Raw genomic sequence first — 143244 nt, 5'->3', positions numbered from 1 at the left:
TCACACCTTGTGTGGACTGGCGGACCTTCCTGGGTGGCCTCTCCGCCTGCCTCACCCCTGCCGCTGTGTGCTTTCACTCTGCAAACAGTGTAGCCCTGCCAATGAACTCTTGTGGAACAGCCCTACCCTGCTGAGCTTCTTGCCAGTGACTCACTGTTTTGGGGATGCAGTCACAAGTGGCTGCCAGCCTGACTTTCAGGTTTTTATTTTTGCTTATTTTGGTTTTTGTAGTACTAGAAATTGAGTCCAGAGCTAACTCCCCAGCTTTTCTTATTTTGTTTTGTTTTGTTTTGTTGAGTCAGAGTTTCCTTATGCAGTTCAGTCTGCCTTGAACTCACTATATAGCTCAGGTGGGTCTTGAATTCACTAAAAATCTTCCTGCTTCAGCCTCTTGAATGCTGGGATCACAGGCATGTGCCGCCATGCCTAGCACTTTTCTTTTGAGAAAGGGTCTCCCTAAAATCACTAAACTGCCCAGGCTGGACTCAAACTCTAGAACTTCCTGTTTCAGCCTCTCAGACTGCTGGCATTACAAGAGTACACCCCGATATCCGGCTCCATTGTGTACCATTCCAGCTTCCTGTTGGGCTCCCACAAATTGCACCATACAAGCTGGTGATGTCATGCAGCTGGGGGACCCTGTCCCTGACTCTGGATCATAGAGCCTCTGTCTCTTGAGAGCAAGGCATTCTCCAAGAGGTCTGCTCCCTGTAGTCGCTGGTAGGCTTCCAGCCTCGTCATTGTCATAAGCATCACCATTACCATCCACAGTGGACGACGCTGCTCAGTGCTGCCCTAGGACTGCAGGACCTCCCCAGGATGCTCTGAGCCTCTGCATTGCCTCCTTGGCTGAATCAGGTCCTGTAGGAACCAGGAAGGTCTTGAGATCCCAGAGACCGCATCTCTACCCACTCCTTCCTTTCTTTTCCCCTTGCAAGAGGCTCTCCTGACCTCCTTCTACATACCAACAGAGTCCTTGGAGACTCAGGCTCTTGGCTAGGGCCACAGACTGGCTGGGAAGCACTGAGCAAAAACCTCCAAGAAGGGAGAGAAGTAGAACAAAGCCAGAACTCTCCCTTCCTAAGCAGGAAGTTGGACCCGTTGGCACTTTGCACAGTCTCCATGTCTGTTTGTGGAACACAAAGACTTCAAGCCCTGAAGGGGCCTTAAACTTTGTTTTCAAAGAGCTATGATTAGGGCAGGGGGTATATAGTTCAGTGATGAAGTATTTGTGTAGCATGTGCAAGTCCCTGGGTTTGGTACTGCAAAAAGAAAAAGAGAGAATAAGGCTATGGTTAGATGTTCAACTCCATTAGTCATAAGAGGAATGCAGGTCAAAACCACAGTGATGGGGCTGGGAATTTAGCTCAGCGGCGTAAGCACCTGCCTTGTAAGCAGGCGGTCGTGAGTTCGATCCCTGGTACCAGTAAAAATGAAAAAGACAAAAAAAGTAAAAATTAAAATTAAAAAAAACCACAGTGAGGTACTACTTCATGCCCACTAGGGTGTCTATAATATTTTAAAATAGACAATAAATAGCCAAGGGTGGTGGAGCATGTTTGTAATCCCAGCACCCTGGGAGACTGAAGTACGAGGACTGTGAATTTTAGCCCAGCCTAGGAAACTTAGCATGACCTTGTAACAAAGTTTTTTAAAAAAAATTCTTAAAGGCTTGGAGATGTAGCTCAGAGTAAAGATTCTGGGTTCAATCCCAAGTACTCTGCAGAAAGGAAGAAAGAGAGAGACTGAGAAGAAGAAAGAATGAAAGAAAGAAAGACAGACAGACAGACAGACAGACAGAAAGAAAGAAAGTGCCAAGAAAGTGGAAAAGTTGGTGCCCAGTGTTTCACTGGTGGGCAGGTACAGTGCAACAGCTATGGAGGCCCAGCGTGATGACTCCTGTAGAGGGCACACATAGTGACCACAGGATCCTGCACTTACCCTCCTAGATGTGTGTTCAGAACCTTTGCAAACTGCTGCTGAGATAAACCTTGTACATGAACATTCAGAGCATCCCTATTCACAATGGCCAAAAGGTAGAAGCAATCTAAATGTGTACCAAGGAGTAACTAGATTCACAGGGAGTGGGGCACAGGGACAAGGGGTCCTAGTTAACCACAGGTGTGGCCATGCTAGATAGGGTGAACCTTCAAGACGTTGTGTCGAGTAAAAGAAGCCAGATGTGAAAGGTCACATATATTTGACTCCATATATGAGATATTCAAAATAGTTAAATATCAATCATTGGTTACCAAAGGTTGGTGTACACAGGCAAGGGCAGGAGGAGATGGAGAAGCAATAGAGATGTCTTAGTTACTTTTCCTCACTGCTGAGACAAAATACCCAGCACCCAAAACTAAAGGAGGAAAGGTTTGTTTAGCTCAGTTTGTTGAGATTTTCCAAGGTTGGCTCCAAGGCAGGGTGACGTGACAGAGGGAGCCTGCAGAGGAGAAAGAGTCCATGGTGGGTAGAAATCAGGAACGCAGCAAAGTAATAAGTACCAAGCAGCAGTGACAAGTGAAGACCCTCTTCCTGCCCTTAAATCCTACCCAGGTGTCCCTTAGGGTGGGTAGCACTCGCGCCCAGGGTGGGGCAGCCTTAATCCTGGCACTGCATCATGAATCAATCCCAATATCCATCCCCAGTCCCAGTATCACACACCCTAGATCCTGCCCCCTGTGAAAAGCCCCACTGATGACCCTATCAGGATGTAGAGGGACACCTAGACACAAGTCATAACAAGAGAGCTCCTATACATGCTCCCCTCGTGGCAGCTTCCTCCCCCTCCTCCTCCTTGTCCTCCTCTTTTGTCCACACCTTCTTCATCTTCTCGTTCTCCTGCTTCTCCTCCTCCTTCTTGGTACTAGAAACTGAACCTGGGCCTTCACAATGAGCTACATCCGTAGCCTTTTTCTTAATTCGTTAGTTTGAGACAAGGTCTCCCTAATTCATTAAGTGACCCAGGCTGGGCTCCAATTTACAATCCTCCTGCCTCAGACTCCCAAACTGCTAGGATCAGAAGCGTGTACCATCATGCCTGGTTCTACCTGGCTTCTTCCAAGGAAAACATCTTACACAATAAATACAATCTCCTATCAAAACCAGGAAATTAGCCATAGCACCATGAAACTAACTAAACCACAAATCTCATTCACTTTTGCCAGATTTTTCCCTGCAAGCTGCGCCCGATCTGTGTAGACCTGCAGGAGCATACCACAATCAGAATGCAAATCCGTCAGCACAGCCAAGTGTTCTTGCTTTTAACAAACGTGTACTTTATGGATCGAAAAGTAATTGTAGATTGTCTGAGAGGCTATAAATATGATTGAAACTGTGTGCTGGCACTTGGGGTCTGGCTCAGTTTTTTGAGCATATGGTAAGCATACACTAAGAGGCTTGGGTTCCATCTTGAGCATCCAAAATAAATAACTTTTAAAAATTACTCACTCTGGATCACTGTGTAGATTACTCAAAGCATAATTGAAATATATGGTGAATATTTAAATAAATTTGTTACAGTAAAACATGTTGCCAGGAATTCACCCTCAAAATAATCTCCCTTGCTCCAAACACTCTTAGTCCATTGTTCTGGCCACTTTCTGAAGCAGCTCTGGAAGTCCTCTTCCGTGAGTGTCCTTGGAGGCACTGTTGTTGGTGCCTCCGTGTTCTGACTTGATTCAAAATGTTGCCCTTTCATGGTCACTTTGACTTTGGGGAAGAGCCAGAAGTCACATGGTGCCAGATCCGGTAATGAAGAACATGAGGACACGCTTATGTTTCTACTAGCCTGTCTCTCCAGTGGATGGCGATTGTCAGCACCTGCGCTGTGTTTTTATCACACCGCAGTCTCCCAGATGCTGAGATTACAGGTGTGCGCTACCACACCACCTTTTGTTTCCTCTTGACCACCGAGTTGGTCAGGTGCACTGTGTAAAGGGTTGAGAGTACTTCCTCGGAGGTGAGGTAGGTAACTGCACATTGTACCACCTTTCCTCTGGCAACCAACAGCTGAAAGTCAGCAGCATTTGTCCTTTAAGAAAGGGTGTCAACCGGGAGTGGGAGGATACCGCTGTAATCCTAACATCCCAGAGGACGAGGCAGGAGGATCCATGCAAACTGGAAGCCAGCCTGGGCTACATAATTCAAGGCTAGCCTGAGCCACGTAGTGAGACCCTTTCTCAATAAATAAATAAATAGATAGAAAGAATGAAAAAAGGGTGGGGGACTCTAGTTTGCCACAGTCCCTGCCCTTTCGTTTTGCTCACCCTGCAAAGAACTGAGGCTGAATTTGGGACGAGGTAGTTTTTTGGAGACAAGTTCTCACTGTATCGTTAAGGCTGGGCTTGAACTCACTACGTCAGCCAGGCTGGTCTGGAGCTTGCAGCAATCCTCCTGCCACAGCCTCCTGAGAGTACCAGCATGAGAGGAATGTGCACTACCATATCTGGCCTGAGGCTGAAATTGGAACATGCCAGGGCACTAGAGCTACTGGGTTTTACTGTTTTCAGCAAGGCAGTATTTCTCAGTACCCACTTCTATATCAAAAATGAGAAAGTGAGATGGAAAGGCTTTTTGGCATGTGAAATATAACTCTGAGTACTACATTATGCAAAGAATGATTGCTCAAACCTCCCTGGCATTGAGTTTCACGAACTTAACTTTTTGAACTTTAGATGCCTGATGAAACCCAGCAGCAGCTGACAGGAGGAAGGGAGGGGCTGGCTGTGGCAGGAGATGGTGGAGAGAAGGAGTCTTTAGAATCCTGGCAAAGGCTGAGCCTTCGCTACAGTGCCAGTGATCAGGGAATTGAGCATTCATGAGGCTCTGGGTTATGGGAGATGGATACCCTGCTGCTTTCTTTGAATTCCCAAAGGCTAATAAAAGACAAGCGAAGGATTTCTCAGAAGTGTGGGTTAAAATGTAACTACATCTGTTGGTCTGTTTCTGACTGCAATAAAAGATAATCTCAGCTTTCAGGAGGCTGAGGCAGGAGGATCACAGCAAGTTCCAGACCAGACTGGGCTACGAAGTGAGCTCAAGGCCAGCCTGAACTGCATAGTAAGTATTTTGTCTCAAAAAGACAAAATAAAATAAAATTTAAAAAAAATATAAAAGATCAATTATGATCTGGCTGGGAGTGTAACTCAGTCGCACTGAAAAGGAAAGGAAAAAAATAGTTTGTGATTGAGTATTTTTGTGGCACTCAATCTAAGCAGCATAGGAGAGATAAGACAGAGGGAGGAAAAGTAGGAAGAGGCCTTTAATGAGGGCCGGGGAGAGCTTTATAGGGTTCAGCAGCTCAACAAGAACAGAGAAGGGACTTTTATCAGTTTTGGCTGGAGGAGGAGTTTGGGAGGTTGACAACATGACATATCAACTGCTGATTTGAAAGAGCGTTTGCCTGTATAAAACAGGAGACAGAAAGATTTACTGGGGGCTGGGGGTGGCAGCTTGGGCAGTTGTGGAGTCTTGGGATTGGAGAGGGCTCAGTGCATGCAAAAAGGGAGCTGGAGGTTTATCTCTGGAATGAGAACACAGACGTTACTCTCGGAGAGGTAAGTTGTTTCTCAGGATCCAGGACCAAGCTGAGCTGACGTCATGTTACAGATAGCTAAGCCTCAGGCTAGCAGAACCTATCAATTTATTTGTTTCTTGGTTTGCTTATTTAGCTTTTCTGAGCATTTGTCACAAGACCCCAACAGTGCTTCAGCTTTAAATCTCACCGTCCTGCTCTGCAGCTTCCCGGGCTCTGTTTGTGAGGATGCTGATGAGCCAGGTGTTGGCATGGGCCATGCACAGACTGGCGAGCACCTGGAAGGTCTTTCCTCCTCTGTGATGACCCTGGCCTTCTCATTCTTGTAGATGTTCCTGATAGGCATCGCAGGTCCTGACAGCTGGGTGGCCAATTTGAGTTCTTCAGCAGAGCTGTCTCCCCTCTTGGGGACCAATGGCTTCCTGAGGAAGAAGGTGAGTTTGGAGCAGTACTCTTTCCTCCACTGAACATAGGCCTACAGCAACTAGGTGGATTTGTTCTGCCTCCTTGGGTCCACTGAGATGTCAGTGGTCCAGGCCACCTTCTTGTGAATACGTCACCTTCTGCTCCTCCAGACTCAAGTCCCAGCCAGTTTGGACTTTAGTGTGGTATGGAACCGTGGGGAGGGTGCAATATGGGCCAAATAGGTCAGGATTCAGGGCGATGCTGCGTGCTTTTGCCTGCTGGGTCTTGTTCCTGTGGACCTTCCAAGTTTCCTGACGGAACTACGTGGAGCCACGATCCACCACCAGGCCTTGTAGAAGTGGGACTTCAGAATGATGCCATTCCAGTTGGGTGCTATGGTTGCCTCTTAGGCCATGGATCGGCTGAATGGAAAGGGACAGCCTGTTTTTTCACTTGTTCATTTGTTTGTTTTTGTTTTTTTGTTTTGAGGCAGGGTCTGGCTATGTAGCTCAGACTGACCTTGAACTTGCAGTGCTCCTCCTGCCTCAGCCTCCTGAGTGCTGCACCACCATGCTGGGCTTCAAAAATTGTTGGTAGTAGTAACACAATTACTTTTGCCAGGTGCAGTGGTGTGTGCCTGTAATCCCAGCACTCAGTGGGGTAGGGGAGCCGAAGCAGGAGGATTACCATGAGTTCAAGACCAGCCTCAACTACATAGGGAGACTCTGTCTCAAAAAAAAAAATGTATTTTAAACTGACCATGGTGATGCCTGCCTGTAATCCCCAACACTCAGGATTCTGAGGCAGAAGGATCATAAATTCAAAGCCAGCCTGGATTACACAGCAAGTTCAAAGCCAGCCTAGACTATATAGAGATTCTATCTCAAAAAACAAATACAGAAGGCTGGGGATTTAGCTCAATGGCATAGCACCCGCCTGGCAAGTGCGAGATCATGAGTTCAATCCCAACCACCACCAACAACAAAATAAATGCAAAAAGCATATACATATATATAAAGTAATAAAACAAAATTTAAACCAGATGTGGCAGCATACATGTGTAATCCCAGTACTCTGGAGGCTGAGATAGGATCACAAGTTCAAGGCCATCTGGGCAACACAGTGACTTCAAGGTCAGCCTGAACTAAACAGTGAGACCCTTCTCAACAATTAAAAAAAGGAGAGGAATAATTAAAAAGTTATTTTATAAAGTAGATTTGGAAAAAATAAGACAAAAATAAATAAGAACAAAAAGATCATTTTAGCTGATTGATATGGGGTCTTGCTGCATTGTCTAGGCTGGTTTCCAACTCACAGCAATCTGTGCTCAAGCAACTCTTCAGTTTCAGCCTCCAAGCACTAGGCCTACAGGTGCAGGCTACCATAGCTGGTTAGCAAGTTGTTGTTGTTTTTCCTAAAAATTGAGGAAAGCAAAAATATGAGAGCTGGATTATGACTTATCCATCCCTTAGCTGACGTGCTATCTTGTTTTTACATTTACTGAGAATCTTCCCTGTAATTCTCTCACCTTCTCCGCACTACGGAGTCACATAGTGCTCGTTGCCTCACTGAAGGAATGAGGAATGAAAGAGAGAACGAAGTAGAAATCATCTGTGGGCTTTGCTTTCGTTTCTTTCTTCTTCTTCTTCTTCTTCTTCTTCTTCTTCTTCTTCTTCTTCTTCTTCTCCTTCTTTTTTTTTTTTTTTCTTTTTGAGACAGGGTTTCAGTAGCAGTTAAGACGAGCCTTGAACTCACCACGTACCCAGGCTGGTCTCAAACTTGCAATGACCTTTCTACCTCAACCTCCTGAGTGCTGGGATTACAGGTGTGCACCACCAAACTCATCTGGGTTTTACTTTTTTTTTTTTTTTTGCGTGGTACTGAAATCAAACTCAGGACCTCACACTTGCCAGGCAGGCACTTATGCCGCTGAGCTAAATCTCTGGCCCCCTGGGTTTTGCTTCTTATGGTCCAAAATGCATTGTATGGAATGGCATTTAAGATATGAATTTACAGGAAGAAACATTCACCATGCCCTGTTCAGTTTGCCAAAGCTTATGAGATGGATAAAAAGAAGGCGTATTGCCCTGATACCCAGGAAGTCCTCAGAGAAATAGTTAATTTGAGATTGAGCAAGGGAAGGAAGAGGAAGGGCCAGGTTCCCATAATCCCCTTGGAGAGCACAATGACCTAAAGATCTCCTAGAAGGCCCTGCCTCTTAAAGGTTTTACTACCACCTCCCAATAGCACCAAGTTGTAGGCCAAGCTTTTAATACACAGACCTTTGGGAGACATTCAAGAGCCAAACTATACTAATATAGACAATACTGCTGGAGCTCAGGGACCAGGAAAATGCCCCCAGATCAACCTCTGACTTCTGCCCTAAGGTCCACTATCTGGAGGCAGAGATAAGAATAACAAAGACCCCTGGAAATTCCAAAATGCCAAACCAGGATCTGTGCATAGGAGATCAGCCAGTGTGACCTACCATGACCTTTCTTCACTTGGAGTTTATTAAAAGTTCATACATGTGGACTGTTTCTCATATAGCCAATTATAAGGCAGCACATGCCTGTAATCCAGCACTCTGGGAGACTGAAGCAGGAGAATTTCAAGTTCAAGTCCAGCATCCGCTACTTATAACATGGTAGTATCTTGTCTTAAAACAAAAAAAGTAATAAAGGCTGGGGAAGTAACTCAATGTGAAGGCCCTAAGTTCAATCTCCAATATTACAAAAAAATAAACAAATAGAAGACTACTAGAACCTTGGAGGGATGACCTCCCCATGAGAACATGCCTCTCTCAAAAAGTCTCTTCTTGCTTTTGTTTTTTGTTTTTGTTTTTGTTTTGAGGCAGAAGTTTACTATGTAATCGTGCGTGGTCTTGAACTCACCGTGTACCCCCAAGCTGGCTTCAAACTTGCAGTCATCCTGCTTCAGCCTCTTGAGAGCTGGGGTTACAGGTATGTGCCACGAGCCCAGCTATAATGGTTCACCTTTCTTCCCCAAAAGAAGAGAAGAAACACAAGAAGGGGTCCCAGGTACAGAGTCAAATTCCTGCTTCATTGAATAGTAGTGTTTAACATGCTAGAAAATCTCCAGGCCTCAGCCACATGTGCACACAGTAGTTGTGAGTGTTGGGAACTAGCTCCATGTCCTCTGCTGGCCCACAGGAGGGCAAGCCAGGTGCTGTGATTTACATCTGGATGTCCTTGCACCCAAAGGCTTGTGGAAGGTGAGGGTAGGATGGGGATTATGTAATAGACTTGCTGTTAGTGGATGGGGTTTGGTGGGAAGAGGCGGGTCACTGGGGGCTGAGCTGAAAGGGTGCATCTCCCTGTCCCACTCCCTGCACTCTGTGCTTTCCTGAAGTGAGCCTCTTTCCTCCACCAGACCCTCCCACTAGTCTCCCAGCGCTGCAGCCAACCAACTGAGGACTGAAATATGAGCCAAAATAAACCTCCGCTCCTTTAAATTGCAGGTGTCTGGTATTTTGTTCCAGTGACTGGGAAATGACCTCAGACACCAGGCTTCCAGAAGAATGCTCCTGCAGGAGGGGGTAGCACCAGTGCACTTGAATCAATGTGCATGGGAAACATCCCCATAGGTACATTTTGGATTAAAAAAAAAAAAAAAGACTACTAGGATCTTATCTAATAAACTGGGTTCCAGTGTGAAGAGGCACCCACTGGCCAAAGGGCTTAATTTGAGTATCTAATAAAGATAATAGCTGCAGTAGGTTGAAACATATATAAATCTCTGAACTCATAAATATGTTTAAAAAGTTTTGTCATCAAAAAAGAAAAATCTCATCAGTTACCTTAAAGAATGCCAGAGAACCAATTTTGCAATCCAGTCCCTCAAGAGAAAGCAGCAAGGATTTGTATGCTGTCTTTCTTCTCCGCTCTGTGCCTCAGGACCCCAGAGAGTTGATTAAGGCAAGTTTCTCTTTGTAGGATGATCCCACCTAACACACACAGGAAGAGGTTAAATTAGAACATCATTGCAGTGCAGTTTATAACGGATTAATTGAATGAAGTAATGAGCACCAACAAGCGAGGAGTGATGGTTTTGTCTATAATCCCAGCATCCTGGAAGGCTGAGACAGGAGGACTGCAAATTTGAGCCCAGCCTGGGCAAGTTAGAAACTATTTTATTTTATTTTTGGTCTTTTAGAGACAGGGTCTCACTGTGCAGTTCAAGCTGGTCTTCAACTTACTTTGTAGCCGAAGTTGGCCTTGAACTCACAAAAATCCTCTTGCCTCAGTTTCTTGCGTACCGAGATTACAAGTGTGCACCACCATGCCTGGCCATTTAGCAATTTAGTAAGAGCTGTTTTAGAATTTAAAATGAAGACAAAGGATTGGGGTTATTGCCCAGTGTGAAGGACCTAGATTGTAATTCCCAGTACCACAAAAAAGGAGGTAGGGCAGCTTACATTACAATCCAAGATTGTGTTCTTGTGATACAAATCCATGCCATGCCCAGATGATGTTATCTAACCCAAACAGTGGAATATGGTTCTGCTCTGGCAGTGGGGCTATACATTTCTAGAGCCCAGGACGGATTACAGTACTAGGAACCTCATCACACAGGTTTGCTAAGTGCCAATGCTGCAGGAACACAGAAGACAGAAGAACATATGAAATGACATTATCAAGAATCTGAGAAAAAAAGAATTTGATCAAGGAAATTGTACAGGGTAAGAGATGGAAGGAACCAATTTTTTTTTTTCTTGGTACTAGGGATTAGACTCACGACCTTGCATTTGCCAGGCAGGCGCTTATGCCACTGAGCTAAATCCCAGCTCCTAAGGAACCAATATTTAAAAGATTTGGCAACATCAGTTGTAACACACAGTCCTATTTGGAATTTTCTTTTTGGCAGGATCTTACTATGTAGTTCATGGTGGCCTTGTACCCTGTCTATAGCCCAGGCTGCCCTCAAACTCTCAAAAAAGTCTCCTGCCTCAGCTTCCCAAATACTGAGATTACAAGTATGTGCCCCCACACTTGGTTTTTTGCTTTGTTTTGTTTTTTGGTGCTGGGGATCAAACTCACGACCTTGTGCTTGCCAGGCAGGTGCTTACACCACTGAGCTAAATGCCTGGCTCTACATTCAATTCTTATTTGGACTTGACAGTAAAATACCTTGAGAGAGTTGAGCCCAGATTGGATATTTCATTATGTCAATGAATTGCTGTGTGTTACGGCTTATATATAGATATACCCCCCCAAAGTCTCCTGTGCTCTTCTTAGGTGGGGCTTTTCAGAATAACTGGATCTTTCCTGTGTGATACTAGATTAGCCCACAATGGGTTTAGCATAGTTTTGGGTGGGGATGATGGATTTACAGAAGTGGGAAGACCCACTTTTGATGTGGGTGGCACCAACTGACACACTTATAGCCTGGATGGAATAAAAGGGGAAAGAAGGAAGGCTTGCTGCTTCCTGCCTGCCACACCACGGACTGTTTCTCCTCTCTCATGCCCCTCTGCCACGCTGCCCTGCCTTGGAGCCAGTTGACTATGAACAAAACCTCTATAAACTGTGAGCTACAATACACTTTTCCAGCTTTAATGAGTGAGTGTTGGGTATTTTGTCCCAGCAACAAGAAAACAACTAATATCCTGGGCTATGGTTCCAATGTGTCCCTTCCAAAATTCATGTGGAAACTAAATCCCAATGGTAGTTCCCCTTCTTGTATGATTTGAGGCCTCATTTTATCTTCTTTTTAATGTATTTTTTGCTTTTGGTTTGTAGAGTGTGGGGGGGGTGTGTGGGAGTGATTTATGGTTGGGGACTGAAAACAGGCTTTTTGATGAGCTACATTCTTTAACTAGCCCTTTTTATTTTAAGACAAGTTCTCGCTAGCAGGCAGGCAGGAAGGAAGTAGCTAAATTGATCTAGATGGCCTCAAACTTGTAATTCCCTGCCTGAGCCCCACAGAATTCTAGAGTTACAGATGTGTGGCATCATGCTTGGTCCCCTTTCTGACCTATCATTCCTTCCTTCAAGTGAAGAAACCTAGGTGGTGCCTTTATGAGGAACAGACCAAAATCAGATACCAAAACCTCTGCTGCCCTGTTCTTAACTTCACAGCTTCCAGAACTGGGAGGAAATAAATCTCTATTGTTTATTGATCATCCCATCTGTGGTGTTTTGTTATAACGACGCAAACTGACTAAGACGGACTGCTAAAATTGCTGCAAAAGATGATGATAGTGTGACCACGCTTTCTAACCAACTCTTCTATGTTCTACGTACATCTTGAAATATTTATGCTTGAAATAATACAACTGTGTGGGATTTGTTTCGAATTAACCTAGCGGGAGTGGGAAGAGGGTAGGATGGAGTCGAAGCAGGAGGAATCATGAGTCCACAGGCGTGGAAGCCGGATGGTGCTGCACGGGCGGAGCCATCATGCTGTGCTCCCTACCCTGCCATATGTTTGGAATTTTCTTAAGAAAATTAAAAAGCAGTGTCTATGTGGGAAGGGGGAGAATATATAGAACTCGTTGCTAGGATATGCATAAACACTCCCCGGAAGGACAAAAGGACCAGTAACCAGGTTGGCATCCGGAGGGAGGCACTGAGGGAGAGATAGGCAAAAAAGAGAAACTTTGCTGTTCATTATGTGATATCCTTCAGGCCAATGAATGTCTTTCCTTCTTTTTAGATGAAAGGAGGACCAGTGTGTGGCTCAGTAGAGGAGGGCTTGCTTAGTGTGCGTGAGGTCCTGTGTTCAAATGGCAGCATAAAAAAAAACAATAAAAAGGGCGACATGTACTAGTGAAGTCAGACTGCCATAAGCAGAAGCAGGCGGAGGGGTTTCCTTGCATAGAGAGTCCCTTTTGCTGAGATTGGAGAAGAGCAACAGCGAGGCAGAGATGTCTGTAACCTGGAGCAAGGCTGGGCCTTCAGTAGCATCCTGGCAGGCAGCAAGATGCCAGAAGGGCCGAGCTAGAAGGTGCATCCAAGTAAAAGCACTCAGCATCCCCACCCCAACTTCTCAGGTCAGGAGATATGAAGGGGCTGGCAAAAGGCAGAGCTAAGGTAGAACCCAGGTTTCTGCAGTTCTGAGCAGGATAGAGAAGCAGCAGAGAATTCTAGAACTTGAGGCCACATATGCCAAGATGGGAGGTTCCCATGGCAGCTGCTATGGTCCAGTAACAAAGAGATACATTAGCACTGGGCAAAACTCCAGGAGCACAGCACAATTGTGGAGGGGGTAGGAGTCCCAGGAAGCAATGGGGTGTAGGTTTGGGGCCAAATGGTGACAGCTTAGGTAGAAAAAATCTGACTTGTAGATAGCTAAGAAAGTCTATGTGTGCACACCTGAGTCTGTGGCCTATATATTGCAGCAAAGGGCCCAGGAATTAGACTTCTCAGGTCAACACTACTAACCTAGGAGTCCATCTATCTGTACCTTCACTTTCTCTTCTCTAAGTGGGGTCAATAAGCAATATTTCTAAGATGATTGAGAAAATTCAGAGATACAGTATGTATGGAAGGCCTAGCCCACTAAACAGATAGGGTAGGATGTAATAAATACTAACGTCAGTAAATGCTAATTCTGTGAGGTCAGTATTATAGTAATGGAAGAAGGAGTTCAAAGAATAAAGTGAATTTTTCATTGCCATCCTACAAACAAGTTCAAGATGATGATTTTATCTCAGAGACCATTAGCCTTCAAAGGCCACATTGCCTACAGTGTGCTGGAGGGTATGTACCATCCGCCTTCCACAGAGTTCAGGCAAAGCCAGCTGATATTGACATTTGTATTAATAAGCAAGATGAGAGGGAGACAGTGAAGATGTATATTGGGACAAATGAGGGAGCTCATTTGTCTACACACTCAACTTCTTTGCTGAACTGGGAGACAGGTTTGGAATTTTGCAAAACTGCCTCAAATTCTTGCACTATTCACAATGCAATGTTTGCAGAGATGACACACATTTTAACCTTAATCTAGATGCATTTCCTCTACAAGTTGCTTAAATCTAGACAATCAACATAGCAAGAAATAAAGATGGACCTGCGGCATCTCCTTTTTTGTTTTTTTTTTGTTTGTTTGTTTGTTTGTTTTGTACCAGGGATTCCAACTCACAATCTCGCACTTGCCAGGCAGGCACTTATGCCATTGAGCAAAATCCCCAGCCCTGGCATTGGCTTTTTACTCTTGCATGAATACTCCTAGCTCTTGAGAGCTGAGGATTGCATCTTTAGGGCCTCATGAACAAAGCCCCAAAATGTGAATGGGTGACAAGAGAAGGATTTGCAAAGGCATTCACTAAAAAACACAGAAGGAAAATCTATACCAGTCTGTTTACTGTTACTATAACAAAATACCTAGTGCAGGGTACTTTATAAATAAAAGAGGTTTAAGGGGCTGGGGATTTAGCTCAGCGGCATAAGCGCCTGCCTTGCAAGCAGCCAGTCGTGAGTTCGATCCCTGGTACCGATAAAAACGTAAAAGACAAAAAATAAATAAATAAATAAATAAATAAATAAATAAAAGAGGTTTATTTAGCCCACAGTTTTGTAGGTTGAAAGTCCAAGATCAGACTGTATCCGCTGTTGGTTTCTGGTGAGAGCCTTATGACAGAGATCATATGGGGAGTTAGGAAGACATAGAAGCTCAAGGACCAGACTTGCTTCATAAGAACCCAAGTCACTTGAAAGCATTATTAATCTCTTCCAATAGCACACCTCCATGACCCAATCACCTTTGAATACTGTACCTTTTGCTGGGTGTGGTGGCTCATGCCTGTAATCCCAGCACTTGGGAGGCTGAGGCAGGAGGATCATTGTGAGACGACCAGCCTAGGCTATAAAATGAGCTCAAGGTTAGCCTGAACTGCACAGTGAGACCCTGTTTCAAAAAGACAAAAAAAAAAAAATACTGTACCTCTTTTTTTTTTGTACTATTAAACCCAGGAACTCATATTGAACTATACCCCCTAGCACTTTTTATTTTGAGATAGGGTCTTGCTAAATTGCCCAGGCTCTCTTTAAACTTGCAGTCCTGCTTCAGACTCCCGAGTAGCTGGGATTACTGGCATGTGCCACCATTCTCAGATTCTCAGCCTCTCTCTCTCTCTCTCTCTCTCTCTCTCTCTCTCTGTCTCCCTCTGTCTCCCTTTCTCTCTCTCTCTCTCTCTCTCTCTCTCTCTCTCTCTCTCTCTGTCTCCCTTTCTCTCTCTCTCTCTCTCTCTCTCTCTGTCTCCCTTTCTCTCTCTCTCTCTCTCTCTCTCTGTCTCCCTTTCTCTCTCTCTCTCTCTCTCTCTCTCTCTCTCTGTCTCCCTTTCTCTCTCTCTCTCTCTCTCTCTGTCTCCCTTTCTCTCTCTCTCTCTCTCTCTCTCTCTCTCTCTCTCTCTCTCTCTCTCAATTGGAGGTTGACCTTAGAGCCTTTGCATTGAGCTACATTTCCAGCCCTTTTTCATTTTTTATTTTGAGGCAGGTTTTCACTAAGTTACCCAGGCTGGGCTTGAACTTCAATCCTTCTGACTCAGCCTACCAGAATACTGAGATTGCCAGGGTGTACCACCATACCCAGTTTAAAGTTCATCTTTTACAGGTTCTGCTACCTCTCGACATTGCCATACTGGCGCCCAAGCCTCACTTTGACTTTTGGGGAACACACTCAATCCATACCCAAACCATGGTGGCATGTATCAGGGTGAGCACTGACCAGGAAGTACACTTTCTAGCTGTGTGACTAAGAGCAAGTCTCTACCTTCCTGAGCCTCCATTCTCTCCCCTCTAAAACAAGTGCAGTAGGGGCTGGGGATTTAGCTCAGCAGCATAAGCGCCTGTATGGCAAGCAGGCAGTCGTGAGTTTGATCCCCGGTACCGATAAAAAGGAAAAAGACAAAAAAAAAAAAAAAAACAAGGGCAGTAGGAAGATGAGGGTAGGTCAGGAAGAACATGGCAGATAGATAGCAGCAGCCTCGGAGGCTCTCTGAGAAACCGCACTTGAAATCCAGGAATGGTGCCAGGCAGGAAGTCCTAGGCAAGGGGGGATATTCTTTGCCAACCCAGGAACAAACTAAATTAAGAGAAACCAACTGGAAACGCAATCCTGGTGATACAGCAGGAACAGATAAGGCCTCAGCACAGAAGCTGGACCCCATGCCACTGGAAACTGCGATTTGAATTTCCTGCCGCTGCTGTTGTGTCCTGGTAGGCACAGTAGGGAGACAGGCGCAAAAGCTCTGAGAGTGGGAAGCATTGAATGGATTTGGGAGCAGGACTGGCCGGGTGCCCTGCATCGACCTGCAGTGAGTGAGTGAATCGGGACCCTTCAATAGAGGAGGAGGCTTCAGCGGAGGACATACTGGGACCGGGCAGACTTCCCGGAACGAGATGCTGCAGTGACTTCAGTCACATACCTCCCTCTTAAGCAGGATTGGTGGAGAGTGCCTGGCGTGTGAGACACCGCTGGCTGAGACCCAGTAGGCTAGCCCAACCCAAGTCCCAGCGCCTGGAGGTGCACCCTAGCGGTGAAGCCTTCAGTAGGTTGACCTGGAGGGGCGGCCCCGCATAGACTGCCCAGGTCTGTGTCTCCCTGGTGTGCTGTGGTGGGCAGGAACACCTAGCCAGCGCAATTCAAACAGACTGTGGCCGACAGGTGAAAGGTTTTGGCCCAGACAGGACACTGTAGCCAGAAAAGCCACAACCGGAAGCAGGAAGCCCCATCTTGCCCTGCCCCTAGGAAGTTACCTGTGACGCCATCTTCCCGCCCCTGGGAATTTACATATGGCGCCAAACCTAGGACCAATGGGCTACCTGTGTATCCCTAATGCCCGCTTTAGGTTCCACCCCAAACCGAGGCTATTTACAGGCCCCCATGCCACGTGTCCGCCGGAGAGATGGCCGGACGCCAGCGGTGGGGGTGCTGGTCATCTCTCTCCGTGTTCTCAGAATAAAGGCCGCTTTTTATTTTATATTTCTCATCTTTTGTTAATATTTTTCATCTTTTGGAAATAACTCTATCAACAGGGAAGGAAGCTGGGCCTCCTATATACACTTGCATATATAAGGAACAAAGAATATGGGAAGAGGGAGCAACAAGAAAGGGTCCTCGGCCCCCAATCCTGAGAAACAGGTAATAGCAGACACAGCACCAATAGACATAAAGCGGTATCTCCAGAGCCTCATAGACGTGTTCAGGAATGAAGTTATTAATGACCTGAAGCAAGACATAAGCAGAATAGTTAGAGAAATGCTAAGCACTGCCCTAGAAAAAACAGATGGTGGAATGGAAGAACAGAAAAAAAGGGGAGAATTGTTTGATGGAGAAGATAGAGAAAACATAGAATACGTGAAGCAGGTTCAAAGAGATTACCAGGAAACTAAAAACTCTTATCGAAAACTGGCATAACAGCTTGAAAGAAACTAAGGATAGATTATCTGAACTGGAGGCCAGATTTGTAATATGGGAGCATGAAATGAAAAACTTCTTTTTTTTTTTTTTAAATTTTATTTAAGGAGAAAAGAAAAAAAAAGCAGGGAAAGGGTACAAGTTATACAGATTTACAGAAAAAAAATGAACAGTAGGAAATCACTAGTTAATGGATTACATATTGTCATCTTAGAAATAATTGTTCAAGTCACAAAATTAAAGCTTGTAAAGTGGACATTCCATCAATGATACTGCAAACAGTTCTGTTCATTGATCCAATAAAACTCTGTGATATCATTTTCTATCTTATACACTTAAATATACATGCAGTTATATAGTTTAGAGCACTTTCTTTTCCTCTCTTTTGTACCATGACTATTACACATTTTGGGTTTCATTGCTCCCACGGTTCTTATTACTTTTTTGGAAGAGAGTAAAACCAAATGTGACATAACAGAACAGAATCGGTCAAGTCAAAAGGGTGGACATAATAGATAATGTAAAAACATAATACAGGTGATCAACAATGGTTACCATAATGTCTCCCGCTATCTCTAATAGAATTGCCTATATCATTAGTTATAATACAATTGAACAAAACAGTAAAGAATAAAACCGACAAAACCAAAACATTGGAGACATTGTAGGTCTTCAAAAGTAGCTAAAAGTCAACAAGAATGGGCGTCATAATGAATCTCATTATCTTCACAGCTGATGCCTAAACTTTCGAACCTGATGCTATCCAGCAAAACAGAATAGGGGAACATCAGTTAAAAACCAGATGGTGAGAGTAATACAGGGCTTTAAATCAAGGTAATGAAAAGTCAAAATGGGTTACTATAATATATCCTGCTATTTTTTTCCTTTAATTAAAAGGATAAAGATAAAAAAGTAAATAATGGAGTGGAGATTGAGATAAAAGAGGGCATAACAACGAAACAGCGAAGATCAAAACATAACCATTTAAGCAGAATAGTGTTTCACCACCAGATATTCCTAACCTAAAAGTAGTTACCATATTGTTTCTTTCTTTGAAATCCTTGAGTACAACTTCGTATACTGTAGCATTAAGTATATCAAAACAATGTAAAACCATTCAAGAGAATGACAGCATTACAGAGTATTTAGAATCGACTAACAGAAAATGAACAATGGTTTCTGTATAATCTCCTTGTCTTTAAAAGGTTTTTGCTTATACTATCGTACATAATAAAATCCAATAAGATACAGCCTATTTAGACCATTGGAGACAGAAGGACAAAAGCTAGATGAGACTTCAAAACAAGATGATACTAAATCAGTATTACCTATTAACATGTCATTTTCTCCAAAATAGCTGTTCCTATCATCCAATCTTCTCTGCCTCATTTCTGTTAAGCTCTTTTTCTGTCAGTAGCTGTCAGTTTGTCTTCTTCATTTTGTTCTCTGCTCCATTTGTTGTGGCCTCCCCGCCACTATTTCTGGGTTCTTTGTATTTTTCTTTTTTTAGAATATCCTGCAATACTTTCTCTAGAGTTGAATTGGTGGTTGCAAATTCCCCCAGTTCCTCTTTATCCTGGGAAGCACCTTGTTTTTCCATCAATTTCCAGGGACAGTTGTGCAGGATATCTCAATCTTGGCTGGAGATTATTATCTTTCAATGCTTGAATTATTTCCCCCCATGCTCTTCGTGATTTGATGGTTTGTGCAGAGAAATCTGCTGTAATTCTGATGGGTGTTCCCTTGTAAGTGGTCTGTTTCTTGTCTCTTACAGCTTTTAATATTCTGTTCTTGTATTGAATTTCTGGAATTTTTATTATTATATGCCTGGGTGTTGCTCTGTTTGGGTTGTAGGTAGCTGGGGTCCTGTATGCCTCATACATCTGAGTATCTTTACCTTTTGCTAAATTAGGAAAATTCTCCTGGATTATTTCTGTGAGTAGCTTTTGTAGTTCACTTGTTTGCATCCCTACTTCTTCTTTTATGTTCTTAATCCTTAAGTTATGGATCCTCTTATCATCTTCTTGTCTTTGTATTATTGCTGTTTGTTTCTTTGTTATTTTTAAGAAGTTTTTCATTTCATTCTCCCATATTACAATTCTGCCCTCCAGTTCAGATAGTCTGTCCTTAGTTTCTTTCAAGCTGTTATGCCAGTCTTCGATAGACTTCTTAGTATCTTGGTAGTCCCTTTGAACCTGCTTCACGTATTCTATGCTTTCTCTGTTTTCTCCATCAAACAATTCTCCCCTCTTTTTCTGTTCTTCCATTCCACCGCCTGTTTTTTCTTGGGTGGTACTTAGCATTTCTCTAACTATTCTGCATACTTCTAGCTTCAGGTCGTTGATAACTTCATTCCTGAATTGGTCTATGAGGCTCTCTATATGGTGCCTTATGTGTATTGGTGCGGTGTCTGCTATTGCCTGTTTCTCAGAATTGGGGGCCGAGGGGCCTTTCTTGTTGCTGCCTCTTCCCATGCTGCCTCTTCTTCTCTGTTCCTTATATATGCAAGCTTATATAAGAGGCCCAGCTTCTCTCCCAGTCAGCCACAGCCTGATCGAATTGCGCCAGTTAGGTGTTCCCGCTCACCGCTGCGCACCAGGGAGTTACGGACCAGGCAGCCTACGTGTCTCCCCTCCCGGCCACCGTCAGGCTCTGGGATCTGGGTTGGGACAGTCTACCAGGTCTGCCGGCAGCGTCACGCAGGCCAGGCACTTTTCACCAATCCCGCCCGAGAGGGGGATGTGTGGCTGGAGTCGCCACTGCGCCCTGCTCCCGCAGGACTGCTCGGGCCCAGAAAGTCCTCTGCTGGAGTCAAACTGTGGTAGAGTGTCAGTTTCTCTCACTCACCTCACCACAAGTCAGTGCACGCCTCCCTGCCGTTCGCAGACTCCCATTCCCAGAGCTTCTGCGCGTCTCTCTCCTTGCCGAGCCACTGTAGAGGCAGCCAGCCGCTGCGCGGCGGGAAACCCAAATCGCGGCTTACAATGGCGCGGTTCCAGCCTCCACACCGAGTCTTTTCTGTTCCTGTTTTAGCACCAGGACTGCATTCCAAGTTGGCTTCTCTCAGCCCAGTTCGTTCCTGAGTCAGCAGAGCATATCTCCACCTGCTTATGTCTCCTTAGTCCGCACCATTCCTGGCTTCTGAGCCGAGTCTTTCAGAGAGCCGCCGGTAGTTGCTGTTATCTGTCCGCCATGTTCTCTGAAAAACTTCTTAAAAATAACAAGAAAACAAACAGCAACAATACAAAAGCTAGAAGATGATAAGATGATCTATAACTTAAGAATAAGAACATAAGAGAAGAAGTGGGGACACAAACAAATGGACTATAAAAGCTATTCACAGAAATAATCCAAGAGAATTTCCCTAATTTAGCAAAAGGTAAAGATACTCAGATATATGAGGCATTCAGGACTCCAGCCACCTACAACCCAAACAGAGCTACACCCAAGAATATAATAATCAAAATTCCAGAAATCCAATATGATAACAGAATATTAAAAGCAGTCAGAGACAAGAAACAGATCACTTACAAGGGAACACCCATCAGAATTACAGCAGACTTCTTGGCACAAACCATCAAATCACGAAGAGCGTGGGGGGAAATAATTCAAGCTTTGAAAGATAATAACCTCCAGTCAAGATTAATATATCCTGCACAACTGTCCCTAGAAATTGATGGAAAAACAAGATGGTTTCAGGATAAAGAAGAACTAGGGGAATTTGCAACCACCAATTCAACTCTACAGAGAATACTGCAGGATAGTCTAAAAAAGGAAAATACCAAGATTCCAGAAATAGTGGCAGAGAGGCCACAATGAATGGAGCAGAAAACAAAATGAAGAAGACAATCTGACAACGAACGACAGAAAAAGAGCTCAACAGAAATGAGGCAGAGAAGATCGGAAGGTAAGAACAGCTATTTTGGAGAAAACAAGACATCATACTAGCTAGTGCTGATTTAGTATCATCCTGTTTTGAAGTCCCATCAAACTTGTATTCTTCTGTCTCCATTGGTCTTAAAAGGTTGTATCTTACTGGATTTTATTATATAGGATAATATAAGCAAAAACTTTTATAGACAAGGAGTTTATATAGAAACCATTGTTCATTTTCTGTTAATTGGTTCTAAATTCCCTGTAATAATGTCATTCTCTTGAATGGTTTTATAGTGTCTTGATATGTTTGGTGCTACAGTATACAAAGTTATACTCAAAGATTTCAAGGAAAGAAACACTATGGTAACTATTTTTATGTCAGGATATCTTGTGGTGAAACACTATTTTGCTTAAATGGTTACGATTTGACCTGCGCTGTTCTGTTGTTATGCCCTCTTTTATCTCAATCCCCTTTTTTTTAAAATTATTTACTTTTTTCTTTTTATTTTTTTAATTAAGGGAAAAATAAATAAAAAATAGCAGGATACATTATAGTAACCTACTTTGATTTCCTATTAACTTGATTTGAAATCCTGTATTGTCCTCACCATCTTGTTTTGACTGATTTTCCTCTATTCTGCTTTGCTTGATAGTACCAAGTTCGAAAGTATAGGCAACAACTGTGAAGACAATAAGAACTGGTATGACGCCCATTCCGGTTGACTATTATTTTCTTTTAAAATCCTGTAATGTCTCCAATGCTTTGGTTTTATTCTTTACTGTTTAGTTCAATTTTATTATAACTGCCAATTCTTCTTAAAATAGCAAGAGGCAATATGGTAACCATTGTTGATCTTATATTTTGTTTTTACATGATCTATTATGTCCATCCTTTTGATTTGACTGACTCTGTTCTGATATGTTGCATTTGGTTTTACTCTCTTCAAAAAAAGTAATAAGAACTGTGGGAGTAATAAAACCCAAAATGTGTAATTGTCATTGTACAAAAGAAAAGAAAAGAAAGTGCTCTAAAGGTTATAACTGCATATATGTTTAAGTGTATAAGATTGATAACCATATTACTGAGTGTTTTTTGGATCACTGAACAAAACGGTTTGCACTCTCACTGTTTGAAAGTCCACTTTATATGATTCAATTTTGTAACTTGAACAACTATTTCTAAGATGAGAATATGTAATCTATTAACCAGTGATTTCTTACTGTTTATTTTTTAAATTTTGTATTACTTGTACCCTCTTTCTGTTTTTTTTTTCCTTTTTCTCCTTAAATCAAAAAAAAAAAAAAAAAAAAAAACAAGGCCAATAAAGGCAGCTGCTCTGGAGGGTTACATGAGATGATCCACAGAAAGTGCTTGGTGTGATGTCTGAATTACAGGAGATACTTGATAAGCACTACTTAGATGTCCTGCTCTGCCCCCCCACTGGTCAGGACACACAGTGGGGAATATCCCACCATTCCTCTTACAAGTCCTGTCCTGTGTCATGCTGTGTTCTGGTGCCATTTGGGGTCCCCAAGCTGTGGCCAAAATCGGGCACCAAGGCTCCAGTGCTGGTTGTCTTCCCACTGCAGTCTCCTGTCCAGGACACCTCCAGGCTTGAAGGTGGGGCAGAAACGTGCAGGCACTGCAGGATAGTAGCTCATCCATTCCACAGACCTGCTGGTCCCGTGGACACACGTGGTTGAAAGAAAGAGCTGGCTCCAATTGCTATTTGAAGCATCCTGAGCAGGAAGAGCAGATTTGAAGGTTGCTGGGCAGAGCCCCAGATTTGCAGCCAAGATCATCACCTCAGTCCCAGTGGACAAAGCCTCACTAATTCTCAATAATTCCTACCATGGGCCAAGGATATAGCTCAGTGGCACAGTGCCTGCGTAGCAAGTGTGAGGTCATGCGTTCCATTCCCAGTACAAAAAAAAAAGTCCTATCAGGTGGTCTCATTCTATCTAATACAGAAAGAGCAAACCAGAGTGTGGACAGAACTTGAGATATGCTTCTAGCCAAGAGAAATGATATTACTAACCCAGTTAAATCAGAAATTAGTTTATTTGGAGTTCATCAAAGGTACATAATCCCAGAGGGCCTGAATTAATCAGGTGAAAGGAGCTTCTCTACTGGCCTTCAGGAATCAAGCACCATGGAACCAGTGGCAAGTAATTGAATTCTGCCAACAACCTGAGCACAGCTAGAAATGGACTTTTCCTCAGTTAAGAATTTGGATAAACCAGTGCAGTGATGCATCCCTGAAATCCCATCACTTTAAAGCTTGAGGTGAGAGGATGGCGGCAAGTTGCAAGATCAGCCTGGGCTACCTAGTGAGAATGTGTCTTAAAATAAATAAATAAGATTAATAATCAGGGTTTGGATAAGAATGCAGCCTGTCTCACCTGGCCTTAGCCTCAGAGAACCCCGAGCAGAAGCCCCAGCTAGCCAGTCTGACCATTCTGACCACTGCCTTGGACTTGATGGCTTCCAGCCACTCTCTCTGGAATGCAACCTGGCATTCTGGGACCGCTTCCATGAGGGGCTTCTCTTCACCCCCCAGTTCAGTAGACCTGGTCTGGGTACCCAGCACGGGGAGGGAGTGCCAGGAGCCAGCATTCCACAAGGAGTCTGTGCGAGTGTCTACCTCCACTGTTTTCCCTTTTCTCCCTTCTATTCTCTTTTCTTTTTTCTTACTAGGACTCCCACTCACCGGATGTGAAACAGGAATCAGGAGTCCTGCCTAGAGAAGCCACCCAGCCCCCACCCACTACTGCCACACCGCAGCGGCCACGCAGGCAGGTGGATGGAGTTCTCCTTCCTCCCCTGTGCCGTACTCCTCACTACAGCAGGCACGTGCCCTGGAGGGGGAGGACAGGCCAGGTGCCAGGATTAACCCCCACCCCTGGAACTCGTGCGGCTCCAGGAGCTCTAGTCCCACCTTTCCGCTTACTGCCCAGGAGGGCCCCCAGGCCCTCCCCAGCCCCCGCGGGCCTCTCGCCCCGGTGTCACCGCGTGTGGGGCTCTCATCTACCCCAGGGGACCAGAGATGTGGAAGGAAGGCAGTGGTGAGGGGAGGCCTGGCAGGTCAGCGCAGGCAACTTCGCGCTCAATTTTAAGGGCCCCATAAATCCTCAGCGGCTCTTCCTTATTCTTCTAGGGGTCTTCTGAGGACCCTGAGCGAAACCCATCCGAAAAGGGCCTGAACATTCCTATATTGGATAACCCCACCCCTTGTGTGCTCGGTGCCTTTCCTCCTGTCTCTGGTCTCCGGCCTCAGCCTCACCGTCCGTCTCCTGCCGCCCACCTCCATCCTCCTCTTTCCCTCTCTTCAGTCTCCTGTGCGCTCGTGTTACTCTCAAACAGCCCTCTTCCACCCGGTCCTGGTGCTGCAGGCTTGTAATCACAGCAGTCTGGCAGGCTGAGGCAGGGAGATCGCAAATTCTAACCCGGTCTGGGCAATTCAGCAGTTTAGCGAGTTCTTGTCGCAAAATAAAATATAAAAAAAAGGGCTGGGGATGTAGTTCAGTGCGAAGGCCCTGGGTTCAACTTTCAGTACCGAAGTGCTTATGTGATGGGGGTGGGGGTGTAGAACCCTTTCCTTGGCTGGGAAAGCCACACTCCAGCCTCAGAGTTGTCCGATGGAAGTTGGCCTTCTCCCCTACTGGCGCTGGAAGAAAAGTGCATCTTGACCAATCGGAGTTCTGATTGGTCGGCGACAGATAGGGGCGGAGCTAACTGATTGACAGACAGGTCGGAGAGCTGAGGACCCCGAGGTTGCTGTGTTTCACTGAAGGCCACGAATCGCCGTGAACGGACGTTCTGAGTTCTTTAATTCCTAACAGCTGACCTTGCCCAGAGTGTCCCCTGCCAACGGCGGGCCCTCCTCGATTTAGCATTCCCCACCCTACCCCAACCCCCTGCCCCCTCAAGGAGCTCGGGTTTGCGAAGTAGCGTAGCGGCCGCCCTGTCCCATCCAGGCTGTGTCCCGGGCAGATCACCTTCCACACTGCAAAAACCCGAGCGAGTGGGTTGCTCACGTCCGCCTAGGAGAAGCCTATGATCTGTGTCCTCTGATCCCTACTCAGGCCAGCCCCAAGATGACTGGGATTTGTACCCAGGACTACTGGTGTGACTACAACAGGGCTGGCCACAGTTGCCACCTGGTCCTGATCGTTCATGGAGCGTCCTGGTCTCCGCCAAACAGTACCGGGGACCCCTCTCTCCTTCCCCACTGTGACGGCCAAAGATGTCCTTGCCAGGGTCAGGAGGAGGAGGATCAGCCCTCCTTTCTTCCCATCCCCACCGGCCAGAAGGAAGAGATTTGTGCTGAGAGGTAAAGTTAGAGGCTAGGCGAATGAGACCTGAGAATTATAAAATTGTATCTGTCCCTGAAACTTTGGAGATTTCTTCGTTGCTGTTTATATTTTAGTGAATAAAGATGTTTATGTGAGAATTTTAAGTGCACAAAAACGGGCTGCAGTATAGCTCAGCAATAGATGCTTGTCAAAGCACTGCCAAGGTCCTGGGGTTGACCCTCAGCACCGAAAGGAAGTCTAATATAAAAATGACAAGTATTGTTGGGTATGGTAGTACACGTCTGTGATCCCAGAACCCCAGGAGGCTGAGACAAGAGGATCTAAAGTTCGAGCCCAGTCTGTGGCAACTTAACAATTTAGTGAGACTTTGTCTCAAAAGTTTAAAATAGGAGTGGGGAGGCTGAGAAAGCCTTGATTCCTGGTAGCGCTACCACTACCAAAAAAAGAATGAAAGAAAAAGAGCAGGAGTGAGAGAAGAAGGAAGGAAGGAAGAGAAAGGGCATATCTTTAAGAAGTTCTAGGTAAGCTTCTGGGCTGTGGGTTGAGGTGGGTTCATGCACAACAATATAGGAATCCAAGCAGCCAAACTGATAAATTTGAAATGTAGTTAACTGAGCTCAGGACCACTCATATGCAGGACACCCTCCATCCCCCCCACACACACACACCCGTGTCAGAGTCCAAACAAGTGGCACAGAACTGGAAAGTTACAGAGATTTTAAAAGACAGAATCACAAAAAGACATCCTGTTGGAAACAATTTAGCTAGAATCTTACATTAATTTTTGGTTGACACCTGCATCTTGTTTCTTTTGTTGAGCAGGTTAATTTTTCTCCTGTGGATACAGCTCATTCTGCTTTTCTCATGGGATTTATACCCTGAGTAATTTTCCATTTTCCTGGGTCAAATACAGGGCACTAGTTAAATGCAGGACTCAAGATGGCATCTGTAATGCCAAGCTACAACATGGATCACATTCTGGAAACACCACCACAAACATGAATCTATTTCTAGTATTTTTCCAATCCCATTTTACAGATGGGAACACTAAGAATCAAGCAGAACAGTTCATCATTGAAGAAAGCAGGAACAGCCACTGGGAGCTGATGGCCTTGCCCTGTGGCTTTTTTTTAGATTTGAAAAGCTAAGAGAATGTCATGTGTGGGTCCTCAGAGCCTACGCCCAGGCCAGAATGGCCATATCTTTCTGCCTAGCTTTATCCTGTACACACACACAAGCTGAGGTCCAGCAACACTGTCAGTCTTCAATTTCCTTTCCTAGCTGAGGGCTGTGTGTGTACCACTGCCAGAACCTACAGCCCCTGTCACCTGCCTCAGATGAGGATGACTGTGCTTCCTTGGACCTGAGACTCAGGACACAGCCTACAGACCTGGAAATTTTTTTATAATTTTCAGGATACACAGATAATGTTTGCCTCTTTTTCAGATCTCAGTTCCTTTTAGCTGACAGCAAAAAGCCTATACCCTCATGTCTTAGTTACCTTTCACATTGCCAAGACAGAATACCTGATGCTTGCCAGGTATAGTGGCACATGCCTATAGTCCCAGCACGAGGGAGGCTGAGGGAGGAGGACTGCTTTGAGTTTGAGGCCAGCCAAGCCACAGGGCAAGGCCATCAGCTCTCAGTGGCTGTTCCTGCTTTCTTCAAGTGAGTTCAAGGCCATCCTGAATTTCTTTTTTTTTTTTTTTTTTTTTTTTTTTTTTTAGTATTAAGATTTTTATATTTCCAACAATAACAATAATAATTTAAAATTCTGGTCCTCACATTTTTTCTTTTTTTATTCTTGTTCTTCTTTTTATTTTAAGCAGTACTTGGGAACTAGAAATTGAGCCCAGAGCATCTGAATTTAGCTACATCCCCAGCCATTCATTAATTTTTATTTTTAATTTTTTTTTTAAATTTTATTTAAGGAGAAAAGAAAAAAAAAAGCAGAGAAAGGGTACAAGCTATACAGATTTGCAGGAAAAAAAATGAACAGTAGGAAATTACTAGTTAATGGATTACATATTGTCATCTTAGAAATAATTGTTCAAGTCACAAAATTAAAGCTTGTAGAGTGGACATTCCATCAATGATACTGCAAACAGTTCTGTACAATGATCCAATAAAACTCTGTGATATCATATTCTATCTTATACACTTAAATATACATGCAGTTATATAGTTTAGAGCACTTTCTTTTCCTCTCTTTTGTACAATGACTATTACACATTTTGGGTTTCATTGCTCTCACGGTTCTCATTACTTTTTTGGAAGAGAGTAAAACCAAATGTGACATAACAGAACAGAATCGGTCAAGTCAAAAGGGTGGACATAATAGATAATGTGAAAACATAATACAAGGTGATCAACAATGGTTACCATAATGCCTCCTGCTATCTCTAATAGAATTGCCTATACCATTAGTTATAATACAATTGAACAAAACAGTAAAGAATAAAACCGACAAAACCAAACCATTGGAGACATTGTAGGTCTTCAAAAGTAGATAAAAGTCAACGAGAATGGGCGTTATAATGAATCTCATTATCTTCACAGCTGATGCCTAAATTTTCGAACCTGATACTATCCAGCAAAACAGAATAGGGGAACATCAGTTAAAAACCAGATGGTGAGAGTAATACAGGGCTTTAAATCGAGGTAATGGAAAGTCAAAGTGGGTTACTATAATATATCCTGTTATTTTTTTTCCTTTAATTAAAAGGATAAAAATTTTTAAAAAAGTATTAAAAAAGTAAATAATGGAGTGGAGATTGAGATAAAAGAGGGCATAACAACAAAACAGCACAGATCAAAACATAACCATTTAAGCAGAGTAGTGTTTCACCACCAGATAATCCTGACCTAAAAGTAGTTACCATATTGTCTCTTTCCTTGAAATCCTTGAGTACAACTTCGTATACTGTAGCATTAAGTATATCACAACAATGTAAAACCATTTAAGAGAATGACAGCATTACAGAGTATTTAGAATCGACTAACAGAAAATGAATAATGGTTTCTGTATAATCTCCTTGTCTTTAAAAGGTTTTTGCTTATACTATCGTACATAATAAGATCCAGTAAGATACAACCTATTTAGACCATTGGAGACAGAAGGACAAAAGCTAGATGAGACTTCAAAACACGATGATACTAAATCAGTATTACCTATTAACATGTCATTTTCTCCAAAATAGCTGTTCCTATCATCCAATCTTCTCTGCCTCATTTCTGTTGAGCTCTTATTCTGTCAGTAGCTGTCAGTTTGTCTTCTTCACTTTGTTCTCTGCTCCATTAGTTGTGGCCTCCACTATTTCTGGATTCTTTGTATTTTTCTTTTTTTAGAATATCCTGCAATACTCTCTGTAGAGTTGAGTTGGTGGTTGCAAATTCCCCCAGTTCCTCTTTATCCTGGAAGCACCTTGTTTTTCCATCAATTTCCAGGGACAGTTGTGCAGGATATCTCAATCTTGGCTGGAGATTATTATCTTTCAATGCTTGAATTATTTCCCCCCACGCTCTTCGTGATTTGATGGTTTGTGCAGAGAAATCTGCTGTAATTCTGATGGGTGCTCCCTTGTAAGTGGTCTGTTTCTTGTCTCTGACAGCTTTTAATATTCTGTTCTTGTATTGAATTTCTGGAATTTTTATTATTATATGCCTGGGTGTAGCTTTGTTTGGGTTGTAGGTAGCTGGGGTCCTGTATGCCTCATACATCTGAGTATCTTTACCTTTTGCTAAATTAGGAAAATTCTCCTGGGTTATTTCTGTGAGTAGCTTTTGTAGTTCACTTGTTTGTGTCCCTACTTCTTCTTTTATGTTCTTAATCCTTAAGTTATGGATCCTCTTATCATCTTCTTGTCTTTGTATTATTGCTGTTTGTTTCTTTGTTATTTTTAAGAAGTTTTTCATTTCATTCTCCCATATTACAATTCTGCCCTCCAGTTCAGATAGTCTGTCCTTAGTTTCTTTCAAGCTGTTATGCCAGTCTTCGATAGACTTCTTAGTTTCTTGGTAGTCCCTTTGAACCTGCTTCACGTATTCTATGCTTTCCCTGTTTTCTCCATCAAACAATTCTCCCCTCTTTTTCTGTTCTTCCATTCCACCATCTGTTTTTTCTTGGGTGGGGCTTAGCATTTCTCTAACTATTTTGCATACTTCTAGCTTCAGGTCGTTGATAACTTCATTCCTGAATTGGTCTATGAGGCTCTCTATATGGTGCTTTATGTGTATTGGTGCGGTGTCCGCTATTGCCTGTTTCTCAGAGTTGGGGGCCGAGGAGCCTTTCTTGTTGCTGCCTCTTCCCATATTCTCTGTTCCTTATATATGCAAGCTTATATGAGAGGCCCAGCTTCTCTCCCTGTCAGCCACAGCCTGATCAAATTGCGCCGGTTAGGTGTTCCCACTCACCGCTGCGCACCAGGCAGCCTACACGGGGCCCGCCCCTCCCGGCCTCCGTCAGGCTCTGGGATCTGGTTTGGGCCAGCCTACGGGGTCCGCCGGCAGCGTCACGCAGGCCAGGCACTGTTCACCAATCCCGCCCGAGAGGGGGATGTGTGGCTGGAGTCGCCACCGCGCCCTGCTCCCGCAGGACTGCTCGGGCCCAGAAAGTCCTCTGCTGGAGTCAAACTGTGGTGGAGTGTCAGTTTCTCTCACTCACCTCGCCACAAGTCAGAACATGCCTCCCTGCCCGTCCTGTTTCGACTCTGTTCGCAGACTCCCGTTCTCAGAGTTTCCGTGCGTCTCTCTCCTTGCCGAGCCGATGTAGAGGCAGCCAGCCACTGCGCGGCGGGAAACCCAAATCGCGGCTTCCAATGGTGCAGGGTCCAGCCTCAGCAGCGAGACTTTTCTGTTCCTGTTTTAGCACCAGGACTGCATTCCAAGTTGGTTTCTCTCAGCCGAGTTCGTTCCTGAGTCAGCAGAGCATAACTCCACTTGCTTATGTCTCTTTAGTCCGCACCATATCTGACTTCTGAGCCTAGTTTTTCAGAGAGCCTCCGGTAGTTGCTGTTATCTGTCCGCCATGTTCTCCCGGAAGTCCATCCTGAATTTCATAACAAAACCTTGTCTCAAAAAAAGACAAAAACAAAACCCCAACATTCAAAGTTAAAGAAGAAAAAGTTTAGCTCACAGTTTGTAGAGGTTTCAGTCCATAATCTGTTAGCTCCAAGGTAGGATGGCACATGACAGAGAGGCAAGAGTATTTGGTGACAGCAGAAGGCGGCAAAAGCAACAAACGAGAGAGAAAGACAAACATCTTTCTGTCCCTCATGTTGTACGCAGGCTACCATCCCTAGGGTGGGTTTAGCACTCACACCTTTAACTCCAACATTGGACCATGAATCAACGGCAAACTCTAGATTCAGCCGCCTCCTAAAAGCCTGATCTAAAAGCTCATGAGGAGCTGGGGAATGCAGCTCAGCGACACAGCACCCACCTGGGAAGTACAAAGCCCTCAGTTAGATTCCTGGTTCCAAAAATAGAAAGTTCAATTCCTGGTCCCACTGTGAAAGTGAATGAGGGTTTAGAGGGATGTGCACCACTGTATCCAGCCAGTTTGGCAATTTAGTGAGAAATATTAAGAAATATTTTAAGAAATAAAAGGGGCTATGGTTGGAGCTCAGTAGCAGTGCACTCACCTAGGGTACCCTGGCCCCTGTTCAATCCCCAGCACCGTCACCATCATTATCCTCGAAAGAAAAACAAAGTGGGAGGAGCATTAGTGAGACAGACTCTGCACTGAGGTGGTGGTAAAAGTGAGGGTCTGAGAAGGCTGGCAAAGGAGGTGACTCCTGAGTCAGACACAACCGGCCGCTCCCTGCACTGGCTTCTTCTTCTGCAGCAGCAGGAGGCAGCATTTCCCAGCTGCCTTGTGTGAACCCAGACAGGTTCTGGCCAGTGGACAGTGAGGGGCAGCTATTGGACCCCAGAGTCTCCAACATTTGACCCTCCGCACTCGCTCCCTGTGTGCCAGGAGGATGAAGGGACCTGCAAGAGCTGTGAGCCCAGACAGAGAACAGGGGTTCCTGAATGGTCCTGCAGAAGCTGCCCACACCCCAAAGAGCAGGAAAAAGTCAATAGTGAGAAGCCATGGAGACATAGGGGTTGATGCCACGGCAGGCATACCTCCCCCACCCCAGCTAAAACAGCAGGAAAAAGTGTGTGCCTCTTCTTGTTCCTCCAATACTGGGAATTGAGCCCAGAGCCCTAGCACAGAGCGATATCCCCAGCCCTCCACCCCCTGCTTTTTAAGATAGGATCTCATTGCGTTGCCTTAAGCTGAGTTCCAACTTGGCAGTCCTCTTGCCTCAGCCTCCCAAAGTCAGGCGTATGGTGTCACTTAGGTGGCCCAGGCCAGGTTACTTTTGGAAGGGAGCAGAAATAGTAAAGAGCTCAGCATGAGAGTGGTGGGATGGCAAGGAAACAAGACTTCCAGCAATTCTCGGCCTTTGGGTCTGGAGCCTGAGAGACTCTGGAGCTCCTGATGAGCACTATAGACCTTCGTCCTCCCAACCACACATTCGAAAGCAAGGTTAGGGAGGCTCCGGGACATCCATTCTCTGACTCTCTAAGACTTACAGAGATGCAGGTGATCAAAGAACAAAGTCTCATAAGCTGTATCTGAAGAAAGTTTTCCTAACAAGTGAATGTTATTTTATTAACTTGTGAGAATCTATTTTCAACTCTCATTTTAAGAAAAAAATGGAAAAGGATTCCTTTTATAATTAATGTGACTAGAAGACTTCTGTTTGACAAGATCCTGGAGCCCTATGTTGCTTTTTCTTGTTTTGTTTTGTTTTAGTTTGGTTTGGTTTTGAGACAGTCTTGCTGTGTTTAAGCTGGCTTCAAACTTCTGGGCTTGAGCAATCTTCCTGCCTCAGCCTCCTGAGCACTGGGACTACAGATGTGCACCTTTGCGCTCAGTTTAGATGGCGTGTTTGTTTGGCACCACTGTGTTTTTGGGGTGAGGTGTTTGAGGAAGCCTCATTCTCCTGGTGAGGACAAGGACCACACAGATGTCTAAGGAGCCAGCTGGGATCAGCTCTCCAGTGAGCTCTTTCCCCCTCCTGGCCACTAGAGGGTGCGAGGACCACGGGGAGGGGCCAGGGTCAGGGTTCTGCCAGTGACTGGTGTCAGCATCAAGATAGCTAGCTGCTCCCCTGGGGACCCAGGTCTGCAGGTTCCTGTCCACCTCAGAGCACCTCGGGGCATCTTTCTCTCTCTCTCTCTGTGCCTGCAAAGGGTGGCAGCCCCAAGAGGCCAGAGGAACAGTCTGGCGCTGTGCCTCTGGTCCTGACCCCACGGGCAGCAAGTCACCTTTCCAGTCGTCTTCAGATAGCCCAGGATCTGGGAACACAGGTATGATACAGGCTGGAGATACCTGAAGGATCTGGTAGGCCTGGCCTGGATAGGAAGATCCCATTTCAAAACAAAACAAGGATTGGGCAGTGCTTCCTGAGCAAGTTTTAATTTTCATCTTCTGTAAGTAATCCCATTCTCCAGTGAGAGAGGAGGGTACAGGGGCAGGAAGGAGCTGTGAGTCAGACTAAAGCACCTTGGCAGTGCTCAGTGGGTACCTGGAAGCTGCCTGGCAGCCTCAGCTGAGTCCTCCCCATGAAGGACATAAACAGCTGGGAGCAGACGGGGCCCAGAGGTGCAAAGACCCCAGCACCAGCTCTCCTTGGTGCCTCTTCAGGGCAGTGTGTGATTTGGCTGATGTGATGGTTCTCCAGCATCACCACAGTTGGCCCCCTGATTCGTGGTAGCTAAAATCAGACATTGCTTTGCTTAAAATGCTGCCGCACGAGTCCGCTCCTCCAGGCAGTCTTTGGAACAGCCACCCAATTATTGCTCAGGTTATGCAATGTGGGTTCCCCTGACATGTTATTTTGCTGATCTCACTAGGGTCTCTCCTGCTGCAGTCTGGTGGGCGAAATTTATCTGGGATATTTTTGTTATTTGGTTTCTTTTGTTTGTTAGAGTTTCTTGGTTTGGTTTGGTTTGGTTTGGTTTTGTAACAGGGCCTTGCTATATAGTACAGGTCAGCATTGAACTTGTATAGCACAGGCTACCCTCAAACCCTTGATCCTCCTGCCTCAGCATCCTGAGTACTGGGACATGGATGTGCACAGCACCCAGCCTCATCTGGAAGTTTCATGGGAGGGTTAGAAGCCCAGGCCTCTCTCCACCACCAGACTGCCTGTTGTAGTCAGGGGTTGTGCAGAGAACAATTAGAATCGGGACATGGAGTTTATAATATTGTTTTATGACGGTCACCGGGAGTTAACACAAGAAAATGCAGAAAATCTATCCGCAACACCAAAGACATAAAATATTTACTCAAGGGCCTAAATCCCACAGCAATGTCCCACATGAGTCAGATGAAAACTCAGAGCTCATGACAATGCCTCCCACAAGTCCAACTGGAGGTCCAGAGCCCACAAGAAGGACTCACACCAGTCTCTTTTACGGATCTATGCTGGGAAGACCCAAAAGTCAGTGGTAGAAGCCAGAAAGTCCATGCCAGTGGGGTGAAGGAGCTGTGCTGATGGGATGAGGGTTCTACTCTGGAGCTGAGCAAAGATCAGGGCTATCCTGAAAAGCACCACAGCCATGCTCAGCGACACAGAGGCCCCAAGTTCCTCCGACAACAAGCACAATCGGGTACATGCCAGGAAGCCAGCATGACAAGTTCATCCTGGAGACCAAGAGGCACACATCTTCCCCTCTGGAGCCAGGAAACAATGTTCGATGTGAGGACAGAGTTTCTCCAGGAAAACAAATGGCTGAAACAGCAACTTGTAGGAGAACCCACAATGCCTCAACGCAATAAGGCATTAATGCCTTAACACCCTCCTTCTCCTTCTCCACCTATTTATGCTGGCAACTTTCCTCAGGTGGAACATCTTTGCTCAGTGCCATGCTGATGTAATCCAGCTGGCGTTAAGTTGAGCACCAGTTCTTAATCCATAACACTGCCTGAGGGCCTCCCACTTCCCAAGGACCCTCAAACAGAATACCTGAGCTGTGTGTGAAGCAGGATGGGCCTCCCTAAAGTGCAAAGTAGATCTGCTAAGGCCTCTGAATGCTTGGTTTGGAGCTGACACTAGTGGACACTCATCCACTGGTAAATCCAGACAGCCCAAATTCAATGTGGAGGGAACTCTCTAGAGCAGATACTGAAATGAGGCTTGTAGGGACTCATTGGCAGGAACCTGACAGCCAAACTGATATATCAGTGTCTTCTGACTGCTGTGCACAAATAGCCAGGCACTGTGGTGTACACCCAAACAGTCTGGGAGGCTGAGGCAGAGAGACTGCAAAGTCCACCCAGCCTTTGAGACTTCATGCCTGACTGATGATGAGGAGGACTGCAGTGAACTGACAACTTGTAATGACCAGCTGAATAAGCATGGTCCTGGGTGGGAGAGCCCACCTGAGAATTGTTGCCACCAATATAAAAAGGAGGACTGGCGAGGAAGGAAAGTGTTGCTGTTTCTCCTGGAGGAGCTTGTTGAGCTTCTTGTGAACTTGGCTGTTCCCATGGTCAGAGCTCAGGACCTTGTTGCTGGGAATGGTTGCTCACTTTGGGGGAGCTCCAGCTCTTACTTTCAGCATCCTTTCCTGAGTCTAGAGGAGAAGATGGTGTGCTGTTCAGTCTCCGGGAGAAACTTGTCATGCTGGTTTCCTGATATGAACTCAGCTGTTCTCATTGCAGGAGCTTGGGACTTCATTGTCACTAAGGATGGCTTTGAGGCAAGGTCAGCAGCTTTTCTGCTCTCTGGGGCTCCTGAGGCTGGAGGAGCCTGCCCTGGCTGGGCACCCGCACGCTTCACTTCTGTCTTTGTCTTCTTCACTACCACCAAGCCAGAGAGCTGCAACCCGCTGCCCCTGCCCTCTCCCCTACTCTTGGCCTTTGGGGCCTCACAGAGAATGGCGATTGGCTGGGGCCACAAGGTACAGCCTTGTCCTCCAGGGGCTCTCACTTCTGAGCCTCCTCCAGAAGCGCTGCCGTCTCAGTCTCATCCTCCTCCTGCTGCTGTTGCTGTAGCTCCTTCTCTGACAGCCAGTGCTGCCGCAGCATGGACTAGAAGTCCACATGCGCTTGCACTGGCTCAGGTCCTTGAGCTCCTGCAGGTTCTCCAGCACCTCCATCTCCAAGTTCGAGTCCTTCCTGCAGTTCTCCAGCACCTTCATGGGACTGTTCAGCTCCTGGTCCTCCCGCTCCTTCTACACCCGCTTCTGCTACTCCTCCAGGAGCTTCTCAGCCTAGGAGTTCCATGTGGCATGGTGCTTCCACGTGTTCTCGGGGTCTGTCTTGAATGTGATCTCCATACCAGGCAGCTCCAGAGGTGGAAGATGGGCAGGCTCAGGTATACCTCGTCCTGCACCGTCTCCTTGTGGGCACTGAATTTCTTCCCCTTGTAGATGTATTCCCTGCATGTCTTACACCTCATATTGCAGGGAGCCATGAGTGCCACCATGTACTGCCAGTCCTTGGGGAGCTTCAGCTTGGGGATCTTCGAGGGGTCAAAGTCCCACAGATAGTATTTATTTAGGACTTTCTGTTCTAACACTTTCCCTTCCTACTGGACTCACAGCTCTGGAGAACGGATTAGGTACTTAACAAGCTTCTCTGGTAGTGCCCTGCACTTCCCTGTATGTCACTTCCTCCGGTTTCTTATTAACTGCCACATACCTAGCTCTGGCCTCTTTATCACTGAGGATGGCTGGGGTACTTTCCAGGGAAACCCTGGTCCTTATTTTGATCGTCATTTCTTGGCTCCATTACAGAACACTCAGCCTGCTGGTACAGACTTTCTAGCATCTACTGCTGACCTTCGGTCCTTCCCAGCACTGATCTGTGAAACAGACTTGCATGAGTCATTGTCATGGACTCTAGGCCTCTAGTTTGACACATGGGGGGCATTGTCATGGGTTCTGGGTCTTCAGCTGAACTCACATAAGATATTGCCATGGGATCCAGGCCCTCAGCTGGATTCTTTGGGTCTTTAGTATGTGGACAGATGTCCCGCACTCTTTTGTGGATGGAACTCACAACCGCCTGCTTGCAAGGCAGGCGCTTATGCTGCTGAGCTAAATCCCCAGCCCCTGTGTATGACTCTTTGGGTGACTTCTATAAAATAATTTTATTAATTTTGTTAATCCTGCATTAAATTTTTTCCCTTGTGAATCCTGACTACAACAATGATGATGATGATGTCTGAGGATATAGCTCAGTGAGAAGACCCTAAATTCAATCCCCAGTAACACACACACATTTACCACAAACGCAGTGGCTTAAAACAGCATGAATTTATTGTCTTATGGTTCCGGTTCTGGAGGTCAGAAATCTAAAATGGGTCTCACTAGCTGAACTTAGGATATAGCAGGGCTGCCTGCATCCCTTAGCTTGTGGGCCCTTCCAGCACATTCTGAGACTATCACTTTACCCTTGCCTCTCTCCTCCCATTCTTCCTTTGTTCCTTCTGTCTTTTCTTAGAAAGACCCTTGTGATCACATCAGGCCTACAAGGTTAACCCAGTATATTCTCCCCATGTCAGAGTAGCGGGTGAGCAGTCTTAGTTCTGCAATCTTGACTCCCCCTTGCACGTGACATAACATGTTTACAAGTTCTAGGGCTTAGGATGTGGATGCCTTTGGGAACCATTATTCTATCTATGTGTCACAGAGAGGAAGAAAGACATTTTATTGATTTTATTATATTTCTTCTCATTTTTAGAGATTAGATTTACCATGAATCATGTTGCAGGAAAATTGTTTTTAGGGAATTGAACTCAGGGTCTTCACACTGAGTTACATTTCCAGCTCGTTTTGTTGTTGTTGTTGTTGTTGTTGTTGTTGTTGTTGTTTCTGTTTTTCATTTTGAAACAGTCTCACTAAGTCACCAAATTGCCCAGGCTGGGCTCAGAATTGCCATCCTCCTGTCTCAGCCTCATAGTGTTGGGATTACAGACATGCACCACCATGCCTAGCTTTTTTTAAATCTTAAACTCTTACATAAACACTCTTTTTGGCTTTTTTTTTATTCAACAAACATTGCATGAGCTGCAAGTCATATGTGAGAGACTGTCTAAAAAGAAATGCATGATACCGAGTCCCTGGTTCAGGAAGTTTACCATCCTGCCCCTGGAAGTGTAGCTCAGTGTCAGAGCACTTTCCTAACATGTACAAGGCCCTGGGTGCAATCCCCGGTGCTAAAAAAGAATTGGCAAAACTCCACTCCATGAAGACAGCCTCACACAGAACTCGACCAGGAAGCAATCAGGGCACCTTTCCATGAATAGTTGATTCTTTTTTGCAACTGAACTGAGTGGGTGTAGAATCTGACCATCAGTCGTTCCTTAAACCATCTAGATGATTCTGTCAGCGGTCAAGGCTCAAAACCATTAGTCTAAGTCAGATGGCAGCGGCTCTGCTCCCTTCTGCAGGTTTGATTTGGAGGTGGGATGGGAATGAGAACCTGCTCAGGCAGGTGAACCACAGCGGGAGGTCCCCTGCAGGAATTCTCACCCTCACCTAGAGACCAGCAGATCGAGGAGCAGAGCTGCTGTCACATTTACTGCCTTCCCTCTGCTGCTGCTGCTACGGATGCTACACGGTAAGATTTTCATTGTTGGGACTGTGGCAGTCATCTTGTGAGCATGAGGAGATGAACTTGCGATGAAAGCCTACAGTGCTAGGTATGCTATAGTAGAAGGGTGTCAGGAGTTTGAGTCCTTGACAGGACAAGGGTCATTGAGTTGCCAAACCAACAGTGGACCACCTTCCTCTGTGTTTCTTATTAGGTACAAGTAAACATCCTTTTTTTTTTGGATCAGGAATCAGACTCAGGACCCCACACTTGCCCAGCAGGCAGTGTGCCACAAACATCCTCTCTGATTTGAGCTCATCGGTGGAGTTTTCTATAACTTGCAGCCAAACCCATTCCTAAATGACACAACATTTTAGTGGGGGAGACAGGTGAGCAACAACTACAATGGATTGGGTATAGTAAGTCAAGGATGCCCACAAAATGTGTCCATGTCCTCATCCCCAAAACCCGTGAACGTGAACTTAACTTGAAAATTAAAGATGTTCCCATGAGGACCAATTCAGGTGGATCCAATCATAGGTCTCTTGTGCTATTTCAGGGACACCAGAAACCAGAAGATGCAAAGAACAGAATCTCCCTGAGTGCACCTGGTGGGAACTCAGTGGTGCTCGCCTCTATACTTCTGGTTTCCAGAACTTTGGAAGCATAAATTATGTGTGCTATGATTATTTGATTTGGAGCCACAAAGAAGCAACACAGTAGGCAATGTTAAGAGTACAGTTACAGGGGCTGGGAATTTAGCTCAGTGGCATAAGCGCCTGCCTTAAAAGCATGTGGTCCTAAGTTCAATCCCTGGTACCAATTAAAAAAAAAAAAAAAAGTACAGTTACAAAGATGGCCATGCACAGAGCACAATTAGGGCATGTTTCCACAAATAGTTTTCTTTTTCTTTTCTTTCTTTTTTTTTTTTTTCAGACAGGATTGAACTATGTAGTTCAGGCTGGCCTTGAACTCACTTTATAGCTCAAGCTGGCCTCAAATTCATGGCAATCCTCCTGCTTCAACCTCCCTAGTGCTGGGATTATAGGTGTATACCACCACACCCCAGGCAATAGTTGATTCTTAAACTCCTCTATTTCACCAACAAATATTTAATTAGTTCATATGTTTGTTTTTGCAATATTAAGGATCAAATTTAGAGAGAGCTGAGCTATGTCCCCAAGCCCAGGTTCTTGCTCACTTGCCCAGACATCTTCATACTTGCAGTCCTCCTGCCTCAATCAACCAAGTAAAGAAATTATAGACATGCACTACTGTGCCTATCTCTCCAACAAATATTGCTTAGCAAAATATTTTAAAAATCAGTGTTTTCCATAAGACTATCCATTTCTGCTATGTCTTAAAAATTAGAGAACAAATAGGACAGACATTTAGCGAACCACTGGTCTCACCTGGCAATGCAGCTGCCTCAGAGGACATGGCATTGATCAAAAGAAAATCTGCGCATGGTGGTACATGCCTCTAATCTCAGCACTCAGGAGGCCGAGTAAAGAGGATAGCATGAGTTCAGAAAGAGACAGGGAAGACTCTGGTAGATTCTCATTCTCTTCCTTCATGCTGTCTCTAAGCCCAGCCTCTGACCTGTAGATGGTTGGAACAGGGGAAGTGGGCAGCAACCCACCCCCAGTCCTCCAAGCACTATGCAGAAGCCAGGGGTACCCAGAGTGCCCAGGACCCGGAGGAACTACCCTGGGGGACGGGACACACAGTGTATTCTCAGACCTGCCCGGTGTTGCCAGCCAGGACCCTGGGGATGTCACTTCACCTCCCTGAACCCCAGCTGCCTTTACTGATGGCTTCTGGGCATGTGTGCACAGGGCAGCTCCTGCAGGGTCTGGGGGTGACACCAGGCTGCTGGTGAAAGCTGAGGCAGAGGCCTGGTGTGGCAGGGGTGGAGCCTGGGCTGTGCTTCCAGGCAGGGATGAGGCTGGGAACTATGCATCCCGCCTGTCACCCTCGTGTCTGTTCTTCACCAAGGACACTGCCACACGGAAGGAGCGCTTAATGGATCAGTGGCCAGCAAGAGCAGCACGTTTGCTGAAGTTCCCTTGGGGACACCAGTTCTCTCTAGAACCATTCCTGCTAAGAAGCATGGTCCAAAGATACCTATTGAAAGCTTCAACTACTAGTAAGCAAACACATACACCTTAAGACCACACACTTAAGTGAAACAACTCCAACACACGTGTAAATACTGTGTGATTTCTCTGGTAGGAGAAACCAAAAGTGTAAATAAGGATAAAATGTATAATAGGTATTAGAGAATAGGAAGAAATGTTCAAATGGGAAGGGGAATTAGGGAGGAGGGGGAAAGGAAGGAAGGAAGGGATAATGAAAAAACAGTAAAAGGAAAAATTGAAAACAAAGCTTTGACACACGTTTTTTTTGTTTTTGGGGTTTTTTTTTTAGTACTGGGGATTGAACTCAGGACCTCGTGCTTGCCAGGCAAGTGCTTGTGCCGCTGAGAAACAAAGCTTTTGTACATAGGGAAAAAGAGTTAAAAGGAAGGGAGAGAAATGAGGAAAAACAAATAAAGATACATCATCTACAAAAAGCCAGGTGTGATGGCACACACCTGTAACCCCATAATTTGGGAGGCTGAGGCAAGAAGATCATTGCAAGTTCAAGACCAGCCTTGGCTATGAAGTGAGTTCAAGGCCAATTCAAACTACATAGTGAAAAAAAGAAAAAGAAAAAAAATCATGTACAGGTACAAATTCCCTATGAATAATGTGATCACTATATATACCTAAAATGTACCAATAAAAATTTATTTGAAAGATGAATAGTAGAATCTGAAAATGGTAGAGCAACTATATTAAATACCATACTACCATTTATTTATATATCTTTCTCTTTTGAGACACGGTCTTACTATGCGGTTCGGGATGGTTTGGGGTTCACTTTGTAGTCTAGGCTGGTCTCGAATTTGCAACAATCTGCCTGAGTCAGCCTCTCAGATTATGGAATTACAGGAGTATGCCACCATGCCCAGCTCCATGCTACCATTTAAAAATGGAAATTGAGATCACGGATTTAGCTCAGCAGCATAAGTGCCTACCTGGCAAGCAGTAGTTTATGAGTTTGATCCCCAGTACCAAGGTTGAGCTCAGCCTGGGTAATTTAATAACTTAGCAAGACTCTGTCTCAAAAATAAATTATGGTACTAGGAATCAAACTCAGGACCTTGTGCTTGCCAGACAACCACTGTGATGCTGAACTACATCCCTGGCCTCCTCCCCCACCAACTCAAATTTTAAGTGACTGGGATATAGCTCGGGGAGAAGCCCTGTATTCACTCCCCAGTACTATAATAAAATTAAATTTAGATAAAATAACTGACACTGGGGATCTATGCCCAGTTACAAGGAGGTCAGGAGCTCAGTAGGGGTGCAGCACCCTTTCAGGGTGTGCCAGTGCAGCCTGGGGCCAGTCCTTCCTTGTTCTAGTCCCCCATGCAAGCAATAATTCCCTATTCTACTCACTGTGTGATTTCCTTCCCAGTTGGACCCAGATAGTGTGTGTGTGTGTGTGTGTGTGTGTGTGTGTGTGTGTGTGTACCCAAAGTGGTTTAGGAAAATATTGCTTTCCACTGTAACTCAAACACTTTTATAATGGGTAAGAGTTATTTTTCTTTTCTTTTCTTGGTTTTTGTTTTTGTGGTGTTAGAGACTGAACTCAGGACCTCCACACTGGGTTACATCCCCAGCCTATTTTTATTTTTTTATTTTGAGACAGGGTCTTGCTAGGCAGCTAAATTTTTCAAGCTGGGCTTGAACTGGAGGCCTCCTGATTCAGCCTCCCAGTGTGCTGAAATTACAGGCTGACACCACTATGGCCAGCTCAATGGACCAAATATTAATGAAACTGTCCTGATGTACCTAATTTGAAGTGATTGGGAACCATGTGCACCCACCCCCTATTTTAAATGTGTTGAGATTTATACACCCGAGGTAGGGGTGTGGTTGTAGCTCAGTGGTGAGTACACACCTGGCACCGGCACACACAGGTTCTGCTTCCTTGCTCAGCACCACACACGAACAAATAATAATGGGCCTGATTTATATTTGCTTTTGTTCCAGTACAGTCATGAAATAATCTTTGTAGTCCCGTGGTGGCTCACACACTTGTTATTCCAGAGCTCTGGGAAGCTGAGGAAGGAGGATGGTAAATTGTAGCCCAGTTTGGCCAACTCAGTGACTGAGCGACACTGTTTCAACATAAAAAGATTTCTTTTAAAAGGGCTGCACAACAGAGCTCAGTCTGAAGGCCAGGGGATCAATCCTCAGGAAAAATAAAAAATGAAATGAAATATTCTTAACATGGAGGAAGGACTGACGAAAGCCATCGTGTGCCTCTGATGCGTGACGGACACACACTGGACACAGCAGCCCCAGTGACTCTCAGCTACCACGTCACCAGCATCATCGTTGCTATCACTGGTTGGGCTGGGCCACTCCAGGCCCCACCCCACCACCCCAGCCAGAGGACCAAAATTATAACAATCCGGAGAACCCAGCTCCATGCCAAAGACCAGTGGCCTCCTCAGCCTTCCAGGCCCCTACAAGGTGGCCAGTACTACACATGGAGGATCCCTTGTCTGAAATGCTTGAGACCAGTTTGGAATTTGGGACTTTTTTCAGAGTTTGGAATATTTACAATACATAATGAGATATCTTGAGGCCAGGCCCCAAGTCTAAACATGAAATTCATTTATGTTTCATACGTACATTACACACGTAACTTCCAGGTAATTTTATACATTATTTTGAGTGCACTTGATATAGGATCTCCAAATGATATAGGGAAATATAACTCCTGACCTGCTAGAAATCTGATCCACTGAGTTCATGTTCCCCGAAATTGAAGAATCAGTTCTGAGGAACAGCAGAGGTTAAGAGCCTAAAATTTTATTGAGAAAGAGACAGCTTCTTAGTGACACAGGAGGGGGCTGGAGTGGGTTGCCCGTGCCCACTTCTCAAAGGAATTTTTACAGAACACAATCATGAGGTGACAAAACTATGATCAACCAGTAAGATTACACAATTTAGGTAATGTTGATCCAGTGTGGAAGTAGGTCATTCAGCAAGTGTACATGGAAAGAACAAGGATCTTTTCTGAAAGAGATGGTCAGGAGGTCCTAGTCATCCACCTGGGTGACTGGTGTCTATTTAGACTATCAATCATTATTGTTTACCCCCACGGTGGTATGGAGGTGTAGTCATTCCATCTTTGTTTTTTTGTTTGTTTTTTTTTTTTTTTGTCTTTTTGAGATGGGGTCCCTTATTCGTTCATGTGTGTGCTTGAGGCTGGCCTTGAGCTCACTTTGTACCACAGGCTGGTCTCAAACTTGCAACGATCCTCCTGCCTCAGCATCCTGAGTGCTGGGATTACAGGCCTGCGCCACCTCGCCATCTTTGTTTTGAGGCCTGACTTTCAATGAATGTGCCTCCAGCCACAGCTGTAATGTGTTCTCATCCTCTGCACTGACTCCTTTGGGGGCCTGGTCCTGTCTGGCTTCTTATAACATTTCTAGCTACGTAGAAATACACCTAAGTTTTGTCTGTACAGAATTTTCCACTTATGGTGTGATGCTTGTGCTCAAAAAGTTGGATTTTGGAACATTCTAGATTTCAGGGTTTCAGGTTAGAGATCCTCAACTTATGTCCCCATTCTACAGACAAGGGACTAGAGGTCTGACAGTGGAGGAACTGGCCAGGGCTACATAGCAGGAGAGGGAGACAGGACTCATGTCCAGGTCTCTGGGATGCCACCCCATGTCCCCTGTGTGCCAGGACAGCTGGTGCTTGTCACGGGGCCTTTGTGACAATTGAGGGGCTTTGGATTTGGTCACACCCATGATAGCCCTGCAAGCCTTTTGGAGAGGAGCTAGGCAGTGCTTACGAAGATGAACTGGCAGCAGTACTTGGATCCTAGTGGGTTAGTAAAATTCCAGGGAACACCCCACAAGGTGTCTAAGGGTAGGAAAAGGCCCTAAAAACACAAGGTAGGATCAGTTTTCCCTGGAAACCATCCTCCACGAGCCTCTTCTGGTTCTGCATCCCCCATGCTCAAAAGTCATCTAGGAAGTGAATGCTTGGACTTTCTGGTGAGCAAATTATCCACCTCACTCATTTCCTGTAGGCTGGCTCTACTGGAAGTAATTTGCTTACAACAAATATTGACCCATTCATTCAACAAACATCTGCTAGGTGCCTCATTTGTGCCTGTGGCAGTGCAGGACAGAATGAAGCCCATCATATTCTTGCCCTCTTGAAGCTTATGTGCAAAGAAGGGAGTATGTCCCAATAAAGCAGAAGCCCATAAAACAATAGCAGATTGCAGTGGGTACTAAGAAAAGCAAAGGAGACTGCATCAGGAAGTAGAACTGAGATGATCCATTATTCTCAATCAATGGCCTTCCTCCTCCTCCTTCCCTTCTTCCTCTTTTTCTTCTACTATGGAGCCTAGGCTGGCCTTGAGCTCCTAGTAATCCTCCTGCCTCCGTTTCTTGAATGCTATAAGGTTACAGGTGTAGGCCACTACGCCTGGCTTTTGACCTCAAATGCTTGGATTTGGACACACTTGGTATTCTCCTGTAATCTCAGCACTCTGGGAGGTTGAGGCAGGAGGATCACAAGTTCCCTCCTAGCCTGGGCAATTTAGCAAGACCTTGTCTGAAAATATAAATAAATAGATAAATAGGGCTGGGATCTGGGAGGAAAAAAAATTGCTAGAAATGTAATTCTCTGCAAAGTCCCTCGGCTCAATCCCTAGTACTGCAAAAGTACAACAAAAAACCCCACCCCATCTTGCGCTCAAGGGATCTTTCTTGCCTTGGCCTCCAGAATGCTGGAATTATAGGCATGTGTAACCATACTTGCTGTTAATTTTTCTTTTCTTTTTTTTTTTTTTTTTTTTTTTTTTTTTGGTACTGGGATCAAACTCAGGACTTTCACGCTTACAAGACAGGAGCTTATGCCATAGAGGTAAATCCCCATCCCTTAATTTTGCTTTTCTTTAAATCCATATATTTTTATCTTTCTAAACTAAGCCAAGCATGGTGGAGTATGCCTTAGGAGCACTGAGTATTCAGAGCACTCTAGAGCCTGAGGCAGAAGAATCATCGCAAATTCAAGGCCAGCCTGGGCCTTGAGTGAGTGAGTTCAAGACCATCCTGAAATACATAGTGATGCTACTGCAAACAGAACCACTGAAACATCACCCAGGATTTGGAGGTGGATTTATTTGCATCAGTGGGTACTGACATCAAGAAAAAGTGTCAGGCCCTGGTCCTTGATAGTTTGAGCTTATATGGGATAAGCAAGTAGGAAGTACAGAAGCAGAGTATTTGGCAGTTATTAATTGGTTCTTGCAATATGCATCATAGTGACCCGCCATTTCTTTTCTTTCTTTCCTTTTTTTTTTTTTTTTTTTTTTGTCTTTATGAGACAAGGTCTTACTACACCATTCAGTCTGGTCTTGAGCTCACTTTGTAGCCCAGGCTGGCCTCAAATTTACAACAATCCTCCTGCCTCAGCCTCCTGAGTGCTAGGATTACAGGTCTGAGCCACCATGCCCAGTATGACCAGCCATTTCTAAGAAACAGAAGTAACAGAAACTGTTACCTGGACAACTAACAGAAACTGAAGTATATTGGCAGGTGATGGGAGAGGGGAGGATTTTCTGCTACAGTGAGATGCTGTTTCAAAAATCAAAAGCAAAAGCAAAACAAAACAAAATTTTCTAAACTGGTCATAGTGACACATGCCTATAGATCCAGTAATCTAGGAGGCTGAGGCAGAAAGAGTACAAGTTTGAGCCCAGCCTGGGAAATTTAGCAATTTAGCAAGACCCTGTCTCAAAATAAAACATAGAAAAGGCTGGAGATGTAGCTCATTGCAAAGTGCCCTGGTTTAATCCCCAATACCTCTACCCTCCCCCAATTCTAGCAGCCACATTTATAAAGCAAGAAGAAACTTGTAGAAATTATGTTGGCAGCATATTTTATTTAATTAGCTATTCTTTTCATTACTAGAGACTTGAGACCCCAGAGCTTTGTATATTCCAGGCAAGTGCTCCACCATGGACATCATGGAATTACACTTCTAGCTCCTGTAATTCTTTGAGACAGTCTTACTAAACTGTCCAACCTGGGTTTGCACTTGCAATGCTTCTGCCTCAGGCTCCCAAGTGCTAGATTACAGGTGTGCACCACCATGCCCAGCCTGTGCATTTTAATTCAGACAGGGCCCCATTTCCAGTTAGTGTGGCTGGCAGCTTCTGAGTTACACAACGCAGGCCCAGAGACAGGAAAGAACAAAGAGGAAAGGAAAGGCTGCAAACGGCATTTCAAATTCAGGAAACCAGTGAGTGCAAAATGTCAAGGCAGAAAGGCGTAGGTCTGAGCCCTCCCAGGCTTTCTCTGATAGAACCCTCTGCAAACAAAATTGATCTGCAGGGTGTTGCCTCGTTAACTCATTTTATTTGTTCCTTTGTTTGTTTGTTTTGAGACAAGTTCTCCCTGTATAGTTCCGGCTGGCCTTAAATTTGCAGTGATCCTCCTGCCTCAGCCTCCCAAGGGCTGGGTAACTTTTGTGTGTGGGGTGAGCTAATATTTTAAAAGTTGTCCGAATACCAATATAAATTATTTTATTCCCTAAGTAATTGCAAGGCTGGAGTCCACCATGTTGAACGAGGAATCAGAATGTTTAAGTTCAAATCCCTGCTCTGTTTCTTAAGCTCTGTACCCTCGGCAAATCTCTCACTGTCCCTGTGCACCCTCCGGCAAGAATAGATGGCAACAGTAAAACTCACTTCAGAGGTGGGTGCCAGGAGTAGACACCAAGCCCTTAGCACAGCCCTGGGCCTGGCCAAGCTTCCTTTCAGCATTGGCCGTAGACTTGGAATCATTTCTACCTCCCAAGCTGAGGACACACACGAGGAAGCAAGGAGATGAAACCTGTCACCAGCTGGGCTCCCTGAGCCTCAGACGGGAGAAGACGAGGCAAGTGTTCCAAGAATGTCATTCGTTTAAAGTCACGGCATAAGGAAGTGGGCGGCAGTGCAAATACAAAAGCAAACTGGAGCATGTTAGCCACTGAGGACAGCGAGCCTGGGAATAAATGGACGGGGATAAATAACGACCGCTGCTTTACTCCCTGCTACCCTCTGAGTCTGGGGTCTGCTGTGCTGATAGTACAGTGAGGGAGAAAAACGGGGTTGGGGGAAAGAGGAGAGAGGAAGGGAAGGACGGAGGAAGGGAGAGAGGAACAGTTGGTGTTGAAACGCATTTCTCCCTTTAGTATACAGGACAAGAAAGAGCATTCTAGCTGTGTGATCCAGACAGGTTGCTTCATCTTCTGGGTCTGTTTCCTCATCTGTCAGAGGGGATAACAATAATTGCTTAAAAGAGTGAATGCAGGGGGAGGGGAGAGTAAACATAACCAGGGTACAGTGGTGATCCCAGCACTCAGGGGGCTGAGGCAGGAAGATCACTGCAAGTTTGAGCCCAGCCTGGGCTACGCACGTAGTGAGTTCTAGGGCAGCCTGAACTGCATATGGAGACGTTGTTTCAAAAAAATAAAAACAAAATGTAAATGCTAGTTGGGGGTATAGTTCAGTGGCAGGCACCTGCCTAGCATAGAAGCCCAAAGTTCAATCCCTATCACTACCAAAAAAAAAGATAAAATAGTTGGACAGAGTGGTACCACCTGTAATTCCAGCACGTGGGAGGCTGAGGCAGGAGCATTGCCGAAAGTCCAAGGCCAGGCTAGGCTACATAGTGATTTCAATGCCTGACTGGAATGGCAAAACCCTGTCTCAAAAAAAAAAAAAAAGAAAAGAAAAGAAAAGAGAATTGATGTGTGTGAACCACTTATATAATGCCTGCTATGTCCTGTATAGATGAAGAAACTACTATTGCTGGTATTGTTTTCTTTGTTACCTTGCAGAAATGTAGGTACTGGAACACAGCTCTCCATACTAATCCCCATGCTGGTGTGATTAGCACATTGGTATGAAGTGAAAATACTCAGCTCTGCCACTTCCTAGCCTGCTGACTCATTTGCATTACATAACTTCTTGGACTTGGAGTTCTGTGTTTTCAAGAAGGGTAATAGCTACATGTAACAGCCAGGTATTTGGGGCTTTGGGGAACAAATTCTGACCATAGGAAAATGAAAAGCCCAACAGTAGAGTGGCCTTTTGAAATGAGTGATTTTAGCTGGGTGTGGTGGCACACACCTGCAATCCCAGCACTCAGAAGGTAGGAGTAGGAGGATTAGCAGGCATTGAAGGCCACCTGGGGTCTCTAGTGAGTTCAAAGCCAGCCTATAGTACAAAGTGAGACTCAAATAATTTAAAGAAAAGAAAAAAGAAGGAAAAGAAAAAGGGAGGAAAAGAAAAGATTTGTCCTACAGGATGCCCTGGGTTCCAACCCCAGCTCCATAAAAAAAGAAACAAAGCCACACGTGTAATCCCAGTATCTGGAAGACTGAGACAAGAGGATCCCAAATTCAAGCCAAGATTGGCCTTGAGCAATTTAGTTACGATTCTCTATTTAGTGAGACTTTATTTCAAAATAAAAAATGTTTAAAAGTCTACACATGGAGCTCAGTGTAAAGGCCCTGGGTTCAATTTCAGTCCCAAAAATGAAGGAAGGAAGGAGGGAGGAAAAAAGGAAGGAAAGAAGGAAGGAAGGAAAAAAATCCCTCTGGAGGAATTTGGACCTCTTTTGGCACCTGGTTTCATGCAGAAGTTTGTTGTCCCTTAAATGAATGAGTGAATGCTCAGCAGGTGGTCAACAAGATTAAATAAGAAAAAGTCTTTAAAGCACTTAGCACTGTGCTTCACTAAGTTTATCTATGTTGTTAGTGGGAGATGAATTGAGTGTATGAACTGCTAAATTGGTTTCCAGCAAAGGGAACAGAGAGTTCCACTGGGATTGGTGTGTGTGTGTGTGTGTGTGCAGTTGAAAGACAAAGAGTATTCAGTAACCGAAAATCTTTTAGGATGTACACAGCCCACTGAAGCAGGTATACCATGGGTTCGCCACCCCTAGATGGATGTTCATAACCCTTAATACCCTGTGGGCAGACACAGAGGCCAAAGAGCTCAGGGCACAGTGTGTGAGCTGCCATACACATTACATCCAGAAGAAGCAGGCAACGATGTTGAATGATCATTGTGTCTCTGAGGCTGCACAAGGTCCTTTGTGGGAGGAGCAAGAAGACAGGGTTTAGGATCCTCACTTGCCTCAAACCAGGGACTTAGTGATGTTTGCTTATCGTTGTTGTTGTGTAAGTTGTGTGTCCAATCTTTTTTGTTTGTTTTGTTTTGTTTTTGAGATAGGGTCTTGCTGTGTAGCTCAGGCTGGTCTTGAATTCACTATGCAGCTCAGGCAGGCCTCAAACTCATGGCAATCATCTGCCTTAGCCTCCAAGTGCTGGGATTACAAGCATGTGCCACCACACTCAGCATATGTCCATCTTTGTTGCATGAGACCAAAAATCAGCAAATTATAGTTCAGAGATTAAATCTAGCCCGCTGCTTTTCTAGCAATATTATCATTTTATTTTTTTCTCCAAAATCACATAAATTGGAGGTTATCAAAAACAGTTGACAAAAAGCCCAAATCCTAAGAGATGGGTCTGAATAACTGATTGATGAAGTCACTGAGAACTTCAAGAGTATATATAAAGGGCTGGCTGTGGTGGTACACATCTGTCATCTCAGCACTTAGAGAAGCCTGAGGCAGGAGGCTTGCTTCAGGTTCAAAGCCAGCCTGCACTACATGATGAGTTTAAGGTCAGCCTGAATGACATAGGCCCCATCTCAAAAAAAAGAGTGGCCGGGTATGGTGGCACACACCTGTCATCCCAGCACCTGGGAGGCTGGGAAGCTGAGGCAAGAGAATTGCTGTGAGTTTGAGGCCAGCCTGGGCTACATAGCAAGTCCAAGGCCAGCCTGGACTGACTGCATAGTGAGACCTTGTCTCAAAAACCAAAATAAATAAAGTGTATTTTCCTCCATCCCTCTCCTCCTCTCTCCCTCCTTCTCTCCCTCTCTCACACCATCTTTCTCTCACTTCTTCCCTCTAAGCTCGTTTTCCTGTGCACAGATGTCCTCTCCATGTAGCAGGGCTCCTGATAGCTGCAGGCTCCCAGGTCATCTGCCTCTGTGGAAAGGGAACTTTTAGGCTCTGAGCAACCTTGCATGGGTCCTACACCTTCTCATGAGCCAATCCATAGCCAAGGCCATAGACTTCTCTGGAGAGAAGGGAGGGAGGGGAGCCCAGGACCACAAGAAGTCCTCCCACGAGTGCTTGGGAGAGGGAGGTGGCAATGTGCCTTGGCAGTGTCACTGGCTCACAGAGAGAAGACTGCAAAGACTTACCCCAATTCAGTCCTGTCATCACGAAGGGTGCTGTGACCCTGAGAAAGGACATGAGGTTATGCTGAGCTTGCACAATAAATCGATCAGTCAGTATTAAGAAACCATGGCCTGATATACAACAATTCTGCCCCCACCCTCCCTGGCATGCTGTGGAGAGGAAGAACCCTCCATGTTGATCATGACACAAGGTACAGATTCACCGTTGGAGTCAAATTGTCTAGCGGGATGCTTTTTGGGCTCATCGGAGGGATTTCTTGGAGTACGCCCACAAAGCAGGCTCCTTGTGGGAGCTTCTCACTGCTGCCAGGGCTGCGTTCCTAGAATAGCTGCAGTGCTGGGAGTGGTGCTGGGTATGTTCTCATCTATCAGCTGCAGAGAACACAGACATCACTCCTCATCGCTACCTCCAGAGACACCTGGCGTCACCACCATCAGCCCGCTCTGTAAGCCGGCTATAACCTGAAGCCTCCCTCCCCAGGGTGTTTGTTTTTCCTGTTAACCCAGGACAATGACAGCTATAACTCAGTGTTGCCTGTGCTGGGCAGGAATGCAGCTCACTAAGTAAGAGAGAGGGTGGGCAGTAAGGATGCATGCTCTCAACAAAACCTAAAGCCTCAGGAGAGCCCAAAATGGGAGCCATCAGAATCACAGCCCAAATTTGCATATTGAGAGGCTCCTGCTGTTTCTCTCTACTTCTTTCTCTCCGAAACCTGACTTCTTCTTCTCCCCAAGCCCCTCTGAGGACTGTGGCAGCTGCAGTTATTAATCCTAGAGGTATAACATCTTTCTCCCAGTCTCTGTCTGTTGCTGGGTAGAGGACATAGGCTGGCTATGGATGGCTGAGCAGGTTTCACGCTGCAAGGACCTCTGAGCAGTGGGGAACCTGGGGTGAAGCCAGCGGCTTATCTGCTTGTGAAGCCGTCAGCCCAGGCTCAGAGCTGCATTCATGCTGTGTGGGGGAGAAGTGAGAAATCATACTTACTCACACTATATTGTTTCATGGGTTAGCTGTACTCATGTGACAGTAAAGCTTCATTGGGTCAACTTGCTTGACCGAGGAGCCACCAAGGGAATTGGTGGAGCAGACTTCTGGGTATGTGTGGTGGGTAGCAGAGACATGGACTTGGAGTCTATATCTGGTCCCTCAGCCCTTCTTTTCTTTTTAAAATTTTTTGGTATTTTTGAGACAGAGTTCCACTATGCAGTTTAGGCTAGCCTTGAGCTCACTTTGTAGCCAAGGCTGGCCTTGAACTCCCAAGGATCCTCCTGCCTCAGCCTCCTAAATGCTGGGATTACAGGTGTGTACCATCAAGCCTGGCTCAGCCCTTCCTTTCTGGCACTGTTAACCCACTCTCCTTCCTGGCTACCATGACCTGAGCGGATCTGCTCCACCCTGTCCTTCAACCATGGTTTTTCTGCCTTGGAGCCAGGTGCCAGCTTCAACCTGTCTTCTACTAAACCTATACTCATCCTCCCACTGCAGCCCTCAACTTTCCTTGAGAATCTACCTTGAGATTGAGGCATAGAGGTAAGCGCTTGTCTAGCACTTTGTTCTGCCCTCAGCATTGCAAAAAGGAAGCAAACACCCAGAAAACTCCGTTAGCTTCAGCTTAGAAGGAGTTGTCAATCAAGGAACCAAAGGATAAAGATATGTTGGAGCCAGACTTGCCTTGGAAACTGAATTTGTGACCTGCTTGACAGCAAAGGGGGCTGAAAAGTTTCTTAAATCCCACTTTCCAGATCTGTGTGGCTGCTTTTGTCCCTTGCTAAGGTGCAAATTTTCCAAGTTTTTCTTCCTTGATCTATCCTCTCTCCTCCCTCAAATGCCTTCGCCACTGTTGTTTTGGGGTTTTTGCTAGTTTGTTTTGTTTTTTGTTTTTCTCGGGATAGTCAAATTCAATTTTTTTTCCTGTCTTTTTGAGACAAGATCTCGCTGTGCAGTTCAGGCTGGCCTTGAATTTACTTCCTAATCTTGTCTGGTCTCAAATTTGCAGCAATCCTCCTGCCTCAGTCTCTTGAGTGCTGGGATTACAGGCAGGTGCCATCACGCCTGGCTTCAAATGTTGTTAATAACTGAGAAAAAATAATAACTGGCCAGACAGGATGGGACTTACCTGGAATCCCAGAACTTGGGAGACTGAGACAAGAGAAATACCATGGGTTTGAGACCAGCCTGGGCTACATAGCCAGACCCTATTCAAAAAACAAATGAAAAATACAAGTATGGGGATGTTTTTTGTTTTTGTTTTTGTCTTTTTTTGGTACCAGGGATTGCCAGGCAGGCGCTTATGTGACTGAGCTAAATCTCCAGCCTGGGGTTGCAGTTCTGTGGTAAAGCATTTGCTTAGCATACACAAGGCCCTAGAATTGATACCCAGCACAGAAAAGATAATTAGTTTGTGTAAATAACTGAACATCCCTAATGTTTAACAACCACAAGCATGCACTGTATGCCAGGCATCACTGATAGTACCTTATGTGTAAATTCACCTCTGCTCCTCCACCAATCCATGTGGAGGATACTGTTATAACCACTCCATTATATAGATGTGAAGACTGAGGTTCAGAGAGGTAAAATGACTTGCTCCAGGCTATCAGGTTATCAAGGAAGGAAGAGAGGATATTTTTTTCCAGTACTGGGGGATCTGGCCTAGGGCTTCACATAGGCTAGGCAAGTACCCTGCCACACTGAGACATATCCAAACTCCTGTAGGCTGGAATTTGGATTCTCCTGCTTAAGCCTCCTGAATATCTGGGACTGAAGGTGTGTGCCACAGCTCCTGTCTCTGTCTGTCTGTCTGTCTGTCTGTCTGTTTTTTTTTTTTTAAGCCAGTAAAAATTAGCAGTGGAGTAGTTGTATACCAACTTTAGTGACACTAATGTTAATAAGTTCTGATAACTCACTGCCATCGGACCAGCCTCTCTCTGGTTTTTTGAGATAAGGCTGTATAGCCCACACTAGCCTCAAACTTACAGCTACTCTCCTGCCTGAGCTTTCCAAGCGCTGGGATCACAGGCATGCGCCATCATAACTGATAGCCTCGCTGTTCTGTACCCATATTTATGACTCTTCTTTCTTTTAAGTTCTCTCTGGGCTGGGGGATTTAGCTCAGCAGCATAAGTGCCTACCTTGCAAGCACGAAGCATGCAGTGGTGAGTTTGATCCCCAGTACCAAAAGAAAAAAAAAAAAAAAGACTTCTCTAAGTTCATATTGACCTTGGCAGGTAAACCAGGGTAACAATTTTATTTTAGTTTTCGTTTTGAGATTCTTTGTAATGCAGGCCAGCCTTGAACTCTGGTGATTCCCTCGACTCAGTCTCCCAAATGCTAGGATTACAGGCATGCACCATCATACCTGACTCTTTTTTTTTTGTACCAGGAATTGAACTCTTCACCTCGGGTTTGGCAGGCAGGTGCTATGCTGCTGAGGTGTATCTCCAGTCTGATTCTTAATAGACCTTTAGTTTAAAGTCAGCATGGTGGCGCATGCCTGTAATCCCAGGCATGAGGCAGAATTGCAAATCTGAGCCTAGCCTGATTCTGCTTCCTGAGACCCTACCTCAAAATAAAAATTAAGATTAAAAAAGCAATTAAAATGCACTATGTACTTCTATTGACTCCCCACCATGCGTATAATCATGCGTACTGCAAACATGTACTAATATAATTTTTAAAATTAAAAAATAAAAAGGGCTGAGGATGTAGCTCAGTGCAAGGGCCTCGGGTTCGGTCCCCAGCATCAAAATGCTAAGCCAAGCGTGCTGGAAGAAAAGACACCAGAGAACCCACATCCAGCTCCACCCCCAGCACATGGTGCCTCCCCAGGGCACCCGGCCTCTGATCACTGAGAAGCCACCCTGGGCTTGGGCACTCCAACAGCTTTGTGCCCCAGTCCAGGCTGTGCCACTGCCTGGCTGCCCTTGACTTTGAACAGGTCATCTTGTGTCCTCCTTTGAAAAATGGAGCTCCTCGTTAGAATGCTGCCTCCCAGGAGGACTGCAAAGGCAAACGTGGGGTGTGGGTATGAATGCAAACGTCACAAGCTTCTGCCCAGCAGGTCCCACGTAAATGTTTGCTCTTGCTTTTTATTATGATTTCAATAAAAGTGATAGGAAATTAAGAGCACAGAGCTTTTCTAGACCCAGATGAGCCCACTAGATGCTACAAAGGTGAACCTAGGAGGAGAAAAACTATTCATGCTCATCTCAGTCATTTTTTTTTTTTTTTGAGACAGGTCTCACTCTGCAGTTCAGGCTGAGCTCACTGTGTAGCCCAGGTTGCCCTTGAACTCACAGCAATCTTCCTGTCTCAGCCTCCCAAGCATTGAGAATTGCAAGCATGTGCCACCATACCTGGCCCAGCTCTTTTTTTGAGACAGGTTCTTTCTATGTAGTTTGGGCTGGTTTTGAACTCACTGTGCAGTTTATGCTGCCCTCCTGAGTGCTCAGATTACAGGTAGGCACTGAGTCTGGAGGCAGAGGCAGGAAGAGCTCTGTGAGTTCAAGTCCAGCAAGAACTCAGAGTGAGACCCTGTCCCAAAAGATAAAATAAAACTTACTGGAGCTGAAGATACAGCTGAGTAGTAGGGTTCTCGCCTTGCATGTGTGAACTCTTGGGGTCTACCCCGACTACAAAGAAATAAACAAATAATTAAAATATCCTGCTGTGTTGCTGCAGCTTCTCAAAGGGTGTCCAACAATTACCTTTGTCAGTCATGTTGAGTCAGTGGAATCTGGAGAGACCCTGGACAATGACAGGAAGGTGAAAGAACCTGCCTGTTTGAAATTCCGTATAGCAGGGGCTGGGGATTTAGTTCAGAGGCATAAGCGCCTGCCTTGCAAGCAGGCAGTCGTGAGTTCAATCCCTGGTACCGATAAAAAGGAAAAAGACAAAAAAAAAAAAAAAAAAAGAAAGAAAGAAAGAAATTCCCTATAGCAGGCTGGGTGTGGTGGTGTGGAGGCTGAGGTAGGAAGACCACAAATTTGAGGCTACCCTCAGTTACCTAGTGAGTTCAAATTCATCCTACATTACAAAGTGAGATGCTGGCTGGGGATTTAGCTCAGCGACATAAGTGCCTGCCTTGCAAGTATTCGGTCGTGAGTTCGATCCCTGGTACCAATAAAAAAAAAAAAAGTGAGATGCTGTCTCCAAATAAATGAATAAAATGCCCCAGGGTTTCCAGTGCTTGCTGACGAGAAAAATTGCTCCTTTGTAGAAGCTCAGCAGAGAAAAGGAAATGAGGGGCTGGGGATTTAGCTCAGCGGCATAAGCGCCTGCCTTATAAGCAGGCAGTCGCGAGTTCGATCCCTGGTACCGAAAAAGACAAAAAAAAAAAAAAAATGAGTCCATCTCTGCAATATCCAGAGCAGCTGGGTGCAAGGCAGGGGGGGGACAAGGATGTGCCTACCCCTTCTTCCTTTGTGGGGACAGTGCTGCCTGGTTTTTGTTTGTCTTAGTTGTTCTTTGTTGATGTTTTGGTACTGGGTACCAAACCCTGGGTCCTCACACTGAGCTACCACCCAGCCCCCTTTCACTTTTTAAATTCTGCAACAAGGTCTCATGCTGTTGTTAAGTCTCTCAGGCTAGGCTCCAGCTTGCAGCCCTCCCACCTCACTCAGCCTCCCTAGTGCTGGGATTACAGGTGTGCATCACCAATCCTGGCTCCCGTTGTTCTTCCCTTGCTCTGGGAGGACTGAGAGGAAGCGGGATACTGGGTACAAATCATCAGCTCCCATTCTGCCCAAGTCAGGACTGGATGGGCACTTGAGGGCTTAGTCACAGCTGGTCATGGGCTCTTGGAAAAGGGCCACTTGGATGTTCCATGGCTTGCCACCAACCTAACAAAGCAACTGCTGGGGAGGAAGTGGGCAGGCACCAAAGAAAAAGGGGTCAGAGCAAAGCCAGCACCCCGTGCTTACTGCTTCTCTTGGCATGGTACCTTAGCACAGACACAGGACCTGGCATCTAGTAGTAGGTGCTCAATAAACGGTCTCTAGGAGGTGGAGTTGGGGGCAACACCCCGCAGATGGGAAGAGAGAGGTAGTGGCCTCAGGGTGGGGGGTGGGAAGGAAGCTTTGGACAAACTACAGGAGTTGGGGTGGGAGTGGTTGCACGGACACATGGACTGCAGAGAACAGGGAAGTTCGGATATGCTCAGGAGCAGCCCCCTTTGGCTTCTGAGGTGCTCTTGGCAGGGAAGATGCTCCCTGGGTCTTCATTAGAGGGAAGCGTGCCCAAGGGCGACCTGGGTGTTAGCACAGAGATAAGAAGTCCAAGATATTCCCTGCTGGCCTTTCAGCCTCCTGGCTTCTACTGCCTCAGAAGCAACCGCAGCTGCCTCCACTCGGGGTTTTTTCTTTTCTTTTTGTCTGTAAGGCTGGGGATGGACCCCAAGGCCTCACCCATGCTAAGCACAAGCTGCACCTCAGCCCCGCCCAGTCTCTCCAGGAGCCTCAGTGTCTCTGGTTCCTCCCACCCTCTTTGTCTAGCTTCAGTGCTCAGCTTAAAGGTCATGTCCTGAAGACGTGTGGGAGAGAGGCTGCAGGGGGAGGGAAAAGGGAGGCTGCGCCCCGGGCTGAGGAGCCGCCCAGCCGCCCTCCACTTGCAAAAGCAAAGTCCTGGTGATGGTGACCGGCAGTGCACTTGCGTTCCAGTTTCATGGCCATTGCTTCCCTAACTGGGGCCAGGAGTTTCTCCTCCTCCTGCACGGGCTCCTCGGGGCTGCTGACCTGGGCTCAAGGACAATGTGGCAGTGAACAGATGGAGATATGATGAGACCTGAGATATAGACCCATGCGGTAGGCAGGGCAGTGTGGCTCTAGTTGTTTTGAGTCTGTGTGTGTGTGTTTGTATTAAAATTATTTTGTCCCCCTCTCTTTTTTTTTTTTTTTTTTTTTGGAGTTTTTGTTCTTATTTTGGGGATTATTTCAATTTTCAGTGCTGTGTGTCTTGGAAAGCCACGGGGTTCTGGCTCCTGCTCTTTAAAGGTCTTTTGAAAACCACAGTCAGGACTTCCACATAGTGGAGGGCGAGTATCTACAGAGACCCTGGCAGACCGGGCACCACCACCCTCTCATTCATTCATGGTCTCACTCATCCACTCAGCTCTGTGTCCTGAGCTCCTGTTGTGTACCATTCACTCATTCCACACACATTTCCCGGGCTGCTCCTTGTGCTACACCTACTATGGGCAGTGGCTCCAGGTGGGGAAGTAGGGGAGGCCTGCACCTGCCCCACCCACCAGCCCCACTCCTGGCTTTGGGAGTTGGATCCCATTTTACAGGTGAAGATGAGTCAGGCATGGTAGCACATGACAGTAATTCCAGCATTTCCGAGGCTGAGGCAGACGGGTCACTGCAGAGCTCAAGAACAGTTCAGACTACATAGCAAGACCTTGCTGCTCCCCTCAAAAAAAAGAAGAAAGAGAAGTAAAAACATCCCTGAGTCCCCGCCTGCATCATAGCCTGGGCATTTGCTCACACTGTCCTGCAGACTCATTCATTAACTCCCCAGATTGTCCTTGAGCCCTGGTGTGGAGCTGCCCTGGGCACTGCTCTCACAGGATTGACAAATAAATATCTGAGCTCACTGTCACTATCATTATTTGGGACATTTTGTAGCAGGTGCAGTGGGCTACACACACTTTGGTGTGTGGCAAGTGTTAGGATCCAGGACCTGAGGCTGCCATCCTGGAATGGGGCTCCCTGTCCATAGGTGCTGCTCTGTCTTTTTTTTTTTTTTTTTTTTTTCGTCTTTTTGAGACAGGGTCTCACTGTGCAGCTCAAGCTGGCCTTTAGCTCATTTTGTAGCCCAGGCTGGTCTGGAACTTGCAAGGATCCTCCTACCTCAGCCTCCCCAGTGCTGGGATTACAGGCATGAGCCACCACGCCCAGCTAGCTGCTCTGTCTCATTTTCAGAATAACTAGTTTGGGGGAAGGGCAGTCCTGCCATGGCTTAGGATTCCTCACCTGGAGAAGCAGTGGGGCTGGTGACAGCAAAGCCCAGGCTGGTGATCGATTCCATGATAGAGGGTCTGTGCCCCTCGATCACCTCCCTCTGCCTTGCTTGTCTGCCTGTCCCCTGAAGCCATGTTCCTGTGCAGTCTTCCTCCTCTGGCAGGACTGAGGCCAAGGGGATGTCGGTGAACAAGCTGGTGGCATGGGCAGAGCCGGAAATGATTGGATTTAGAAAAAAAAAATGAAGCCAGATGTTCAGGCTAGTTTCAACAACCTCTTGAGATCCTGCCTCAAAATTAAAAACTAAATAAAGAAAAGGCTGAGGATATGGCTCAGTGGTAGAGCACTTGCCTAGCATGCAAAGATCTGGATTCAATCCCCAGTAATGAAAAGAAAAGAAAAATTAACCTCTGTTAAGTATGTAATTCACTGACTGTATTTTTTAGATATGGATTAGCTATGTGACCTAAACTGTTATGGAATGTTAGGTCCAGGAGGCTTAGCTTCTTGAGTGCTGGGATTACCAGCATGTATTATCTCACCTACTTCAATAATTTTGATTATGTTTGTACAACCATCCATATATATAATTTTCTTTTTATATTAGGAATGAACCCAGGGCCTCATGCCTGCTAAGCAAGCACTCTGCCACTGAGTGGCAAAAGTGGCACTTTTCTCACACTGAACCCAACGCCTCGGCCCCAAGCTACATTCCCTTTATTTACTTATTTTGAGACTAGGTCTGCTAAAGGGTTAAACTGCCTAGGTTAGGTCGGGTGTGGTGGTGCACGCCTTTAATCCCAGCATTGAGATCATCAATTGGAGGGCAGCCTGGGCTGCAGAGTGAGGTGAAAGCCAATTTGAATTACAGAGTGAGACCCTGTTTCAAAAAGAAAAAAAAAAAAAAAAAAAAAAAAAAAGACTGCCTTGGTTGGTCTCAAATTCTTTTTTTTTACAGCTACATTTGGGGGCCAACTTTTTTTTTTTTTTATTATGGGTACCAGGGATTGAACTCACAACTGCCTGCTGGCAAGGCAGGCACTTATGCCGCTGGGCTAAATCCCCAGCCCGGATACTCTCAAATTTGAAGTCTTCCTGCGGCAGCCTCTCAGAGTGCTGAGATTACAGGCGTGTGCCACCACACCCAATTCCCTATCACTTTTTGTTATATTATTTTTAGGCAAGATCTTGCTAAATTGCTCAAACTGGTTTGGAATTTGGGATCCTCCTGTTCCAACCTCCCAAATAGCAGGTGGGATGAGAGTTCTGTGTCACGATAGCTGGTTTATACCTACAGTCTAATTCTGTCACTCTAAAAACATCCCTTGAGACTATTTACAGTGAATCTTGTTCCCTCCACCAACCCCAGGCAAACACTAGCCTACTTTTGATGTCCATGGATTTGCATCTTCTGGATATTTTGTGGAAATGGAATCAAGCCATATAATCTGGCCATTTGCATCAGGCTTCCTTCACTAAACATAATGTTTTCATTGTGCAGCTTGCTGTAGTAGGTTAAACTTGTTCCTTTTTACAGCTGGATAATAGTCCACTGTGTGTCCTGAGTACAGTGTTACACACTTGTGATCCCACCACTCTGGAAAGCTGTGATGGGAGGATCACAAGCTCTAGCCCAGCCTGGGCAATTTAGAAAAGCCCTGTCTGAAAAACAAATAAATAAAATAAAAAATTCCATTGTATGGAGTCTGTGTTTTATGTATCCTTTCATCAGCTAGTGGACATTTCATTGCTTTCACTTTTGAATTATAGTAAACAATGCTGCTGTAAACATTACTGACTTGGTGTGGTGGCACACACCTGTGATCCCGGCACTTCTAATCCAGGCTGAGACAGGAAGATGGTCGTGAATTTAAGGCCAGCCTGGGCTACAAAGTGAATCAAAGTCCAGCCTGAACTGCATAGTGAAACCCTGTCTCAAAAAGACAAAAAGCAAATAAAGTTTGTGTACAAGTCTATAAGCCTCTATATTATTATTTTGGGGGAATAGATACTTAAGATGGAATGGCTATTTGTATTGTAACTATATGCTTAATAGGAAACTGTCTACCTTGTGCTGGCACTGTTCAGGACATGGAATGCCTGCCTGACAAGCACGTGGTCATGAGTTTGATCCCTGACAAAAAAAAAAAAAAAACAGAACATCGAATGCAGATGTCTTGTGCTCTGGCTGAGTAATTTGGGAATGACAATGTGCAATTTATGTACCATTATTGCCCCCATAGAAATTTTGGTTTTTTTTTTTTTTTTCTCTTTGAGATAAAATGGATTTTAAAAGAAAGGAAAAAAACTGTCCCTCTAGGAGCAGATTTTGTTTGTTTGTTTGTTTGTTTTTGGGGCAGGGTCTTTTTGTGCTCCCCAGAGTGGCCTTGAACTCCAGGGCTCAAGCAATCTCCTGCCTTAGCTTGGATTAGAAATGTTTTTCATGGCAGGCATAGTGATACATTGCTGTGATTCCAGCACTCTAGGAGACTGATGCAGAAGGATTACAAATTCAAACCCGGCCTGGTCAATTTACCAACTTATCTCAAAATAAAAGTAGAATTTTATTTTATTTTATTGTCTTTTTTTTTTTTTTTTTTTTGTCTTTTTCATTTTTATCGGTACCAGGGATCCAACTCACGACCGCCTGCTAGCAAGGCAGGTACTTATGCCGCTGAGCTAAATCCCCAGCCCCTTTTTATTGTCTTTTTGAGATGGGGTCTCGCCATGCAGTTCAGGCTGGCCTTGAGTTTACTTTGTAGCCGAAACTGGCCTCGAACTCACAGTGATCCTCTTGCCTCAGCCACCTCAGTGCTGGAGTGACAGGTCTATGCCACCATGCCCAGCTACAAGTAGAATTTTTAATAGGGCTAGGAATAAAGCTCCATGAGAAGGCCCTAGGTTCAAACCCTAGTCCTGGGGGAAAGGCTGTTTTCCCAAATGATGTAGATGTGTTGGGCTGGAGATATGGACTGGTGGCAGAGCATTTACCTAGGTTGTGAGAGGCCCTGAGTTTCACCCTCAGCAAAAACAGCAAGGGAGGGAAGGGAAAGGGAAAGATGTAGCCAGCTCTGTACTAGACAGTCCTAAGGCTCCAGGAAAAAGTTGCCCTGGGCAGGGCATGCAAGTGGCTCTGCTGCTGCGGCCGACTCCCAGTGGCCCTGTGTAGTAAGCAGCAGGACTTCGGTCACAGAAGCAGTGGCTGTCCAGGGCTCCCAGTTGGAACCCAAGGTGTCATCCCTAGTGCCCCCAGTGTGCACACACACACCTGCACAGGCACCAACTGCACACCCGCTCCGATTCCCAGATACTCTCTGGACATGTAGAAATCTAAAATGTGCCCTTCTGGAAATCTTTCTGGAAAATGCCCCAGCAATACCATCTTATTCCTTAAGAAAAGTCTCTCGGTGGTAACAGAATAGCCTCAGGAAATGTTGAAAGAAACAATCCCACTTGTGAAAGCCTTATTGGTAAACTGCTCTGGGACTGAAATTAAAGTTGTTTGAGTTGTGAGCAAGAACCAGCCATGGAAAAATTCTGAAAACCCCTCAATCTGCTACTTAAAGAATGTCTGGGGTCTTAGCTTAGTGGGAGAGCATCTGGTACCACAAGACAGAAGAGTTAAGTATCATGTCCAGCATGGAGTCCTGGCCATGTCAGGGGGGCCCGCTGCCTACCCCTGGCAGAACCAGTCTGGTGCCTTGGGATTCAGGAGGTGCAAGACTGGGTTATTTTTATTTATTTCTATTTTTGGTCTTTTTTTTTTTTTTTTTTGAGACAGGGTTTCTCTATGCAGGTCAGGCTGGCCTTGGGCTCACTTTGTAGCCTAGGCTGGTCTCGAATTCCCAACAATCCTCCTGCCTCAGCCTCCCGAGTGTTGGGATTGAGGTGTAAACCATCATGCCCGCCAGGGTTACTTTTATTTTCATGTCTTGTTTTTTTTTTTATCGGTGCCAGGGATCGAACTCAGGATCGCCTGCTTGCAAGGCAGGCGCTTATGCTGCTGAGCTAAATCCCCAGCCCTTGTTTTGTTTTTTAAGTCAAGGTCTCATTGTGTATTCCAGGCTGGCCTTCAATCCACTATGTAGCCCAGGCTGGCCTAGAACTCACAGGTGTATGCCACCAAGCCTGGCTCCTATTTTCTTAGAACTTTTTAAATTGGGTTATACAATGACCTCATTATTTGTGACTTCCGTTTGTGAATTTACCTACTCATTAGATGTCATATATAAACCAGTACTTGAACACTCCTGAGGCTACGTGCTGATGAACTGGGAGCAGTGAAAACTGTGTAGCACTTGATTCAAACCTGGTCCAGCCACACTGCACAGGGCCTGGATGCAGGATGATAACCAAAACTTTAGCCAGGTGTAACAGTGTACATTTGTGATCCCAGTATTCTGAGAAGCTGAGGCAGGAGAATCATAAGTTCAAGTCCAGCCTGAACAATTTAAGAAGGTCTTGCCTCAAAATGAAACATTTGAAAGAGTGCTTGGGGTATAGCTCAGTGTGAAGACCCTGGGTTCAAGACAGTACTAAAAACCAAACAAAACAAAGTATCCTTATTGCAGTTTATTTAGTGCTACAAGTTTTGATTTTTGTGCTTTTTCATTGGCAATTTCACTATTTAGAACACACACCAAGTATCATGCTTAAATACTCTCTTGTGTTACTGAGGACAAAAAGACTGCCACATGTCTAATGCAGATATAGATCAACCCCAGCACTTGGGAGGCTGAGGCAGGAGGATCACTTCAATTTTGAGGCTAGCCTAGGGTATCTAACAAATTGAAGGCCAACCTGAACTGCAGAACAAGACCTTACCTCAGACCAGGGATATAGCTCAGAGACACAGTGTCTGCCCGGCAAGCATGAAGTCTTGAGTTCAATTCCTGATGCCCCCCCGCAAAAAAAAAGAAAGAAAAGAAACAAACTTCATGCAGATATGAGCTCTAGTGCTGTCAGCTGTGCATTCAATCTTAGAGAATCAATTATATAGAATATATATATTTATATATAAAAATATATTTATATTTAAATATATTAAAAAATTTATATATAAAAAAGTGTGACCAGAGGTTTACGGGAGACTCACCTTTTGTTTTCCCTAAGAGCAGTGGTTTGGTGTTTGTTAATGCAATGTATACAATGAATTTGTAGACGCCTTATTTATAATAAATTTGAATAATGAGAGTCAGCTTACTCAAAGCGCAATAATCTGTGGTTCACTATTTGATGACCTTTCAGGTACATACAAATCCCACAGCCATCACATAGGCAACAAAGAGAACATTGTCAGCACCTAAAAGACCCTGCATGTCCACTCCACAGCACTGCCCACCCCCTCCAGAGGTTCCCATTATGCTGTATTCCTTAGCCATTCACAGTTTTGCCTCCTCTTGCTCTTTGTACAATGACAGTCATACATGTTTATAAATCATTTATGTTGCACTGGACATGGGGTGCATTCCTGTAATCCCAGTATACTTGGGAGGCTGAGGCAGGAAGATCACCATGGGTTCCAGGCTAGCCTGAGCTACATAGTTAGTCCCTGTCGAAGAATCAATCAATCACGTTATTGCGTGGCTTAATTTTTTTTTTTTTTTTGTGGGCGGAGTGGTACTGGTAATTGAACCCAGAGTGCTCTACTGCTAAACTACATTCCTAGCCCATTTCATTTTTTATTTTGAGACAGAATCTCAATAATTTACCCAGGCAGGACTCAAGTGGCGATCCTCCAGCCTTGGCCTCCAGAGTGATGGAATTATACGCATGTTCCATCATAGCTGGCTCAGATATTGAGTACCTCCGTGTCCTGGGGATAGGTGATAAACACATAGAGGCCCCACTTCTCCAAGAAATAGGGTCTTCTCCCTGCACTGCACTATATCCCAAGCTTTTTATGTTTTTGTACCAGAAAATGAACTCAGGACATTGTGCTTGCCAGGCAGGCACTTGTGCCACTGATTTATAATCCCGGCACCTGGACCCTTTTTTGAGAGCAGTTCCCACTGAATTGTTAATTTTCCCAGGTGGCTCAAATTTACAATCCTTGCAGCATTCTCATATCAGAGTGCTGGCTGGGATCACAGTCACGTGCCACCACACCCAGCTAAAAAACTCCTATGAGACCTATAGGATTCTCTAAGTGGACTTGAGAAAATTATGGGGAAAAGTCACTTTGATTTAGCACAGAAGGAAGTAATTGGAGAGAGCAGAGATTTTTTTTTTCTTTTTGTCTTTTTCCTTTTTATCAGTACCAGGGATCGAACTCACAACTGCCTGTTGCAAGGCAGGTGCTTATGCCGCTGAGCTAAATCCCCAGCCCTGAGAGCAGAGATTTTTACCTCTGTCCTCTAATCAGCCCATTTGTACTTGGAGTGAACGATAAACACTGTGTCTAAAAACAAAACCAAACAAAAAACTAGGTGTGGCAGTACACACCTGTAACCTATCTCAGCATTTGAGACGTTGAGGCAGGAGGATCCCTGTAAATTCAAGGCCTGCCTGAACTACATAGCAAGATCCTGTCTCAAAAAAAAAAAAAAAAAAAAAAAAAAAAAAGCACATTTCAGATTTATTAGAAAAAAGATAGATGCTTAGGGTGTTAGCTCATCCCTGCTTTTAGTCAAAGTGACAGGTGAGCAGCTGCTAACAGCAACTCATCCGGTGAATGAGGGGTAAATATAACATGCGGTGATGGGGCCCAGCCAGAGAGACCCTTTGCAGGAGTGTCACCTGAGCCTCAGGCTTCCAGGCAGGGGAAGACGCTCTGCGGGAAAGGCCCTGAGATTCCAGGTGGGGTAGAAAATGGCAGGAAGGGGCCAGGTCTGGCCAGGCCTGAAGGAAGGGAGTTATTTGATCTCCCTGCTCAGAGCAAGGGCAAAGCTGGCTGCGGTGCCTGGGAAAGGCTCAGATGGAGATCCTCAGGGAACATCCCATATCGCGGCTGCTTCTGCCCAGAGGGTGGAGGGGGAAGGAAGCCTAAAAAGACAGGAGGGAATGTGGGAAGGAGAGGAGGAACACCGACTCCTTACTGAGCGCCTCTGCTTGCTGGGATAGGTGATACCTAAATTTATTTATTTGGAGTTTTTGTTTTGTTGTTATTTTTAGACAGACACTGTGCAGCTCAGGCTGGCCTTGGACTTACTCCGTACCCCAGGCTGGTCCTGCCTCAGCCTCCCAAAAGCTGAGATGACAGGCCCACGTCTGGCCCACGATTTTACTGTTAATACATAGATATTCTCCACATCCTCCCTGAAAAGAATTTTTATTTTCAGGTCAATTTGTTTTATAGTTAGGCATAGTAAAGCAGTGTGGTCAATGAATTGACCACTGGTCCTTCAGTAAAAATTGTTCTCACAGCAGAGCACAGCAGCCAAGGTTACACTCTACGAAGCACAGAACAGCCCCACAGCAGAGCTACCCAGACTATGCATCAACAGGGAGGAGGCCCCCACAGCTGCCCATCCCAAGCAAGGAGCTCTGCAGAGCTGGGTGGCATGTGGTACCCCGATTTATGTGAGGGTCAGGGCCAAGTCTGAATCTCATTCCCACTACTTCCTTGCTGTGCCTGTGTTCTCTTCTGTAAAACAAGGGTCATAATGCTTTTTACCGGAACACAAGATGTGATGTAGTTGTTAACAGGAAAGGCTATGGTCGAGGGGAATATTGGCACCCTAGTTCACATCTTTACCTTGTTACTTTTTTAAGAATGAAATACACAAAACAAAAATTACCATCAGTACGGTTTTAGCCCATTCATCACCTAGTCCAGCCACCCCCGTAATTTATTTCCTGTTTCCATCAGGCCCAAAGGAGGCCCCAGGGAGCACACACATTCCCCACTTGCCTTTCACGTCTTCACAGTTTATTGTGCTGTACTGTGTGCCAGCGCTTTGCTCCTTTCCAGGGCTGAATAATGTTTCACTGAACAGATAGATCACATTTGTGCATCTCCAGCCGATGGTCATGTTTGTGCTGGGGGTGTAGCTCACTGTAGACTGCATGGCTAGCATTTGTGAGGTCCTGAGTTTCATTCCTAGTGGTACTGGGGAAGGAATTTTGATAAAAATGGACTGAGTTTTCTAACATGGATGAGAAAATAATGTAAACATAGGGTTTATTTTTTGCCAATGCTATTTGGTCCTATCTTTTTGGAGAATAACGCAGGTTTTGTGTGTGTGCGGTACTGAGGATCAAACTCAAGACTTGCACTTGCCAGGCAGGCACTCATGCCACTAAGCTAAATCCCCAGCCCAACACAGATGTTTTCATTTTTGTTTTGCAGTGCTAGGGCTTGAACTCAGGCAGCACTCTACTCTATACCCAGCCATTTAAAAAAAATTTGGAGAGTACTGTTAAGCTTCCTAGGCCGGCCTTAGTCTTGAACTGGCAATCCTCTTGGCTCACCTTCCTGAGTAGAGGGATTACAGATGTGCACCACTGTGCCTAGGTAGGTTTTCTGTTGTTGTGTTAGTGAAGCTGGGCATTGAACTCAGGCTTTCATGCAAGCTAAGCATGTGCTTTGCCAGTGAACTACACCCCTAACTTTACAAGGTTTTGTTTTTGTAAATGTTTAGAATTCTTGAGTGGAATGGCCAGATTACTCCGGTGGTAATTCTGTGTGTAACTGAGTTAGGGGAAGATTTACCATGATTCTTAACCACCTTTGAGATGTGTGAACATCAGCTGTGCCAGTGCCTTGATTTCCTAACCTACAATAAGTTTATAGCTCAGTGTGGTGGCATATACCTCTGATCCTAGCACTTTGGGAAGCTGAGGCAGGAGGATTGCAAGTTTGAATCGAGCATGGGCAACATAGAGACATTCTGCCTCAAAAGAAGTGCTGTGAATGTAGCTCAGTGTGAAGGCTTTAGGCTCTATGGTACTAGGGAAAAAATTCTGACAAAAGTGGACTGTGTTTTCTAACATGGGTGAGAAAATAGTCTAACCATAGGATTTATTTATTTTTTTCCAGTGCTAGGAATTGAATCCAGAACTTCATACATGCTAAGCACACATTCTTAACACTGAGTTACATCCCCAGACACCTGTAAACAGTTCTAAATTTTTGAGATTTCTAGCTGGGTGTTTAGTTCATGCCTACAATCCCAGCACACTGGGAAGATGAGGCAAGAGGATCACAGGATCAAGCCCATCCTGGTCAATTTAGCAACCTATCAAGGCTCTGTCTCAAAATTAATAAAAGGGGTGGGAGATATAGCTCAGTGTGAAGGTTTTAGATTCAATCCTCAGTACCACAAAAACAAACAAACAAACAAATGGAGTTTGGTGTCTCAAATCTGTAATTCCATCACTCAGGAGGCTGAGGTAGGAGGATCTCTTCAAGTTTGAGGTCAGCCTGGGCTACATAACATGACCCTGTATCAAAAAAAACCCAACTCCTCCCCCAAAAACCTCTAATCAATCAATCAATCAATCCATTCATGTATCTGATGAGGGAAGGCATTAAATGAGTCTCCAGGTTTTCCTTTGTATGTGGAGCCAGACTGCTTGTGCTTGTCCTTGGCTTTTCCTCTTTTCCTGACTAGGTGGCCTTGAGCTAGTTACTTAACTTCCTGATTGTGCCTCAGTTGCCTCACCTACAGAAAAAGGGATCATAATAGCACCTGCTTTGTAGAGTTGGGATAATCCAATTAGTAAAAAGCCTATTACGGTTCATGGTGTTGTTTAAGTGAGTGCTTATCCTGAGGTCCAAATTCACATAATGAAAATATCCCTTTGTTCTATCATTCTCTTACAGAGAGTCTGACCAGGAGTCTAGCTAACAGTTTGACTAATTTTCCTAAAATGTAAATAAAAAGAGGAAAGAGCAGCACTGAAGGTAGCCTGTGTTCTCACTGACTCTTATTCCACTCACTAGCCAGTCTGGTCATCCTATCAAATCATTTGTTTGTGCTGCTTTTGATTTTTGTATTAATTTGTTGCTGTTTTGAAACAGGGTCTCACTATACAGGTTAGGCTAATTTTGAACTCAATATGGTACCCAGGCTGGTCTTGAGCTTTCCATGATGCTCCTACTTCAGTCTCCCAAGTATTGGGATTACAGGCATGTGCCATCACATCCAGTTTAAATTTTTTTCTTGGCTAAATTTTTTTTTATTTTTTTGAGCCAGGGTTTCTCTATGCAGTTCAGGCTGGCCTTGAGCTCACTTTGTAGCCCAGGCTGGTCTCAACCTCACAAGATCCTCCTGTCTCAGTCTTCCGAGTGCTGGGATTACAGATGTGAGCCACCATGCCTGATTTAATTTTTTTTTTTTTTTTTTGGTATTGAAGATTTGGTATTCATTATTACTCAGCTACACTCCCAGCTCTGTTTTTTTTTTTTTTTTTTATCGGACCAGGGATCAAACGACTGTGCACTTGCAAGGCAGGCTCGTATGCCACTAAGCTAAATCTCCAGCCCCTGGGACAGAGTTTTACTGTGCAGTTCACCCTGGCCTTAATTAAACTCATGTAGCCCAGGCTGGCCTCAAATTTGCAGTGATCTTCCTGCCTCAGCCTTCTGAGCGCTGGCATTACAGGTGTGTGTACCCCAGTTCTTTTTATCATTTTTTTGAGATAGAGTCTCACTTTGTAGTGCAACTGACCTTGAAATCACTATGTAGCTCAGGTTGACCTCAAACTGCTAGTGATTTTCCCGCTTCAGCCTCCTGAGGTCTGCGGTTACAGATGTGCACCATCTTGCCTGGCTCTTTGTCATTTATTTTGAGGCAGGGTCTTGTTAAATTCCCCAGGCTGGGCTTGAACTTGCAATTCTTTGGCTTCAGCCTCCCAGAGTGCTGGAATTATAAGTGTGTGTCACCATACCTGATTGAGAGCCACTTTTTAAAAATAAACATGACCCCAACCTGTGCTGTTTCTTCACCTGATTTCACACATTTTCACCCCTCCCAGCACCCTGTGTTTTTACACGTGTTGCTGGGGTTTGCGGGGCTGCTGGGGACTAAACCCAGGGCCTCACACAGAGCCTGGAGAATGCTCTATCACTGAGCTACACTCCTGAACCTTTTAAAATTTTATTTTGAGACAAGCTCTAGATAAGTTTCTTGAGTTTGCCATTTTCCTCCTGCAGACTTGTATCACAATGTCTGGTGTCTGTGCCATTTTTGCTATTTATTTAGCCAGAGGCAGCACAGTCTCCAGCACATAGTAGACATTTAGCCCATAAATAGATCTGAGAGGAAGGGTGGATCATGATTCACAACCTAACCTGGGTCTTCATCTATTTGGGGGAGGGGGTGTGGGCTGAGATAGTTTCCCTGTATAGTCTCTGCTAGCTTTGAGTTCAATTATGTAGCCCAGGCTGGCCTTGAACTCATTGGGATCCTCCTGCCTCTGCCTCTCTTGTGCTGGAATTATAGGCGTGCACCATTAAGCCCTGATAAATTCTCATCTAGTTTTGCCTTTTCTATGTAGCAACCTCTGGATATTACTGTTACCGTTTCAGATATAAACCATATTCCCCATTTCCCTAAGAACCCAGAGTTCAGAGGCTGCTTGAACTTCCCATGTTGAAGTTTGCAGAAGCCTATATAGGATCTGGATCCTGTGCCTCTGAACCTGCAAGCCCCTGACCTTTTCAAACTACTTGACCTTGGTCACAGGACCTTGGCCAAGACCCTTATCTCTTCTAAACCCAAATCCTCATCACTAACCTTGTGGTGTGGAATTAGGTCATCTTTCCTGGTATGGATTATTTACAAACTTATTTATGGGAGGGAATGAAAGGCTTGTTAATCCCATTTCCCCCGTGATATATTATTATTTCAGACTAGTGGGCATGCAGAGCCCTCTTTGTTGGCACGTGGGCCAAGTTTATGAGTTGCTTTTTCTAAACTAAAACCTTAGTATTCAGGGTTAATCATAGCATTGGCGCTTTGTGATAAGTAAGTGGGTTTTGGGTGACCACTGGGGCACTCAGTCTCTAAAAGGTTCGCCATTACTGTTTCAGATCCCAGCCAGGGAGACTTCTAGATAAATATTTTGGTGTTCAAGAAGAAAAACCAACCCTCTGTTTATGCCAAGTCATGGCACAGGGCCCCTGGAGTGGCAAAATATGTTTTGCTCACAGGATAATGATAGGGTGGCCCCTCCCTGCACTTTGCTCTTTCTACCTAATGACAAGTCAGCCGCTCTGGTGCTTCCTGTCACCCTGGTTTTGTTCTCTTCCTCAGGTCCTGAGTTTCCAAAAAAAAAAAAAAAGGACAGATGTTATGTATTTTTTTAAAAATTGGCAGTGACCAGGAGTGGTGCCCTAGTCTTGCTCCCAGTGGTGCTTCGCAGTCTTCTGGAGGCACCTTGGTGTTAAACCTCCAGCGAAGCAGGCATTACTCAGCGGATTCACTTTTGCAGGGCCCCCTTCTCTCTCTCTCTCTCTCTCTCACACACACACACACACACACACTGCATGCAAAAGGGCTTACTATGTGCTGCCGGCACAATTCCACAGGGAAGAAGAAAGCAGGCTAGCAGAGCCCTCTGGAATAATTGAGTCTGGGCTTCTTTCAGAGGCCTGCAAGGGCTCTGGTGTTGCTTTTCTAGAAGCTGTGGTGGCCTGGAGATGAACTTGCATTCCGCTACCTCCCATCCGAAGGGTGTGCACAGCTGGGTGGGAGGAGACCTCCTGAACACATATGGACCCCGAGTCTCAGCCATGGTCTTCAAGCAGCCCTTGCCTCCCAGTGAGCAGTCACTAAGCATTAGCTTAGTGAAATCAGTTAGCAGCTTTCCCTGAGCATCTCCTGTGTGCCATGTCTTAAGTGTGGAGCTGTAAATAAGTCAGCTTCTCCCCTCAAAGAGCTCCTAGGAGGGAAGACATAGGTCATTTTTGTTTGTTTTCTATTGTTGCATAATAAATTAGGATTAAACGAAGCATTTTAAGACACCCATTCAACAGCATGCACAGGGGCATGGGTTCAATCTTGTCTGTGGTCTTCTGGCTCTATAGAAAAGTCCAAGTGGGCTGTCCTGAGAGGGTAGGGCTGGCAGTCACCTGGCAGCTCTGGGGAGAACAATCCTGTTTGGGTTGGCAGAATTTAGACCTGAGGTCCCTGGCTGCTGGCTGGGGGTTGGCTTTGCTCTTAGCTCACAAAGGCAACCTTCCTGTCTTCTCCGAGTGGTCTCCTCCATTGCACCAGTGCATTTCCCCTGTAGCCACACCTCTCTGTCACAAGCCAGAGAAGACAACCTGCTCTCACAGGGCCCATGTGGCTCTCTTCTCTATCTTTTTTTTTTCTTTTTGAGACAGGGTGTCACTAAGCAACTTAGGCTGGCCTTGAACTCACTATGTAGCTGAGGCTGGCTTTGAACTTGCAGTGACCCTACTGCCTCAGTTTCCAGAGCTCTCGGATTATAGGCATGTGCCACCATGTCCCATAATCTCTATTTTAAAGTCAGGTAATTAGTGACCTTAATGACAACTACAAAATCCCTTTTGCTATTCAATATAATTTAATCACAGAAGTAATAGCAAGGTTGAAGGGCAGGAGGCACAACCCAACAGATAAAGGCAGTTATTGCAAATAAGAGTAATTAGTATGAACAAGGAGTTGTGGGATGGAGGGAGAGGCCACCAAGGTGAGGGGCAGGAGAGGGCCTACTCCAGTCTCCTTAGTGTCTTAGATCTGTGTTTAAATCTGGCTCTCATCTCCCAGTGCTACCTCCCTCAGTGGCTTCTCTGCACTCACGTCATCTGTACCCGGCACTACCACATCTTCAACCCAGATCACTGATAAGTTAACTGTATGCGCTGCCACCTGGATGCCTAACAGGCATCTCACATGTAACTAACTGAGGCCCCTGTGCCAAAGAGCAAAAGGAAACTTCCCTGAAAAACGACCAGCAACGTAAAGCTGAATGTCTCTTGCAGACTTGTGCCTCCTCCCTGTTTGTGCCCTGTCAGTGAGTAACCCTATCATTTACCAGCCGCACAAGCCAGGTAGAGGTCCACTGGGGTTCCCCTGAGACTCCACTGCAGCCTCTTGGCAAGCACAGCACAGTGGACCTGTCTGTATGCACATACCTGTCCCCTTCACGCCAGTCCAGTTCATCTTTATCTCTGTCCATTGACAGATTACTTGACATGATCCTGTATCGATTTAAAAAGTAGTGCATTGAGATATAATCTGTGTACCAAACAGTTTACTCAAGTAAAGTGTACTGCTAAATGACTTCTGGTGCATTCATGGAACTGGGCAGCCATCACCAGAATTATTTATTAATTTGTTTATTGGCAGTACTGTGAATTGAACCCAGGGGATTCATTCTGAGATATAGTCTTAGCCCTTATTATTACTGTTGTTGTTATTATTTTATTTAGAGACAGAGTCCAAGAGACTGAGTTGCTAAATTTCCCAGGCTGGGATTGAACTTGCAGTCCTCCTATCTCAGCCTCCCAGAGTGCTATGATCAATCACAGGTATGTCTCACTATGCTCAGCTCAGTCAAATTTTAGAATATTTCATCACCTTCCCCCCTAAAAAGCTCTGTAATTACCAGTGAGGAACGCTTAACACTTCAAGCCCTGGTAACTGCTAATCAACTTTCTGTCTGTATGAGCTGACTTGCCTGTTTGGTACATTTCACAGAAATGAAAATCATACAATGTGTGGTCCTTTGTTTTCATTAGGTGTGACGTTTCATCTGTGTTGCAGACGGCATGCATTAGTGTCTCATTTCACCTCCCAATAGTACTTCCTTATATGAGTAGAGAGGTTTGAGTATTTCTAACGAAAAAACCATAAGTCTGAAACACTGCACAATTTATAACTTTTTAAAGCATCAACATGATGGTACACGTAGAAAATTCCACACCTGAACTAACCTTGTCAGTTGCAGTCCAGATACAGGTGTGTGCCAGGTGTGTGGCACACAGATAAGGCAGGAGGATTACAAGTTCAAGGCCAGTGCTTCTCCTGACAGTACATATATAAGTTCAAGGGCAGCCTATGCAGCCTTGACCCTCACAATTAAAAAAAAAATGTTTTTAAAGGGAACTGACACCAGGTACAGAGGTGTACATCTATACTTTAACACTCAGGAGGCTAAGGCATTAGGATTGCCACAAGTTCAAGGCCAGTTTGGACTACATAGTGAGATCCTGTCTCAAAAGAAGGGGCAGGGGCTGAGAGTATGTACTGCGGGGGTAAAATTCTTGCTTGGTATGAGTGAGGCCCTGGGTTCAATTTTCAGTACTGTAAAAACAAAGAAAAGCAAAAATCCCAAACTAAAACAGACTAGAAATAATGCAAGAGTACTTTCTGTGACCTAAGGAATGGGGCCATTTGTGGTGCACTGGATGTTGTGCTCTTCAGTTGCTTTGGTCTGGCAGGCAGCTCAAGGGTGGGAAACTGTCAAGTGTATGAAACGGTGGGTTGTAAGGAACCTAGTGAGTTCAATCAAACCAAGTCATTCAGCACTCATGTCCCAAGCAGTTGGGATAGAAAAAAGTAAACAAAACATTGTTTTGGGTGTGGGCAGATGGCCAGTTCATTAACAGGAGAGAAGTGCAGGGGAGAGGGGAAGGGAGCTGGGGAGTGGGCCAGGAATCCCAATTCCCCCACCTTTACAGGGCAAAATTATATTTTCCCTGGACACATACACACGCCCTGCATACTTTTACACCTTTGCCATACTACCTTGGCTGCTACAGAAAAGACCCTAATCACCAGTCTCAATGGGGTCAGGACAGGAAGAATGGGGGTGTTCGCTGAACAGGTCCTGCAGTGGGGAGATCTTGGATAATCCTGGTCCAGTTGGAGAGAGGGGAAGGAAACACAAGCCTGCCAAAAGAGGAGCCACTGAAATGTGGGGGCTAAACTTTGCCGGACTTGAACTGCTGGGGGAGTAAGTTCTCCCACGTTGGACAGGGGTCACTTTCTACAGATCTGCGACGGCGGCGGGGTGATTGTAAACAAGGACTGCAACTGCCGGCTCGCTGGCCCACGCCTGGGGCCTCAGTGTAAGCCGCGTCGGCGCAATCTCCCGCCGCCTGGGGAGCGCCCTCGCTGAGGTCGGCGTTCCGGGGCCCCGCCTGCGGGTCCCAGCTCTACGGGGCGCCGCAAAGTTCCGCAGCCCAAGGGCCGTGCAACCAGGCGAGCGCCTCACATGGGACCGCAGGTAGGGCTTTCAAGTCCTCGGGGCTGGTGACCGAGCGAAGCCGGGAGCCCAGGTCCTTGGGGTGCGGTGAGGTCCCACAGCCTCCAAGTGGGGTAACTGAAGGTTGGGTGGCCGAGCGCCCGAGTGGAACCCGTAGCGCCTAGGCCGGGTGGCCGAGGGCCCCGTGTGGAACCCGCAGCCCCGGGCCGGCCGAACCAGCACTCCGCATGGGACCCGGCGGATTCAACGCGCCCCAGCGCGGGAGAGCGGGAGGGCAGCGGCGGGCAGGGGGCGGGGACTCCGGGGCGGCGGGCGGGCCTCCGCCTGCTCCGCCTCCCGCGCCGCTGCGCTCCGCCCTCCGCTGGCGCCGCCCGCTCGCCGCTCTCTTCCTCGCTCTCGGCTCGCTCGCTCGCTCTCGGCCCCCCATGCGGATGTGACATTTCACGCCGCCGCCATTTTGAGAGCGAGCCGAGCCGAGCCGCCGGGCGCCGCGTCCGCAGCCGGAGTCCCGCCGCCGCCACTGCCGCCGTCGCCACTGCCGCCGAGAACGCAGAGGCCGCAGCGCCCGCAGCGCGCCCGGCCAGCCGCCCTCCCGCGCCGTCGCCTCCGCCGCCGCCGGTCCCCGGCCCCGCAGGCCCGCCTCGGCCGCCCAGGCCTCCCGCCCGCCGCGCCCGGCCCGAGGCGGGGCTGAGTCCGCGGCCCGCGCCCGGCCGCCCTCCGCCCCCGGCCGGCCCGCCGCCCCGCAGTCCCGGCCCCGGCGGCGGGAGGCGGGTCCCGCGGCGGCGGCGGCGGGGAAGGCGGCGGCGGGCACAGCGAGCGACGAGGCCGCCTAGCCCGGTCCGCCGTCCGTCCGCCCGCCTCGGCGCCGAGATTGGGCGAATCGCGAGCAAGTACGTGCGCGTCTCCCTGCCGCCGCCGCCCGCCGCGGGCCGCCCCGGGGCCGCCGCCGCCGCCGACGACGCGCGGGAGGAGGAGGAGGAGGCCGCCCCGCCGCCGCCGCCCCGGCCCCCGGCCGCAGGCGAGGCCCAGGCCGCGGCCGACATGAACCACCAGCAGCAGCCGCCGCCGAAGGCGGGTGAGCAGCAGCTGAGCGAGCCCGAGGACATGGAGATGGAAGGTGAGGCCGGCTGGCCGGCGCGCCCATTGTGGCCGCGGCCGCGGGAGCCACGCGCGGGGCTCGCCATCTTTAAGCAGGCCCGGCCCGGACCGGGAGGCTGCACAGTCACACGGCCGCGCGGGGGGCGCCCGGCGCCCCGGCCCGCGCATTGTCCAGCGCCGCGGCCTGTACGGCACAAAGCCCCGGAGCTGTAAATTAGGACGGGCTGTCTGCTCTCCCGGGCCGGGAGGCGGGCCCCAGGGACCGTCCCCTCTCCCGCGCTGGACCCTCTTGGTCGCGGCGCGCGCCCGCACCTGCTCAGTGCGCACCCCGAGAGCCCCCAGATCGCTTCCCAACTACGCTGCCTATCACCGAGCTTAATGGTAGCAACCACCTGCATGGTTGCAGATGGTTACCGTCGTAGCGGCCCCGAGTTCACATCCAGATCCTTGGTGGCTAAGTTACCCGTGTTTCTGGGAGTTTGGTTGCTTACTGTAGGTGGTGCCATGGATATCCGGCCAGGTGCCTTCTTGATAGTGCGTCTAAGCCTCGCATAGCAGCCCGCATCGGAGTCAAACCAGACTCTGAAGGTAGACTCGGTGTTCTACCCTTGTGGCAGAAATTTTCCAGGGTCTTGTATTTGGAGAGACAAGATCTTGGTTTTTAAGTTTAGTGTAAACGCGTGGTAAAGAAAAGGGTCTTTAACTTAGATAGGGTCGAGCCTACTTGCTCATTGCTTGGCACTTTTTGTCTTGACTCAAGAATACTTAAAAGGGCAAAGTCACAATAGTCTGTCTTCTTACCTGTGATAAGTGGCCAGACAGGTAAGAGTCACAGTGGGGGCCACCTAAATGGATAGGCCCTTAAAGGTTCCAGTTTATCTTTAAGCAAGAGGTGGGGGGGGGTCCCTTAAATGAAGGAAGATCCTCAGGAAGGTGGGGTAAAGCACTGTTGGTTCTTTGACGTGCTGCACACAGGTTGGTGGGAAGAATTAAACGTAGACCGTGTTCTCCTTGAGTAACTTAATGTCAGTAACTAGGAGTACACGGAAAATCTGGTTGGTTCTGTTGCAGATGACAAAGTGACTGAGATGCCACACCAAGGCACTTAGCAGGGCAATAATTCGGAGCAGGAGAGCTGAGCCCATGCCAAGCACCAGGCTGTCTGTTTCGCTCTGCCCCAGCAAGGGAGTAACTTTTAAGAGTGTCTGGCATGTATGATTAAGTAGCTGGAGGAATACATTGCTGAGAGAATTTTGTGTGTTCTTTTAATGCTATATGTGCTTTGCTACATGTCTAAAACAATAGCAAAGGGCTACTTTTCAGTTCACCTTGAGAAATGTCTGATCAGATCAATTCAGTACAATGGGCGTGTCAGTTTGACACATATCCAGTCTTAACTCCTTTCCCAGTGTTTTGGACACTGTTGAGAAACTTGGATGTTACAGGACAGCATGTATCTGATACAGAACTGAATCAAGGAAAATGTTCACAAGTTTCAAAGGTTTTGCTAAAATTTTGGAAAGTTTTGGAAAGTAGTGGAAGAATTTTCTGAGGTTTCCCCAAGTTCATGTGTTTCCAAGACTGCTTTCCTTTCTTAAGAGGTTTTTTTTTAAAGCCAGTCAAATTTAGCAGTGGGGGGGGGGTGGTATACCAACTTTAGTGACACTAATGTTAATAAGTTCTGATAACCCACTGCCATCGGACCAGCCTTCTTAAGAGGTTTTATTTTCATATTGAAGTGTACAGTGGAAAGGCAACCCCCTGCATCATTTAATCTGCACGTTTAGCAGAATCTCAAATAGGATAGATGACAAAGGCTTTAGTTGTAACTAAATACTGATTTCTTCAACTTTAGGAACTTGTTTTGCTAAGCTGGCCTCTGTCCAGATTTCATTATCCAGAAGGTCCCCTGTCTTGTATGACTGTGATCGTTGTGGTCAAGTAGTAACTTGTGAGCACCCACAGGTGTGTGGTTTAAAAAACTGTGGTTATCTTAGGTTATCTATTTCAGCCTTCCCACTTCCCAGATGGGTAGGCTTTCATACTGATCAGAAAGAGTGGAAGAGTACTCCTGTTAAAAAGGCAGAAAGGTGGAATTTAGCATTTACCAACACTAATAGGCATCAGTATGCCAGATTGTAAATAGGATCTCAATTAGAGTTGGTGGGTTGCACCTGTTTGGTGTCTTTGCCCGGATTCCGGTAGAACCAGCTGCTGGAGATTGTCAGGATTCTGACCAGCTTCTGGAAGGGAAGGCTTTGTAAATGAGGAGCATCCTGCCTGCCCCTCTGGGGCAGGGTGGTTCCGAAGGAGCCTGGGAGACTGGTTGGGTTGGTTAGTTAGTGGTTGCTTGTTTTTCCCTATCAATAGGTCAGGGTTAATTTGCTCTGCTCTCTGCTTGCCTTTCTTTGTTGGGTTTGCATTTGCTTTTGATTGAACTCTGCACAGTCCTTGCATATCCACTGGAGAGTAACAATGCTCAGGATTATTTATTTTTAAAATGTTTTATGTGCAGCTAGGAAAGTTATAAAGGGAGAAGTGCAGGGAGGGAGAAGATGAGGGGTTGTTTGGAATTTCAACTGTGTGCCACCTTTAAAACCTAAAGCAACCAGTTGCCCATTTCATCTTGGGAGGTGGTGGCAGTGTATATTGGTTGGTATAATTAGGGTTTTGTATAAGTTGTTAGAATCACATGAAATTTCTCAAGGCCTTGCTTTTGCTGTATGGACTAGAAAATAGACTTAAAAACTGTTTCCTGGTGTGGTTCTTCTGCGCAGGTGAGCCGTCTCTTTCAGAGTGTAGTCTCTGAGACATGGGTTACTTGCTTGCCTTTTGTACAGCTCAGACTACTGGCTCTCAGAAGCAAGTCAGTGGGTCACCTGCACCTTCTGAAAAGAATTGAGCATTGACTTAAGTGTGTTTAGGTGATGGTGGTCTTGGATGTTTTGAAGTGGTAGTAGATTTCTTCCACAGCTGTTCAGGCAGGTAGAGTTTCACTTTCCTGCAAGTGAGTGTTTGGGAGTGGAAAGTGAGTTATTGCATACCCTCATCCACATAAACTATGCTTGTGATATTTTATATATAAAATATAAGATTCCTTTCAAGTAGCACTGTCACAAGACAGATAGTATGAGGATAATATTCTTCCTCATGTAGGCTTTGGTTGGTGAGAGTTCTTAAGCTACAGGGAACCAAGTACTGAAGAAATAAGGCCAACTCTAGAAGAAACATACCTCTGATGTGAACTGGTGAGGTTTTGATGCTCCACCGTTACTCCTACAGGCTTCTACTCTTACTTGTTCATGCTGCAGATTTTCTGATGATTTTTTCCTTATAATTGACCCATGCCAGCAAATACGAAAAGAAAGTATGTCTGTACTCTTGTTTTATTTTCCTTTGTAATCAGTATTTTGCGAAGGATCATTAAGTTAGTTCATAGCAGGGCTGCAGGATGGCTAAGAGAATTAGGGTTTACAGTCAGGCCTAAGTTTAGCTATGGAGTGTGCTATTTATTTATTTATTTATTTATTTGGTCTTTTTCATTTTTATCGGTACCAGGGATCGAACTCACGACCGCCTGCTTGCAAGGCAGGTGCTTATGCCGCTGAGCTAAATCCCCAGCCCCGGAGTGTGCTATTTAATAGTGATGTGACCTCAGGAACATTGCTTAAAATCCTACTGCCCCTGTTCCTATAGCCTTGGAAAGGAGGTCACTCATACCTGCCCAGTATGTGCTGAGATGGAAGTAACCTAACTGTGTAACACACCAGGCAGGGGTTAGGGTACATTGCTGGGATGGTCAGACTTCAGCAGCTGAGGAAGAAATGCGGCACATGATTAATGTGGGAGAAAGATAGTAATGCAGGGCAAAATGATTATTGGACACAAAACTGTCCCACTGTAATTATGCCCTGGTGTGGATTAGGCAGAAAAATCAATCTACTCTCAGTCTGAGTGATTGTTACTCCCGGAGTCCTGGGTTGGATGGGAATCTAATAGGAATATAAAGTTAATGACACTGTATTTTGAGAAAAATTAAATGGATAATCAGAATTGAGGGGATGGGTGTATCAAGGTACCAGTGGAACTGGTACAAAGATTGGTCAGCTTGATAGACTTTGGTTTATTCTTGATCCTAGTGGTGAATTGGAGAATTGGGTTTGGCAGGAGAAGCCAGGTCACTGAGCTTTCAGAGTTGGAATTCTGCCTTAAATTTTCTCTGGGTCCCAGCATGTTACCCAATTCTCTGGTTTTTTCCAGCCATCACTTTAAGTGAGATGTTTTTTGGGACAATTTTGTAGTGCTACTGGTCCGCTCTTCCTAAATTACCACAGCTGGCTGGTGGTGAAAACTGGCTGGCCTTCCGGATTGCTTTGCCCTGTCTTAAAAAAGAGTGAAGTATGTTGCACTTGTATAGGCTCTTGCCCTAATCCATAGCCAGGGTCCTCCCTTCTCTGTGCTATGGCTCCCAGCACACCTCCAGTTGTATAATCTGGTGGTAGCCTCTCTAGGATGCCAACAGGACATACCAGAGTGGCTTAAGTGCCATCTTTCGCCTAAATCTTTCTGGTCACATCAGCTACCTGCCTTGCAAAAGAGCCTTGTAAACTTTTTGCCTCACCTGTTCTGCCTGTGAACAGTGGTCACTGTTTGCAAACGTGTCTTCTCACCTGAACTGCTTTGCCCAGAGGATGACTGTGTTAAGTTTATTTATGGGAAATACTTTGGAGACAGGTTCAGTGAACTCCAAGGCAGAACACTAGTGCAGGAGGTGGCTGGCTGGCAAGGTGCCCTTGTGAAAAAGGGTGCTGAAGTCATAAACCAATATCACTTTGATAGCTGCTAATTCCATTTTACTGCTTTTAACGTAAGTTACCTTTAGTAACATAATGGCATGTTTTGATGTTTTTGGAAGGAAGAACTTTTTTCCTCAGAGGACTTTGATAGGTAGACCTTCAAACATTAATTGAAGACTTATTTGAGTATTATTTAGTTTTGTTGTTGTTTTGTTTGGGGGAGTGATAAGTAACCCAAATATTTCTGCTTGGTTTCCAAGGTAAAGAAATTTCATCCTGGAACAAGGTTGTAACAAAGTATTTCTTGACATGTACCATGGCAGAGTCAAATGTTAAAAGTGATCTGCTTCATAAAGTGCTTGTTCTGAACTAATTTGAACTTAAAGTTGGAAGAAGCAGGATTTTAAAGTGTGGTGAATAGGCTAGAAAGTAATTTCTGCCCTTTTTCTAGTAAGTTAACGCATGCTTTGGCTAGTGAGCAGCCAAAAGTGTTGAAATTCTTAAAGAGAAGCAGATCCATCTTGAGGGTTAGAAATCTAACCTTTTTGTTTGAAAATTGGAAATAATAATTGGAAGGTGTCTTATGTAGGGAAATACATTGACTTAGGTGAGGGTGGGAGTGTTTCTAGAACTTGGTGGTAGATTTCTTTGAAAGGCAGACTAGCAAGGACCCAAAAGTGGGAAGGAAGGAGGGGCATATAAGAGACCCCACCCTGAGAAACAGTATGGCTGCCTGTATTGTTCCACCCCAAAGAACAGGAAATAGCTAAGGTCTGGAAGTGGACGGTTGTTGCCTGCCAGGGCCAGGCTCACACTGTATGCTTTGACCCTAGTAGTGTATGAAGTGACTTCAGAACTTATGTTTCGGGTCACTGAGAATCTGAAAGCTACTGAAGAGGCTGTTTTTAGTATCTCCTGCCTGCCATTGAATGTTCAGAAGCCCAGGTCCCTTGTTTTTTTTTTTTTTGTCTTTTTCGTTTTTATCGGTACCAGGGATTGAACTCTTCCAGGCAAGTGACTAAAGTTTCCTGACACCCTCTTAAGAGAGGGCACAGTTGTGTGTTAATGTATCAACCCAATCAGTTTCCATCAAGAAAGACCTAGGTCTTTCACTAGGTAGTTAAACTGGCATCAGTGGAGTATTTTGAGTGGGTCTGATAGGGTGATCCGTGTGGCAGTCTAACTCCTTGGGTGTCCCTTCTGTCACCTATTCGGAAAGAGTAGAGGGGAAGGTCTTTCCAAGGAGAGACCTTGTAATGCTGATCTGACTGTAGGCTGAGCAAACCTGCCACCCCACACTTGTTTTGTGCAGGTTGTGGGCTGTTCACCTAAACTTACAAGAACATTTCATCAATTTGACTTTTGGGAATAAATTATATTTCAAGACTTAATTGACCCTCTGTGTTTACCATTTTAAAGCAGGCATACATACCACTCCTTATCAAGTTACATGGCTGAATAGTCCAGCACTTCTTTTAAAGTTTCATTGGGTGGATAATGTTGACTCACATTCTATTTTATATATCAGTTTGCAGTGGAACTTTCATCTAAGCTATCTGTATGTGAAAAGGTTTTTTGTACAGGTGTGTGCCACCACACCTGACTGAAATAATTTAAAGCATTCCTAAATTCTTACTGCTGTTTTACACCCATCCTGAACATAATAAATCTCTTCCTAAGTGATTTTCAGTCTGTTCTTGCTCATATGTTGTAAACTTACAAGAACTCAGATGGTGAATTAGAATGCTTGAGAATGCTCTCCAAAGTAGCTGGTGGTCACTGTGGCCTCCCTGCCTCTGAACTGCTCGCTGAAGCAAGCTGGTCAGTCCTACCTGCCCTGGTCAGGATTCCACTTTTCTCTGAAGCATTCCAGGCCTGCTGCTACTGGTGATGATGAGTAAAGGTTGCTTTTCCACTTTGGGGTCTATATTTCTCCACAGCATCATTTGTTTTTGTATGTGGGATGAGGAAGACTCAGGACCTAACCTTGCACCATGCAATTATATAGTGATTTGAGTTTGAAATTAAAAAAGTTATTCCCTCCACATTACAAGTGCTCAGTAGCCAATGGTTGTCTATATTGAACAATACAGATGCTGAACACAGTATCAACACATAGTGCTTTATTGATCAGAGCCTGCCTGATCAACCTGTTTAGATTCTTAGATATTTCTGATGGTATTAATGTCAGAGTCGGTGTTGGGAAGGTTACACCATGTCCTCAAAAAGCAAAACGAATGAAGTCGTTGGAAACTGTGAATAAGCGGTTCTCAAGCAAGCCCCATACAGGATAGCTTCTTAAATTACTTGTGAAGCACCACGTTTTTCTTTAATTTCCATTATGTGGATAATATTGCCTGTCCTATAGAAATACAATGCAAACAAAAGTTGAAATAAAATGGACATAAAAATATCAGTCCCAGTTTATTAGTGAATTCAACAGATGCAAAGTTATATTTCAGTAATTATACCTCAAACAAATGTATATAGAAGGAAAAACAGTTGCAGAGATTACATGTAATAGAACATCCGGGTGACTAATCTGAATAATACACATATAAAACTCATACAGCTTTGTGTGGTGGAATATACTTGTAATCCTAGTGTTTGGGAGACTGAGGCAGGAGTACGGCAAGTTGAGATCAGTGTGGGTTACATAGTAAGTTCAAAGACAGCTCCAACTACATAGCAAGAAAATGAAACAAAACTACCATATGTACTCTCATTTCAGTGGTAACTGAGCATTGTTAAAGCCTGCATGTGTACACTGAATGTATGAATGTGCAGCTTAGTTCTCAGAGTGTTTTCATTTCTGCAGATAGCTTTAACAACTTATTCTTTGAACTTTTGGCTGAATTATCTTCCACTGAAATAAATGGATTTTGTATTTTATTTACTTTTGGGTTATAAATGTATCCTAAAATCTCACAGGCTGTGATATTGTCCTGCCAGTTATGACCCAATGGTGGTTGCCCGGTGTGATCAGCCACCCGAGTGTGTCCACACCTGGATTGTGTCATCTTCTGTTGGGAGAGATGAGCCCCCTCAAAATATTTTGGATGAGTCAGGCTTTTTTGTTTCTAAAACTTGCTTTTCATTTCTGTGAGGTCACAGGGACACCTGTTGTAGTCACCATGCCAAGTAGCACTGCTCCTTTCTCCTGTTCCCACTCCTTTTTCTGCACAGTGCAATAGAGTAGAGGGAAAGGATCTAAGGAGGTGAGTCAGAAGCGGCCTCTGGGGCCCTGCAGATGGGGCTGCCTGTAATTTTTTTGTTGAGTGTGATGTAGGTGGTACTGGTTGAGGACACAGTGCTAGGCCTTGTCATATGACCCCTGTGTCCATCTCTGGAGGAGGTGTATCAGTATCTTCATTGCAGAGAACAAAACAGGAAGCTTACTGTACTAGGCGGGCTCCTCCAGGGCAGGCGGACAGCTGGGATTGGAATCTATGCTTTCTGTTGTCATAGTCATTTGTGATTGACCACAGCGAACAGATACTGTACCATTGACCATAAAGGTGGCAATTACCGCTCTTTTAACACTGCTGCCTTCCCCCACATTTTTTACTTCACTGTCTCAAAGTGGTAGACTACAGTTGGTCTTCCTAGTCTGAACGTTTTTGTGTGGTTCACCACACGCTTTGAATAGGGAAAGTAGCTCACTGCGGAAATAGGCTAGGTTACCTCATACATTTCAGCAGGTGGAATTTGGTGACTTAAGATATCAAATAAAGGTTATGCACTGGTGGATCTCTTCCTTCCTTTGTGAATCAGGTACAGTATTTAGTAACATGTCTTAGTAAAGTTCTGAGTCGACATCATCCCCAAAGCAATCTGTCCTGGGCTCTGTAGCTCTGTGGAGAGATTCAAATGTGAAAATGACCAAGTGTTGTCTGTCTGCTGAAGATACCATGTAGTGCATTTCTCTAGATCTATAGATTTTTTTTCAAGCCAAAGACTAGACCTTCGTGACACAGGTCCTCTGATCAACACATCTCCTTGGCGATTTACACTTACCTGGCTCCACCCTAGCAGGCAAGACTGCCCCTCCACACACAGGCTCAAGTACAGTGTAGTGAACCTCTTCTCTGTGCCTGGTTGGGTTTGAGGCCCTGCCTAGCTGTGTTGGTGTTCTCCCTGTCGCCTCGCCCACCTGGATTCTTTAAAACAGTAGCTTTCACAAGGGGTAAGAAATCTGGGTCAGAGGGACCAGAGCCTCCAGGATTCTTTAACTGGGCAGAACTTGAAAGTAATTAGGTGACTTAAGAGACCAGTTTTCTTGCTCCATTAACTTCTAGCTAGCTGTGTGATATTGTTTTTGTGGGTGTTTGGAATATTTTCCTTTAGCCCTTTTTCCTGACCATGAGTTTTAAAGATACAATAGGTGATGTTGGGCAGATTATTTTGTTGTAAGGTGATTGCAACAGCCATTCCATAGCAAGATTGCAGTTCAAATATAGAAATCTTTCTTTTTTGTGCATGTGTATTGGATTCTAATGCAGGGCCTCATGTGTTGGATTCTAATGCAGGGCCTTGTACATGCTAGCACTGAGCTGTACCCCGGCCCCAGAAATACTTGATTTGATTTTCGCCTTTTCCTGCAAGTCATCGGTTGAAGAAAGTTTAAGTAAATGTGGCTTTTCAGAAAAGCTGTGTTTTCTGAATGTCCCTTCAGTGCCTAAGAGCTGTGGATCTTTTCAGATATTGCATCAGATGAGTGCTTTCAGTAGATTGAATGGTTATTTACTGGTCACCAGTTATGTGTGAGATTCTGCTAGGAAGAAAAGACATGGGAACTGGGCATGGTAGTACATGCAAGTAACCCCAGCACTTGGGAGACTGTGGCAAGAGGATTACTGAGTTTGAGGCCATCCTGGCCTACATAGTGAGTTCAAGACCAGCTTGAATTGCATAGTGAAACTGTCTCAAAAACAAAAACAAAAACAAAAACAAAAAAAAAAAAAAAAAAAAAAAAGAAAGAAAAAGATGGGAGCCACACGTAAGTAAAATTCAGCTGCTTGGAGTCTGATCTGTAGGTTCAAGGCCAATCAGAGAAACAAGAAAATAAGACATGGTGATGTAGCTCAGTGGTTAAGTGCTCCTTGGTTGGTTTTATAAAAATGAGCTTTTGGGGCTGGGGATTTAGCTCAGCAGCATGAGCGCCTGCTTTGTAAGCAGGCAGTCGTGAGTTCGATCCCTGGTACCGATAAAAATGAAAAAGACAAAAAAAAAATGAGCTTTTGTTTTTTCTAAGACACTAATGTCAGAGGGCATATCATTTTATTATTTTACAGTAGAAATGTCTGTCATAGCCCTCTTGAGATGTAGAAACCAAGGCTCTGAGGAATAAAGATTCTAGTCCTTTACTGTCCAGTAATAACCACAGCTAACTGCTGAATTTAAAATAATTAAAATTAAGTAAAAGAATTAAAATTAAGCTCTAAATGCACCCAGCCTATGGATTGGGTTTTTGCCTTTGGTTTTCTAGAGGACTTTGCTTTGATCAGGGTAGTTTAAGAAGAAAGAAAACCAAGCTTTTTTCATCTTTAACAACCTAGAGAGAAGTTTGTCCAGAACCCGATTATCACTGCTAGGGCAGGAGATGGTACAAAGATGAAGAAGTAGTACAGGGCTTCTGCCCAAGGAAAGCCCCCAGGAAGTAAATAGTATATGGAAACACAGTTAACCTGGTGCAGAGCATGCTGAATGCTGCAAAGGTGAACAGAACGGGTTCTGGGAGTTGAGGAAAGGGAGGTTGCATCTGGCTGTGGCAAAGCATGGAGGACTGTTAAAGTAGTGCTTAAAGGATTGTTAGGACTTTTGTACAGGGCCCTTGAGGTGAGGGTTTGAGAGGCAAGGCTTTGGATAAATGAACAGAGAGGTCCCTTGCTCCGGTTTCCTGCGCATAGTGATTTATATGGTAATTACTACACACTGTTCTTTCTCCTCTTTGCTTCCCCGTTAGACTTTGAGGTAGGTCACTACAAGCAGGTACTGTGCTTAAGTAATTTTTTCTTGAATGGTAGTATCTTCTATGCCATAACAAATCCAGTGCATTGCCTTTTATCTTAATTTCACATAGTAGTGTGCCACAACACTAACATGTTCCTGATGGGGCTACACATGCATGGCTCCCCATCAGGCAGTTTGTACCACTCAATGAGACTGTCCTGTGCCACCCAGTGAGACAGTCATTGATGATTTAAGCTGATGAGTGTGTTAAATCTTAGTTTTATATACTTTGTTAGCAATTACAAAGGATTAGGGACATATACCCCCACACTCCCACCCACCCCCTCACTGCCCCGTAATTAAACCAAGGGCTTTGCACATGTCATTGCCTTACAGGGAAAATATGGCAGTAATCACCATGATTTTTTTTTTTTTTTTGAGACAGGATCTTTGCTGTGTAGACCAGGCTGGCCTTGAGCTCCTGCTCCAGCCTCCCAAGTGCTGGAATTACAGGCATGTGCCATGACACCTGGCTATAATTGACTTAAAGTACATAGTCAGTGGGTATCGTCACAATTGTGTTGACTGTCAACACAATTTTAGGCTATTTTCATCTTCATATAAACACCCTGTACCAACTAGCAGTCATTCACCACCTCTCCACAATCCCACACAAGGATTGATCTTTCAGGGTGGACTGGCCGGTGCTGGGCATTTCCTATAAATGAAGCCGTAAAGTATATGACCTTCTGTGCCTGGCTTCTGCCATTACTTAGCATAATGTCCTTTAGGTTTCATCCTGTTTTGTAGCGGGCGTCAGTGCTTCATTCCTTTTATTGCAGAATAGTGTTGCATTGTGTGAAACGGCACCGTGATTTATACAGAATCAAAAAATGTGAGGTTTCTCATAATTTCGTCATCTGTAATAGGTTTTATTCAGTGTTGTTTGCAGCTAGGAATGGGTGGAGTTAACTGGATGTACAGGGTGGGTAGGGCACTCACTGTGAGTTGAGGCTTTCATCAGAGTACAGAAACCCTGGGAGAAGACAGGTGGTGGGATTGTTTACTGAGATTTTTACTGTACCATAGCCATGGTGGTTGGTTACGTGGTCTGTCTGGGTTTGGTGCTAGAGCTGGTAGGCACAGGGCACACAGTCTTCAAGAGAAGATGGGTAACAGTGGTCACCTGGGATCATTGTTGAGCTGCACTCCATCCACACAAGCCTCTCACCCCTTCCAAGCGCTAGTGAGAGTTGGTGCCCTCCTCAGAAAGCTAAGGATGCAGAAGGCTGAGGATGTGGCTGCCCCTTACCTCCCATGCTGTCAATGTACAGTGTGTCTCCTACGTGAGAACTGCAGGAGGGCATCCTGATCTGCTTAGCAGAAGCCACGCAGCACCAACCCACAAACCTGCTGCTCATCCACAGAACTTTGACGATTAGGTGGTAACTCCTGACAGCACAGTGGCCACCTCTGCTTGTGAAGGGGTTGTGGGGAGGGGTGCAGGCTAATTGTCAAGAGATGTTTGCAGGGGTTGGTGAGTGCTCTATCTATTTGGGGTACAAGTCTTCTGTAGCATATCTGCTTATTTTCTTTAATAGTTGTGGAACAAAGCCCTTTAATGTTAACAAAGTGCAGTTTTCTTTTGGGGATGTATGTTTGGTATTATAGTCCTCTTGTGTTTTCATTAAGAGCTGACTTTTTTTGTATGGGGTATGAGATTTGAGATTTAGATTGAGGTTTGTGGTGTACATTTATCCCTCTTTTTCATGCCCATGGATGTCTATTTGTTCTCTACTGTTTGTTGCTGAGATGCTCTTTCCTCGGTTGGATTGCTTTGTTAGAATCAGATAATGTTTGTCTGGGTCTATATCTGGATTCAGTTCTCTTGGTCCCTGTGTGTCCTTTGCCAGCACACAATACTGTCTTGTATACTGAAGCTTCCGAGTAAGTTTCAAAGTCAGGTAGTAGAATTTCTGTCTCTCTCTCTCTCTCTGTCTCTGTCTGTCTGTCTGTCTGTCTCTCTCTCTCTCTGTCTCTCAGATTTACTTACTATTTGAACTTGCCATTTAAATGATAGAATCGGCTTCTTTTTAGGTGTGGAAGACATCTGACTTTTTTTTTTTTTTTTTTTTTTTTTTTTTTTGGTGTTGCTGGTGGTGGAAACCCGGGCCTCACACAGGCGAGGCAAGGCAGTCTACCACTGAGCTACATCCACAGCACGGACATAAGGCTTTTTGACCGGATTTGCATCTAAACTTGTAGATTTTGGCTGGATTTGTGATTAGATATATAAATTAATTTGGGTAGAACTTTTTTTTTTTTTTGAGACAAGGTTTCACTGTTCTGTTCAGGCTGGCCTCGAGCTCAACTTTGGTGGAGGCTGACTTTGAATGAATGGCAGTGATCCTCATGTTTCAACTTCGTAGGTGCTGGAATTACAAGTGTGTGCTACCATATCCAGTGTGGATAGAACTTCCTAACTTTGTCTTCAGTCTGTGAGCATGGCTTGTCAGACTAGTCAGTACTCATTTAATTGCAAATGTATAGTGAATGTTGGAGATCTCCATTAGTTTAACATCAAAAGTCTACCTCCTACCCCTATCCTCAACCCATAACAAAACCAGATTTCCTCTTTTTTTCCCTGGAGAAGTAGTCTTCCAAGATTTTTTCAAAATTCCTTGGCTACTAGTTTTCTAGGCTTTAAATGGCAGAGTACCATATGCGTGATGGTCTGGGTCTTAGGTGGCTATGGATGGGGGGGGGGATAACTTGTGCTGAGTTATAAAAGAAATCAGTCAACTTAGTCTTTCTCTTGTAAGTCATTCCTGTTTGGTTTTATTCAAATAAAGGGACCTATTTAGAGTTGGTTGTATTTGGCTAGCTTTGAAAATTTTAAATAGCATGATCTGTTTAACCGCTCCCCTCACTATTAACCCCCAACTGACTTGTGTGTTTTAATTATCGGGGAAATTGCAATGGCGAGGAGGATGTTGCCATTTGCCAGTGTGCAGACAAGCTTTGCAGGCCAGGGCATCTCTTTGTGCAAGATGCCAGCTGTTGCCACCTCCTTTTCTTTCCTTTTCCTCTTTTTCTTTTGGTTTTTGAAGACAGAATCTCACTATGTAGTCCAGGCTGGCCTTAAACTTGCTTCAATCTTTTTGCCTCAGCTTCCTTGGTGCTGGGATTATAGGTGTGCACTGCCGTCCCATACTCCTTTTCCTCTCCTCTTCTGTCTTCTTCACCTTGTAGTCCATGCATTGTACTGCCACAACCAATACTTAGTGTTTTGTGGTGCTGTGTTTGCTTTGTGTGTATTAATGTTTATTTTTCTAAGAGTAATGTATACACTAAAAGTATCTGGACAACACAGAAGCAGAAAGGCAAGGAGAAGGACCCTTTTCTCAGAGATAACTGTATGACTGATGGCTGTCATTCTGGGTCTCTATGTGGACATTGTATGCCTTATAGATAGTATTCTTGTGCCTACGTTGTGTTGCAGGTATTTTTCTTCTATCAAATGGTGCCTGTTGTTTGTTCTGTGCTGTCACACATGCTGGAATTTCTTCCCACAGCACTTGGGTGGTGGTTTTTTTTGGCATGTGTTTACAGAGCATAATTATTACCTATACACATCCATTACACATCTTAATTCTTTTTTGTCCCCTCATTGTTCCTGGCTCCTCCCAACCTTTTTTTTGGGGGGGGGGTGAGAAGGACAGGAGACAGTGTTGTTTTATATGTAGTGCAGGCTGGCCTTGATCACACTTTATGTAGCCCAGGCAGGCTTGAACTTGACGGTGTTCCTCCTGGCTCAGCTCCTTGGTATCTTTTATCTTGCTTTTTTTTCTTTGGTGTTTTTGAGACAGAGTCTCTCTATGCAGTTCAGGTTGATCTTGAGCTCATTTTGTAGGCTAGGCTGGTCTCAAACTCACAAGGATCCTCTTTCCTCAGCCTCCCAAGTGCTGGGATTATAGACATGAGCCACCACACCTGGCCGTGGCTCTTAATTTATATTTTTGGTGTCTCCTACAAGAGAAACCTTGGGATATTTAAGCTTGCATGTCTGATTTATTTCATTCACTTACTATATTGTGGTCTCAAGATGTATTTGTGTATTTATGAGTGCCTCAAGTTTACCTCAAATTTATCCTGCTTTATGGCAGAGTAGTACTCCATTGTGTATAAATACCATACTTCCTTTATCCGTTCATCTGTTGATGGGCATATAGGCTGTTTCCATGATTTAGCTGTTATGAATTGTGATGCTGTGAATGTTGATTTGCATGTATCACTACAATATTATGACTTTTAACAGTTTTGGGAAGATACCTACCTAAAAGGAGAATAGCTAGGTCAAATGGAATTTTAGGTTTTTTTTGAGGAATCTCCATGCTGGTTTTGATAGCGATTGTACCAGTTTGTATTACTATCACCAATGTAGAAAATCTACCCCCCCCATCATTTGTTATTTGATTCTGGATGATAGCTATTCTCTGGAGAAAGGTAGTATCAGTGTCAATTTGATTTACATTTCTCTAATAAATAGCCAGTGATGTTCAAGTGTTTATTAGCCATCTTATTCTCAGTATTCATCAGTTCTTGTACCACTGGGGTTCTATTCTGCACCTGTGTCTTCAAGAGTTGTTTTTTGGATTGATGTTTGTTTTGGATATGGCTTTTCAGTATATATGTATAGTTCAGGTGTATCCTGGGCTGGCCTCAGGATTGCAGTGAATCTCTGCTTTAGCCTCTTGAGTGTTGGAATTACAGGTGTGCATCTCAGCATCTGGCTTACTTTTTTGTGCTTCACAACTTAAGCAGATAATATTGTTTCTTTTGTGAAAGACACAGTATAAGAAAATAGCGCAGGTGATTATCTCATTAGTTGTATAATATTTTATGCTCTTGGGCACTCAGCGTAGCATTAAAAACCTGGTATTTAGACAGACATGGTTGGTAGTTAGGATAATTTCTAGGAACAAGGTGGTTTTTGCATAATAAAGCTAAACCTAAAACCCCGGAGTTTTATTTCAAAATACATTTTATGTGGCTTTCTTGGAGCTTTATTTTTATGTATGTAACTAACTTAAATCAGGATTGTTTCAAAAACTTAGAGCTAATCATCAAGGCTCAAAAAAAACGGGACTACCTCACCTTTCAGGCTCTGCTAGCTCAGGGGGTTGCATGGAGCCAGATAACCAGTATACAAAAATCATGTTAAAACTCTTTACTGTTTTTTTTGGCTCATTAAGCCAGTTTTATTGTTAATAATATCACCAAAGGAATTTACCGAGTGACTTGAGGGTATCTCTTTTCTAGACAACACAGAGATAATATTTTTTTTTTGAGGGGGGGGCAAGGTAGTAAAAATCTTCTCCGGGATCTCAGCAGAACAGCAAAGGAGCATGAAAAGAGACTTCCTGCCTGTGCTGGTTGGGGCAGCTCTGGCCCTTATGACCAGATGGAGAATGGAGTCCAAGTCCTGGGATCGTCTCAGGTCTTCTGTGAGAGTCACAGTGCCACCCAAGGGTATGGGTGGCCTTCTCTTCATCTGGCAGAACATTCACCAGATAGGAGCATCTTAGGATGTGGTTCAGAATCATTACCATGGTGTTGGCACTCCTCTCCATCCATCTACTACCTTTCTCCATGCCCTTGTTCATTTATTTTCCTTTTGTGGTTTATTCTACCTAGAATCTTGTTTATCTAAGGTCTCTGCCTACCTGGCTGCTATTGATTCTGTGATCTCCCAGATGGTTGTGCCTTTTTGTGGCTAAGACACATGTCCATGCCCAGTGCCTCCAAGCCCCATGGCTCTGCCAATGTCCTTTTTGCCCTCTGCTACCATTTTCACCATGGGAAACCTTCCACTTTTCAGAGTAAGTAAGCCACTATGACGCAAGAGAGCTTGCCCTTTTTTATTCTACTGAATGCCACAGCCCTTGCTTGAACATGACCATTGATTCTGGGGTATTTGCCTGCCAAACTGTGACCAGAACCGCATGCCTAGAAAAGAAATGGATTAGGCCATGGTGTACAAAAACTGATACACTGTTTTTGTTAATAGAGTTGTTACCATAATAGCAGAAAAGTAGAGTATGGCCACCTTTTAGGGGAAATGCACAGTATCTTTGATCATCTAATAAGAATAGGTTAAGAAGGATCTTTGTTTTATTTATTTATTTATTTTTTGAGATGGGATCTTGCTACATAGTTCAGGCTAGACTTGAACTAGCAGTAAGCCTTGTACCTTTGGCTTCCTGAGTGCTGGGAATACAGGTATGCGCCTGTTGGCAGAGGATCTTTAATCATTAATTTTGAGGGGTAGTTGAAATTTCTCTCATAGGAACATATCTCAGAATTGATCCATGAAGTTTTGTTTTGTCACTTCTTTTTTTTTCTTTCTGTGCTGGAGATTGAATTTAGGGACTCATGCATGCTATGCAAGCACTCTACCACTGAGTTACATCCCCAGTCAGCTTCCACAAAGTTTATTAGAGTTTTTTGTACCAGGGATGGAACTCAGTGACCTTGCACATGCCGGGCAGGTGCTTATGCCGCTGAGGTTTACCCAGCCCTTCCATGAAGTTTTTTGTAAGAAGTTTGGCATGAAGAAAGTGAGAGTTGGGAAGTATTTGTGAATCTCCTAGCCTGTGAACTGTGTAGCGTTTGACTGGGAATGGTATACCTGTTGGCCGGCAGGGGTATTGTTGCCTGGTCAACACCTGCTTCTTTCTATCCAGTGACTGTTAAGAGGGGGGGATTGGTAAACTTAGAACTAAGGAGTTTGGAAGGGAGGAACATATTTTAGATCTGAGGTGGAAGAACTTCATCACCCAGGTTCTGTGTAGGACTAGACACATTCCAGGCCCTTACGTGAGACCCATCTCTTCAGCCAACCAGCCTTCCATCTCTCACTCCTTTGGAGTGTCCAGATCCAGCTCCTAGGAATTTCTTAAGGAGTGTGGTAACTTACAATCTGCTTTTGGTGAGTACAGTCCCTTTTTATGGGTGCCCGTGGAAATTGCCTGGTTTCCTCTCCTCCTTCTCTCCCATCATGATGTAGAGGTCTGATCCTTTGCCATTTCCACTTACCCACAGGCAACCTTCACCCTGGCTTTTGTCACTATGAGAAATAGCTCAGCTGTTTCAGTGTACCTTCTCCTGTTGGGCAATCAGCTGAATCAGCTGGCTTTTTTTTTTTTTTTTTTTTTTGCTTCTATCTTGAGCTTAGAGCCAGGTTTCTGTGCTGGGTAGTCTTTTATTATGGTTGTTTTTTGTGGCACTGGGGATTGAACACTGTGCTATTCCTCATCCTTTTTAAAATTTTCTGTTTTAAAGTGGCCTTGCTAAATTGTTCAGATTGGGCTCAAACGAGTAATCGTTTTGCATCAGCTTTCCAAAGTGATGGGATTACAGTGGTGTGTCATCATACCTTTTAAATTATTATGAACTGGCACATCAAAGTGTAATGGGGCTGGCTAGATGTGGTGGTGCATGCCTATAATTTCAGCACTTGAGAGGCTGAGGCAGGATGATTGCTACAAATTCGAGGCCAGCATAGTGAGTTCAGGACCAACCTAAACTACATAGTGATACCCTGTCTAAAAAGGAGAAAGAAAAAAAAATATGTAGTGGAGCTAAGTGTTAAGAATTGAAAGAGTTTTCTTGAATGGCTTGTGAACTTATTGCAAGAGGCTGGTCATTGTGGTCCAGTGTTCAGAGTCATTTGACATAGTTTTTTTTTTTTTTTTATTGGATATCAGTGTTGTCCATAGCTGCCGTTGGGCAAAGTGTGGCTGACTCCTAAGAAGGCCAGAAAGACAGCCTGTTGTTATGTATATAAGCTACAGAACAGAAGGCATTGGACAGAACAGTGTTGTTTGTTGATCATATTGAGGTGTGAAGACAAGCTGGAAATAGTCATTTGAAGGTGAATGGTTGAATAAATCATTTAATTGAAATTATACCCATATACAAATTTATATACTGTGTGTATGTGTATCTTGACTTGAGATGGCTGTAAATTTAACCATGTAATATGAGTGTTACACTGTTTTTTTCTTCTTGGGAAAAACACCGTTTTTTTCTTCTTGGGAAAAAGTATCTACCGTGTGTGTGTGTGTGTGTGTGTGTGTGTGTGTGTGTGTGTGTGTGTAAGGAAAGGAACACATCCAGCAGTTGTTTCTTTTGCGTTGGGTTTAAATGGGGGAAGGTCACTACCCTTTTCATCCCTATATTGTTTGCCAAGCTGATGTTTGCCTATTTTAGCAGTTCATTTTTTCAAAATCCAAGAGTAAAAATAAATGTGAGTCTAGGACCTATGTGAAAATGTGTAGAGCCTCTTTTATTTGTACTATTTCCAAACTGGAAACAGCCCAGGGGTCAAACAGGTAAATGCCTAGTGACCACACCCTGCTGTGTATGTACCTGTTATATTGTAGGTCCACTTAGCCACCATTTTTAAAATTAAAGAGGGCTTAGTGGTTGCCAGGATTAAAGGTGTGGCGTGGTTATCAAAGGGCAACATGAGGTGTCCTTGTGTTGGAACTGTGTGTTGCCTGGACTGACAGCGAGTGTAGACATACACATGGCCTGCAATAGCACAGCACTAATTACACCACTGAGCACAAGTAAATATGGAGAATTTTGATTAGAACTGGTTTGTTAGTATCAGAGGCCTGATCATGAGAACTGATGTGTTAGTATCAGAGGCCTGATTGTGATAGAGTGCCCTATATTTTTTTGCAAGGTAATGCATAAGGAAAAACTAAGAAAGGCTATTACATGATCGTTCTGTATTTTGTTTTTTGACAATCTTACCATGTAGTTTTGGTTGGCCTTGAACTTACTGTGTAACCCAGGCTGGCCTCCTCTCGTGGCACTCCTCCTGCCTCAGCCTCCTGAGTGCTAGTATTACAGGTGTATGCCACCAAACCTGGCCTCTTTTTGTTTTGAGATGGTATCTTTTTGTGCTTTCCAGACTGGTCTCAAACTCCTGGACTCATAATTCTCTTACCCTAGCCTTACCAGTGCTAGGTACTAATGGTATAAATCATCATACTTAGTTTCTTTCTTTCTTTCTTTCTTTCTTTCTTTCTTTCTTTTTTGGTGCTGGGGATTGAACTCATGACCTCCTCACCCTTGCCAGACAGGAGCTTATGCCACTGAGCTAAATCCCCAGCCCTTTGTATCTTTGTATTCTTTTTTCTTTTCTTTCTCCCGAGTACAGGCATGTGCCAATACACCCAGCTTGTATTTTTTTTTCAGTCTCCCGAGTACAGGCATGTGCCACTACACCCAGCTTGTATTTGTTTCTTAAAACTGCATGTCAGTCTGCATTGATCTAAGTCTATTGGTAAATGGGGAAAATACCCTACCCTGCCTTACCTTAGGGCTTGTGATGATTTATGGAGAAGTTTAACACAAGGCCTGACACGTAATGAACGAGTTAGTTTTTTTTTTTTAAATCCCTTTTATTTCAAAGAGAAAAAAGAAAAGAAAAAATAAAACTTGAAAACACAACAATGGTACATACATTCCATATTGTTGGCCCCAAATCATTCACCTAGAGCACAAGACATCTACATTCAGTTGTCCAAAAAAAGTTTTCTCCTTAGTAAATTCAGAGAAATCAGTAGTGTAACTATCTTAACTACCATATATGTGTGTGTGTGTGTGTATAATTTCAGTTTCTCATACTAGAGAGACAATATGGTATTTACACACGTGTCTTACTTCACTTATGAGTATGTCTCAAGTTGAGTCCATTTACCTGTAAGTCCAGTGTATTTCCTTATGACTATTACTCTATTGTATAAAAATATGTTTTTTATCCATTCCTCAGTCGATGGGTATTGAGGTTGTTTCCAAGATCTAGCTGTTACAAATTGTGCTGATATAAACATGGGTGCATGTATATCACTGTAGTATGTTTTTAATTCTTTTCAGAAGAAGGGGCTGGGGGTTTACCTCAGCAGCATAAACACCTGCCTTGCAAGCAGGCGGTTGTGAGTTCGATCCCCGGTACTGATAAAAATGAAAGGAAAAAAAAAAAGAAGATACCCAGAAGGGGAAGAGCTTGGTTAAATAGGACCTCCAGTCCTAGTTTTTTGAGGAATCTCCACACTGATTTACACAGTGGCTGCATCAGTCTATACTCCAATCTACAGTGGAGAGGGGTTCCTTTTTCCCCATAGCCCTTCCAGCATTTGTTTTTGTTTGATTTCTTGATAACAGTCTTTCTTTCTGGGGTGAGGTAAAATCCATGAAGACTTTTTGAATAGGAAGCTTTAAACCAGTGCTGCACAGCTGTAACTTCAGCCCTCTGGGCACCTGAGGTAGGAAGTTTGTTAAGTTGGAGCCGAGCTGGACAGTTTGGTGGCTTCCTTTTCCTAAAATAAAAAAAGATGAGAGGGGTGCTGGGTATGTAGCTAGCTCAGGACGAAGGCCTGGGTTCAGTACCCAGTATTGCAGAACAAACAGTAAGCACACAATGGTGGATGCATGGTGTCGAAATTGCAGTTCTTGCCCTTGCCTCTTGGGCATGAAGCCTTTTTCTGTTGCCTTTTTATTGTTGTTGTTTTGTTTTGTTTTGAGACAGATTCCTTACTTTGCTCTTCAGGCTAGCCTTGAGCTCACTTTGTAGCCCAGGCTGTTCTTGAACTTGCAGTGATCCTCCTGCCTCAGCCTCCCAAGTGCTGGGATTACAGGCATGCATCACTGTGCCTGGCTTCTATTGTCTTTTTAAAGTTAGCTTTAAGTTCGAAGTAATTTTCAGAAAAGTGCTGAGTTTGTACATAGTTTCCATCTACCTCAAACCATTCTCCCTCCTTTTTTTTTTTTTTGGTGACGGTCTCACTATGCAGTTCAGTATGGCCTTTAGTTCACTTTGTAGCCCAGTCTGGTCTCGAACTTGGAGATTCTCCTGCCTCAGCCTCCTGAGTGATGGAATTACAGGAGTGCACCAACATGCCCAATTTCTGCCTCATTGTTAATGATTGATCTTACCATGGTTCATTTGTCACAATAAGAAAAGAAATTGATTTTGGTGTACAGTATTACTTACCAAACACAAGACTTATTTTCAGATTTCATCAGTTTTTCCATTATATATCCTCTTTTCTGTTCCTGTACCACACATTGCTTTATCTAAATTGATGAAGTTATTAGTGTGTATTTCTAATTGGAAAGACAAATTTGTAGAATGCTTTAAAAAAAAAAAAAAAAAAGAATGCTGAGGGCAGGGCCCCTAGAGATTCTATGCAGTCACTCTGATGTGGAAGAAAGAATCTCTTCTCACCCAGCTCCCACAGACTACTGCAGAGCCATGAGACATGGCTGCGATCCGCAGGCTTGGGAGAGAAGGTGATTTGGGATTTTAGAACCTACTGACATTTCTGAGCTATTCTTCTGAAATGTGTTTGAGATTGCCCGTCAACTTTCTAGTACTGCAGAAAGATTCTGATGTTCTCATTTGTTTGGATAAGCTGTACTAAGTCATTCTTAAATGGGTCCATTGTTGGGGGAGAGAGATGAGAAAAGATGAAACTAGGCAGAAAAACATGCCTGGAGGAGTTTTGATGTGGAATTTGAGGCGATTTGATAGTTTTGATAATGAAAATGTTTTCCAAGGCTCCATTCAGCCAATACAGGGACCAAGAGTTGGCCACATGTTCTTTGTGTTCTGTCTGTCCACAGAAGGTTGCCAGTTAGTGAGACTGGTGAGCTCAGTGGAGATGCAGAGCAAGATCGTTGCCACTGAGACACCCCCTCCCCTGGTGGTAGTGCATGAACTCTTACGTAGAAGACTGAGTTTCCTTGTGTTTGTATGTCACTGCCACTTAGTTTTGTTTTTCTTAGGGGGTGGGGTGGGGTTGAGATTTGGTAATCTTGAAATGACAGAAGTCAGAGCCACAAGGTAGAATTCTTTTCTTGTTTTTTCCCCAATCAGATTTTATTTGTACATTTTAGACATACATAATGATTGCATTTATCATAAGAGAACTTGTACCTGTACGTGAAAGATTCTTCTTTTTTTGGTCCCATATCTGAACCAGGGACGAGATTCAGATACTAAATTAATGCTGCCTAATTTCCATAGTAAGTGACATGTATTCTTTGAGATAGGAGTTCTGTGTTATGACATCACAAATGGAAGTCAGTGGGAGAAACCTGAATATAAGCAGCATCATAAATAAAAGGAAATAGACTATAACTAGCTAAGGTAGCCTGTGATGTGACTAGACTTGACTGTCCTGTTGTGTCCTGTCTTGGTGTTTTGTGCTTTGTGTTTCTTGTTTCTTTGAGGTAGAGTCTCGCATGTACTTCAGGCCAGCCTTAAACTCACCACAGTTTTGCTCCTTTGGCCTTCCCAGTGCTGGGATTACAGGTGTGTGCCAACATACCTGGTTTAACAAATGGGTCTCTGATACAGTGACAAAACTTTGAGTGTGCTCCATTTTCTGGAAAAATGCTTTTCTTACAAAGAAGTAGTATATTAGGGACTGTTTCCCCCCCCCCCCCCTAAGGTGCTGAGTATCAAACCGAGGCCCTCATACATGCTAGGCCACTATGCCACTGAGCCATAAATCTCCCAATCCTAGGGACTTTTTTGATCTATTGAGACATTGTGTGTTGTCATTGATCTTTGCCAAACATGTCCCTGTTCTTAATGTTTTTCCCCATTCTTGTTTGTGATAGTTGTGCCAAAAAATTTGTGTTGTGGGCCCAATCAAAGTGAATATCCCTTAGAAAATTTTAACTAGATGGGACATAAAACTCAGGAATGCATCATTTTTATGTAGCCATAACTTTGTAGACCAGTTCTTCACATACAGCTGGGGGAGGAGTTTTTTTGAGACAGGGTCTTGCTGTTAAGTTCAGGCAGGCCTTGAGCTCATTTTGTAGCCCAGGCTGTTCTTGAACTTGCAAAGATGCTCCTGCCTCAGCCTCTGAGGGCTGGGATAACAGGCATGTGCTACCACGCTCGGTTTTTCACTTGTATCTTTGATAATAAATGACAATCATATGATTGTCATTGATTGCTGAAGTCTTAATACAAAGTTCTATGTTGCTATCAGATGCTTCCATCATTTATTTCTGGTGCAGGGATTTACTATGTATTGATTAAATTTTAATCCTCTTGCTGAACTAATATCTATGAGGAATTTTAAAAGCTGCATGTTCTGTCTCTTAGGAGATAGACTTGAGTTGCCTTGGCACTTTGGGAGCTTCATGGGGTCCGCTGTTGGCCAAGTCCTAATCCTTGACACATACATTGTTGACTACCCAGTGACCTTTTGCTGTTTCATGACCACTGGCCTTAAAGAACAAATTGATCAAACTACATGATTGTTGTAACGGATGGACAGGCTCTGCTCTGGAGACTCTGGCTCAACTGTGGCACTCTACTTGATTTGCCTTTTAGGAGCCAGGTGCAGAGAAGCACTCTTAAGTATTTAATACAATAATATAATGTTAGGCCTCCTTCCTCCTATCATTCCAGTTCCTTTCTCTCTTTTTTTTCCCTCTGATTCCTCCTCTTCTTTTTGGGAGGAGTTGGTACTGGTGATTGAATCCAGCACCTCCACACTGAGCTACATCCTTAACCCATTTTTAATTTTATTTTGGAACAGGGGCTTGCCAAATCATTACATGCCCAGGCTGGGCTTGAATTTGTGATCCTCCTTCCTCAGCCTCCCAGAATGCTGGGATTACAGACAGGTGTGTACTTTAAACCATGCCTGGTTTAAGCTTTCTTCAGTCATTACATTGCAGTTGATTCTGCTACTGAAAAACTGGAGTGGATCTTACTCATTTTTTTCCACTCCATCCTATAGAGTATTGTGAATGGGGATCCATATATTTAGAATTGATCTTGATTTTTTTTATAATTGCCATCATTTTTGGCAAAAAAATACTATTATCAAAGTCACTGAAACAAAACCTTTTAAGCTATAATCTGAATTCATTTGTATCTCGTGGTCTGATTTCTCTGAACTCATATAAAATCACAATCTTTGTCTAGAAACTTTACATTTACAGATCAGTTATAGGATTAGTAAACTTGCCACAGTTTAGAGTGCTTACATTTAGATTGAATTCTAATCTTAAAAGTGGTGTTTCTGTATGACAGTCTCGTTTTTGTAAACCATATTTAAAACATTGCTTTGGTTTATATTGAAACCAAATAAAAAGTCCCAGGTATGTTAATGAATTCCTTTAAGATTTATGGCACTTTCCTGATGTGTTTGTACAAAGGAGAAGCCATACAGAGAACTACCTATGTGGCTGTTATTAAGAGGTTCACACCATTAGGCCCAGATGCACTTGGAAATTTTGTAAGGGTATGCATTATATATTCCTATTCCAACATTTAACCTTTCCTCCTCTGTAAGAAAGATTACAGTTGTTGATGTAATTCTTGCCATCTTATTTTTAATCAAACATGTACAAAACTGCTGTGTAACATTCCATTATGGAAGGGCTTTTCCTTCATGGAACTTATTTTTTAAAAATGATTTGCTGTGGTTTGAGGATAGTTGTGAATGGAAGATGCTCCAAATTAGCTGATTTTGATCTTGGTCTTATTTTTCAACTCAGATGTTTTAGAGAGTTCGAACCAACAAAAAAGAATTTTCTCTTTTCTGTCTACACATCTGATTACATTTCCTTACTAAAAGCACTGTTGATGGAAATGTAGCCCCTCTTGAAAAGTTTATTAGGACACAGATCAAGGGGCCAGTTTAAAAGTAATGCATGGTTTTAGAAAATTTTTGTTTTTTGAATACAGGGTCAGGTTTCACTTTACAGTTCAGACTGGCCTCGAATTCATGGTGATCCTCCAGCCTCAGCATCCTGAGTGCTGGAATTATAGGCATGCATCACAATATAAAGCTAGGAAATAGCACTTAAACAAAATGTAGTATATATGTTTGATTTAATAAAGCAACCCAAGGCTATCAAGATTGAAAATAATCTGGAGTGTCTAAATGTGGATGGTAGTTCACTTTTCTTGCTATTTTGACTGCTTTGAGATGATTAAGAGGGGAAAGAATGATTTTATCCAAGCGTTAATGTGAGAGGCTTCTAATGTAATTACACAGTTGGAGTTTTTGAGGGGAAAGAGGAACGCTGTCCGCGGTGCTGAACCAGATCGGGCATTGATCTGAGCAGTAGAAAGGCTCAGAAATCGAGACATCCAGGCATACAAGTACTTATTTAGAAAAGTACACCTCCCACTTATACCAAGTATGTACAAGAGTGTGAATAAAGGGACTCTGGTGCCTATTGAAATGTCTGGTGCACAAGGGAAGCCTATCATGGGCATAGTGGTAGCCAGCATTGGTTGTCAGTGAGCTGGCTGGGACAGCTAGTAGATTGCAATGGAAAGTATGAGCTCCTTTAAACCCTAGTTTGCCCATAGTTTATTCTCCCTTAAAAATTAGAAATCTGTGTTGATGTGAGATAATCAATTTTTAAATCACTAAAAGTGAGTTTGCTTGCTCTGGCCGCACATACACTAAAATTGAACTTCGGATTGCATGTTTTTAAGCCAGATTTTAACAAGAATTTAGAATGACTAATTCATTTTATTAGCGTTTGAATATTTTCCGCATACATATAATTACACAGAATGTGTCCAGTGATGTTTTTTTGGGTAACAGTGCAATGAACAAGGGTCTGGCATGTATTTGTCATGACAAGTTCAAACGTGTTCTCATGAATATGGTTTGTGTGTATTGAATAACTGCAACAAATTGTAGGATTATTTTAATCAGGGTGAAACCTATTACAAAATGACTTTCCAACTGCATAGAGATTCTTATGTCTAAGCTGATTAGCCATTATGGAAAAAGTTGTATTTCACATAAATACTTCACAAACATGAAACAATCATTGCATAAATATAATTGCAGTGAGCCAATTGTGTATTGTAGCATGTGTCCAAATCTCATTTAGCTTTTTGAAAAACAACAAAAGTTCATATTTTGTAAATATACCAGCAAATGTCTTGGGTTAGAATGACTTATTATGGTGCAGTAGAATTATTAGTGACTAGAAATGGTCAGATGTATACATATATTTTTGTCTAATCCAAGCCAGGAAGGTAAAACCCATGGAATTTCTTTATTTTTGTTAAAGCTGGAGATACTGATGACCCACCAAGAATCACTCAAAACCCTGTCATCAATGGGAACGTGGCCCTGAGTGATGGGCACAGCAATGCGGAGGAGGACATGGAGGACGGTAAGTGTGCCCAGCTTGCTTCCTTGCATCAGTGAGCACTCAGAATTACAAGCTCCACCTTTTTTTTCCCTCAAGCACGTGTAAGTTTCTTCAGAGTAGCTAGTTTTCAGGAGATTATGTCTGAGAAAGGCTTAGCCTCCTGTTTTGTTTTGAATTACAGAATGGCCTGTAACAGACATGTCAAGGTAAGTCGGCTCTCCCAGGCCTAGGCAAGGGGGCCCAGCTGCATAGATTTGGAATGAGTTGCTGTCTACTGAGGCTTACAGTTCTCCAGCCACTGTCGGTTTTCAGGACACGGTGGTCTTACTCTCCTTTGCTTTTTGTTTGCAGCGAGATACTTCAAGACATTAGGAAATGGCTCTCCATTGCATTCTCACTGTAGTGTTTCTGTCAGTTCTTTGTAACCAAGAATCCGTCTCCACTCCTGTTAGGTGTGAAAGCAGAGTCTAGCTTTGGGTTTCCTACTCCCCCACTGACATTCCTATAGCCTCCATTTGAAAAATCATATGCATATGTATATGCATGGACATTTCGTATCTAGGGAATTACTTTTCTTTTGGGACAATTTCTTTGTTGTTAGATTATGTGATCCAAACATTTGCAAGGTCTAAGTCCTGAAAAAGGAGCAGCCAGTAATTGCTTTATGCAGCCCCTGGAATCTTGCAGTGTAATATGAAACCATGTTCTGTACAAACATGTCCATCAATCCTCATGAGGGTTGTGTCCTTCCCAGGGGAGTAACGGGGCAGTTGAAAGAAACCATCAGGCACGGGCTGCACCACCAGAAGGACTGCTGTTCAGACCTCCTGCCAAAAGTTCAGCCTTCATGCGAAACTGCAGCCGTAGGTGAGAGTTCTCTCACAGTGCGGTTTACCCCCTGGCAGCTGGCTGAGGCAATATCTGAGGAAGGTAAAGAGGTGTGGTCTGAAACCCACTGCTTTGTTCCCTGTGGAGTGCGCTTCTTACTGTAGACAAGGGAAGTGGTGTGGGTGTGGTCTCGTTGGTTGTTGGGCTTTCAGTGGTTTTACTTCAGACACCAGAGATGCCAAGAGTTATTCCGAGAGCATTTTTGGGAAAGTGACTAGGTCAGAGGTGCCAGGTGTACATTTGGGATCAGTTTGGGTCTCTTGTAGGGCAATAACTGGCCCCGCTCAGAGTACTCTTAGTGTGGTTTGATTCTAGCATCTCTCTCCTTTTTAGGGAGAAGAGATACAGATGTAGATATAAGATGGGGTAGGGTTTTCCTGTTTATTACACGATGCCAGTATCTCTCCCTGCCCTACCTCCCCACCTATAGTCATAACAACCAATAGCATCTCTACATGATGCCAAATGTCTTTTGGGGAGTCAGGTTGCCTTAGAGACATAGAGAGAATCACTGCCAGGGCTGAATATATGCAAAGTCCCCTTGCTTTTGAGGAGTATTTACTAAATTATTAGTAAATAATAATGCTAAGTCACAGGACTCCAAAAGTGGAAATGTTCCCTTTGTGGGTTTAATGATAAAAGAGCAGGCTCTTAATAGTACCTTCGTCTTGGCTGGGAGTTTTGCCCAAGGGTGAGAGAGATCTGTCCATGAAATGGCAAAGATGTGGGAGGAAGAGAACTCAGGCTTTAGGAGCAGAACTCTTAGTGGAAGATGACTTTCTCAGCCATGATATGTATTGTAAAACACTGTTTTTCAGAGTTTAAGTGTGATGTGAAAGGCATTTAGAAGTTTGCAGTATTCTAGGCTAAATATCATTCTTCTTTTTTGTCTTTTTGAGATGAGGTCTCTATGCAGTTTAGACTGGCCTTGACCTCACCTTGTAGCACTGTTTGGTCTTGAACTTGCAGTGATCCTCCTACCTTAGCCTCCCAAGTGTTGGTATTACAGGCGTGTAAACATTATTCTTTACCAATGCATGCCTTAGAGTCAGTAACCTACCATGCTGCTTCCCAAAGAGTCTTTGTTAATGATCCCTCAGACTTGATGGACTTCAGGACCCCTTTCCTTTATCTCCTTTAGATAGATGAAGCTAGGACACACAGTGTGGGAAACTGGGTTGGAGGGGATTACTTGGTAGCCATATTAGAGACTTGCTTGATGTGCGGAGCGTCTTACTACTAGGTGACAATTTTTGTATAAAAATTAGTAGCTAAGAACTCATAGGGAGAACGTGTGGTTGAACAGATTGTTTAAAATCATATTAATATAGAATAATGGGCAAGTATCGGATATTTTCTGGATGTAACTACTCTGCCTTCCAATTTGTCATGAACTGTTTTTCCTTAGCTGACTAAGAAAAGTTTCAGGTTAAATGTAGTTTGTGAAGGTTAGATGCATCTAGATTAGGTTGTTGATGCCCATAAGGAAAAGTAACTTCAAGGGATTAACTAGAATTGCAAAAACTTGAATTAAATTGAGGTTTAATAAAATTACTGCCAAAGTGCCACATGGGGAAAACTGTCTTGTCATGTTCAAAAACCTAAAATACTAAATTTTTGCTTTTCTTTATGTAGTCGAAGCTCAGGCTATTCAATTGGCCTTTGCTTGGTAAATACAAGATTGGTGTAAAAATGGGTCCTGCGGGAAGTTTTGGGCAGTCTGATAGCTGCTGCACTGCTTTAGAGGTCTCTGGGGCCAGGATGGAAGTTAGTGATTTGTTAAGGAGTCTGGTGAAGCATGTGTGATGACAGTATTTAGTAGGGGCTGACATCCTGTTAGAAGAAAAACACGGAGTAATAGTAGAGCACTGTCAGTGGCATACAGACAGATTAGTCTCCATTTGAATGAAGTATTGATTCTTCAGTGAACAGGATGCCCTTTATCATCTCCGACCTACTTCTTAAAATTTGAAATGATTTAAACTGAACAGGGGGTTGTACATTTGTGTGTATGTGATCCTGTGTACTATGGTATACAGTTTTCATGACCAAAAATGTTTACTGACTAGTCTTTATAACCAGCGATTCTGATCACCAGCTATTTCTATTGGTTTAAAATCTGTCTCTGCCATAGGCCTTCAATTTGATATTTAATATTAATTTTTAATTCTTCTATTAATATGAAGAATTTAGAGTGGAGATGGATTTTTTTTCCCTTTTGGAGGAGCATTGAGGGTGGAACCCAGGGCTCTTGCAGGGTTAGCATATACTCTGCTGCACCTACAGCTTTGGAGTTTTTATTCACATGACATTTCATGCTCAACTTTCACACTTAACTATTTTGTAAAGATAAATCTGCTCAAAGAACATTTCTTGAATGTTAGGCAGAAATCCAATATGTCACTTAGCCAAGTGAGCTGAGCACCTAGGCATCTGGGAGTAGACTTGGTACCACAGTGACTCTTACCATTGCTTTTCATTGCTTCATACTTAGGGAATAAGTCAGGAAATGAATGTCGGATTTGGGGTGAGTGGAAGACCAAAAATATGCGATTTTTTTTTTTTTTTAAAAACAAGGTCTTGCTATGCAGTTCAGGCTGGCCTTGGAAGTTTGCTCACTCTGTAGTCCAGACTGGTCTTGAACTTGCGATGATCCTTCTGCCTCAGCTTCCTGAGTGCTGGGATTATAGACATGTGTAAACCATGCTTAGTTTACAATATGTATCAATATTGCATAGAAAATGTAGTCCTGAAATTACAAAATAGAGTAGAATTATACAAAATTGTAAAAAGCGAGTAAGTTAGAAGAGAAGCCTAACCTTTCCTCAGACAACATGGAAGTCCTTTGGTGGTTTCTGTATGGTTCTATATATGCGCTTTGTAAAGTAGACAGATATATAGTTTTTAGCGTCTGTGTTTTGTGCAGTTCTGGGTCAAACACTAATATTGGAAGTGTGATTATTGTGCTTACTGTCTTGACAAATCTTGCGTGTCTAAATCGTGTTTCCATTAGTAAAATGCGCAACCTCAGTGGCCTCAGTTTCCTTACTACATTGTCTACCGTACAAAATTCAGATGTGCTCAGATGTGATGTGGCACATTAAAAACATGTGGCAACTTTTCTCATAAATCATTTTAGACATCATGGTCTTGAATAAGACTTTTCCTTTTAGTAGACTGACTACCCTCAAAAGGAGTAGGGGAATACTCCCGTTTGAATAGTCCTGAATCAGATCTCTTAGAGCGGACTCTCCTCTTTGGGTCATTCTTTCCTTTCATCATGACCTTGCTATAAGTCACAGAGTAGGAATATGTAGAGTAAAGGACTGGGGAATGAAGGAAGCAAAAGTACTAACTGTCCAGAATTTTGGCTTTTATTTCTTTGGTAAAGAATACCCTCTCGTGAGAATTGATGGACATGTTTTCTTAAGAATAAATTTAGTTAGTTACAAGCTTCTAGCAATTTCTGTACACCAAGTGGCTGACGCAGAGAACTCAGTTGTTGCAGTTTGGAGGCTGAGGGTTGTGGGTGGTTGCGGGGGGTCCCATTATGATGGTCTTCACAGGCCTACAGATACAGGTAGCTTTGTGCCCTTATTAATACACACTTCACCTGTGCCTCAATCTCATTGTGTTTTGAGGCCTTGGGAGTCGATATCTATAGCATCTGGTTTTAAGCCAGGAGAAGCCTTTCTGGCCTGCATTTGTGTAGAGCATGGCTCCTCAGATTGTAGTCCTTGGTTCCCACCAGTCAGTAAACTCTTTTCTTCAATGAACGAGGCACCGAAAGCAAAAGCCTTTAGAAACTTGTACGGCCATTCGACTTGTGTGGTAGCTTTAGTATGGCTCATGGGTGCTGGTCAATATCAGAAATTGGGTAGAATGGCCATAGGATTCCCTCACTCCCCCAGTAATTGCAGATGCAGATAGTGAAACATCTCGGGCTTTGTTGAAGCTAACCCACCTGTGGCTGGTGATCACCAGCAGATGATCAGTAGAAGGTGGAACTTACCTCTGCTAAGAACACCATGTTGACAGAAACCTTAATTCCTTAAGTTAAACTTCAGTCTGTCTTATTAATATTTAATGACATTTACTTTTCATGTTGAAGAGAATACTAGTAGGGTTTTTTTTTTTTAACCCTTTAAACTACTCCCATGAGGAATCCAGGCTAGTATTTCACAAAAAGTGTGAGGTGATGCAAGTGAACGTGTGCTCACAGTGCTTTGTGCCCCAGCCCAGTCTCTCCTCCCCAAATTCAGCCCGCAGCTTGTGTCTTCTGTCTTGACACAGGGCCTTTCAGTGACCAGATGTATGAGCTGTCTTTCTTCCTTTCAAAGTCTCACCACTTACTTCATGCCCAAGATGACTTGGGAATGAAGATGTTATACTGAACCCTGGAATGAATCTTAAGAGGAGGGCAAGTATGTACCAACTTTGAGCAGGAAGGATTCACTCATACAGAACTGTTCACCATACTGAGAGCCTGAGATGATGTAGAACAGTTCATTCCAAGCATGTATTTACTCTTACGGTTGCTGTGGGCTGTGACTGATGGCATGTTTTCTTGCAGACACCAGTTGGCGCTCCGAGGCAACCTTTCAGTTCACTGTCGAGCGCTTCAGCAGACTGAGTGAGTCGGTCCTTAGCCCTCCGTGTTTTGTGCGAAATCTGCCATGGAAGATTATGGTGATGCCACGCTTTTATCCAGACAGACCACACCAAAAAAGCGTAGGATTCTTTCTCCAGTGCAATGCTGAATCTGATTCCACGTAAGAGTTTAAATGATGCAACTACAAATCCACAAATAGTTATATTACATTATTAGAAGCCAAATTTGATCAGTCTTACTCAATTTCATTTTCAGTTTCATTGCTGCCTGTATACAGTCCTTTGATTTTAAATTAGACCAAATGCATCTCTGTCTTTAAAAGTCACTGGTAGGTATTATCCAAACCAGAAAAGAGTTATCTTCCTAGCACATTAAAAAAAAAAAAAAAAAAAAAAAAGCTCAAATTCTTATGTTAGAATCTAGCCCCTGTGGAATCAGGGCCCATCCCAACTCAGTAACTGCTGAGCACCATAGGTGGTTGCTGCCAGAACCAAACTGTCTGGTTGTGTGGTAGCTCATTTCTGTGGGCTACATGGACAAAGCAGATACTCATTGAGGCATTTACAATGGGACTCTGACTGGCTCCCTCCCACTCTAAAGTTTATTAGTTTGTTTTGTTTTGGCTTGATTTGGTTTTTTTGGAATATAGGTTTTCACTTTATATTTTCGGCTGGCCTGGGACTCCCTATGTAGCCCATGGTACCCCTGAACTCACAGTACTCCTGCCTCCACCTCACAAGTGCTTGAATTACAGTAATTACAGTTGTGTGCCACCACACCTGGCTTTAGCCCCTCACTTCTTTTTAGGGAAAATTTTTTTCCCATGCAGCTTAGTAAAAGGGAGGTATGGTACTATAAAATGTCTTAAAAGTGAGAAAAATCTTTATGATTATTGTGTTTAACTGAAACCCGAAATTAGAGATGTCATGTTTTTATGTACTTATTTTTAAGACAGGTTCTCCCTATGCAGTTCAGGCTGACTTTGAGCTCATTTTGTAGCCCAGGCTGGTTTCTAACTTGAAGTGATCCTCCTGCCTCAGCCTCCTGAGTGGTGGGATTACAGGTGTGCACCACCACACCCAGCTCTCACGTTTTTAATAAGTATTTCAAACTATCTACTTATTTATTTGATTTCAGAGTTCATGAATCCCTTGCTGGGCTTGGTGCATACCTATAATCCCAGCACGCAGGGAGCCTGAGGTAGGAGGATGGCTATAAGTTTGAGGCCAACCTGGACTACATAGTGAAATCTTGTCTCAAAAAACCAAAAGAAAAGAAAAAGAAAAAAACTTCATGAATCCCTTCATAATCAGCATCAGACATTGTCAGCTTATGTTGGAAACCTAGATGGCAGATGGTCAATGGGAAGTGTGAATTGCTTGCTTACCTGTACCTCATCTGCCCTAGTCTTCCCTGCCATGATTGGGGTCATTGGAAACCCTCAGTAGAGGATGTTCTTTAGAGGGCTTCAGTGCTAGCTGTCCTCTAAATGCCTCCAGTAACACAGCTTATTTTCTTTTAATGTTAAAAAAGTGTCAAGCCAGGCTCTGAAGTATAACTCGGTGATAGAGTGCCTAGCTTGTGGGGCTTGATCTCTAACAACACAAAAAGAGTTTAAAAAAAAAAATAAAAAAGATACCACCAAGACCATTTTATGCTGCATCCAAGGTCTTTGATTTTCCCCACTCTGTTTGAGATTCGTTCCAGGGAATCTTTGGGTTTTGTTTTTATTTGTAGGGTTTGTCCATTACAATAGTTTGGAAAAAGTGAGCTATCCTTATCTTGTAAACATCCTTAGCAAGCAGGAGTGCCCATGTTACCAACATTGCCTTCTCTATTCCAGCGATCAGTAGTAGCAAGTCATGTACTAGGCCTGCTTCAGGTGTAAACTGCTCCTTTAACGGGCTTCGTGGTGTTGTCCCTTTATGGATTCCAGGCCTTTTCCCAAGACCTCCTGGTCTATCTCACACCCACATGTGCCAGCCACTCTGTGATGGCTGAAATTGGTGCTCATGCTTGCTGAATTCTGTGATGTCGTTGCCCCCCCACCCCCGGCGCAGCCCCGCAACAGTCTGTGCTTTCTGCAGCAGACCTTCTGGCACGTTGTAAAAGGTGCTGGGGAACCGGGGTGACACAGGACGAGTGACACCAGAAGGAACACCTTATCAGAAGAACCCAGAGTTGTGCCTCTCTACATCTTAGCTGTACATCTACTCTTTTTACTCCTATTCTCTCTTTTTTTTTTTTTTTTTGAGACAGGGTCTTGCCACGTAGTTTAGGCTAAATTTAAACTCACTATTTATCCTGGGTTGGCCTCAGATTTGAAGTGATCCTCCTATGTCAGCCTCCTAAGTGCTGGGATTACGGGTGTGTACTACCAGGCCCACCTATAGGTAGAATTTTAAAAATTGGCTTTTTCAGATGTTTTAGGAATTACAAAATAGATAAAAGCCATGAGTTGAATTGCTGCAGAGCCCCCTTAGGGTCACCCCCAATGCCTTTCTCTATTAAATGTGAATGTATCCCTCAAACCAAAACAGCAAGAAATTTTTGTGTACTGGTCCCTAGTGTGTTTAAGAATCTGTGAATGGCTAGCTGGGCATAGTGATGCAAGCCTGTAATCCCAGCACTGGGGAGGCTGAAGTAGGAGGATCATTGTGAGTTCAAGACCAGCGTGAGCTACAAAGTGCACTGAAGGCCAGCTCAAACTGCAAAGCCGAGACCCTGTCTCAAAAAAAAAAAAAAAAAAAAAAATAACATCCGTTAAGTACATCGGCTAAGGCTTAGATTTTGTTTCTGAACAGGTCATGGTCTTGTCATGCGCAAGCAGTGCTGAAAATCATCAATTACCGAGACGATGATAAGTCATTCAGTCGCCGCATCAGCCACTTGTTCTTCCACAAGGAAAACGACTGGGGCTTCTCCAACTTCATGGCCTGGAGTGTGAGTAGGAGCACATGTACTCTTAGTATTTTGAGCAGTGTTGGTCATTTTGCTAATTTTTTTATTCTTTAAATCTTTTCTATTCATTTTAGAATGAAATTTTTGCTTTGCAAAGATGGACACATCTGTGAAAATCTGTTTGGTTTCTTGGCTTAAAGTTTTTGGCACATCCATCTGGATTCCAGTGTCCACTTTTAATTACACATTGGGAAGTCTTTTCTCATAGGCTGAAATTTTTTAATACTTTACTCTGGGGCCCTGTCTGAATTAGGCTAGTACTGATTGGTGTCATATAACTTAATTTTCAGGGTAGTTCATTTTGGCTTCTTTTTACAGAGGTGGTGACCAGTGGAATGTTCTTTGAAATGTCACTGTCTCTCAATTACTCATTACTGCTCAACATGACTCTGTAGCCTGAGTTCTCTAGCACTTCCCTCCACTCTGCTTTAAAGAGAAGGTGTTTACCCTCCCATCCAGGCTGTGGTGTGAACCCTTTACCTCTGGCATGCTTTCTACAATTTTTGTTCAGAAACCATTTCTAAGTGGTTTTACTTTTTTTTTTTTTTTGGTTGGTACTGAATATCAAACTCTTAACCTTACGCTTGCCAGGCAGGCGCTTATGCTGCTGAGCTAAATCCCTGGCCTGTTCAGAGACCGTTGTTTGGAAAACAAGCCAGCACACTTTCAAACTAGAAGCAAAACTGGAGCTTTTAGAAAAGCAGTGTTTTAGTATAAACACAAGGGTGGTTATTGCTTTGGGATAAAAAGAGCATTTGTAAGGTCTTACGCAAGTTTGAGATGTATATATTTATTTTGTTTCTTTGGGGTTTTTTTTTTACAGGAAGTGACTGATCCTGAGAAAGGATTTATAGATGATGATAAAGTCACTTTTGAAGTCTTTGTACAGGCGGATGCTCCCCATGGAGTTGCGTAAGTTTTTGTTTAATTGGGTGCTGTTAAAGACCTTTTGTGTGGTACTGAGAAAAAGATTAGTGTATTTATAATTAAAGAGATACATGTGTTCATGTTTGTCCTTGAGCACACAGATTACAGGTGCTGGTGTAGTACATTCACTTAACAACTTCCTTGAGAATTCCATCATTTCATTCACTGACGAACACTGAGATTGTAGTTATGGGCAACTAGCTAACTATGGTTTTAGTCTTGAAGAACATGCTTTGTGGTCTGATAGAGGACCCACAGCAGAAGTGCTCTGCCTTTTCAAGAGGGCAGGGACATATAAACCTGGCTGTGGTAGAACAGGAGAAGAATAGGCCAGCACTGGCAACTCCAGAGGTAGGTGAGCCTGGGAGCTCTGTCCAGAGGGTCAGTCTCTAGAGCCCAGTGCTGACTGTCTAGTCCATCTCTGCCACGTGCAAGAGTGATAGGGAGGCAGGGGATCCCTCCGCTTACAAGTGGCACATATAGGAGGTAGATTGAGATGCAGTCCACAGGTCTCCTGTACGTACTAACCAGCTACCAAAATAGCAGAAGGGAAAAAGCTTTAGTTTAGAAGTCTGAATGAAAACTTGGTAAGTATACAACCTATGTTGTCTTATGGTTATAAGTTTATAGAACAGATGGATGTCAGCTATGTCTATATCTTCCTGGCTGTATATGTGCCTTCTATAATGTGTATATAATAAAACTGCTCTGTGAGGTGCATTTGATACATAAATATATAGGACTTTTATCAGTGTCTGTGAGTTCTGATCTTGATAAAATGACATCCTTGATGTAAACCATCAACAGAAATGTGATGGGATTGAGTTTGTGTCAGCCACAGAAGTGAATCAGTGGTCATTGAAGGGAGCAATATAACCAGAGCACAGGCCTCATTGTACTTATGCTGGGGGCCCAGTGATGAAGGTGTAGAGAATGTGTTCCTCTCCACCTCCTGTGGCAGAGGTGATAGCACACAACTGATGTTTTGGGCACAGTACTGATGCCAAGTCATACTTTCCCCCTACATGCTGCAGAGACAGTTTACCCTCAAGGTTAGTCTCTTCTTTCAGGTGGGACTCAAAGAAGCACACAGGCTACGTTGGTTTGAAGAATCAGGGAGCAACTTGTTACATGAATAGCCTGCTGCAAACTTTATTTTTCACGAATCAACTACGAAAGGTAAATAAATGTTATGTCCACCCACTGTTTTCTGTCAGGGATATAAAGGGTCATCAGAGTCTTGAGCAAAGAACCCTTCTCTCCTGTGCCACGGCACTGTCTGTATAGCAGCTCTGGCCAGGATGCTGGTTGTCTTTCCCAGTTGCTTGGATGCCTGCTGTTTTAAGTTAACTGGTGACCAAAAGATTACTACAGCCAATATAATTTCATTAACCTAATGTTAATTGTGTTAGAAGTAACAAAATATAAAAGCTGTCTTAAAAAAAGAAACAGCCATTAAAGTTTTTATTTATTTGAGGGTTTTTTGTTTGTTTGTTTTTGTTTTTTTTGAGTTGTTTTTTTTTTTTTTTTTCTTTTGGAGGCAGGATTTCACTGTGCAGATCAGGCCAGCCTTAAACTCACTTTGAAGGCCCAGGTTAAGGCTGGCCTCAAACTCACAGCACTCCTCCTGCCTCAGACTCTCAAGTGATGGGATTACAGGTGTGTGCAGTACGCATTTTTTTTTTTTTTTTTTTTTTTTTTTGTCTTTTTAAGACAGGGTCTCACTATGCAGTTCAGGCTGGCCTTGAGCTCCCTTTGTAGCCCAGGCTGGTCTTAAACTCACAGTGATCCTTGTGTCTCAGCCTCCGAGAGTGCTGGGATTATAGATGTGTGCCATCATACCCAGCTCTTAAAATTAGTACTAGTTTTTTTTTGGGGGGGGGGCGGGGTTACTGGGGATCAAACTCACTTTTTAGCCCAGGTTGGCTTCAAATTTTCAGTGATCCTCTTGCCTTAACCTCCCTACTGCTGGGATTACAGGTGTGGGCCACCACACCTGGCTGGTGGTTTTTTTTTTTTTTTTTTTTTTTTTTTTTTTTTTTTTTTGGTCTTTTTCCTTTTTATCGGTACCGGGATCTAACTCATGACTGCCTGCCTGCTTGCAAGGCAGGCGCTTATGCCGCTGAGCTAAATCTCCAGTCCCCAAGGTGTTTTGTTTTTTGAGATCCAGTCTTGCTTGGTAGTTCAGGCTGGCCTTGAACTCATTATATAGCTCAGGCTGGTATCAAACTTGGTGATGATCTGCCTGCCTCATCCTCCAGGTACTAGGATTACAAGTATGTGCCACCATGCCCAGCCATTAAAGTTTTTAATATTAAATTGGTAAATTGAAAGGTTACAGACAGCCGGGGATTTGGCTCAGCAGGATAAGCGCCTGTCTGACAAGGGTGAAGTCGTGAGTTTGATCCCTGGGGCCAAAAAGAAAAGTCACAGATAGTCCGATTTTTCACTTAAGATAAAGAACAGATAAGCAGAGGCATGGTGGCTAGCTGCCTGTTATGTGTGACTCACGTACGTGTGTCACACAAACACGTATGTGAGAGAAAAGCATGGGATAGGGGGACAGAGGTTCTAACTCAATTCAAGTTGACCCTACCTTGAACTCCTGGCAGTCCTCCCAAGTGCTAGGATTACAGATGTGTGCCATCACACTCAATGTGGCAAGTACATTAATAATCCCAGCACTGTGGGAGGCTGAAGCAGGAAGATTACAAATTCAAACCCAGCCTGGGCAATTTAGTGGCTTAGCAAGACCCTGTCACAAAACAGTGACTTGGGGACATAGTAGTACAAAGTACGGAGAGCTTGGATTTGATCCCTAGTAACAGAAACAACAAAGTCAGCAGCAGCAACATACTTGAATCTAATATAGGATAGTCATTTCTATTTCCAGAATTTTCTTTCATTGTGAAGCAATCCAGGCATGGGTGCCTTGTGTTGTAGGGGCATTTGCCTTTTGTATGTCTTGTACTTTTCTAAACATTAGCATAGCAGGACTACATGATACATGTAGTGGAATTGGGTGAAAATGGCATACCATTTAAATATCCCTCAAAACTCTGGATTATAAGTAATTATAAATTAAAAATATGTTTCAAGAAGTCTGAAGTAAGTGGATACTCACTAGGTTACAGTATAAGCCAGAGATAATATTTAAGTTTTTGTTGTTGCCTTCTGGTGTTCTCTAGATATCATTCTTTCTCATTCTCATTCTCTCTCTCTGATCTTTTTGAGACAGGGCTTCACATTCAGGCTGGCCTTGAGCTCACTTTGTAGCTCAGGCTGGTCTCCAACTCTTAGCTCCTCCTGCCTCAGCTTCCCAAGTGCTGGGATAGGCGTCTAGCACCACGCCCAGTCTAAATTGTCTCTTAAGATCCTGCTCTTCAAAATTTTTTGACCTATTCCAGAATAGTTAAAAGCTGTAGCAATTGCTTTATCTATTATGATCAGAAATCATACTTCTACATAAAATTATTTTTAAATTCTTTCAGGCTGTATACATGATGCCAACAGAGGGTGATGATTCATCTAAAAGTGTCCCTTTAGCATTACAAAGAGTGTTCTATGAATTACAGCACAGTGATAAACCTGTAGGAACAAAAAAGCTAACAAAGTCTTTTGGGTATGTATCAGAAGTCTGCCTTTTCATTCCTTTTTTGGGGGTAAATGAGTAGTGAATAGAAAAAGTACAAGTTAGGTGTTTAATTCAGGGACGCTTGGGCATATTGTTAGTGTTTTTATCATTGTGTTTTGTTTCCCATCTTTGGACATAAAAAAGCTTCGTTTTAGAATTCCAGTTGAATTCACCACTTAAAGTTTACCTTTTAGAACTTTGTTTCAGTTGTCGTTTAATTTGATTCCCAGTACCACAAAAAAATTCCTTTAACTTTTCAATAAAAGAAAGATACAACTTTCAAAATGTCAATACTTTTCTTGCAGACCCAGCCTCTGCCAATAGTATGTTTAGGACAATATAAGCAATTGTAAACATTTTGCTGTCCACTGATAAAATTCATTTTAACTTTGAAGTATAACTTCTAATGTGTTTTTCAGAAAAACTGAAGTGGTGAATAGTGGTTATTTATTCAGTTTTTGTGGGGGAAGGCATGGGGAAACCGGGGATTAAACGCGAGACCTTGCCCTTGCCAGGCAGGTTCTGTACTGCTGAGCTATATTCCCAGCCTTTCAGTTTAGGTTTTTAACCCTTGTGGCTTTTTGGGTTTATTCATTTGAAAATTTAAATTATATGTCCATTTTAATTTTGAAAGGTGGGAAACTTTAGATAGCTTCATGCAACATGATGTCCAAGAGCTGTGTCGAGTGGTAAGTTTCAGTAATCGTATAGTTCTTACATTGAATGTTTTGAAGCAGTGTCAGAAGTTGTTAACCAAGTGAAACCTCAGACCTGTTCAAATAAAACTCATCTTTGGTCAGGACCAACTTAGGCTAAAATAAAAGGACAGCATTTATCTAATTGTAAAGGGGGAAGATAATTACTGGATATGGTTAATTATTTGAAGGTAGTGTTAGAAAAGCTTAAATTTAAAAGTGATAGACATAGGCTTTTAACTTGTTAAATCGAATCAGTACATTCATGCGAGTATTAGCAAGGAGCCAAGCACATTGCCTTAGGTGGCTGTCTCAGTGGTTTGCAGAGTGGTGAAAAGTCACTGCTCTAGCACACACATCCTCACTGAGGTGGGCCTCCAGGTGCTGGTGTTTCGCCCACACCCTCATGGGGCACTAGCAGATTCTCATTCTTCTATTCTTGAGGGAAGATAAAGATACACACACATGAAATGGCTGGGCAAGGTGTGTTCTCTTTTTTGCAGCATTAGCTGGATTGAATCCAGTTCATTAAATATCTGTGGACAAACCAGTCAATCCTGTTGACAAGCTCAACCTCATTAATCTCTTGGTGTGGACCATTACGAGTTAAGTTTAGTGATTAATTTACATGCTTTTCCCCAGAGATAAAATGAACATAAAAAACATGCTTCTAAAGGCACCATGGATTACTAATTCATTCCAGAGGCTATTATATAATAGGTTAACCTCAACTATTACATGTAGACTTTTTAAAAAATCCAACGAAGAAGGAAGATTTTGTATGTTTTGGTAATTGCATGCCAAAGGTCATAATATATTTATAGTCTAGAATATCTTTGATCATTGAGATTTCCTGGTTAAGTATTATGTGTTATTTAAGTATAAAAAATCTTTTGTAAAGCCCAAGCTTTCTCTTTCAGTTGCTTGATAATGTGGAAAATAAGATGAAAGGCACATGTGTAGAAGGCACCATACCGAAGTTATTTCGAGGCAAAATGGTGGTATGTCATTACTAATTTTTAAAAATAGGTCTGAAAGATTTTAAACTGCAAGTTTGACTGTTAATACTGAAGCTGTCTTTTGCTTACTGCAGTCCTATATCCAGTGCAAAGAGGTAGACTATCGGTCTGACAGAAGAGAAGATTATTATGATATCCAGCTAAGTATAAAAGGAAAGAAAAATAGTAAGTTCTGTATAAATAACAGAATAAGCTTTTAATCATTTCTGTTTTGGTTTAATGTCTCATTTACATTAGTGACTTTTACTGATACATAACATAGGTGTAGGAAGTGGCTCAGATCTTAGTTGTGCAGCGCACTGGGTAAATGCCTGCTTGTAATCAGCCCAGATCTCAGAAGAAACGATCTGCCTGCACACCCATGACCTTGGCCCTAACACCCCTCTTAAGCAGAAACCGTCTTCTGGGCTTCTGACATACCAGGCCAATTTCACATGTTTTGTGGGGTTTGGGGTGGGAGGGGGGCAGTGGATACTGGGTATCGAACTCATGACCTTACCAGAAAAAGTGCTTGAGCCAGTGAGCTAAGTCCCTGGCCCTATGCCCGCCACCCCCAGGATCAAACTCACAGTGTTGAGCTTGCCAGGCAGGTGCTTATGCTGCTGAGCTAAATCCCGGCCCATGTTTTGTGTTTTTTAAAGGGAATCATATAGTATATTATAGTTCTTGTTTCAGATTTCTTTTGCTTTTGTAGATTATTTTGGTTGCTTTCAGCTTGAGGACCATTTCCTTGTCTTGTGTGCATATGCACACTGCATTGGTCTTAGCTGTCGGCAGGTTTGTTTTCTTGAAGACCAGCGATGTCTTTTAAAACTTGTAATTAGGGTATTTCCATCTGTAAAATGCCTGTTTTAAGTGTTATACCTATTTTTGTATTGGCCCTCTCAGTTCTTCATTCTTTTGAAGAAATCTTTAAAAGGGAAGGAAGTACATTATATTTGCCTCCTTTATACCTTGTGCTGTTTTTATTAATCAACAGTTCTTTCTGGCATTATTTTTCTTAATCTGTATAATGTGATGCACTGAGATTTTCCATTTTGAAGATGTGGAAAGATGATCCTTTCATCTTTTGAGTGTACTTTCCTGGGCATACACTTGACATTAACAGCTTTCCTTGAGCATGCTCATGATGTTCTCCTTATGCTGTTTGCTCCTCTGTGCGCAGTGTGTCCCCAGACACCCCATTGGTTTTAAGATTTACCTTATTACTAGTTTTAAGCTGTCTCTAATTTGCTTCATGTTCTTTTCTTTCTGTGTTCACTAAAGATCTTGGGTCTGTGGTTTGTAATTTCCATAGAATTTGAAACATTCCAGTTAACTGTATATTTTATGCCTCCAAGGTCTCTTGTTGCCCCTGATCTGCTCTAAATTGCAGTTTCCACTGCTTTGTCTTCAACTTCAGCAAACTTCTGCAGCAGCTTGTGTGCTGTTATTCTCATCTATGGCATTTTCATTTTTAAAGGTTGGATTGAATCTTTAAAAAATCTTCCTTGTATTTGATTAATACACTCTTGCTTTCTTTTTGTCTTTTTTGTTCCCTACTACTGTGGAATGAACCCTTGGTCTTTGCACTGAGCTGTCTCCCCACCTGTTTTTGAGTCAGTCTTGGCTTAATTTCCCAGGCTGATCTTGAGCTTGTGATCTTTCTGCCTCAGCTTCCCTGAGTTCTGGGAATATAAGTATGCACCACCACACCCAGCTCAAACACTCTTGCTTTTATTTACCTTCTTTAACATAAGGGGCATAGTTCATAATTTTCATAGTGTTTTCAACTATTGATGTTGCCATTTATAGAGTTTCTACATCTATTCATATGTTTTCTTTGCATGCTTTATAATCTTCCATTATATGGCAATCATTGTGATTTGTGTCTTTCAGGGTATTGGATCTCAGCCTTTGTTTCAGTGTACATAAAACTTAAAGATCATTTGATTGTCCCAGTTTGCTTTTGATTTTATTAGTTGGGAGCATAATAGGTTTTTTTTGTTCACAGTCTGTACTCAGATATTGTGAGTTTTCTGCTGATTAGCCCATTTTTAGGCGGCTTTCCCACCTTTGCTGGTGGGAGAATGTTGTCCCCAGCTTGTTACAAGCTGAGGACTGTTCTCCCTGATCTTCATCTTTCTGGTGACCCCTGCTCATGTCCACACACCCATTTGCTGATGAGTTATCTCTGCCTCTTATGGAGAGCCTTGTGCAAGTCTCCATGCTGTTTTCCAGTCTAGTGTTCCTACTCCTTGGCCCAGCACTTGCTGGATGCTGTGGCCGCCTCACATCCTGGTGTCTGCCCAAAAGGCTGTGTGGACACTAGACTCTGGACTCCTCTCTGCCACAGCCTGAGAGGTGAGCTGGCAGTCCTAGGCCCCTTGTCTCTTTCCCTTCTCTAGGGGAATCACTGTGGTCCAGAGTGTGACAGTTGCTGGTCCTGTCACAGTCTGGTTGTGTTATTCCATTAGGACCAGAGCAGAAGTTCTTTTTCTCTCCAGTGTGTTAACTGGTCTTCTCACTCTTTCAGTGCTGACATTTGTTTGACAGAACTTAAACACCCACGGTATCAGTTTGTGCTAACCTGTCATTGTGTCACTTGCGTCATTAGGTTTTCTGTTTGTCTCCATTCCACCTGGGAAGAAGTGTGTGTTCGGATATAACTTTCCCCAATGTTTTGTCAGCAGTAAGCCGTTCTGTTTTTCCTTCTCCTTCTCCATCTCCTTCTCCTCCTCTTTCCTTTCCTTTCCTTTTCCTTTTCCTTTTCCTCTTTCTTTTCTTTTTGACAGGGTCTTTTGCTGTGTAGTTTAACCTGGCCTTGAACTCATTTTGTAGCCCTGGCCAGTCTTGAATTTACAAAGATTCCCTTGCCTGTGCCTCCCAAGGGCTGGGATTACAGGCATGCTCCTGGCTATGGGTCTGTTTTTTTTTTTTTTTTTTTGAGGAGGGAACCAGGGTCTCACTTTTGTAGTTTAGGCTGGCCTTGAACTCACTTTGTAGCCCAGGATGGCCTTGAACTTGCAGCAATCCTCCTGAGCACTGGGATTATAGGCATGCACCTCTATACCTGGTGAGCCATTTATATTTTTGCCCTTCTGTTTTAGGCTCTTGGTTGCTCACACCTTTCATTCCATTCCTGCCTAATTGTAACTTTATAATAAGTGTTTCAGATAAAAGTAAAAATGAGGCCTTGACTCTTTTTCAGTGCTATCATTTTACTTTGGTTAAGAAGCCCATTGGTGTCCTGTGATTGGTGAAGGCAACAATGGCACATTCAGCTGTAGTCTTATTAGTTGTTTACAGCTGCAGTCATTCGCCAGCTTACATGACTTGGGCTGACTTATAATTTACGCTTCTATGATCACACATTGGTTGACCTGTTGTTGCTCTTTCTTTTTCAAGTATTTGAATCATTTGTGGATTATGTGGCAGTAGAACAACTAGATGGTGACAACAAGTACGATGCTGGGGAGCACGGCTTGCAGGTAACGTGGGTCCCCTTTTAGCCTCTCCTTTGTTTCTGGTTCTGTCACTCTGCTTGATAATTAAAAGAGTATTTGTACCCTTTTGTATGCTTCTGGTATTTGGAGTAAGGGAATCTCTGAATCAGTGGAAGTGGCGGGTGGGTGCAAGCAGATGGACTAAAGTGCAGGTTGGAGGAGGTCTTCTTGTTAATGTATTCTGTTCCTCTTGGGAGCTTTTCTTTAGGTTTTCTGATCACAAGTATAATTTCTAAGTTACTTAGACTCTTGTTTTTAGTTAATTGATTATGCTTCTTTTTAAACCTGTTGTTTTCTGGTGATTGAGACGTCTTCTCTACCAGGTTTAGAAATGAATTCCCTTGGATGTGGTCCCACAGGGTTCCAGGCATCTAAAAGACCAAACAGCACTCTGAGCAAGCCATGAGCCCATGGCCTAGTGGAGGGCAGGCTAATCTGTTGGATCTAGGTATTTAGGGTCTTATGTTGTAGCCTCATAACCTGAACTCATAGAAAACTTTTCAGACTGTCCTTTGCTTGCTGAGGCTGCCAATTTACTGTTCATGGATCCATTTTGTAATGGGCCACAGACCCACTACTCTCCATGAGATCAGAGCTCTCAGAACATGGAGTTGAAGATCAGAATTCTCTGTAGATACTAATTAGAACTTTGTCAGCTGAGTGTACTTAAGAAGCCTGTCAGTCAGCTTACCAGAATTGCTTTTCTCCTCCCTGAATATTTCAGGGTGCTAGTCTCAGTGAACAGTGAGGGGGAGGCAGAATGCTGTCAGCTTTCAGTGCCTTTCTATAGAGTGATTTTTGCTTTTGTCTTTCCATAGATAACTCAGTCTTAAGTACTCTCATGTATACTAAAATTGCCAAGTAGTTATACTTTGTCACAATCCTCAGTTCTATAGATTCTTGCTAGTCTTCAAAAACTTGGTATTGGACTAGGTGTGATGGCACTTGCCTATAATTCCAGCATGCAGGGAGGATCATCATGAGTTCAGGGCCAGCCTGAGCTAAGATATAGTGAGACCATATCTTAAAGAAAAACGAAACATGGTTTTCAAGCCAGAATAATAGTTCAGATTTGTGCTACAGCTATGCGTCATGGGTTAGATGGAGGCCTAATAATGATTGCAGGTGGCAAAGCCTCATTTTATTAAGGAATGAGAGCTGACCGAGGTAGAGAGGAAGAGGGCTAAGAGCTGTGGAGTTAAGGGTCTCTCTAGGATCCTGCCAGAATCTGGGGTATGCAGGGGCACCCAGGAGCACAGAGACTGGCAGACAATGGGTAGAAAGCTCTTAGTGACAAAACTGAAGAGTAAGCCCTGAGTATGTGCTGCACAATTTATGGGCTCTTTGTAGGCATGATGAGAGAATCCAGGGGATGGACACCATCCACTAGCATCTTGCCAGCACACAGCTGGGTTCTTTTGTGCTTGTTCTGATCAGGGGTTCTGTACACTAATAGTAAATAGTGGTAGTCATTTCCTTCTTTTCCATTTGATATTTTTTTCTGTGATTCTCCAAATTTTTTATAATGCTTGATGACTATGTACTATGGCAGCAGATGGCTTTTAGATTTTTACCTCTTTCCCCATTGCTGGACATCCCAGTCAGCCCATAAATGACAGAGGCCCAAAGCAGACCTCAACAGCAGTGTTGTAAAGGCATCCTAAATGGATATATAATGGCACTTGCCTGGGATCCCAGCAGTTAGGAGGCTGAGACTTGAGGGTAAGCATGAGTTCAAGGCTAGCCTGAACTGCATAGCAAGACCCTGTCTCATAAAATAAAAAACAAGGTCCAGCTGTGCTGAAAGTGTTATTTTTTATTGCTTAAGTAAATAGTAGAGCTGATCTGAACTTGGTTTCTTCTTTGTGTTCAGGAAGCAGAGAAAGGTGTGAAATTCCTAACATTGCCACCAGTGTTACACCTGCAACTCATGAGATTTATGTATGACCCTCAGACGGACCAAAATATCAAGATCAATGATAGGTAATCTGTAGTGGAACGTAAATGGGTTGAGGGTTAGACACAATGCCATGTTGTCTTTATAATAAGTTGAATTTGGACTAGGACATGGATGCTATCTAAGTGTGTTCTCCAGTGTTTCATAATCTCGGTGCTAAAGGAGATACATGCAAATTTAGGTGGTTTTCCAGATTCTTAAACAGGTTCAGAGTGCTGCTAAAAATTACTACCCATATGAGATTGATGATACATTCACTTTATCTAAATAGCTTGTTTGCACACCAGCTTTATGTGGGTTAGAGGTTGGCCAGTCACCCTCCAGGTTTGAAGGGAGCATATGACCAAATTGTAAAACTGTCCTCAAGTTCTTCACTCACCCACTCACATGCCTCGCTGCGGCGTGTTCAAGAAACCCTTCAGCCAGCTCTCACGAATGGGGCTGCTACACCAGTAAAATAACCTGTTGGTATGTTTTGTTACATCCTTATCTTGTTTCTGTTGTATTTATTGAAATTAGCCAATGTTTTAAAAACCAAGAAAGTTCACATAAGTGTTTAATTCTCTGGCACTATTGAGGAAATCAAAACCTTTAGCTACAAGGGTATCCATGCCTCAAGCCTTAGGAGCTGGTGCAGAGCATTGGAGCCCCTCAGCCGTCAGCACCTGTTCTGCTCACAACTCACGTCCCTCTCCTGCTGTCTTCCCTCACTGCCTTGTCACTCTGACAGTGAGTGTTGATCAGTGATCAATGGTTACGAAGCCAGTAATTTAGAAACAAGCGGAGTGTAGTGTTTCTGTGAAGTGAGGGTGATATAGTTTAACTCCTCCACCCTTGGGCTCATACACTGATGCCTTAGAAAGGTGCTTAGATGCTCTGGAAAGTTCTGTGTAAATTCATTACTGCATTAACTGCTGTGTCTTTGGATTCAAAATCCCATTAGGTGTATCAGTGTTTTACAGGCACTTTTCTCAAATCTACCCTCAAACTTTACATTGATAGGAACAAATTGATAAGTTGTAAACTGGGATTTTTTTAAAGAAGTTTGAAGGGACATCCAGGTCAATTCTTTTTCATTAAAAATAAGCCATTAAATTAATCTTTTAATAATTAAAACTACAGTATTTTGTAGATAATACTGAATTTACTTTTAAAATGTTTTTTAATAGGTTTGAGTTTCCAGAACAATTACCACTTGATGAGTTTTTGCAAAAAACAGATCCTAAGGACCCTGCAAATTATATTCTCCATGCAGTCCTGGTTCACAGTGGTGATAATCATGGTGGACATTACGTGGTTTATCTAAACCCTAAAGGGGATGGCAAAGTAAGTGGTTGGAGCTTGAGGGGGTGACACAACTCACTGATGCAGGTCTTTCAGGCCCTACCTTAAGAAATAATGAATTCCTTGTTGGCCATTGATTTATTTATGTGTTCTCACTGTGAGGTGCTATTTTCCTATCCCATTATTTGCTGATACTTTAAATAATGGATTCGAGATTGTCCTTTTAGTTAGTAGCGAACACTAGGCCTTAAGAATCCCTTTATATCTGATACGAGACAGTTCCTTTCTGACTCTGAACACTGACAGCTCCTCACAGCATGGGTCTGTGTTGGGAGGCTGTGATAATTGCAGTTAAGTTCTGTGCCTTGCCATCCTCTGTGGTTTCTTCTTGTCCTGTTCACTGCTCCAAATCCTCAGGGGCATAGTGTTTCAAGCCATTTGACAAAGATTTTAAATTCTGTACCACTAATATCTAGATTATATAAAGAACTTAAAAAGAAATTAGACTCCACCCAGATTCAGTCTAAAATAGGACATCTGAAATGTGAATACTTCTCAGATGAAGAAATAGAAATGGAAAATAAGCATATAAAAAGTGTTAAAACATTACTGAGAATTCCATCTTAACTCCAGAAAGAATGGTATCATTAAGAAGTTAACCAGTAACATGCTAGCAAGGCTGTGTGACAAAAGGACCCTTTCTCCGTTGTTGGTGAGAGTACATTGGTACTGCTAGTATGGAAATCAGTATGGAGACTCCTCAAAAAACTAAAACTAGAGGCTTCATTTGACCCAGCTATTTCCCCTCTAGGGATCTTCCCAAAAGAGTTAAAAGCATCATACCACAGTGATGTGTGCATACCTGTGTTTATAACAGCACAATTTATAGTAGCCAAGTCTTGAAAACAGCCCAGATAGCCATCAACAAGTAAATGGATGAAGAAAATGTGATATTTATATACAATGGAGTACTGTGCTATTAAGAAGGATAAACTTGAATCATTGTAGGTAAATAGATGTACCTTCAGTACATAATCTTAAGTGAAATAAATATCAAAAAGCAAAAGTTTAAATATTGCATTGTTTCTCATGTGAGAAACCTCTAGAGTGAACAAGGCACAAAACAGAGAATAGATATTGAAAAATAGGAAGAATTGGTTCACATGGAAAAAGGATACCAAGCATGGTGGCATGTGAGTATAATCCCAGCACTCAGAAGGCTGAGGCTAGAGGATCAATCACCTGTTACAAAGTGAAAAAAAGATTAGGAAGTTAGCATAATTCAGAGACCTTGAGTTTGATTTCCACTACCATCAAAAAACAAACAACCACCATTATTGAGTTTTTTTTTTTTTTTTTTTTTAGCAGTGAGTTTTATGAGCATAGCATAAATTTTAGCTTAACTAGTTGAATTAGGTGTGCTTAACATGACTGAATTCTGCAGAGTTAATGTCTGTGGATTAAACTTAGAGGGCTTTTCAGTAAATTATAAAAATTGCCACTGGACAAATACAACATTTCTCACAGGATACTGAGTGAAAGCAAAAGCATCAGTGGATTTTTTTGCAGGGGTTCAGTGCTTGAGGCAATGCCTGGCCTGCCTGGCATATCTTCACTCTGTGTATGTGAGGGCTGTAGTGCTGAGTGCTCGCCCTGGAATGTTGTCTCTGCTGATGTCTGGTTGCTTTCCTTCCAGTGGTGTAAATTTGATGATGATGTGGTTTCGAGATGTACAAAAGAAGAAGCCATCGAGCACAATTATGGGGGCCACGATGATGATCTGTCTGTGCGACACTGCACTAATGCTTATATGTTAGTATACATCAGGGAATCAAAGCTGAGTGAGTACAGTCCGTTTCTATTACATCCTTTATTGTGGTGAGCTTGTACAGTTGCCTCGTGAAACCCTCAACTGCCTTGGTATTCTTTCCTAATAAAATACAGTGGGCCAACCTTTGGTGCCTTCCCAAACACCCTTTCTCTCATTGTCCCTTTTTATCACCAGAGGTAAACTGAATTGGGCTTAAAGGTTTTGAAGTGGACTCATGGTATCAAGTAATTATTTCACTTTTAATAGATAAATGGCATCCTAAAGTCGACCTTTTAAGGAAGGGAAAGCAGAATGTGCATCAGAATGAAAGGGCTACATTTGTCCTGCAGGTGAAGTTCTACAAGCTGTCACAGATCACGATATTCCTCAGCAGCTGGTGGAACGATTACAGGAAGAGAAAAGGATTGAGGCTCAGAAGCGGAAGGAGAGGCAGGAAGCCCATCTGTATATGCAAGTACAGGTCAGCCTCTGTTTCCGTAGCCCTCGGGGACAGTGCAGCAGAGTGACTGCTGGATGGGAATTAACTCCACATGCTTATGTGCACTTACTTGGTTGCTATGCCAGCATAGTCAACAGTCCTGAGTGAGTCATTCCTGAGTCTGGGGAGCTCCTGAATGCTTAAAACATCAGGCCACAGTGGTTAGCTGGTGGGTGCTGAGCTGCATGTAGCATTCCAGGCCACAGACAGAGCACGGCTGATGTGTGTGTGTGTGTGTGTGTGTGTACAACAGCAGAACGCCTCAGAAAATGGGAGTGCAGGGAGAGGTCCTCTTCTCTAGAGACTCGGAGCCTCTGGTCACTTCAGAGTGCTCCTCACCTTGCCTAGGCTGAAGTGTTTGGCAGTCTGAATGTGTTCAGCAGAACTTGTTTTTTTTATGTCAGTTGTCAATTCTCTTCTGTGTGTGCCTTCAGATAGTGGCAGAAGATCAGTTTTGTGGCCACCAAGGAAATGACATGTATGATGAAGAAAAAGTGAAATACACTGTGTTCAAGGTTCTGAAGAACTCCTCCCTGGCAGAGTTTGTCCAGAGCCTCTCCCAGACCATGGTGAGTGCCAGCCCCTCACTGCCATCCCTTACTCTGCCCCGCCCCCCGCCCCATTCCACCTTCATTACAGACCAGCTGCCTGTGGGGATAGGAGTGTGTCCAGGTATTGCCTGAAAGTGAGATGGTGACCCAAGCACAGGTCCTGTCCAGGAACAAATATAAAAAGTATGAAGCTCTAGACTGTAGTACAGAGAAGCTTGCAGGATTTCAGAATGTATTTTTATGGGTGAATTCCCAGGGAGGGATTTTCATGTGAGCATCATTTCATCATTACCATTGTTGGTAAACAGGAGATAAGCCTTGGAATGCTAATGGTAGTGATCTTGAAGTGCAGAGAGTTATAGAGCTAAAGGATATAGCTTAGTGGGCACAAGTGCCTGTGGCAAGTGTGAGGTTGTGAGTTCATCCCTTGTAGCAAAAAAGAAGAGGAGGGGTTATACAGGGTTTTTTTTTTTTTAATTGCAAGAAGCATTACATTTTGATACAAAGTTGAAATATGTGCTTGTTTTAATTTATTTAAATTTTTTCCCTAGGGATTTCCACAAGATCAAATTCGATTATGGCCCATGCAAGCAAGGAGTAATGGAACAAAACGACCAGCAATGTTAGATAATGAAGCAGACGGCAATAAAACAGTAAATATTGTTGATCCTAGGTTATCTCATGTGGAGCTCTGCAGAAGGTTTTTGTCCTCTGCAGTTAGTGACCTTGTTTCTCTTATGGTCCAGTTTGGTAGAATTGGACATTTTCTGCAGTGATCAAGTATAGTTTTCACTCTGTCATCTAAGCCATTAAAACCTTCTAAAATCAGCATCTCTTTTGGAAATAGATGATTGAACTCAGTGATAATGAAAACCCTTGGACAATATTCCTGGAAACAGTTGACCCTGAGCTGGCTGCTAGTGGAGCTACATTACCCAAGTTTGATAAAGATCGTAAGTGCCCACGAAATGCCTGCACTTAAAGCAGGAGCGGTGGGCTCCTGGATTATTCTGAGCACACAAAAGTGAGCCTGCTTTCCTTGCGGATAGTGCTGTCCTTTCCATGTTGGAAGGGTTCCTGATGGAGTCACAGGCACTGACGTGGCTGTAGTGTGAGGTGGGGAGCAGGCAGCTTCAGTGTGGGGCGGCCTGTCTTTATTGTGGTCAACCCTCGACTGCCCTCATCAATTTGATCAGATCGGACAGGGCAGGGGTCAAGTAGAAAACACTGCAAGTTCTGTGGGACACATGGCCTGTTCGTCATTGTAGTACTGAGAGCACCACAGAAGAGCATGTCTCAGAATGGGTAGTTGTCTTCCAGCTTTATGCACAAGTTGGTCTTTGTGAAATCACGGGCTTTTATTGCTTTGAGGGTCCTTTCTGGAAAGATCCAAGGATGTTAATATGTTCTCATGCTCTCAGCTGTTGGTGGGGTTTTTTGTTGTTATTTTCTTAAAATAAGCCTTGTACACAGCATTAGTATCCTAACAGCCTGTTCATCAACTTGTAGATGATGTAATGTTATTTTTGAAGATGTATGATCCCAAAACCCGGAGCTTGAATTACTGTGGGCACATCTACACACCCATATCCTGTAAAATACGTAAGTCACTGTAGCACCCACCTTTTGAGTAGATGGGGTCAGTGTTGCAGCTATGGATTAACACTTGTTTTTGCTTTGTCCTAGGTGACTTGCTCCCAGTTATGTGTGACAGAGCAGGATTTATCCAAGATACTAGCCTTATCCTCTATGAGGTTTGACGGTTTACTTTTCTGTAATCGGTGTATTGTTAGTAGGTGGGGTGGTGGTTACTTTTGAAGGTATTGTTTGTTATTGCTTAAAATCCACAGTTAACTTGGGACCTCTTGGTCTTGAGAATTACATATGCTTAGATTTTTTTATCTTTACCTATTTAAGATGTGTGGTTTTTAGATATTACTAGTTGAGATGTTTTTCTCCAGTAACATTTTAACTTAACTAAAGATATAGGTGAGCAACTAAAGATATAGGTGAGCTGTACACGATGACACATGTGTAGTCTCAGCTACTCCAAAAGCTGAGGGAGGGGAAGCACTTAAACTTAGGAATTAAGGAGCAGTTTGGGCAACAGAGTGAGAAAAAAAAAAAATTGTAGAGGAAATACAGCACATGGAAGAATATGGATATATTAAATATTAGACAAGCTTTGCAACGTAACCATCTAATCTCTTAAATTGTAGGAAGTTAAACCGAATTTAACAGAGAGAATTCAGGACTATGATGTGTCTCTTGATAAAGCCCTTGATGAACTGATGGATGGTGACATTATCGTATTTCAGAAGTACGTATTTTCTGATGTTCCCTTGTACCATGCTAAAATAGCAGAAGTCTTTTGGTCAGTCCTATAGACAATTGTAGGTAGACCCTGAGGCATGATTTATTGAAAGTAATCTGAGTATGTTGATAGCAACTGGTCTTTCTGGGTTTTGAAATTAGCGGCCATGAGCATTTCCATCACTGAAACCTGTTTTTTTTTTTTTTTTTTTTTTTTGGGTCTTTTTCATTTTTATCGGTACCAGGGATCGAACTCACGACCGCCTGCTTGCAAGGCAGGTGCTTATGCTGCTGAGCTAAACCCCCAGCTCCCACTTAAACCTTTTATTTCCTAAAATGTCTGCAGTGAAGTTGATAGCTGTTAATTTTCAGAGTAGGAAAATACTTGTACATTGAATTTTTCTTAAGAGTGTACACGCTCAGGTAATTCATTCAAACCTGCCAGCAGATAAACCTACACATTTGTGGTCTTAAAGATGCTTATGTCCAAAAATCACCTTGATTGCGAGCTCCTGGCTGGCAATAGGGTCTGCCGTCCACCACGCTCACAGGCTGAGAGCACTGTGTCCTGAACCTCCTGCTATGTCTTGCTTGCAAAGGAAACAGAAATGGATGCCCAGCGCCCCCTAGAGCTAGACCTTAATATATATTACATTAAGAGAAAGCATGCTGATGTCACCGTTAGCAGTTAGTGCCTATTGTACCCTATTCAGTCTGTGCTCTGTTCCTTTAGGGATGACCCAGAAAATGATAATAGTGAGTTACCCACTGCAAAAGAGTATTTCAGAGACCTCTACCACCGCGTCGACGTAATCTTCTGTGATAAAACAATCCCCAATGACCCTGGATTTGTGGTTACACTATCAAACAGAATGAATTACTTTCAGGTATTTAATAAATGTGCCTTCCTCTTTCAGATTCCACCAAAAAGATGATTTCTTTTTAAATGTCAAAGAGGCTGCCTGATGACTTCGGTTCAGGAGGGTCAGAATCTCTTGTGTGATTGGCATGGACTCTGGCACTGCCTAGGACCTGAGCTGTGCTTACCTTGTCTGCCCATTCCCATCTACCACCACCATCTACCTAGGATTCTGTCCCATGAGATCTTGACTTTTTTTTTGGGTCTTTTTGAGACAGAGTCTCGCTGTGCAATTTAGGCTGGCCTTGAGCTCACTTTGTAGCCCAGGCTGGTCTAAAACTTGCAGCGATCCTCCTGCCTCAACCTGTGAAGTGCTGGGATTACAGGTGTGAGCCACCAGGCCCGGCAAAATCTTGGACATAACTTTAAGAAATAACCTTTGCTTCAGTTACAACATCTCAAGTGTTTACCGTTAAAAGTAATCATCAGAGAATGAAATTATCACTGAAAGTAAAAACTGTAGAATATTTTCCACTATACTTTGTGCACTTATATTGAACTGTCATCCCATAATATACCCACAATTAAAAATAGCAAAAACCCTTTTAGAAGTTATCCTTATCAGATACCTCTCCCATGGTAGTGTATTAGGGAATTTAGCATATTCTTGTTAAGTGCTGTGTTTCTAGGGAATTTTATATTCAGGCTGCTCATAGAACATTTTTTAAGAACTTAGCCAAGTAATTACTCAACATTTATGTCAATTTTTTTAACCTGAGCCTTCCTTCTCTTTCTTGATCCGTTCCCACCTCTAGGTTGCAAAGACTGTTGCACAGAGGCTCAACACTGACCCCATGTTGCTCCAGTTCTTCAAGTCTCAAGGGTGAGCTGTGCTCACAGATGCTCAGTGATCGGTCTTTAGTGCATGTTTTCCGTAGTTCACCAAAGCATCTTGAAACTAATTTTAGTAAATAGTTAGCCATTTCACCTGACATGCCATTTCTTGCATAGTTTGAGATACAGATTTGTCACCACCACGCGTCCTGCCATGTTATGCAGAGACATTAAAGTAATTATTAGCCTCATCTGCAGTCAGACTCCCCTTCTTTATACCCACCCTCAGCCTGTGTGTCCAGTGGGCTCATCTGTCACATGGCCAGGATTCTGCTTGCAGTGTCAGTGTGCAGAGAACATTCGCGTGTTTTGGCAAAGAGAGACTCAGGTCAGAGAATCAGGAATATTAAGTGGAACCCTGAGACAGGCCCAGATTTCATGTCTAGATATGAGCGCTGTGCTTTGCTTTTATGCTTACTCAGGAAATGTTTTGTAGGCCAATGAAAAGTCATTTATTTATGTGCTGTTTTCTTGTGTAGTTATAGGGATGGTCCAGGTAATCCTCTTAGACATAATTATGAAGGTACTTTAAGAGATCTTCTACAATTCTTCAAGCCTAGACAACCTAAGAAACTTTACTATCAGCAGGTATGAGTACAAATTCATATAACTGGGAAATAGAAGTCTTGGGTTTTTGTGGAAGCATATCTCAACATGGGTGTCTCTGTTTCTTAATAGCTTAAGATGAAAATCACAGACTTTGAGAACAGGCGAAGTTTTAAGTGTATATGGTTAAACAGCCAATTTAGGGAAGAGGTAAGTTTTTCTTATTGCTATGAACTTTTATAAGAGCTTTCCTACTGTTTTGTCTTCAGACCTTAACTAAGACACACAAAAAATGCACTCCCTCTCAGCTAACATGGAGCAGAGGTCCCTGGTTCAGCTCCCTGCTGCCACAGCCTTGGAGAAAAAGCGATGTTGAGCTCCCCTGCCCTCCACAGTACCCCGCCCTGGCTTCTTTCTTAATGATTGGAAAAGCCTGGAGTATACACATTACTCCTTGGCTAAGCATAGTGTCTTCTTTAAACTGCTTCTGTTTTGTTCCCACCTGGCCAGACTCACCCACCCAGGAATATGCAGGCATTGATAGCTGTGGTCCCCACATTCCCACATTGCGACACAGGCCCATTTCAGTACCATACGCTTGGTCTAAGCAAAGGCATGCCCCGGCCACACTTCTTGGGGTTTTTCTAAAAAGTCTGCCTGCCAGGGCGCCAGGCTGCTCAACATTGTATATAGCTCTGCCATTATGGAGAAAAAATTTGAGACTGGAAAACTCTGACTTGTATAGAATTGATCAAACTGAAACTATCACATCAACCTGGATCTTACTTCTCCTCAACTGGCTTCCTTTCATGCTACACTGAGAATCTGGAGAGTTCTCAGATACCTTTCAAAGGATCATTTCCCAGGGCTTTTTGTATCAAGGTGTTATTTTCTAAATTCCCATGAATCTTGGCATAATCTGAGATTTGGGCAGATGTCTTATAGTGAGAAAATTCACAAAATGTTGGACTTCGGGTGGGAAGGTATATGAACATGGTATCATGCAGTCGGAGATCTCGAACAACTATTGTAGCATTTTCTTCTGCATGTTTGTGACAGCAGAACTCTAGGTTTTCTTTAAAGCATTGGTATCATCCTTAGGAAATAACACTATATCCAGATAAGCACGGCTGTGTCCGGGACCTGTTGGAAGAATGTAAAAAGGCCGTGGAGCTTGGTGAAAAAGCATCAGGAAAACTTAGGTAAGGGTTTCTTGAGACTGATGAAGAGGGTAAGAGGCAGCTTTTTAAATTCCACAGTACAGTAATGGAAATTAACTGAGCTAGAACCCATCTACATTATTGCTAAATTCTACTGAAGCTAAGGTTTTGGAGAGGTGTGAAAGTATTTCATAATTAACCACTTAGCAGTCCAATTATGGAAGTACAGTATGACTAAAAGTTGCATTTTCTTGTTAATTTTTATTATATTTTAAGATAATGTAACAGGAAATATAAAAACAATTTTATCAAAATGATTCAGTACAAGAATCAGCTGGTTGAAATAACACCTGCCCAAGTGACACAGGATGAACTATTAAGTGGTTGAGCCATTTTTCCCTCCTTGTGTTCTGATATTACTTAAGTATAGTAAAAAGGTGAGATTCAGGCTTTAAAAAGCCATGCCAACCTAGGATATATTCAAAATGAGTAACAAACTAAACTGGAAGAGGTAACTCTTCCTTATATTTAAGATACAATCTCACATTTGTAGCTCAGAATTGCTGGCTAGCCAGGGATTTAGCTCAGTGGCATAAGCGTCTGCCTTGCAAAATGCACAGTCCTGAGTTCAATTCCCGGTAACCCTCAACACCCCCCCCCAAAAAAAAAAAAAAAAAAAAAGGAATTGCTGGCTAACATTCACAATTTAAACAATACACAAACAAGAAGGAAGCCCAGGATTTGGCAGTCAGTGTTTATTTCCAGGAGTTGGACTCTTTTCTTCTTTGCCTTATGGATAGCTTGAGGGATAAATAACCTTGGTGGTGTTTTGTTCTCAGAATGTTTTCTTTGTGGCTTTAATAAGTGAATGAGACTACAGTACTATCTAAAAGAGTACATATAGTGTCCAAGAGCAAAGCACATTGTCCTCCCCACCTTGGATTCCCGGTGGGAGAAAGTGACAGGGTTGTAGGAGACTGTTTAACTTGCATGTCTAGCTTACCTGTGGCCACTTCCGCAAACTCCACCTGAGTACAGATTGATTCCTTTAATCTCAGGCTCTCAGCAAACCTGTGCTCTGTCCAATCCTTGCTTCTGACAGTCCCAATCCTATTATTTACCAAAAAAAGGCAGCATTGCAGATAGTTATATTTGTGTTACCAGTGAGCTATGTTTTACTTTGTACATGAATATATATCCCTCCCCCCAGGCTGCTAGAAATTGTAAGCTACAAAATTATTGGTGTGCATCAAGAAGATGAATTATTAGAATGTTTATCTCCTGCAACAAGTCGAACGTTTCGAATAGAGGTAACTGTCCCTTTGTTGGCATCAGGGTAATTTGAACTCTTGGGATGGGCCATCCTCTCTGCTGCATGAGTAAGGCTCACAGCAAGCTGACAGGAGGCTTTAGTTTGATTCACATACCTGTAGTTAAGTGCTCTCTGGGATTAAAAGTTTTATTCTAATTCTCCACTGTCTGATCCTCTACTAGTTCTCAGCCTTATCCCTCTGCATTTCACTAGTCTGGGGTAGAAAGCATACAGGATCTGTATTTGTCTTTTGGGAGAGATAGTATGGTATTTGTTGTTTTTTGTTTTTTGAAGTAAGGTCTTGATGTGTACTTCAGGCTGGCCTTAAACATGGAGTGATTCTTCTCCCTCAGCCTCCCAAGTGCTGGCATTATAAGCAAGCGCCACTGTACCTACTAGGATCTTTCTTTATATATGGGTATCAGGCACACATGTAGGCAGAACATGTAGGTCACTTTTGAATTTAGAGCTATGACATTTTGATAGGGGTTTCCATCCGTGACTTTGCTGGCCTCATTGGCTTTGGGTCTGTAGCAAGGCAGCACGTCCCATCATGGACACATGATGGAAGGAAGCTGGAGGAATCCCGGTTGCCTTACAACTAGGATTGAAAATGAGGATGCACCAGAATCCTGTAGTCACCTTCCCAGAACACCCACAATCATCTAAGACCTTCTAGTGGGTTCCACCTCTTACTGGTTTACCACTGCTCTGTAAAAATAACATGATGCTGGAGACCAAGATTTTCATACAAGCACATTCTCAGGACATCCCAAAAACAAATTGCGGCACGATGTAACTTCCTTGTTGAAGTAGCATGTGAGAATTTAAGCACAGTACACAGCTCTCTGTCTGTAGTAACTGCACTTTAACAATTTGTATTTAAAATGTGTTTCCAGGAAATACCTTTGGACCAGGTAGACATAGATAAGGAAAATGAGATGCTAATCACAGTGGCGCATTTCCACAAAGAGGTGTTTGGGACGTTTGGAATTCCATTTTTGCTGAGGATACACCAGGTAACAGTATTGGAGTAGATGGGGGTGTCTGTGGCATGAGAACCTGAAGCTTTTGATTGTTGGTCTGGGCTCCTAGTTTGGCCGCAGTGTGGGAACAGTGGGAGTGGTCCTGTGAGCGGCCCCATGAGCATGTATACTTTGCCTTCTAGGGTGAACATTTCAGAGAAGTGATGAAGCGTATTCAGAGCCTACTGGACATCCAGGAAAAGGAGTTTGAAAAGGTGTGCGCTTCTGAGGGCCAGTATGCTCAAACCCAGTCTAGTAAAATAGCCTAACCATTTGTTTTGGTTGTGTGTGTGTGTGTGTGTGTGTGTGTGTGCGCGCGCGCGCGCGCGCGCGCGCCAGACATGTGAATTTTGCCAATATACAGAAATAATGGAGGAGTTTTGATTTTTGTCTTGTAGTTTAAATTCGCAATTGTAATGATGGGCCGCCACCAGTACATTAATGAAGATGAGTATGAAGTAAATTTGAAAGACTTTGAGCCGCAGCCTGGTAAGATATCTGCACTGGCAGGGTTTCCTTTAAGACTTGTGTGTAGGTGCACAGCAGCATGCAGTGAACTAGTGGGGGCTGGGGGGGCAGTCCTGAGCTCACGAGCATACCTGGGCCATGTGTGGTGCAGGAGCAGTACCTGCAACTTCCATTTCAGGATGGAAGTCCTTGGTACATGTGCGCTCAGCATAGCTAAGGGTCAGGTCCAGATGCGCTGAGCTGCAAGTTCTAGTTAAAGCTGACTCTTAGTGCCACCATCACGCACCCAGGGGAGTCGGCATGGTGGATGTCCTGGCTTCCTTGAGTTCATACCTCCAGACCATGGGGCCAAACAGCCAATTTGAATTTGGAGGTCCTTGTTGGTTACTGAGCCCCCAGGGGTCCTGGGTTCACTCTGGGTCTCACTTCTTTTTTCTCCCCACCAGGCAACATGTCTCATCCTCGGCCTTGGCTAGGGCTTGACCACTTCAACAAAGCCCCAAAGAGGAGTCGCTACACATACCTTGAAAAGGCTATTAAAATCCATAACTGACTTCTTCCTGGTGTGTTCAAGGCGTGGGACAGCGTGTGGGTGTGTGCCCCTTTTTAACAGCCGTAGAACTTTGGTACACGTGCACTCTAGCCGAAGTCTCCAGCAAGAGGATTTGCTGCTGATGTTAATTTTATTTTGTTGAGGCTGTTCAGTTTGGCTTCTCTGTATCTATTGACTGCCCTTTTTGAGCAAAATGAAGGTGTTTTTATAAAGCTTGGATGCCAATGAGAGTTATTTTATGGTAACCATGATGCAAGGCGACTGTCAGCGCATGGGAGAAGAGGTTCCCAGACATGTGTCCCAACACAAGGTGGCTGTGTGGGTGGCTTGGGGCCCTGCTGCCTGCCTGGGTCCTGGCTGCCCGCCTGCCAACAGCCCATCTGATGTGCAGGCTCGTCTGACTTACTTCCTTCAGTTATCCTTCCAATGACCTTTTGTGCATCTGTAAAGGCAAACAGAGAAACTCACAACCTAATAAATAGCGCTCTTTCCTTCATTGTGTGCATTGTTGGCCCTTCCTCGGGTTCCTTCTTCAGCTGCCTGGGTCCTTTTAGTAAGACCGACTCCTTCGGTCAGCCTCTGCTGTCCTGCAGCCCATTTGCAGAGTGGGTGCACTGAGTACGTCCCGACAGACATTTTTGGGTCTTTTTATTAAATTGAAAACATTGTTAAATACAACTAAGGTTTACTCTGCTGCCTCTCAAGCAAATTTGATGCTCTCAATAGTTGATATGAGCAGGTGAAAGGATTATAAATAATTCTGAGGCAATGGAGCAAACTGAAGGACAAAGAAGAGCCTTTTAGCAAGAAGGCATGCTCACTTAGTGGTAGGAAGCTGTTGACTTTGTAAAAAAAAAAAAAAAAAAAAGTAAAATAAAGAGGAAAAATGAAATGTATATTTAATGAACGAACATGTACAATTTGCCACCAGGAGGAGGTCACTTTTTGTTGGGTGAGTCTGCAAGTTGGATACTCACTGTGTGGCTTATTTCCGCCTCAACCTCGTTCCTTTTTATTTTGGAGCTAATGCCAGCTGCGTGTCTAGTTTTGAGTACAGTAAAATAGGATCAGCAGATCAGACTTTTCCTCCTTTTCCAATTTTTTTGTTTCTGTAGCAGCGGTGTACAACTCTTCCTGTATATTGCCTTTTTGCTGGAAAATGTTGTATGTTGAATAAAATTTTCTATAAAAATTATAATTCAGTGAGTGACATGGAAGTTCAGGAAGACTTCTGCTCTGCCTGGATACAGGCTTGGGAAGCACTTTCACATTTGCCAAGGTTTTAAGGTGGTATGTTTTTCCCCTCTTATTCCAAGGTGGCAGAGGGTGGGTGGGGGGTGACTTGCCTTTTCACTGTAGTCACTTTTGGGCTTAAAAAATTAATAAAAAGTGTTCCCAGGCAGGACCAATGTATGGCTGCAATGACAGAACACTATGCAGGATTTTGTAAGATGGTCTAGGTGAGGCTGCTTTTCTTGAGTGCCTGGGACCCTGGTGTGACTCTTCTCTGGCTCACATCTGTGTCCCTGTGTCCAGGGCTCAGTTTTCTGGTCTCTGGGCCAGTCTGTACCTTGGAGCAGCTTCTGTCCTCAGTTTCCACTGTGAAGTGTGTGCCTTCTGCTCCAAGCTCCCTTCTGATGAGTGGGATAAGTAGCAGATCATGGGGGGTGGCCGTTTGTTTTTGAGTTTATTTTCAAATGAACACTAAGGTTTTCTTTTGTTGTAGGTTTTGGCTGCAGATTGGTTATAGTCCTAGGTAACTAAAACTTACTATTGTCTCAATTCCTAGTACCAAAAAAAAACAAACAAACAAAAAAACAACTTACTATTGTCCCTGAGATATTAAATGACTCTTGTCAAAGAACCTCCTCATTGTGTCCATTGTACACGTACTGCATTTGCATTTCCATCTCTTGCGAGTTTGGGTATCAGGTACTTGAATGCACTAAACTTGAGTTTGTGGATATGAGTGGAACTTCCTAAATGCAAGGCAGGGAGCCAGCTGCCGTCTGAGCATGTTGTGTCTTCTCCCTGTGCCATGCACCCTGCCTCTGTTGGTGGGGAGAACCTTGGATCCAGAGTGTGGCCTTGGCGTGAGCATTCGGCCGCCATGGGTATTTCCAGGAGGGCTCCTTTATATGTTGGGAGCTTGAGGGATGCATGCATGGTCTACCACTGTCTCCAGCACCAAGTTCTTCCATGCAGGCTTTTCCCCTTGTAGAATGAAGGCTCTGTCCCAGTGTCCCCTGCCAGTTCATCTTGGAGCTACCTTTGGAAGGAATCGCTGCCCTTTGAGCTTTTAGTGACAGTCGTGACCAGCACATCCAGAGGCATGTATCTATTGCTCACAGGGGATGACTACATCCACAAAGACATTGATATACAGAAGGAATTAACCACCCGTGGGACTGGTAACAAAACCACAGCTTGTGTGGAAATGACACTGCCCTGGTGTGGCTGCGTCCTGTGACAGAAAAGTAAGGGAGTCCAGGGACCACTTCTTCCTAAAAGAGATGGGGCTGGGGCTCTCACAGAACGCACCTGACTAGTCTTGTTCTGAGACCAGAGGAGATTTGGGCATCCTCATTAATGAGATCTGGGCTTGTACCTGCCTTCCCAGGGAGATGAGAGTTCAGGTCTCCTGGTGTCAGAGATAGTTAGCAAGGGGAAATGTGTGAAGACAATTCTTGTGTAGTTTTGTTTTATTGGTATTAAAACCAGGGTTGATGAAAGGCCAGATACTGAATACTGTCTCTCAGGGGCTTCATGGCACTGACAGGAACCAGTGCCTCTCAGCTCTGCTGTCCTGGCGGCGAGGCAGCCTTGGGGAAGCTGTGTCTCAGCAGGCTTTTCAGGCTTGCCACGCCTAGGGTTAGAGGGAGGCAGCCCATCCCCATGTCAGAGACCCATAGAACTCTTTTGGGAAGGCAGGTTTGATGATTGCCTCAGCAGTTCTGCTGGGGGGAAATGAGTCTTACTGATCCTGGGCTGGACCATCTCTGAGAAACACGAACACAGACATGTCAGGTTGGTACTATGTGTCCCCAAGATTGTGGGTCCTGCCACCCTGGACCTTTGTCCTGACCTGGCTGTGATGGAATGTTCTGTCTGAGCTGTTACCTGGTGAAGCCACAATTCTGATTTAAACTATGTATCTAGACCCCGGGCAGGGAGGTTGGGATGTTAAATGGCATCTTGTGCCTTGTTACATGGGGGTGATTTTGTTTTGACACAGGGTTTCGCTGTGTAGTTAATGCTGGTCCCTTAGTTTGCAGTGATCCTTCTGTCTCAGCCTCCCAAGTGCTGGGATTTGTAGGCATGCAATAGCATGCCTTGTTACAGCTCACTCTTGGGGCACCACCAGTGCTGCACCTTCTTCCTGAGGGAATTCCTCAGGGCCATTCTTTTATGGATGGGAACCCTAAGTATTTTACTGGGGAGCAAGCTGTAATGTGGGCATTTTCTGAGTTGCACTTTGCTACTTGTAACTAAGGCGTAGAAACTGAGGCCCATGGGTGTTCTTGAAGGACATTTGAGAGCACGATTGTGTGTGGGTTCCAGGGACAGGGGCCATGCCATCCAGAGATTCCTGGTGGGGGGGGGCAGTGCTTGGTCACAGCATGAGGCTTTCACATGAGCAGCACACAGGCACCCAGACCATCTCTAAAGCCCATACCACCCAGTATTGAGGTTGGTGCCTGCCTGTCCATCCTACTGGAAAGGAGTGGGTCTCCTGTAGCCCCGTCAAGCTCATTCCTGCAAAATTGTTAAGGTGGGGCAAGAGGTAGAGAAAACCATGTGTATCACATTTCCCTGGGAACAGCCTCTCCTGCCATGTGCACAGTGAGTGGGGTGAGGAGCTAGGGCATATCAGAAGTTGCTCAAGTTTCCTTCTGGTTTCGTGGCCCTTCAGTGCCCCTTACTCTGAGCCTACCTGGAGGTGAGAGCCGTAGGGGAACCTCTACCCTGCTGTAAGCCAGGGGTGGGTGTGCAGTGTGTGGCTCTCAGTTGCTGATAGCTAGAGTCCCACCCCAGCCAGCACTGCCCTCCTGTCCTGCTCCTGTGATAAGGGGCAGTCTTGTACTATCTCTTGGTGCTAGCCAGGCCAGAAGTGAGTGGCAGGGAACAGTAGCCAAGAACCCATCGTCAGCACCCTTTGTAATATACATCATGCTAAGCTGAAAAGAACCTACCAAGCAGGGGGCTACATCTTGTTAGCAACTGGCATCTCAAAGACAAACCTTGGCCTTTTGGGACTTTGTTGCTGGGTGTAAAGCTGAGATCCCTGATGGCGGGATGGAGCTGCCCCTAAGTTTTCATGAGTCGGCATGCCAAGCTTTTCTGCCAGGGAAAAGGGCCTTTGGAAGACCAGGGTTAGGAAGGGGGAAAGTAATCACACCCCACACCCAACCTGTCTTTGTAGCAACTCCTAGGCACTGGAGGCCACGATTGCCCTCTGTAAGAACAGGCAGGCATTAGGCTAAGCTGTGTGAGGAGCTGGGTGAGAGGTAGATGGATGCTGTGAGTCCCTGGGCTGCAGCCCCTGCAGACAGAAGCAGCTAGGATGTCGGGATCTGTGTGAATTTTCCCACTTAAGAGACAGCAAGTGACATTTTTCTGACACTGAGCAGTTTCCATTCCAAGGTTCTGGGGCTGCTCTTGGGTCAGGGAAAGATGCCAACCAGGGCTGAGCAGAACCTTGCAGTCATGTGAGAGGATCAGGGCCCAGTGAGGACCCTCTCAGGCTGCAAGGGCTCTTCAGACAGGACCTGGTGGCTATTGGCCCACTGTGAGCAGGGCTCTGAGTACTCTCAGTCAGTTCTGTCCCAGGTGGAGTCACTTGTCTGTGGACCTGTCTGGGAATCCTGATCTAGGCAAGGCAGCTTCAAGGATGGTGTGGAAACATTCATCTCCTGACCAGTTCAGTCCAGGTCAGGTGACCATGGCTCTTGCTGCTACCTGCTAAGCACCAAGGAGGGCCACCAGGTCCTACATGAGGCTTTTGCCCTGGATTGTGGAGGCTGGCCCTGATTGCATTTGAGATCCTATGACCTCACCTGGTCCCATAACGCCTGTCGTGTCACAGGGGCCTTTCTTCCTGTGCTGACTTGGCTTTGTGTCCTGATTGATCACAGAACTCCTCAGCTTCAGGTTCTCACCAGGGTCGCAGCTGCCTAATTTGTCTGAAGCTTCCCCTTCTACTCCTTAACAGTTCTACTAAGACAGCCTCTGGGTGTGACAGTGGAGGTGCTGGTCCTGCACAGGTGCCTCTTCTGCGGCCAGCGCTCCCAGCTTTCCAGGGCCATACTGGAAACAGAGGTGCGGCCACCAGAGGTTTCAGACCTGCCCTGGCCTTTGTCCTCCCCCTGGCTGGTGTGACCTAAGGACCCGCCTGGCCAGACCTGCTGTAGTGTTCACAGCAGCCTCTCCTGGCGATTCTTCCATCCCTCTGGCTTTATGTAGTCTAATGAAATATTGTCAGTTTGAAGTTTTTAAACATTTATTACAGTAAAAGGTATGTTGCCATCAATCCCTCCTCAGAATACCCCACCTTGCTTTGAACACTCTTACCCTGTCATTCTTGCCACTTTCTGCAGCAGCTCTGGGAGTCCTCTTTTGTGAGTGTCTTTAGTTGTGCCATTGTGGCTGTCTCAATGTCCTGAATAGATTCAAAGCGTTTCCTTTCCTCCGCCCCTTTGACTTTGGGGAAGAGCCAGAAGCCCTGCTGTAGATCCATGAATACCATGGATGAGGACATAGCACAGGGTCTTTATGAGCCTGCCTTTCTGCTGGTGGCACTCCGAAGCACCATTCATCTCGAGAGGGAGTATTTTGGAGGAATTAATGGTGATGGACCTTTTGCTGTAGTGATTTATAAAAATGTAAACATTTTTTTTTTGTCTTTTTCGTTTTTTTTTTTTTAAATCGGTACCAGGGATCGAACTCATGACCGCACACTTGCAAGGCAGGCGCTTATGCCACTGAGCTAAATCCCCAGCCCTAAAAATGTAAACATTGACTGTGTATTTTGACCATGCCTTGTATACTCTGCCCATTCACACCTTTTCTCTTTTTTTTTTTTTTTTTTTTTTGTCTTTTTCCTTTTTATCGGTACCGGGGATCGAACTCACGACTGCTTGCTTACAAGGCAGGTGCTTATGCCGCTGAGCTAAATCCCCAGCCCCTATACCTTTTCTCTTGAGGCAGGAGGGAATGCAGGTAGATACAGTGGGTTTCTGGCTAACGGTCTAGTTACTAGGTTTTCACAAATCTGTCAGGTCTGGCTTCTGTGTCACTGGCTAGGGGGACACTGCTTTCCCCGGGGTGGGTGTGGGCATTATGGTGAAGCCCAGACAACAGTTTCACTAGAATGCATCGGCCTGTCTTAGTTTCCTCTAATTCTTCCCTCACTTCTTTCAAGGAAATTCATCTTGATTAAAGATGGAAAGAACATATTTTGTATGTGTGTGGTGCTGGGGATTGAACAGGGCTTTGTGTACGCAAGACAAGATGAGCTCTACCCCAGCCCCAAGGACAATATTTTTCCATATTACAAAATTTAAAAATCTATTTCAGTCAGGTCCAGTGGTGACACATGTCTGGTACAATCCCAGCTATTTGGGAGGCTGAGGCAAGACAATCACAAGTTCAAGCCCAGCCTATGAAATTTAGTAACTTAGTAAGATCCTGTGTCAAAATACTGAAAATGGGCTGGTAGTGTTGCTTCAAGTTGAGGTTCTGGATTCAATCCCTAGTACTACACTAAAAGGGGTGGGGTCAGGGGAGATAGCTCAGTGGTAAATCACTTGGTCAGAGTGAAGCTTTAATTTTTTTTCTTTTAGTAGTAGTACATGTTTACAGTACATAATTGCATTCATTGTAGGGGAGTTGGTCCATGTACATAATACGTCTTAATTCTTTTTGTCTTCCTCTCCTCCCTGCAAGGCCCTGGTTTCTATCCTTAGTATGGAGGAGGGGGAGATACCTGCTAGTCACACTGGATTTTCCTTTACTCCATCACCTCCTGCCGCCCTGGTCCCAAGACAGACCTTCCTTTTACCCATTCAAAAGCCTTCCATCTTTTTTGTGGCAGCTTCTGTGGTA

The 143244-nt window shown here is 44.1% G+C and overlaps 1 protein-coding gene, 1 long non-coding RNA gene and 1 pseudogene across 6 annotated transcripts; 2 read left to right on the top strand and 1 right to left on the bottom strand.

Moving 5' to 3' along the window:
* The first annotated feature begins 4938 nt into the window (after positions 1-4938).
* On the top strand, positions 4939-9772 carry LOC134470803 (uncharacterized). The gene is made up of 4 exons (XR_010039966.1): positions 4939-5058; positions 5863-5967; positions 8796-8901; positions 9420-9772. It is a non-coding gene; the product is annotated as an uncharacterized LOC134470803 (long non-coding RNA).
* A 25729-nt stretch (positions 9773-35501) lies between these two features.
* On the bottom strand, positions 35502-37144 carry LOC100724422 (splicing factor YJU2-like; annotated as a pseudogene).
* A 37887-nt stretch (positions 37145-75031) lies between these two features.
* Usp7 (ubiquitin specific peptidase 7) lies at positions 75032-136636 on the top strand. 5 transcript variants are annotated; one of them, XM_063226489.1, is made up of 34 exons: positions 75597-75726; positions 100096-100183; positions 102605-102709; positions 102870-102894; positions 103443-103618; positions 108150-108348; positions 110993-111131; positions 111973-112061; positions 113147-113255; positions 115568-115698; positions 116345-116399; positions 117326-117406; positions 117499-117589; positions 120812-120894; positions 122783-122892; positions 124036-124192; positions 125847-125991; positions 126311-126441; positions 126894-127028; positions 127562-127663; positions 127858-127963; positions 128520-128612; positions 128697-128764; positions 129230-129330; positions 130057-130210; positions 130998-131065; positions 131556-131664; positions 131755-131832; positions 132724-132824; positions 133993-134092; positions 134994-135113; positions 135263-135334; positions 135518-135608; positions 136034-136636. In XM_063226489.1, exons 2-34 carry the CDS (start codon positions 100165-100167, stop codon positions 136138-136140), a joined length of 3450 nt encoding a protein of 1149 aa, XP_063082559.1. In that variant the 5' UTR covers positions 75597-75726; positions 100096-100164; the 3' UTR covers positions 136141-136636. The 5 variants fall into 5 exon arrangements, with proteins under 5 accessions (XP_063082558.1, XP_063082557.1, XP_003477794.1 ...); XM_063226488.1 differs by lacking the exon at positions 100096-100183 and having other exon boundaries at positions 75032-75726; positions 103443-103555; XM_063226487.1 differs by lacking the exon at positions 100096-100183 and having other exon boundaries at positions 75032-75726.
* The last annotated feature ends 6608 nt before the right edge of the window (positions 136637-143244 follow it).

The sequence above is a fragment of the Cavia porcellus genome, unplaced genomic scaffold (assembly GCF_034190915.1).
Source record: "Cavia porcellus strain 051 isolate PalLab524CR breed Dunkin Hartley unplaced genomic scaffold, mCavPor4.1 scaffold_16, whole genome shotgun sequence".
NCBI lineage: Eukaryota > Metazoa > Chordata > Mammalia > Rodentia > Caviidae > Cavia > Cavia porcellus.
Note: the sequence above shows the minus strand (reverse complement) of the source record. Positions and strands in the feature narration are given on the sequence as shown.

Bases quoted from the DNA above. Each gene is read 5' to 3' on its own strand.
- Usp7 (XM_063226487.1), top strand. From the start codon at position 75,651: ATGAACCACCAGCAGCAGCCGCCGCCGAAGGCGGGTGAGCAGCAGCTG. The intron at 112,062-113,146 runs GTAAGTTTTTGT...CTCTTCTTTCAG, and splicing joins GATGCTCCCCATGGAGTTGC to GTGGGACTCAAAGAAGCACA. The intron at 125,992-126,310 runs GTGAGTACAGTC...TTTGTCCTGCAG, and splicing joins CATCAGGGAATCAAAGCTGA to GTGAAGTTCTACAAGCTGTC.